This window comes from Vipera ursinii, assembly GCF_947247035.1.
Source record: "Vipera ursinii genome assembly, chromosome: 2".
Lineage (NCBI taxonomy): Eukaryota > Metazoa > Chordata > Lepidosauria > Squamata > Viperidae > Vipera > Vipera ursinii.
In genome coordinates this window covers 152,750,133-152,886,620 of record NC_139513.1, presented here as the reverse complement: position 1 = coordinate 152,886,620, position 136,488 = coordinate 152,750,133, and the positions used below count along the sequence as shown (strand labels likewise).

The following is a 136,488-nucleotide window of genomic DNA, read 5'->3' as shown; positions in this document are numbered from 1 at the left end:
GCTAGTGCTTCCAAAGCAGCACACAAACTCCATAGCACAGTCTCTCGTCAAGATCTGAGTTATCTTCTCAGCCATGTTCCCTTTGATGGTGAGCGAATGGAAATGGTCAAAGTCATTCCGGCCCAACTTCCTCAGGCGCCGAGCAGCTGCACGGTAGCACTTCCACGGCTGGGGTTCAAGGAGTAAATATGTACATTTAGTGGCAAGGCAAGACAAGAATTTCACCAGACCACTGTCCCCATGATTCAGATGGATCCACATAGTTATAGACATGCAGAAGCAAATATCAAACCAACAACGACCAAACTTGTTCAAGTAGGCGCTCAGCAGGGTCTCTCTTGCACTGGGGTCCATGATATCGAGAGTGGTGTAAGAAATGGACTCAGGGAAAGGGCTGTGTCGTTTGGCTCTCTCAATCAGGTCTGCATCAATGTCACAGCAGAGGAGGCGGAAGTCCTTTTCATCCAGGGAATGCTCTGGGTTGGTGTGGTTAAAACCAAGGAGGTGCTTATAGAGGGCAACGCCGAGTTCCTGAAGAGAGAAAAGAGAGAAGTCTAACATTTCCCTAGTTATCCACCCCTAGACTAACTGTAATTTCCCCTCTGTGTTCCTAAACAAAGTTCAGCCAAAGCACAGTTCATGATTTCAGCAACTCAGATTCAACAGGTCACTGGCAGAGTTCATCCTGGTTAACCCCATAAAGGAAATTCAACTGTCTATATAAGTATCTGTCTATATAAGTCTAAATCCACATAAGCATCTTATTTCTTAAGGGTTTCTTGAAGTGAGCCACCTATGGGCTTATAAATGTGGCTGAACTATAATGTCAAATCATCCCTCACCTTTGTCAATTAATGCTGGGGAATTGTTGAGCCAGTCCAACACATCTGGAACATACCAGGATGGGAAAACCTGATCTACAAAAAAAATGCTTTACAATTTCTTTGAATATTGATAGCTATACTTTGCAGTTGGGTTCTCTGGACCTCGAGAGATTGATACCAAGATCAATAATGACTGGAGTAATATGAAATAATTGACTACGTACGCAAGAGCTGAATGCCCATTTGCAAGCAAGAGGAAACAAACGGGGAAGCAGCTGCAGTATGCAAAGATGCTGACACCTCCCGCTCCCTTCTCTTTCTTACCCCCGAATTGCATCCAACATCCAGGCCCAAAATGGGACCCGCAGGGGGGCTTGGGAACAGCTCACTCAAAAGAGTCGCAGGTAAGAGGCAGACGCGTCCCTCGGGCGGATGAAAGCAGGAGTAGTTGGGGAAGTTTCCGTACGGCGCCGCCCCGCCTGGCAGAACCGGAGGCTCGTCGTCTGCAAGAACTTTGCAGCGCGCGCTCACGGGCGCCGCCATGTCAGGGCCGTTAAGTTTTCGTTCCGACTAGGAACGGAGGAGCAGCAGTGGTGGTTCCGGAGGATTTTTTTTTTTTTTAAAAAAAGGACGATTAATAGCAGGAGAAGGAAGGAATTGAAGCCCGTAGCTTTTGTGACGTCTTTTCACGATCGCCTTCGCTTTGAGGTGTCAATAGAGGCAGTTTTTTTGTAGCCTGGGCTGCAAAAAAAAAAAAAATCCAGACTACGAGATGGCTGCAAAACAGGAATCTGCAAAAAAGAGGAAGGGTGAGCGGCAGAAGCGCTGAACGTGGGAAGGGCTTGCTTCTGAGTAGGTTAGCATAGGATCCGGCTGTCTCTGAGGAGCCTTTTTATCTAAACTGCCTAGAATGACTGAAAGTGAGTGGGTGGCCATATAAATTCTATAACTAACTAACAGATGTACCGTGAATGTGGGTCAATCTGATCCGTGGATCTTCTGAAACCCATCAGAGTTTTTGCATCATCCCGGTTTAAAGGGACTGAACTGCAAATTGTGCCAGAAGATGGATCTGAGGCACAGACTAAAGGATAATTTTATGCCTTTAAAGGTGATAACTGGCATGTTGTAGAAAGAAGAGACTCACGCCAGCTTTTCAGGAAAGGAAAGGTTTATTTGCGCAGGATTCAGAAGGCTTAAACAAAGCAAATGGTCTGAACCCCGAAGGGCTCTTGAACAGACATATTTATACACCTCTAGTTCCTAATTATACATTGTTCTACATTATTATATATTGTTATACATTGTTACTTATGTGGTTAATATTCTACACATTCTTATCCAGGACAGTTTACAGAAGAAAATTACTTGCAGTACGTTTAGTTTCACAGACAGGATATGGTTATCCCAATCATCATCTGCCTTAAGAACAGGACTATGTTTGCTTAAACAAGGACTTTGGTACATGCCTTTTTAAGAAAGTCATCGGGAAATACGTGCAGTTATGCTAACAGGATTATGGCCACTTTGATCAGTGTCTGTCCTAAGGACACGGATACATTTGTTTCACAATTATTTTATTCCCCCCTTTTCAGACTTATCTCAACTTGTGATGATGAGTCTCAACAGAGGTCTTCTTTGGTTTTTAATCTTTCATTTTCCCACATTACCTGTGCAGTAGCTTTTCTTTCAGCAAGTAAAGCTAAGCTATTGGACATAGTTCTTATAAAAATAGGCAAAATACAAGGAATCAACACATATCCTGCAGCTATCAGTCCTATGAGAGCCACGATTGCTTGTAGCCCTGGGAGTTTGGGAAACCATCCACTGAAAATCTCTTGGAAATTAAAACCCTTCCAGGTTTGATTGTGTCATTTGCCTCATTTCAGTGGTTAATTGTTTGATTGCTTGTCCAGTTTCGTCAATTTGAAGACAACAATTTGAAAGATTGAATTTTCCACATGCTCCACCTTCTTTTGCCAATAGGTAATCCAAAGCCAATCAGTTTTGATAGACAGCTGTCCAGATTTTATCAGTGGTTACAGCTAACAAGTTTAAGGCTTTATCTAGGCATTGCCCTGCCAGATCCACAACAGCCTACAGCCTAATTATATGGTTTATCATATAGATTGGTGTTCTGTGACCATAGGTGCCATCCTCTGCCCAGGTTGCTTGGCCATACACACAAACTATCCTCTCTGAATTCCACAAATCCCCCATTTTCCCATAATAATCGGATTCTCTACAAGGGAAATTAGAGAAGGCTGTGTCAACCTCTCTTTTTCTTCGATTTCCCATTTGATCATAGACTTTCACACCATGCACCTGTCGTGGCTGTATTGGCAAAAGAAAGAATGAGGGCTTTATCCAACCCAATACACATGATCCTGACCAATCCTTAGGTAAAACCTCATAGGCAAAGGTGCCACAAATCCAGTACATGTCACTGGGGGCTACCCATTCCTCTTCCTGGTTGGAGTTCAGATAAGGCATGATAGTCATATCAAACTTTAAAGGTTCAGAGGCATTTCCCAAAGATGTCCATACCTTATACTGTTCATCCCTATAACATTTTATTCCATCTGACCCATTACACTTTTTATATATTACTAGATTGAAAGTACATACTGGCAAATTGAATTGGGTACAGGTTTTTGGCACTGGTGCACTGGCTGTCAGGGTTTGTCCATTCACACAAGGTTCACATCCTTGGTGACTTATGGCCCTTATGATTCTTGTCTTACCAGGACCTCGCTTCTTTGATCTCCTGATTGTTACAACATCTTCTAATATGTGCAAAACACAAGTTCTTCTCCATCCAGGCCTCAATACCACAATCTAAAGTTAAAGGAGGGGGAGTTCCATTGTACAGGGCTTTTACACACATTCCCTTTCTGAACACATTACCCACATACTTGCAGGCTTGGCTGGTTGCCTGGCTTGACAAGCATCCTTAGCAATTCTATCAAACACCTGTGGATACTGACAGGGATGTGTATAATTTATTTATTTATTTTATTTTATTTATTTATTGAATTTATATACCGCCCTTTCCCGAAGGACTCAGGATTAAAACTAAGCGGAGGATTTCCATCACAATCTCCAGTGCCTACAAAATATGATTGAATGATCTGAAGTGTTTCTTCTGGCTTACTCCAAAATCCATAATTATAAATACAAACATTGTTACATGTGGTAGCAATACAATACACCCATAGCAACAGTAAACTTTTCTCCATTCTTCTCCCGTGCGTAGAAAGTCAGCTTCCGGAGTGACTTAGCAGGGGTCTTCACTACTGTGCGTAGAGGAACCTATTGCCGGTAAGGTTCCAGCAGAGTAGCCTTTCAGTGAACATACTAAAGCTTCTTAAATATGTCCAGCTACACTAACAAATCATATATCACTTTCGTTTAAACGTTAACTTTGTGGGAACCACTGGATCTTTAGACACCACCCATTTAGATTCAGCTGCTGCTTTGACCCTTGTCCAGTGGATCCACGATGTGGATTCTGCAATCTTGACAGCAAAAGGAGAGGACATAATAACAACATACAGTCCTTTCCATCTGCCTTCTAGCTGTTCCCGCTTCCAATGTTTCACCCAGACTCTGTCTCCAGGTTTGAAGGGATGATACTTTGTTACTATTCTAGGAGGGGTTTGTTCCAGCACATAACCTCGAAGCTTTTCAACCTGTTTATTTAGTTCTTGTACCATCTCCATGTTCCACACTCCCCCCTTATGTCCCAAATCTGGCCATCCCGTCAGGTTTCATCGTAACAGAGTGGGAGGACGGCGAAACATCAATTCAAACGGGGATAATCTGTATTGTTTTTGCGGTGCACACCTCACAGAATACAGTGCTAAGAGCAAAGCATCAGGCCACTTCTTTCTTCTCCCCACTGAATATGTTCAAAGTCACCCCCCTTTGTAGCTGTATAAAACGGAGCTGCCATCAGTGCAAAATTAGGTATCCAAATTCTGCAAAAACTAGCTAACCCCAAAAAGCCTTGCAGCTGCCTTCTGTTTATTGGTTCCGCAATGGCTAGAATAACCTGCTTCCTTTCTTGTCCTAGGGTTCTCTGACCATGCTTAATATCATATCCCAAGTATCTTACTTTCTGCTGTACCAATTGTGCCTTCTTTCTGGATAACCGATAACCACATTTCAATAACAGAAGCAAAAGAGTTCTTGTATTATGCCAACACAATTCCTCTGTTTTACCTGTGACCAAGACATCATCTACATACTGTAAAACTATATCTCCAGGTTGCCGGGGTACATAATGCTGCAAGTCTTTTCCTAGAGCAGTACCAAACAAGGTGGGTGAATTCTTAAACCCCTGGGGAAGTCGAGTCCATGTGTATTGCCTCTTCTGACCTGTCCCCGGGCTCTCCCACTCAAATGCAAACAATGGCTGACTAATCTTGTGGATTGGGATTGTGAAAAAGGCATCCTTTAAAGTGCGGTTCCTTTAAAGTACGGTTTATTCATTCCACCTTAGCCCCCTATATTCATAGTTACCAAAGGCTCAGGGGAGCCTCTTCTAAGCCCAGTTCCCATCAATCCATCAAACTTGTCCCTGCCAATCCAATCCCTTCTATCTCACATTCACTCTCCATTCTTCCTCTACCTCCTCAGCTCCCTCAGGATCCTCTACCTCTCAAAGAAAATCCAGTCTGTACCGTGTCTATAGACCTTCCTCTTCCAAAACCTGTCCTTCCTCTCCAGCCTCGTTCTCTCGTCCCTCTTTTCATACATTCCCTATGCTAATGACCTTCTTCCCTACAATACGCACACTGGTCTGACCCAAGCAGCGTCTTTCCTTGTAAAGCTACCTCCAACAATTCTGTTCTCCTCTGCATTCGTGCTTCCCTCTCTCTTTCTCTCTATTAACATACACTTTCCTTGCCACCTCCAACAATTCACTGGTATTCTTTCCCAGAACTCCTTCCAACATCTGTAACTTCTTCCTTATATCACCATAACTTTGTGCTATGAATTTCTCATTCATCATTCGTACATTATCTGCATGTCTCGGAGCTATCTGAGTATACAGCTCATAAGCCTCTATCAGCCGTTGCAAAAAAACAACAACCCTCTCCGGGCTTTCATCTGCTCCCTCCGTTACCAAAGACAGCTTAGACATATTCACAGGGGGGTTTCCTGCCTTCCGAAGCACCTCTCTCTTTCCCTTTCACGATTATCGGTCTCTGTCTTGCACTCTTTCTCTGCTATTGAATGATCCAGATCTGAAATAGCCTTGTCGATCAGATTCAGGAGAACTTCACCTTGAACTGTGATTCCTTGAATCTTGTCGATCAAACCCCTTGTTTCAGCTGATCGAGTCTGGACTTCCGCTCGCCAGCGATCTCAAGGCATCTCCTGTCTCTGTCTCTGGAACTGCTGCACAGGATCTTCTTAACTGCAGCCTGGTCATCTCCGCTGAAATGTGCAAAATCATTAGAGGGTGATCGGAGTCTACTTGAAGAACGGCTCCTGTTGCTACCGAGGCTGCTGCTCCGCTACTGCTCCGCAGGACAGAGGTGAGAAGTTTCTTTGACCCCACCTCCATGGTTTCACCTCGCATGTGGTGGCTAGTTCTATGGGGCTCCTCAGAAGTCTTTTCTAGAACCGTTTCCTCTTGGGAATCGCTCCCGCTGCAGATTTCTCGGGCGCTGCTTCCACCACTTCTTCTTTCGCGGTTACGGAAGCCTCAGAATCTCCCTTGTATCTCTTGTGCTTCTTTTCACCTTTTTCCTTTTTCTGACCTTTCTTGGGAGAAAACACTTGAGTTTTCTCTGCCGGGGGTTCACCGATATAGTGCTCTAACCCACCATCATCGTCTTTCTTCTTCTTTGCAATTTTTTCTTCTTCTTGTCCTCGTTCTTCAGAATCCTGTTTACTGACATTATCTTGGATTCTGTCCAGCACCCTTGTCTGTAACTCTGCCTATATATTCTGCACGTTAGGGTACCTATCTATAACACACTTCCTAACTGCGGCTTTCCACTTCTCCTTTTCTGCTCCCCTTATATGTTTGGCTACCGGGGACACCACCCCGGTTTCTTCATCTTCCTCCTCTCTTCTGCCTCCTACCTCCCTCTGGACTCGAACCAGGGGGTTCACTAACACCTGGCCCCTATCCACGTCGTGATTATTCAGCTATATTGCTGTCCTTTGAACTTTTTTTAGTGGCTTTCGGATAAGAGACCCTATATTGGGCATGATTGAAGTATGTATCAATTCCCTTGAGCATGCCCTCCAACAGAATGCTTGCCATACTATCTCACCACTCTCACTCACAGAGGGGGTGTGAAAGCCCTAATAAGCAGGCATATACATAGAATGAAGGCTACTGCTAAGCTTGTAAGCCGCCCTGAGTCTTCGGAGAAGGGCGGGATATAAATGGAATTAAAATAAAAATAAATAAAAATAAAAATCTTGGACTAGCCGTCAGCACCGTCAGCCCCACAGAGGTGTCACTGCTGTCTCCCGGAGGTGCTTTCCCCCGTGGCGCCTGGAGAATGTTTCAGAAGTGGCCTCTCGTTGGGTCTGAGGGGTCGGGCTGCCCTCAGCAAAACATCGCCTCGCAATGAAGTCCCTTTGTGGTCGCCATGGAACTGTTGTAGAAAGAAGAGGTACTCACGCCAGCTCTTCAGGAAAGGAAAGGTTTATTTGTGCAGGTTCAGAAGGCTTAAACAAAGCAAATGGTCTGAAACCCGAAGGGCTCTTGAAGAGACATATTTATACACCTCTAGTTCCTAGTTATACATTGTTCTACATTATTATACATTGTTATACATTGTTACTTATGTGGTTAATATTCTACACATTCTTATCCAAAGACAGTTTACAGAAGAAAATTACTTGCAGTACGTTTAGTTTCACAGACAGGATATGGTTATCCCAATCATCATCTGCCTTAAGGACAAGACTATGTTTGCTTAAACAAGGACTTTGGTACATGCCTCTTTAAGACAGTCACCGGGAAATACGTGCAGTTACGCTAACAGGATTATGGCCACTTTGATCAGCGTCTGTCCTAAGGACACAGATACATTTGTTTCACAATTATTTTAGTACATTTCCTCTTTAGGCAGATGGATGGAAGCAGGGTTCTACCCAATATAGGTTGTAACTAGGTGTTGTAGAACTCAATATCTCCCTTTTCTTTAACATGGTTTTACATTATTAGAAAGGAAAGGGTCAGTAGACCTTAAACTATATACAGTGATTAAAGGTAGCCCTGATTTATGACCATTCGCTCTGACCGTTTGAAGTTACGGTAGTGTTGAAGAAAGAAGTTGACAAATGGTCCTCCAAGGTAGGGTTGTTGCAGCAACCCCATGATCACATGATCCAAATTGAGTTGATTGGCAGCCCACCTGCTCTTATGACCACAGGGGCATTTCAACTCCCCATGCTTGCCAATCTCCCCCTCCCATCTAGGCCCCTTGCATCCAGTGTGCCCTGCCACCCCAGCTGAATTTTGCCATCTTCCTACTCCCACTGCCGAACAATCATATCTGATCTGGCCCTTTATGAGACAGATGGTGCCATGTGGCCAGCAGTTCCCTCACAAAGGATCAGGATAGACACACCTCATCTGCAGTGGGGACAAGAAGATGGCAAACATCAGATGGAGTGTAGGGCAGGGAGGGCTGCTGGGGCTTCCTAGGGCAGCTACGGCTTTGCACCATGCTGCTGGACTGTGTACTTCACACTGCTACTGGAGCTTTCTGGGACAGCTGTGACTTCACATTGCACTGCTGGGTGGGGCTTTGCACCATGCTGCTGAGCTGGAGCTTTGCAGTGCACTGCTGGGGGTCCCTGAAATGGTGCAACATCTTACTGTGCTGCTGGGATGGTGCACTGAGGCCCCCGAGCCACAGCGTGGCAAGCAGCTGCAGAGTTGTGTGGTTCTGGGCTGCTTGCCTTCCCACAAGACAGAATGCCAGGTAGCCAAAAGGGCAGAGGGAGGAGTTGAAGAGGAGGCAGTACCTTATTAAGGCTCAACACTGGGAATGACCAAACCTGGAATAGTTTAGACTGGGCTGGGTTCTCAGCTATGGGAAGTGCTGAAATTGCTGTTGCCAAGTGATGCGGTCACACTTTATGACTGCATTGCTTAGGAATGATCATTTTGGTACCAATTGTGTTCATAAGTAAGGAACTTCCAGTATGAATTAACTGCTCAGCACCCTCTGATTAAGGAAGATGCTTGGTTCTGTCACACAGCATCAAACATGCAGGCTCTGTCCTATACTAGGTGTAGAATAAATAAAAAACGTATAAAGCTCAGTGTGAAAAAGAACTTTATTATTCTGCCAGCAGACAAAGGAAAGATTAAAATTATTATTAAGACATAAGACTATCAGAAGAAGATCCAGAACCTCTTAGCTACTACAACATACAAGTGATGTGATGTGGCAACCAAAATGCTACAGAAAATTAATCACCTCAACACACCGTCAATTTTACCTGAAGTGCACAACAACCTTTACCAGACAGAAAAGCCCTGCCACTATGTTTGTAAGGGTTACCAAAGATTCAAAAAGAGTTTATGCCACTGCATGCAATTTTGAGCGCCATTGGTTGTTCTACATATAATATTGCCAAATACCCAGCTGTATATTTATAGCATTAAATCGGACTATGACAGCATATATTCAGAATTCAATTCATTTCCTCAATAAGCTCAATTTTGGGCAGCAGAAAGCAAGCCTAACAAAGGAAGAATGCAGGTGAGGATGGGAAGGTGGGTTGCCTGGCTCCCCTTTTTGGAGACACGCACACACACGTCTATGTGGCCAGATGCATTGTTCAATGAGCCACGGACATCATGGGAGGATCAAAGGCAGCCTTGGAGATAGTAACATAGCAGTGCAAAACTGGAATTTGAGTACAGTCAGTAAGTGACTAAGTTGTTTCATTACTTCAGTGAATTTACACTTTAGTATGACTCACTGTGAATCCAATTTTGACCTTAATTTTATACTTCCTATCTACAAATAAGTTGAAATGAAATTTCAGTGTACATTTGCATCATCTTGAGTTTTATTTATGTTAACCGTGGAAGGAACTCTGATCTTAGACCATAGCTTAACTGACAGTGCATTAATTTCGTACACAGGAAGCAACTCAGTGTTATGCTGCATACATAATGGTGTTTTGAATATATTTGTATTTGCTTCACTTATTAATCACAGACATCAAAGATGCAACGAGGGTGCCGGTGACAACTTGTAAATGTGCCAGCAGATGGGATGGACCGGAAATATAAATATCTAATTTCAATCAGTATAGAATTATTATATTACAGTACTCAAATAAAAAAGGAAGAAGAGGAGGAAGGAAACAGAAATCTACCTTAACAGCCTTTGTACTCTCTCAGTGCTGGATTTTCTAGTAAAATGAATGGAAAAGAGGCAGATTGTATCATATTCTTAATTTTAATAAACCCAACTTACATATATCAGTATTACTACTGATAATGAATAAACAGAACAGCAATCTAAAACATTAGTGGTCCTGATTTAAAGGCAGCCACCTAAATTACCCTCTGAAAAGGCTGCTTCTTGAAAAGCTTATCCAATCCCAAGAGGGGAAAATTCTAATTGCCCTTGAAAGATAAACAGCAATGGTGCCCCACAAATCTTGCACATGATGAGGCTGTCTGAACATGCAAAGGCTCCGAGCAGGACAATCCGAATAGTCTTAAGCTAGCTCATCTGGGAAGAAGCTATTCTGATATTCTTTGAAGCCGTAAAGTATTAGCCAGAATGGCAATTATCTATGGCAAGAGAGATAATTTCCTGGGCCTCCCCCAGGGCCTAGTATCCATTCATATAAATTAGAGGCCCCAACTTTTTGGGCACCAGGGACCGGGTTCCTGGAGAGAGGTTTTTCCATGGACCGGAGGGGGCATGGTTTCGCATGCTGCCTGCATCCCGTGGATGGGACTTCACTTGTTTGTGTGGACTGGTTTCTGGCATGCTGCGGACCGGTGCCAGTCCATGGACCAGGGGTTGGGGAACCATACAAGCACATTCATTCTAGGCATCAAACAGTGCTTTTACATAGCAGCAGATGGTGCTGTCTTAAGAAACCCATTTCCTGTCAGCATGCTTTGCAAACAGTCTCTTCATTATGCAGTTATTATCTGCCCCAGGCCAAAGGCTCTAGGAATCAGGCAAGTCAAACTGCCGGCACGCAGGCCGGATGCATCGTACTAAAACTGCGCCCATCCCATTGCCAGCAATGGGGAAAAAGTTGTGATACATCACGCGACATCATGTGACGTCATGAGTTTGAGATGCCTGCTCTAGGTTAAGAGGGTCGCTGACAAATGACACATATCTCACAATTATACCAACCTGCTTTGTGCAGCATTCTATCGTGTGAGCTTTCATATCCCAATGATAAAATAAGAGCTAGTTTGGTACAGCAGTTAAGGTGTTGGACTAAGGGTGGGGAAACCTGAGTTCTAGTCAAAACCTAGGTATAGAAGCCAGCTGGGTGACTTTGAGCCAGTCACTTTCTTTCATCCCCAGAAAAACGGCAAGAGTAAGCCACTTCCAAACTCTTTCCAAGAAAACTGCAGGAACCTATCTATGTATTTACCAGGAGCCATGACTGACTCAAAAAAATTCCACCATGGCAAAATTCATTTGATCTTTTCCTGGCATTGCAGAACGATTTATCTTTCTCAAGGGCTGGTTAAAGGAAGAAGAAGAAAGAGACCGGAGAAGAAGTTGGTTGGGATTACCTCAACTGCATATGTGCTTGAAAGGCTTCCTAAATCAAGTCTCTTTGTAGGAGTCATCCTGAAGGCCACCTTGATGGATTCAAGGAGAGAAACCAGGTTTTTCACCCTTGCTAGAAAATTGTATCAAAGAAGAGGGTTTGTTGGTCATACCTATGGCTTTTTGAGCCAGCTAGTGAATGAAAGCTATTGAAGATCCATATTTCTTCAAAATACCCAGAAGGTCATGGCTACCTTAGATTTAGTTATCATGAATTAAATGTGAAGTGCCTCTTAAATCCATCTCGGGTTTCAAACCTCCCCTCTTTTCTCTTCCCTTAATCTAAGATAGTAATTGATTTCAAGTAAGAATAAACCAGTTATTTTACCATGGAGGTCAGCAGCTATTTTCTTAAAGTTTTTAATTAAATATACTTAAGGATGAGGCTGTGATACGAATATTCTGCATTAGTTTTCCTGATTCATCATGTTGTAAGAAGGATAGCGATTCTGGAAAGGCTTTCTTTTTAATTTTGTTTGCTCTTTGAAATGGAAACCATAAACCTCCTTTAAATCTGGAAGAAATGATGTGGTCATGTACTCTCCCATTTTTTTCTTAATTCTGGCAAGGTGGTTTTACAGTCTTCTTCGAAAGCTTTAGGGCTGAGTCTTCATACTAGATTTTATCAACTTTCCTTTAATGCTCATCTCACACATACTAACTTTGTAAAGCAACAACTTTTGTTGTGTCCTGCCTCCGGTGGAAAGAAGGTCTCTCCCCCATCCTTTCATTCCTTTGTTTTTGTCACTATCACACAACATTTGGGTTTTCTTTTTTTAAAAAAAACTCTATTTTTAGATCCACCCAACAGTTCTTCCCAAATCAGAATAGCGAGACCACCAATTTCTGGCAATTGAAGAAGCAGAGAGTTGCCAGAGCCACACAAATGTTTGGGGAAAGGGAGAACACAAACTTTAATGTAAGACCTGGATGGAGAAGGGCTGTGCAAAGCTTCAGATTCAGAGGCAACAAGATACTTTGGAGCGCATAAGGACATCAACATCACCCAAGTCTGAAACTCCTTAAACCAGAGGTCTTCAAACTTGGCCCTTTTATGACTTGTGGACTTCAACTCTCAGAATTCCTCAGTCAGGCTTAAATCAAACACCAGAATGTGGGTTGCATTGCAGCTGTGGAGCAGTCCCAGGAAAAGAGGAAGAAGCTGCTTAAACAATTTGCAGCTGGGGGTGGGGTGCCATGTGAATGCACCTGAAGCACCCTTTTGTCTTTGAATTTGAGGCATTGAACACTCCAAAGAAGAAACATCACCGACTCTCTTTAATCATTGCACTTGTAGCTCTCATGGTTATCCTCTCTGCTTTGCTTTCGTTATCACATTCCCCTGATTAAATTTCTGCCTGGCTGTATAAACATACAGGCCACTCTTGGTGATCTGAGAATTTTCATTAATTCATCTTTTATTTAAAGGTAAAGGTAAAGGTTCCCCTGCACATGCGTGCTAGTTGTTTCCGACTCTAGGGGCCGGTGCTCATCTCCGTTTCAAAGCCAAAGAGCTAGCGCTTGTCCGAGGATGTCTCCATGGTCATGGGGCCGGCATGACTAGATGCCAAAGGCGCACGGAACGCTGTTACCTTCCCACCGGAGTGGTCCCTATTTTTCTACTTGCATTTTTACGTGCTTTCGAACTGCTAGGTTGGCAGAAGCTGGGACGAGTAACAGGTGCTCACTCTGTTATGCGGCACTCGGGATTCGACCCGTCAAACTGCCGACCTTCTGATCGACAAGCTCAGCATACTAACCCACTGAGCCACCGCCTCCCTTATCTTTTATTTACCATGATACAAATAAGTGGCAAGCAGTCTTAATGTGTTGAAAGCTCTCCTGATTCACATTGTCTTCTTTTGATTTTCTTGTAAGTCATTAGCTTGAAAGAAAATGTGCTGGAAGGCAATACTGTTCTTCAGAATAAAACAAACGTGTCAGTTTTACTTAACTAGCAGAAACCATTGCTGTGTTTTCTAACTTGTTAACCTTTTTCTAAGCAGGCTGCCTCTGTCCTTTCTGAGAGAAATCTGAGGTCAGCTGTTCTTCTAGATCAGGGGTAGGCAACCTTGGCTCTTTTATGACTCATGGAATTCAACTCCCAGAATTCCTGAGCCAGCTATTCTGGCTCAGGAATTCTGGGAGTTGAAGTTCACGAGTCATAAAAGAGCCGAGGTTGCCTACCCCTGTTCTAGATATTCAGTTCTCTAAACCATGAATCTCCTTGGGTGATCCTGGGCCATCCACTGTTTCTGAGTTATCTTACTAGGTTGCCTGTAAAAATGAAATAAAGATATGAAGATAAAAAGAAATGTAAAATAATATATACACTGACCTGAGCTTTTTTTGGGGAAAGGGATTCCTCAACCAATTCTAACAAACTAATACAGCTCTGTGGGAAGGCTAAGAAATGGCATTGGGAGGTTTCAAGATAAAGAAGATCTTCATAAAGGTGGCATCATCCTTTCCTGAGATAATTGGGCAAAGGCCCTGCCTCATTCTGGCTGTTTTCTTATGGGTGGATTTTTCACTGCATTTAACATTGCGTAGCTTTTGAGGGTTAGGCAAGGAAGCTATTGGACAGAAAAATTCTCAAAGCCTTTAATATTCATCAGAAAGAACAAATTTCAGCAACTGTAACATACTTGATCCAGTACATAATGAGGGATAGTTGAAATCAGTGCTTTTTTTGTAAAAGAAAAAGGTGCCGGAACTCACACGTCATACAACCCACCTTGCCTGCCCTACAAGGTTCCATCCAAAAAAGGTGCCGGAACTCCATTCTGAGCGTTCTATGAGAAAAAAAGCCCTGGTTGAAATCAAATAACCTTTTATAGTATATGAAAAGAGGAAAGGAACACATCCTTTCTTTGTTCTTCTAATCAGGGAGCAAAGCAGTAGCAATACCACTTGGACTGATATACTGCTTCATAGTGCTTTACAGCCCTCTCTAAGCAGTTTACAGAGACAGCATATTGCCCCCCCATCCCCAACAATCTGGGTCCTCATTTTACCAACCTTGGAAGAATGGAAGGCTGAGTCAACCTTGAGCCGGTCAGGATTGAACTGCTGGCAGCCGGCAGAATTAGCCTGCAATACAGTACTGCATTCTCACCGCTGAGCCACCAGGGCTCCACACCATTAGCCAAAAGGCTACCTTCTCTGCTTATGACCGTAGGGTAGATATTGGACCGCTGTCTTACAGTATTCCACTTCTAGTGTCACGATGATATTATCACCACAATCGCAGAATCCAAAAGCGTACTTTGGTTGTGCACACAATTGTATTCAAGCGAGAATTCCTTCACAACAGAAGTGTCCGGGTGAGGCACCTGAAAGAGGCCAGAATCCTACCCTGTTTAATGTAACAAAAGGAGCCAATAGGTGTGGAAAAATCATATGGACAACCACAAGCTTTCTTATTCCTATCAATACATAAAATAGGTGGGGGTTTTATATTAGTCTTCCTTGGCTTGGAGTGGCATATTCTGGGGAAGCATTTCCCCCAAATTCATCACTTGCAGAGTCCTGCTTTCCACTCATTGGTGGAAGAAGAGATTAGTTAGGTTGGAAACAGAAGGCGCAGAAGATAAAGACCCTCTTACCTAATTCAGAATGTTAGAGATACACTAGGTTAGGACGCTGAGCTTGTAGATCAGAAGGTCAGCAGTTTGGTGGGTCGAATCCCGAGTGCCGTGTAACAGAGTGAGGGACTGTTATTCATCCCAGCTTCTGCCAACCTAGCAGTTCGAAAGCATGTAAAAATGCAAGTAGAAAAATAGGGACCACTACGGTGGGAAGGTAACAGCATTCCGTGCGCCTTTGGCGTCTAGTCATCCCGGCCACCTGACCACGGAGACGTCCTCGGACAAGTGCTGGCTCTTTGGCTTTTAAACGGAGATGAGCACCGGCCCCTAGAGTGGGAAACGACTAGCACACATGTGCAGGGGAACCTTTACCTTTAATCTAATAAAAGTTTTTAAATAATTATATTGGTTTCCAAAAAGATACAAAGTTAAAAGATTCCGTTCCCGTTTCCTGTACTTTTTTTCCTTTTCTGCAGTTTTATTCATTTTCAAGCTTTTTCCCTTTTCTTATTTTCTATTTCTGTTGTTTATCTTCAAACAAAACTTTTCAAGGCAGTATTCCGCACTGGCAGTAATTCTCTTAGGGAATTCTTTTCTTTTAAGTGTGAGCTACTGATAGAGAGTGGTGAAGTAGCATGGTAGTCATGTTTTCCACCAACCCCAATCCAAGCCAGAAAGGTGATGGTCCATCTTGGTTTATTGTTAATAAAAGCTAAAATGCCCAGGGCTGAGACTGTTTTGTCTGTTTCTACAATATTATTCGAGTGTCACTAGTTTCCAGCATTAATTGTGGGTGCTTCATAACTGGAGGTTTTTAAGAAGAGATTGTCCAGAAATAGTAGAGTCTCCTGCTTGAGCAAGAAGATTGGACTAGAATACCTCCAAGGTTCCCTGGTATTCCCTGGCATTCTGTATTTTGTATTCTAATCTATTTATTACAGTCCCTGTCCTCACTGGAGTTTAGTTTTGGACTGCATACCATATCCCCCAAATTTATTCTCTGCAGTGGTATAAATTTGCCCTATTAAGGTGAATATGAAACTTTAGTGAACCTGGTCTTCACCTCTTTAGAGGAACTTGACCCATGGAGACAAGATTCCTTTGGAAGGTTGCCCAGGAATGGATAAAGATGTATTTAAGATGAGAATTCAGCTGGTGACTACATGGAAATACTGATACTGTTCTCTTGGCAACGTGGAAATAACTTGAAATTTACTTCTCTTCTGATGTTATTTCCCCTTGTCATCTGATTTCCAGATCCTGCAGGTGGCAGCATTTGGCTGATATTCTAAAACTCAAGAGGTAGCCTGCTCAGAATCTGGATAGATTTCAAGCTGTAGTTGTAGATCATCAGATGTACATTAAGACACTTGGCTTTAAGGTTGACTGAAAGGAACTATGGAGGGGAGGAATTCCAGAGAATTCTTTAGAAAAATACAACTGCACTGCTTGAAAAGGTTTTTTTGTATTTAGGAAAAGAAGACTAGAGTTTTTCAGCAAATAATTTGCTTTTAAAATGTTTTGATTCACTGAGATTATAGTAATGGAGGCAGCCAACTTCCTTTTGTCTAACCATCTCTGTGAGGAGGAGGAGAGAATATTTATTTCAGGAATTTTCAAGAAAACCTGGTCATACGGATTGGGGAAGAATTGTTCCACCTTTTAATAAGAATATACCTGACTCAAATTTCTCAGATCTTTACAATAAACCAAAATTCAGCTGTTCTTCACTGTTTCGTTACCTTTGTAAGTAATTTTTTTGAGTCCTCCTCCCCAAATATACAATTATAGTATTGCAGGAATACATGCGGAAGAATTTTCTCTATTGGATGAAAATCATATACAAAAATATATTATAACAGGGAAAATTGAAGATGTGGTGGCTCAGTGGATTAATGACAGTGGAGATGGCTACTGCTCTAGTGGTTTGAGCCCTAGCACTGTGTTGTGGGATGAGCTCCCATCACTTGCCTCAGCTTCTCCCCTCCTAATAGTTCAAAAATATGATCTATGTGAGTAGATAAATAGGTACCACTTCGGTGAGGAGATGAACTCTGTGCAGGCGGTCAGGTTCCAGCCAACTCTGAACATTCCTGGTTGTGGTGTCCATTTGGAAGGCAGCTCTGGTGGAGGAAGGGAGGGCTTGGATGGCACTACAGGAAAAGCCGCTCGTCTTTCTTTCTGGTGTGAAGCTAGATTGCCTTCCCGTTGGGAAGCACACGAGCGTGTAGCACAACAGAGCTAGTAAATTGGCAGCCAAATGTCTACTCTACATTAGCATTGTAGTCTCATGGCTAATGTAACAATGCCATATGCTAATAGTAATAATAATAACAGCAACAACAATTTTGTTGTTGTTGTTAGCTGCGAAGTCATGTCCGACCCATTGTGACCCTATGGACAATGTTCCTCGAGGCCTTCCTATCCTCTACCATCTTCTGGAGTCCATTTAAGCTCACACCTACTGCTTCAGTGACTCCATCCAGCCACCTCATTCTCTTGCCCTCAATCTTTCCCAGCATTAGGCTCTTCTCCAGTGAGTCCTTCCTTCTCATTAGGTGGCCAAAGTATTTGAGTTTCAGCTTCAGGATCTGGCCTTCTAAAGAGCAGTCAGGATTTATCTCCTCTAGGACTGACCGGTTTGATCGCCTTGCAGTCCAAGGGACTCACAGGAGTCTTCTCCAGCACCATAGTTCAAAGGCCTCAATTCTTTGGCGCTCAGCCTTTCTTATGGTCCAACTTTCACTGCCATACATTGCAACTGGGAAGACCATAGCCTTGACTATACACACTTTTTTGACAGGGTGATGTCTCTGCTTTTTAGTGTGCTGTCTAGATTTGTCATTGCTTTCCTCCCAAGGAGCAAGCGTCTTTTAATTTCTTGGCTACAGTCTCCATCTGCAGTGATCTTGGAGCCCAGGAAAATAAAATCTGTCACTACCTCCATTTCTTCCCCATCTATTTGCCAGGAATTGAGAGGGCCGGATGCCATGATCTTAGTTTTCTTAATGTTTAGTTTCAACCCAACTTTTGCACTCTCCTTCTTCACCCGCAACAAGAGGCTCTTTAGTTCTTCTTCACTTTCTGCCATTAGAGTGGTATCATCTGCATATCTTAGGTTGTTGATATTTCTTCCGGCAATCTTAATTCCAACTTTTGATTCATCTAGCCCTGCCTTTCTCATGATGTGCTCTGCATATAAGTTAAATAGGCAGGGTGACAGTATACAGCCTTGCTGGACTCCTTTCCCAATTTTGAACCAGTCAGTGGTTCCGTGTCCAGTTCTCACTGTTGCTTCTTGACCCGCATATATGTTTCTCAAGAGACAAATAAGATGGTCTGGTACTCCCATCTCTTTAAGAACTTGCCACACTTTGTTGTGATCCACACAATCAAAGGCTTTAGCATAGTCAATGAAGCAGAAGTAGATGTTTTTCTGGAACTCCCTAGCTTTCTCCATGATCCAGCATATGTTGGCAATTTGATCTCTAGTTCTTCTGCCTCTTTGAAATCCTGCCTGTACTTCTGGTAGTTCTCGATCCACATACTGCTGGAGTCTAGCCTGTAAGATTTTAAGCATAACTTTACTAGCATGTGAAATGAGTGCAATGGTACGATAGTTTGAACGTTCTTTGGCACTGCCTTTCTTTGGAATTGGAATGTAAACTGATCTTTTCCAATCCTGTGGCCACTGTTGAGTTTTCCAAATTTGCTGGCAAATTGAGTGTAGCACTTTTACTGCATTGTCTTTTAAGATTTTGAATAGCTCAGCTAGAATACTGTCACCTCCACTAGCTTTGTTGTTGCTTAGCTTTTCTAAGGCCCACTTCACTTCACATTCTAGGATGTCTGGCTCGAGGTCAGTGACCACCTCATTGTGATTATCAGGGATGTTAAGCTCATTCTTGTATAGTTCTTCTGTGTAATTTTGCCACCTCTTCTTAATCTCTTCTGCCTCTGTTAGGTCTCTGCCGTTTTGGTCCTTTATCATGCCCATTTTTGCATTAAAAGTTCCCTTCATCTCTCCAATTTTCTTGAAAAGATCTCTGGTCCTCCCTATTCTATTGTTTTCTTCTATTTCTTTGCACTGTTCATTTAAGAAGGCATTCTTATCTCTTCTAGCTATTCTCTGGAATTCTGCATTCAATTGGGCGTAACTTTCTTTTTCTCCCTTGCCTTTCGCTTTCTTCCTTTCCTCAGCTATTTGCAAAGCTTCCTCAGACAGCCATTTTGCTTTCTTGCATTTCTTTTTCTTTGGGATGGTTTTGGATGCTACCTGTTGTACAATGTTGCGAAGCTCTGTCCATAGTTCTTCAGGCACTCTGTCTATCAAATCTAATTCCTTAAATCTATTTGTCACCTCTACTGTATATTCAACAGGGATAAGATTAATTCATACCTGAGTGGCCTAGTGCTTTTCCCTACTTTCTTCAGTTTAAGTCTAAACTTTGCAATGCGAAGCTCATGGTCTAAGCCACAGTCAGCTCCTGGTCTTGTTTTTACTGACTGTATAGACATAGTTTCTCCAACTTTGGCTGCAGAGCACGTAGTCAATCTGATTTCTGTGTTGACCGTCTGGTGATGTCCATGTGTAGAGCCATCTTTTGGGTTCTTGGAAAAGTGTGTTTGCTATGACCATCGTATTCTCTTGACAAAATTCTATCAGCCTGTGCCCTGCTTCATTTTGTACTCCAAGGCCAAACTTGCCTGTTATTCTGGTTATCTTTTGGCTTCCTACTTTAGCATTCCAATCCCCCATGATGATAAGGACATCATTTTTTGGTGTTAGTTCTATAAGGTGCTGTAGGGCTTCACAGAACCAGTCAATTTCATCCTCTTCAGCACTGGTGGTTGGGGCATAGACTTGGACTACTGTGATATTGAATGGTTTGCCTTAGATTCGAACTGAGATCATCTGTCATTTTGGGGATTGTATCCCAGTATTGCTTTTCCTACTCTTTTATTAACTATGAAGGCTACTCCATTTCTTCTGAGAGATTCTTGCCCGCAGTAGTATACCTGATGGTCATCAGAATTAAATTCACCCATTCCTGTCCATTTTAGTTCGCTGATACCTAAGATGTTGATGTTCAGTCTTGTCGTCTCTTGTTTGACCACATCCAGCTTTCCTTGATTCATGGATCTTACATTCCAGGTTACTATGGAGAAAAAATCTTTACAGCATCAGACTTTCCTTTCACCACAAGACACATCCACAGCTGAGCGTCCTTTCGGCTTTGGCCCAGCCGCTTCATTCTTTCTGGCGCTACTAGTACTAGCCCTCTGCTCTTCCCCAGTAGCATATTGGATGCCTTCCGACCTGAGGGGCTCATCTTCCAGCGTCATATCGTTTTGCCTTTTGGTACTGTCCATGGGTTTTCATGGCAAAGATACTGGAGTGGGTTGCCATTTCCTTCTCCAGTGGATCACGTTTTGTCAGAACTCTCAGCTATAACCTGTCCGTCTTGGGTGGCCCTGCACGGCATAGCTCATAGCTTTATTGAATTACGCAAGGCCCTTCGCCACGACAAGGCAGTAATCCATGAAGGGGACAACAACAATAAAGAAAAATTATTTCAAAATACGCAAGAGAGGTTTTACAGACACACACAATCTTTTTTCTCACAATAATTGGGTTGAAAAGAATGCTACCTATATTTAGTCAATAAAAACACCAGGCCTGCAAAATCAGAAAATGCGACTTTTGAAAATGACCAGTGTCCAAGATTCTCCCATAAAACAATGTAAGCATCTTAAATATGTACATCTTTCTTGGAAGAAACAGTATCTTCCCAAACATATTTCTATACTCGAATAGTAGCAGCAACAGTAATATATATTATTGTACAAAAGGGAAGGCTGTGTAGTGAGACTCGCCCTGCTCCAGGTCTTAAGGTAGCTATTTTATGGGGCTGCCTGTGATAGAACAATGATTTCATCCAAGCTCTGGAAATTATACAAAACCATTTCCTTGAAGTGCTTTTGCCAGGAAGCCTGTCCATTCTTCTCCAGACAATCACTCGGTTTCCTTTAGGAATCGCTTAGATTCAGAAAGCCTGAATTAATACAAATACACTTGTCAGAAGGATAATAAATCCCTAGTTAGCTTGCCCTTCAAAGTGCTGAGGCATCAGAAGGCATGGAAATCATTACTGCAATCAGTGCCTTCCCCATCTACAGTATAAATATGCCTTGTTGAATCATCATGAAAAGCTGAGAGACTGGATTTATTTGCATGGCTTAGTAAGCTGAAAGCAGATCATCAGAAAATTGGCCTTCTCATTATTATAGCTTCCTTGACAGGTTTTACTCTTACAGGGTTTCATTCTACACTAAGAGCAGTGAGTCATGGGCAAATACCACAAAATCCATGGTCCCAGATTGAAGATTTGATTTTTTTGCATGTCTGTCTGTGAAAAGATCCTTAAGGGTTAGATATTGAACATTTAGATATGGATGATAATGTGTGTTTTTTGCTAAGCCTATTTTGCCTATTTTGCCTAATACATGATTTCGTTCACCCTAGCAGGCAAGTGATTGTAAAAGAGACATCATCTCAACATGATGATATAAGTAGAAAATTGGAAATTGCACCACATCTCTAGATATAATTTGTGAACCATGCATAAAAATGAATTAGGATTTCTGTGAAATGAGAAGTAACTATCTTAAATTTGGCGGGGTGGGGTGGGGAATGAGAGATTGGCAAATTCACCCATTCTTATTTGGGCATTGGGGCTAATAGCTACACAATGGACACTGCATAGCTAGCACATTAGCAAATACAAAGCAGCCTCCATAAACTTCTTAGTCAAGACCGCCCCTATTTAACAAACTGCTGAAGCAGATGTGGTCCCCTGAAAGCAGGTAATAGCAAAAATATTAGCATACAGTAGAATTAAAATGACTGTATATCACAAAATACCACTGAGTAAGATAACTTTCCAGAGCATCATAGGTGAGCCAATGGCCAGATCAGTAGTAATCTACAAATGTTACCCTCAGATGCTTAGCATACTTGCAGTTATTCTTTTAGAGTAATAAATCTGAGTCATTACGATCAGTTGCTCAAACAGTTGATGTTGAAATCCATTCATTAATGCTATCTGTTATGTATGCAGGCACCTGCATAGCAACAGCCACCAGGGGGCGTTGGCCTGGACGGTTTCGGCGGGAAACCTAGGGCCAACCCCATTGGCTGTCCGCTTACCTGGCTAGGTATTTAAGGAGGCCAGGTAGCCCTCATTCCCCAGTTCACTACCCCCCCTTCAATAAAGAGCTGAACTCACACACCAGCTGGCGTCTCTTCCTTGTGTTGGACCCACTACACAATACTATCAATAGCTCCTCTTACCATAATGGCTAAGAAAGAGTCTGAATTAGTCTGGCAAAAGGGGCATGCTGTGAGCCCAGCTGGTTAAGGAGCTTCAGCTAGCAGAGTCTAGGAGAGGTGTCTTCAAAGATTTGTGGATTTCCCCTACCAGAATTCCTCAGCCAGCCATGGGATTCTGGGAATTCTGGGAGTTGGAAGTCCACAAGCCTTAAAATGGCCAAATTTGGAGATCCTTGGTCTAGGGCAGGGGTCTTCAAACTTGGCCCTTTTATGGCTTGTGGACTTCAGCTCCCAGAATTCCTTAGCCAGGCACACTGGCTGAGGAATTCTGGGAGTTGAAGTCCACATAAAAGGGCCAAGTTTAAAGAACCCTGGTCTAGGAGAAGAGCCTTTTCTACCATGGTCCCCTCACTTTGAAATATCTTGCCACTGGAGGTGAGATCCTTTTGGCTTTCTGGATGGGCATGGAAACCTGGCGCTTCCAGTTGGCTTAGGGCCCTGATGAGAGCACTAAATTCTCTAGATGGCTGGTGGATTAATAGGAAAGAGTCCACCACCATACTACTCTTGCTCTTAGTTTTCTAGCTTTCTACCTAATTCCTGTTAATCTTCTATATTTATGATTTTATTGTAAGCAGCCCAGAGTTGCTTTGGATAGTGAGATGGGCAGAATATAAATGCAATACATACATACATACATACATACATACATACATACATACATTTTACAACTAATGTGAATTTTCTAAAACTAACCTGGGCAAAAGATAGAATGCCATCATGGATGATTAAGACTAATAGCAATGATCTCATATGGCTTAAGGGGATGCAAGGGTCAAACCTTGATGGAACGTCAAGTAAAGGGCATAATTTTGAGAGATGACTGGACTATTCCAGTGACCTGAAAACCTCAGTTATGTTTGAATCACTGGGTAAGAATTATGCTTTGTCACTGAGCCGTGTAATTTTGGAGCCTGGGTTTATTGTTCTTGTCCGACCTCACTTTGAACAGCTGCACGTATTATTTATGACAACCAGTGCTTTTTTTGTAAAAGAAAAAGGTGCCGGAACTCACACATGTCATACAACCCGCCTTGCCTACCCTACAATGTTCCATCCAAAAAAGGTGCCAGAACTCCGTTCTGAGCATTCTATGAGAAAAAAAGCCCTGATGACAACCAAAACAGTACGAATTAAGTGGAGCAAATCACAACAGCAAACAATACTCAGAGAAAATCATCTTTAAGAAGCATGGGAAAATAACAATCTTCAGATCCAGCATCGACATTACGTGAGGGAACGAAGCCTTCCTTGGGGGCCAGCAGAGACATTGCCACAATGGTCTTGTCCTAAGGCTGCACTCCCTTCAATATGTGCATCTGTATGTGTGAAGGAGAGAGAGGGAAGGAGGGAGGGACAGAGAGCTGCCAAAGGTAACAATCATCACCCTTTATTCTCTGTTGGGATCAATCTCAGATTATCTCCCACACCCCTACTGTTATGTACTGGGCTCTTGAGGAATACCACGTGGGTTGCTGGAGCAGCTAATGGCCCTCCAGCAACCCAGACTACAAGTCTTCTGTGCTGCAAGTGGCTATCTCCAGGCGGCAATAGATTCAAACCTATTGGCTGCCACCTAGGGGCTAGACCAGGGATCAACAACCTGAAACAGTGAAAGAGCCACTCGGAACCGGTTCCCTCACAAAAGGAAAAACTGGGAGCCGCAAAAAATGTGTGCACATGCGCGTACATGCGCGCATGCGCAGAACAGGGTTTGACTGAAGAGTGGAGCCAAGGCGAGATATGCACCTACCCTGCATATTTGAATTGATTGGTTGAACTTTTTTAGTCCCACTGGTTTTTTTTTGGACTGCACATGTCAGAAGACTGGGAGCCGCAGGAGACGGCTGAAAGAGCCGCATGCGGCTCCGGAGCTGCGGGTTGCAGACCTGTGGGCTAGACTATATATTGCAGCTAGTTGCAGCCATTTCCCCAGTACAGTTTCTGCACAAAATAAACTATGAGTTACCCTGTACTCCATCCCGCGTCTTCATTCCTGTGCCAAAGAACCCACTATTTAACACCTACTATATCATCTGCCTTACACATAAACAGTATCTTTGACAGTGAGCAAATGTTCCTTGGCCTTTCTTAATCCTCAGATGGACCAGTTTACTCAATGGCTGTTTTGCAACACTCATTTAGCCATACCAATGAAGAAAGTATGATGTTTTCATACTGAAAACAAAATCAAAGAATTGGGTCAGCTATGTTCCATTCTTAAAGTAAATGTAAGCAAAGGTAGCTGGATGTGCAAGGAGAATCCACACGTGCGGAGTACCAGCCAAATAAAAATCTCAATCCTTAAATCTCCTTATTAGATCTATTGACAAGAAGCCATTCCCAAGCATCTTTCGGGCGGTTGCCATTGCTGCATCTCACCACAGGGAGAGCTGAATGGCCAGATCCTTTGCTGTTCACTTCACTTGAAATTGCAGCAGAGGTTTAGCTAGTAAAATAGAGAATTAGTTGTCTACAGAAAATGGCAACAACCAAACCACATGCACAAAAGGAGACTGCTCTGTAAATTTGAAAAAAAAAAAACACAAGAGGGCAGTGACTGTATGCTTTTCTAACTTTCATTACAAGCATGTTTGGTTTATCCCCCCCCCCCCCACGCACACATGTACATATAGGAGGCTGTAAACTGTAACCAGGAACACACAGTGCAAGAATAAGCTGAACAGTGTGTGCTTCAGAACAACACTAAAATGTGATGCTGACTGCTATGGCACCTTAGCTAGTTTAAAAGAGGCTAATGGGAGAAGATTGCCTGGGTGAAGTTGCACACCAATCAGCATCGTGTTTTAGGTTCAGTTTTTAAACAATTATTATTAAGTAAGTATGTATTACAGAACTAGGAAAAGAGTGGGCAGATGACTTTCTGGCAACTCACAGAGTTACCAAACAGAATTTCCTGCCAATTTGACATAGGAAACTGCAGCTCTAAGTGTAAGCTGTAAAATGAGTTAGCATGGCTTGAGAAGAAAATCCCAATTTCTCCCATCTTCCACAGATCTCCAGAAATCCTGATACTGCCCATTTGACTTTCTTGCCCTGCTCACTGCCTTCCTGATGAAGGGAGGGAGGGAGGGAGGGAGGGAAGAAGGAAGGAAGGAAGGAAGGAAGGAAGGAAGGAAGGAAGGAAGGAAGGAAAGGAAGGAAGGAAGGAAGGAAGGAAGGAAGGAAGGAAGGAAGGAAGGAAGGAAGGAAGGAAGGAAGGGTGATCTCAGATCCTCAAAAAGTTGCCCTCTTCTAACATAATCCATCAACATAGCCAAGATTAATATGCCATAGGGGCCAGTATAGTGACATAAGAGCAGGGCTTTTTTTCTCATAGAACGCTCAGAACGGAGTTCCGGCACCTTTTTTGGACTGAACCTTGTAGGGTAGGCAAGGCAGGTTGTATGATGTGTGTGAGTTCCAGCACCTTTTTCTTTTACAAAAAAAGCACTGCTTAAGAGGCTGAATGGAGACCAGAATTTCAGGCTCCTTACTCAGCCATGTACCCAGTTTTTCTTTACTCAACCCACTTCACAGCATTACTGTGGTATAAAAGCAAGGTTGACCCTCACGGCTGCCACTTTACTGAGCTGTCTGGGGGGAAAACTCAGCATACACATATAAGAAATGTTATGGTGGAGATGCACAGCAAGATGCATATGCAATTTTGTGTAGAGTCTTTAAAAACAAATGTGCAAACTGCAGGGGGGAAATGGAAAGAACAGCTCACTTGCAAGGAAAAATTCTGTTCCACGTGACCCTGCAACCCACCAACTTTGGGCTTTTACATATACCTAAAGCTGGAACACACAACCCTCTTTCTCCATGGAAAATGTCAAAAGTTCTTCCTTTTCTTAAATCTTCATTTCCTATAGGTGAGCTTAATTGGATGACCTCACATGCTGGGCTTATGACAACAGCCTTCTCTGACTTCTAAGTAACCCTAGCCCTTTGTATCCTAAGCATCAAGTCATTCACTAAAAAAAAGTCTGTGTGCTTTTGCAAGTTTTTTCTTGGGAGTTTTGTAAAAGCTCTTCAGGGAAGCTGCAGAATATTATACCTCCCATCTTAAAATTAAGCCCTAGGCCCTTTTAGTGTGGATAAACTTACAGAAGCGTTCAGTACTAGAAGTGTCTCTGGGAATAATAATAATAATAAATAAAGACAAAAATGTGTCTTAGCTGAATGATCACATTTAAGCTTGTTTTTGATAGAAGTAGACATTCTTTGTGGATGCTTGATTATATGCTGCTGTTAATTGATTGTGTGCCATCATGTTGGCATGAATTCTTAGCAACTATATAGGCAGACTTCCAGAATAAAGCCATTGTAATAAATAATAATAATAATAATAATAATAATAATAATAATAATAATAATAATAATAAAATAATAAAATAATAATAATAATAATAATAATAATAATAATAATAATAATAATAATAATAATAATAATAATAATAATAAAGTTGGAAGGGATCTTGGAAGTCATCTAGTCCAACCCCTGCTCAGGCAGGAAACCCTATACCATTTCAGACAAATGGCTGTCCAGTCTCTTCTTAGAAACTTCCTGTTCTGTACCAGCCTGCTACCGGCCTTGCAGAAAGGCAACCCCTGTACAAACGGCAGAGGCTGGAAAACGTCTGAGGCTGGAAAACGTCTGCCAAGTTTAATTCACAAACAAACAACAGAACATGAAACAAGATACCGGAACTTTGATCCTCAAACGGAGCGGTTGCTTTCAGCAACCAGCCCTTCCCCAAACACTCCCTTTATTAGAGTTCAGGGCGTGGCCTCCCTGTGCCTCCTTCCGAGGAGTCCCACAACCTTTCTCTGCTTGCTCCTGCTTGACTGCCTCCTGCGTCGGGCGTCCTTGAACAGGGCCAGCTGTGGGTCATCATCATCTGCACTGTCGGGCTCGCGCAGCTGAGTCTCCACCAAGTAAGAGGGGCCTGGCTGGGGGCTCTGCGAAGCCTCCAAGCCATCATCAGCAAGTTCGTCTTCAACACCCTCCTCCTCCCCCTCGTCTGAGTCATCCGAGACATCCGACCCGGCTGCCGGACCCACAGGCTGACCCTGAATCACAACACTTCCCGTGTTGGAGCATTCACCGCTTCTGGAGGCAGGTTGTTCCACTGGTTAATTGTTCTAACTATTAATGCATATTTTTATTATGAAGGGGGTCTTTCCACATCTTCTGCTTGAGTCCTTTTGGATCTCCAATTGCTTAAATACTGTATGTCCAGTATTTGACTAATACCAAAAATCTAGTAAATCTTAGAGCCTGAAGTACAGGTTCAGTGATCACTATGTCCAGCAAAAGAAGATAGCTTTGAGGATAATGTGTGTTTGGAGGGGATGTACTAAATCAGGGGTCTTCAAAGTTGGCCCTTTTATGACTTGTGGACTTCAACTCCCAGAATTCCTCAGCCAATGTGCCTAGCTGAGGAATTCTGGGAGTTGAAGTCCACAAGTCATAAAAGGGCCAAGTTTGAAGACCCCGGTACTACATCTCTAAATTGTTACTTTTGAAGGACCCTTTCAAATGCAGGGAACATTATTTGGACCCCATTCCCTGCCTTTAGAGAAAGAGTTGCAGATGATTCCTGTCCATGGGCTGTCAGGCTCCTGAACGGGAAATAACTCTATGTATGATTGACTTGCGGGGCGGTGTATTGTGCAATTAGCTCACATGGTATAACAAGATGGTGGGTTTGTTGTCACTGTGAATTGTGGGGGGGGGCACAAAGGGAGGCTCAGCCAATCTCAATGTATACATGGTTGTACTTTGACAATAAAGGTTCATTCATTTGTCCTGCTCTTGTCTTCTATGAAACTCAGTAGTTTTCTGATAGATATTTAGACGGTCTTCACCCGTTCAGCCCTTGTGTTTAGAAGTTCTGAAAGATTTGAATCATACTCTGGGGGCGTGTTCCTTTCTTTTTTATTGGAAGTAGAATTGCTCTTCAAATCTTGGGATGACATCCAAAAGAGCTCAAAAAACAGAAATGAATGGCTTGTTGGTTAGACTAGGAATAAAGGATTCCCTAATTGCCCAGCCAATGATGCCTCTGGAAAGATGCTACAGATCAATGGTGGGATTCAAATACCTGGACAACTGATTCTATTATGTGATGCAGGCCTGGGCCTCTGATGCTTAGAACAGACTTCTGGAAGTGGCAAAATGCACTTCCGGTGGGCTGTTCTAGGCCTGGGAGGCCTCCTCCAGGCCTCTGATGCCTGGAACAGACTTCTGGAAGTAGTATCCATGCACTTCTGGTGGGCAATCCTAGGCCTGGGAGGCCTAGACCGGACTTCCAGAAGCCAGCTGGTTCTCTGAATTCAGGTAAATTTAGCTACTGGTTCTCCTGAACCAGTGCAAACCGGCTAAATCTCACCACTGCTACAGATCCCATTAAATATATATGGGTTATTCAAATCCTACTACAAGCTGGAACTGTCAAGAATTCCAGCTTACTGAGAATGGGGAGAGGCTAATGTGCACTGCCCATTCACTCCAGCTCTTCTTACTAGCAGGATTAGAACTGCCAGAAAAATAAAACCAGGTCATGTGAAAGAAGCTTGTGTGCCCAAAGTAGTCTTTAACTTCTTCCTGAAGACTGTTCCCAAAATATTGCCACCATTTGTAGTGGGCAGAAGGAATGGCCTTGAGGGACAGGATGAAGATCCACTGGCAAGACAGTCACCAGGTAAAAGAAACTTGAGTTGGGGACAGAACTGTAATCTAAGAAAATAACTCAAAGCCTCTCCCTTGTTCTCATGAAGATAAAAGGAAGGAGGGGGGAAACACATTCAGGTGTGCAAAATTCTATTTCTCTAGCCTTGTAATAAAAGTAATATTGGCCTGATTGACTTTGGTTTCCTACTCTGGGTCCACCTTGAAGGGCTGACACCTTTTCAGTGTACCACGAAGCTTTAGCATGCCATCCTAGAAGTATGTATATCAAAGTCACACTTTAAATGTCCTAATTAACCCTTTAAACTCCTATATCAGTCTCCTCCTCTCACTGCATCTGATGAAGTGAGCTGCAGCTTACAAAAGCTTCTCCCTTTTAATAAAAAATTTGATTAAGAAAAGATGCTATTAAGCTCCTCCTGATTTGGAGCTAATAGACTAATACGACTCTCCTACTCCAATAACCAGCTGAAGGTGAAAGATTTCACGCAAATATAGATCAGCTTGTCTGTTCCAAAGGAGTTCACTAAATCTTCCTACTGTTGACCACAAAGTTCAAGTATCCAAAAACACCGTCAGGTTCATGGTTTACATTTTGCACAATTGTTTAACACATTGCCAGTTTCATTTTAAAGAAAAGATACAGTAGAGTCCAATATTTAAGGCTCTTTCAAACATTCCCTCCTAGCTATAAATGCAACCTAGGACTGAATTCTATAGAATAAAGGCGAAAGAATACAGAAGCAACCTCCTTCCCAGCAGTTGCAACTACCGGTAGCTATAAGATCCAAACTTGGTGACATGTAACCCTCTGACAAAGAAAGTTTCCTGGAGGAAAGCCACAGCTGCTAAATCAAGGTTAGGCAACCTACTCCTCTTCAGAAGCTCTGAAGTAGGGTTCTCTTGGTGGAAATGAAACTCCAAACAGAACGATGGAAAAGGGTCCCATATTATTAATGGCAATCCATTCTAACCTGACTTTCAAGGCAGCTTCTCCATTCTTGTGTCGTCATGACGTGGTCAAGATTACAATATGTACAATTCTCAGCCAATTTCACTGGAAAGCCTCAGGTAGAGAAAGGTTGTTCTAGGGCAGAGACTATAACCTTTTATGACCTGTAGACTTCAACTCCCAGAATTCTTGAGCCAGCATGGTTGCCTCAGAAATTTTGGGAGTTGAAGTCCACAAGTCATAAAGGGGCCGTAGTTCCCCACCTCTGTTCTACGGGCTTGGAGGCAAAATTTGGTTGGAAGATATGAGATAAGACAATCCCTTTGGAGCAGCAGATGTGCCCCTTCTCTTTCTCTTGTTCCTTCAGTGGTAATAAATTATCACCTTTTCTGGGTCTCTATTCATTTAATAATAAATCACGTCATTAATTATAGCCACCAAACATTTGAGAATCACATCGTAAAGGCAAGTAGACCTGGCTTTATACAGGATTCTTCACCCCTGAATCTCTTATTGTACATTTGCTACAAATGAGTTTATATCCAAGGCAGAACATCAGTGCGGACCATTTCTTCCATCCCTAAACTGGCTGTGCTTGTTTGCTTTCGCAAATCACGCTACTTCGCCTCTTTATTTTGGAGGTGCTTTTGATCCTCAACCTTCCAGCCTGGCTTTGAAACGTACGTTAGACTAATTATGTAGAAAAGTAAAGCGGGGCAAAACAGCCTTTGTTGCATGGCAATCTTCTCTTTCTGTCCTGCTATGGCATTAACCGGCCAATTGCTTGATGTACGAGGACTGCAGAGACAGGAGTTCTTGAAGAGCAGCTGCAACCGAACGGTGCTCGGGACAGGAGAATTTGGCCCTTGCTGGTGAAATCCTCTTTTCTTCATGGGCCAGAATTGCCTCAGTGACGCTCAATGACGCATTCCCTTCTTTGTTCTCAGGCAGATCTCAGATAAACCTCCCCTATCAGCTGAAAACATCACTTTTTAAATAATAGTTTCAGGCTGCTGGTCTTAGCCTTCAGCCCACAGTAAGAAAATAACTGGTTGATTTCCAAATGAAGAACATTAAAAGCCCAATGGAGATGGAAAGATAGACTGGTACTCTCTTGAGTTCATTTGGACTGTAGCCTGGAGACATGCAGAAGTGGGAGATGGCACATAAAATAGGAGATTGCCCTCTGGTTAGCAATAAAAGTCCTCTTAACATGTCCCCTGCCGCCTGCGCCCCAATCCCTCTGCTCTAATTGCTGATCTCAATTCTGGTATCTCCCCCCCCCCACCGTCCCCCACTGTCTAGTTTCCTGAGCTTCCAGGGCAGGCCACCTAGATCCCAGGGAATAATTTTTTCTAGAGCAGGGAGCATTGGCATGCTTCCTTAGTTGGCATGAAAAGCTCCGATGGGGACTACAAACACAAGCTCATTCCAGTCTCGAAATCGGCCTGTAAGTTGTGCGGGGGTGGTGGTGGTGGGGGGTAGCTGAAGCAACTTAATGTGCCTGCACCAGGATCTGATGCACTCAAGCAGTGCAACCAAAGGCATACATTAACCTGGGACAGAATGTACTGCTTGAATAACTGAGCAACCTGGGAACACAAAAAAGCTATAAACAGGTGGGAAAGCTAAGCAAGTTTCTGACTGAACCCAGCTTGGGTGACAGACTGCTGGTGAGCCCTGCCTTTGTGTGCAGAGATCCTTGGAGGCTAAGGAGGACATTCTGGAAAAAAAGAAGCGCAAACCGGTGAGCAAATCATGAAATAGGCACAGCGTCATCCCATACCTGCAGATCCAGGCTGGTAAAGGAGACCTGGATTCAGCTATTTCTCGGCCTCGTAGTTCTCTTGATGTAATCCTAGCCCAGTGGTGGGATTCAGCCGGTTCGCACCATTTTGGCAGAACCGGTTAGCTAATTTTTTGGATGCCCAGGCCCAGAATGGGCTTCCGGAAGTGGCATCCACACAGAGAACCGGTTGTTCGCCTATTTGAATCCCACCACTGTCCCAGCCCATTAAGGAACACCAAGCACTGCTGTTGTAAAATCATTCAAGATAATCTGTACCTAGTGTTCTCCAGATTCATGGGACAACAATGCCCATCTGTCGCGTTGGGGAGGATAAGAATCTAGATAAACACAACTCAAAGGCTCCAAATTGGGAAAGACCACTTTAAAACCTCCTAGAAACATCCACCCAAACCAAGTATCAGCATTATCATTTAACCAGCAAATATTTGGGGGAGGAGGTCTGTGTGTGGCAGGGTGAGCCCTGGCAGGCTGCAAAGGGAATCCATTTTTCCCCCAGACCATTTCCTTTCAATTTCAGCAGTGTTCTTACAACCAGCAATGAGCCATCTGAAATGTAGTGACAAAACATGTCGATAAAGCACGGTTTATCGATGATGCCGTTGCACCGGGGATCTTTTTTCTTTTCTTTTTTTTAACATATAGTCCTAAATATTTTTTAATTTTTTTTTTATGTTTGATGTTTGATGCTCCCAAAGTCATTCAACAACTCTAAGCAAATATAGTAGGGTCACTTCAAGGGACAACTTGCAAGTATGTTTTTAGGCCTGGATGATTACAGAAAAGTAGGAAAAAATGGCACTGAGCCGTTGCACAGGACAAGTAGCAAGGTAGTTTTTAATGGGTAAAAGTGATCAGGGTTACAAAAATGTCTTCTAGGAGAAGTAAGGTTGTCATCTATGTCCCTTCATCTTCTAAAGGATTATGGGGAGAGTGCAAAGTTATCAAAGACTCATTAAGGAGAATGAATACATCCTTTTCAGAAATCCTCTTTAGATTTTGTCATGTATGATATATATATATATATGTATACACACACACACACACACACACACACACACAAACATATATATATATATATATATATATATATATATATATATATATATATATATATATATATATATATATATATGAAACTGCCATATGGTGCTCTCCTTCTATAATGCCCACTCAATACGCCACTCACAAAATAATGGGATAATAACTACCATATTTTTACGTGTATAAGAGGCTATTTTTTTCCTGCAAACACCCTCTTTAAAAATCAGGTGTGTCTGATACACAGAAAAATAATGGTAGCCTCCGCAGCCCAGGGCATGCCTGTCTGGGTTGCCATGCCGCCTGGTGCATGGCAACCCAGACAGGCACTATCAGGATGGGGGAGGGGGCAAGATCTTCTGCTGGCGGAACTTGTGGATTTGCTGACTCAGCTGTTTGGCGCTCTGCCGAACAGCTGATTGGTGCAGAAAGTGTCTTATACACGGGTGTGTCTTATAGACGGAAAAATACGGTCTGTGCTCAAATCAATGATGGTTCTCGATTTGCCAACTGCTTTGTCATCTTCTGGGCTCTGATAAGCCCCTGAAAAGATCTCCTCTGCACTACCACCAATGTCCCAAGTGGGGTAGAGCAAGGACAAGTGGAAGACGTGATATAGCAGAAACACACGTGCAAGTAAAGCAAAGGGTGGTTCTATCAGTGATTGGGACCAGAGCATAACCCAGCTCCAACATTGTCCTTGGTTAAGCAAGACCACAAAGATCATTTTATGAGGCTCACTTTTCTCTTCCCTTTTGGCTAGCCTGAAATTAGGGCTGAAACAAAACTATGCAAAATAACTGATCATTAAAAAAAAGATAACCTCAACTAGAAACTGCAAAACTAAATGGGATAGGCCAGATAAAATTATTTCAGCTGGTGTCCCTCAACTGTCTAGCCAAAATGAAGGCCTCTAAAGAGTAACACCAAGAAGCGTCAGTAAATAAAATTTTACTCTTGGGAAAACTTTTCCAATCATTGGAAAAGTATCCGAGAACTAGATATAATCTGCTAAATCTCTGTGGGAGCAGATATGAGTGGAAACAACACTATACAGAGTAGGATTGTGCCGGAATTCTGAACTTTGGAACAATTCACATCATACAAAATGAACTTCAACATAGATTTTCTGTAGTTTTTACAACCTGCTCACTTTGAATATAGCAAACCTAAGTTTCTGACTGTTTCCTTTCTTCATTTGTTTAGCTCTAAGTTAAAAGCAATAGTATTTCTTTTTTTTCCTCCTCAGTGCTCTTCCCGCTACTGCTACACTAATTTCAATATACATATTGAAAGCAGTTATGGAAGCAAGGGAAAACCTAGCATATATACCAGCTTACCCTAAGAGCATGTGTATATAAATATACACATACGTGTACGCATGCACACACATACATACACACAGGCTGCAGAGGGAGCTGAAATAGACCAGTGGGTGAGCAAATGCTCACTTGACGCAATGAAGCTTGCTAAAGGGCAGAGAGATTACTTCTCTTTCCTCTCTCCTTTCTTGCTTGTTGTGTTATTATAAATCTCTCTCTTTCTCTCACTCTAAATATATTTCTGTTTTATCAGACACAGGCTCTAGAGGCTCAGCCAAGCTCAGTCTCGACTGCTTCCAAAGATCTGCAGGAGAAAAGAAAATATGTAGATGATGTCCAGGTATATGTTGAGGGCTCCAAAGACGTATTCCTCTGGGCTCATGGCATAAGAACGGTTCCCCATCAGGAGCTGGGTATCAAAGGCCAGGAACTAAGGAGCAAACACAGACAGTGATTAAAATGTAATCTTTTGGTGTCCAAGGTGTTGGATAGAGAAAAGGGTAAGGTTGTTGGTTCCCCAGTCTGTACCCCCAAATCCCACAATTTAATTAAGAAGAAAAGAGCTGGCAGATTGTATGGAAAAAAATGTGTGCAAAGCCTATAGCCCTAGGCATGGATGATCCCAGATACCTCTTGGAAGCGCAGCTAGATTCATATACATGACTATTCAGCATCTCCTACCCAGTTCTGCTCTTTGCTATGGAAGTTCCCTTGGACTGGATTATAAAGTGAGGATTTTCTCCAGCCCCAGGCCAGCTGGAATTCCAGTGCATTCAGTGACAGAGCGAGAACATAAAAAAGGAACCGATAGATGGGTCCTGCTCTTCCTACCCTTGTTGAGCTAGGCTTAGTTTTACTGTGGTTTGTCAAACAAGCCATAGGGGCTAGGTTCACACAGTATCCTAAATCAAAAATAAACCATACACTATGCTTGATGCATATTTATTGGCAGGACAGAATTTAAATATCAATTTTTTTTAAAAAAATGGGTAGGCTATTCACTAGATTTAGATCCCAACCTTTTTTAGGGGGGTCCCACCTGGAGACTTCTTCTGTTCTTCTACTTTTCCTTACAATAAGCTTATGAGGTAGAAGGTATGAAAGTCTCTTTTTCCCCCCCAGTAATTTGCAGAAGTGGCATAAAGGTGACTGAAGAGCATTCATCTGGGCTAGATTAAAATTCAAACTAGAAATGAATCTGCGGGCTACATTTTTCACATTACTGTCACATCCATATAAGATTCATGAAACGGCACTTCTAGTCCGACAACTACAAATGAAGTGGTATTAAGCATATCAAACTTAGATGATTTAAATTTCAGACATCTGCTTTTCCCACTGAGCCCTCCTTTTTTTTTTTTTTTTTTAGTTTTGGTCCCTTTAAGTCAGCTTTGACTCCTGGCAACTGCCAGGCCGCATTCCTGAGGTTTTTTGGGCAAGATTTTAGGAGTGGTTTGCCTTTACCTGCCTGCTAGAGCCGAGAGAGGGACTGGCCCAAAGTCATTTTTGTGCCTAAGTAGGATTAGAAGGTGGAACTAGAATTCCCAGTCTCCCATTTTCCAACCTGGTGCCTTAACCACAATACCAAACTGCTGCAAAAACATGGCCTGGCAATTTTTATGCTGTTTCTCCATTGTTGCTGCTTCATCCCAGTTGATATATGAGGTAGTCGTAAATCCAAACTGTATTTTAGCATCATTCCAATACTAACCCAGGGGAGCCTCAAGCTAATTTTCTATTATTATTGTTGTTGTTGTTGTTGTTGTTGTTATTATTATTATTATTATTATTATTATTATTATTATTATTATTATTATTATTATTATTATTCGTGCAGTCAGCCAGATGTTCAGACTGGATTTGGCATTTCTGTCTATCTATTGAGTCGTTACCAAGGACTTGGGATAGACAGATGTGGATGTTTTCTAGTATTACAAATATCGTTGCAGGATGGAAGCTGTTCCCAGTAAAGCTGCCTTTTGCAATTGACTGATGGCAAATTTGTCAATGCCAGTGGTGTCCAAGTGGTGTTCCAGTTGTTTTGGGATTGCACCCAAGACACCTATTACTATTGGTACTACCCTTGCTTGCCTTTGCCATAATCATTCTACTTCTATCATAGGTCTTTGTATTTTGTTATCTTCTCCAGCACTTTTTCTTTTATTCTGCTGTCTCCAGGCACTGCCACGTCCACTAGCCAAACTTTTTTGTCTTTCTTATTGACAATTGTTAAATCTGGGGTGTTATGTGGCAGGTGCCTGTCTGTTTGAATTCTAAAGTCCCAGACCAATTTAACTTTTTCATTTTCTATGGCTTTCTCTATTTTATGGTCCCACCAGTTCTTGCTTGCAGGCAAATGATATTTCTTGTAGATCTTCCAATGCACCATTGTTGCTACTTTGTCATGCCACTGCTTGTAGTCAGTCTGTGCAATCTTCTTGCAGCAGCTTACCAGGTAGTCCACTGTTTCTTCAGCTTCTTTGCACAGACGGCACTTACTGTCTGTTGCTGTCTTCTCAATTTTGGTTTGTATGCATTTATCCTAAAGGCTTGGTCTTGTGCAGCCAGAATTAGTCCCTCAGTCTCTTTCTTCAACCTTCCTGCTCTTAACCATTGACGCATCTTGTCATTATCTGCTTTCCCAGATATTTTTTTTAATGTACTGGCCATGTAGTGCTTTGTCTTCCCATACCTCCATTCTGTTCTTCATTTGGTCTTTCTTGTAGGCCAGTTTGGTTTCTCCAGTAGTCAGTAAGCCTTCCTAATATACTAACTTTAGTGCATCTTCATCATTGTCCTTCAGATATTCTTCCAAAGTCATTTTTTCTTCTTCAACCATCTGATGTACTTGCAGCATTCCACATCCACCTATTTGCCATGGTAGGTAGAGTCTGTCAATGTCACTGCATGGATGAAGGGCATGATTCATTGTCATTATTTTTCTGGTCTTCCTATCCATTGCTTTTAGTTATGCTTGGGTCCAGTCCACTATTCCAGCTGTATATCTAATGACTGGAATTGCCCAGGTGTTGATTGCCTTTATGGTATTTTCTCTATTGAGTTCGGACTTTAAGATCTTCTTCACTCTCTTGATGTATTCACCTCTAATCTTTTCCTTGACTTCAGTGTGCTTAATACTGTCAATACTGTCCATTAAAATATCTTGGTTATATACTGTATACGGACTATGTTGAGTAACGATTACATTTCAGATGGAGTTTCTCCATACAGCTTCAGATCATCCATGTAAAGGAGATGGGATAGTCTGGCAGATGTTTTTGATGTTTGATAGCCATGGCCTGAGTTATTCAGTATTGTTGACAGAGGAAACAGTGCAATGACAAATTGCAGTGGTGATAGTGGATCTCCTTGAAATATTCCTCTCTTGATAGTAACCTCTCCCAGGCTCCCACCATTGACCTGCAACTGTGTCTTCCATTGTGCCATCGATCTTTGCACAAACTTCCTGATATTTCTAGGCACTTGATTATCCAGTCATGTGGCAGAGAGTCAAATGCCTTTTTGTAGTCAATCCAAGCTACGTTCAGGTTGGTCTTCCTTCTCTTGCAGTTTTCCAAGATCATTTTGTCAATTGTTTTCAATTAGATGTTGTACTGCATCAGCTACCACACCAGTTAGCAATTTGAAAGTTGTTGGTAAACAGGCATTTGGCCTGTAATTCCCTGGTGCTGCCCCTTTTGATGGATCTTTCATTATCAGGTAGGTTTTCTCAGTTGTTACCTACTCTTCAATTTCATCCTCTTGTAGTATATTGTTGAACTGCTTGGCAATGAGTGGGTATAGACCAGTTAGATATTTCAAGCAAAAACCATGCAATTCATCTTTACCTTAAGCTGACTAATTCTTGATCTTCCTTGCTCTTTTCTCTACCATTTCGGCTGTTATTGCTAGTTCTTTCATTTCAACTTCTTTTTTATTCGCAGCCGAATCTTTTAACCAAGCTGCATCCTTGTTGTATTTCTTTGTATTATCCCATATCTGCACCCAGAACTGCACTGTTTCTTCCTTGTCAGGTACTGACTGATTCACTGCAGTTTCTCCATTGATGGATTGGTAGAAACATTTGTGATTGGATTGAAATAGGAGGTTCTGCCTATAATTTGCAATTCGAGCTTCGTATCTGCTGATCTTCTTGACTATAGCTGTTATTTGCTGCTTTATTTCCAGTGCTTCCTTGATCTTTTTTCTTTCTAAATGGTATTTCTTGATTAGGTATTCTTTGGTCTTCTTGTTCTTCAGCTTCTTTTTTTTTCATCTGTTCTAGCTTGCTTGCATCTGATCTCAATTTGCTGATCTTATTTTCCAGTCTAATCTTCCATTTTGGTGGTGCATTTTGGGTGGGTTTTTTTCTTCTTCTTGATTTTGCATCCCAGGTATTCAGTTATAACTGCAGCTGTGCTCTACATTAGTTGGTTTGTTTCTTGAAGTGAGTTGGTGCTTATACTTGATATTGCAGTATTTGCATCTTTTAATGCTTGTGCTGGCTGTTTCTTTGGAACAAGCTTCAATGCAGGCAGCCTTTTTCTGACTTTTTGTGCTGTTCTAGATGCTCAGTTATTTTTTGTTTCAATTCTTTTATTTCTTTAGTTACAGGGCTTTGTTCTTCCTGAGGCAGAGGTGTTTGGTTTCCAAATGAAAACAATTGTACGTATATCTTTGCTGGATTCCCCTACTGCCAACTCCACCTGATTTGCCTCTACATTCTTAGTTACTTCTGGCAAGGGTTTGATTTCTTTGCCCTGGGTAAACCTTTGCAATTCTTCTAATTCTACTTCTGTGAATACAGTACTTTATTTCATATTGTAAATTGTTCTGTTATTTGTGATTCTGGATGTTGTTCTTTCCAGAAGTGGTGCATTCATTTCTAATATCTTCTTCTTGTAATAACATATCATTATTTCTTTGTTTTCAATCACTGTATATTTGTAAACACCTTTTCTTCCAGTTGTTCTGCAGCTGCTGGCCCTGGTTGCTCAGGCAACAGTCCTAAGCCCTGTAGCCTATTTTTCACCAGCTATCCAGGAACTTCAATATCTACCATGGACCTTGTTAACTCGGGCGACATCCAAGCCAGTATGGCTTTCTGAAATTTACATCTCATCATATTTTTTAATGGAAAGACACCCTTTGTCTAACTCCACTGATAAGACCTTTCCAGTATGGTTGAACCTCTGGCATACCTCTCATCTTCCTCAGAGCACACAAGCCCCATAACCATGTCAAGGTAGTGCCTCACTGGGTTTGTTGTTGTTGTTGTTGTTGTTGTTGTTGTTGTTGTTGTTGTTATTATTATTATTATTATTATTATTATTATTATTATTATTATTATAATTATTATCCACCCCATTTCCTTTGCTTTGTGACTGTTTCCTAAAAGCCTCATTAAAGAAAGTTGGCAGGACCTCACCATTCATATTTCTGATTCAGTGCCATGAGCAATCCTGGGTTATCAAAGGTGCAAAGGTGACATGATCAGAAAGCAAGAATAACAGCCTTTCTTTGTTTGAAATTGGAAGTGGTAAGCTGGTTTATTCCAGTATTGTTAACAAGATTACAGGAATAGGCCGGATAACCTTGTTGGCTTAAGGCACCGGCCCATTTAGTTCATATGTGTATATCTCTCCTTTCATTGAGTATTTACGTAAGAATCATATTCAAAGATAAATGGAAACCGAGGGAGGGTTGCAGCGAAAAAAAAAACCCTTTTGCTAGCTCAGAGAAGTTTGCAGAGAAATCCACAGAAAGGTTTTCCGGGAACCCTGACAAAAAGAGAGAAATGTTCAAGTACACAGAGGGCATATATCTCAAATAACGAGGTTCATTCCCACCAGATGGATTACTGAATGAAGAAACAGGGCTGCCAACTGTGGAGCTGAAAACACTGCTGACCAGAGGACTCAATCTGTCCTTAAATGGTACATGAATAAGGATCTGACGTGAGACCAGCCTACAACATTTTCACTACCCCACTGCCTTTTTCTTTGTTCTTTGCCTATGTCGCATCTCTCTGCACGGCAGAGCCCAGAAAAGGGAAAAGGGAAAAGTCTATACAGCCAGCCTTCTCCTTTGAATGTACTTGTTTTCCATCCTTTTAATACAAGTATGTGGCCTAGAAGCTTCTAGAATGTGCCTTTAAAAAGTTGATGGCTTTATTGAGACCACTCATTCATTCATTCATTCATTCATTTATCCACTGGACAATAGTTCACAGTTCTGGTTGTTTTGCATTGGTGCAGAAATCCAAACAATAAAACATGACTAGGAGAGGAGATTGACTTTTTATGGGGAGAAAAATCAGGCTGAACATACTTTCCATCCACAGATTCATATTTTGGGATCAACTTGCTGGAAACTGACCACTGACACCGTATACTTTCCACAGTCCCCTTATGTCTATGGCACATTGTAGCCCATATTGTTTTAGCTTTCCTTGGTCTGCATGTTTCTAGATCTTTTACTCTGCTTTAGATTCTTAAACTGAAGAACGGCATTGTCCAAGGACTTCATCTTCCATTTGAAGGCGGTTAAGGAACGATGCTTGTCCATGAGGTAAATATTTTACCTAAATTCTATAAGTTGATTGTAATATCATAAAAGGGGCATACAGATCTCACTACTTGGTGTGTGTGTGAAAGCCCTAACAAGCAGGCATATACATAGAATGAAGGCTACTGCTAAGCTTGTAAGCCGCCCTGAGTCTTCGGAGAAGGGCGGGATATAAATGTAATAAAAATAAAAAAAATAAAAAAATAAAAAATAAACCCAAACTGGGGCAGCTTTCAGCCTTACGTCCCAAAGGTGCTTTTTTTTTCAAAAGGCAATTGGACTTGCTTTGTTTAAGTTGCTGACTTAAAGGACTGAAGAACTGAAGAAGCTTCTTGGATCAGAAGAGAAACATCTTCAAGGAGAAAAAGAAAGAAAGGCCAGTTGCCTTTTGAAAAAGCACCTTTGGGACAATCATGACCTGGATGACTGAGAATCTCCATAAACCTTCAGCTCTAGGGATATAGAAGGTCCCTAAGCCACATTTTTCAAGCTGTCAGAGCCTCTCTGAAAGCATCACCAGATTAATTTCCCATCACTTTGAAGAGGTAACATGTACATTAAAATAGGCTTCGCAGTGTTTAAAAAAAATTACTTGGCAACCCACCCAAAACAGAACCTCCCGGTCTATGTGCATGATGTAATTCCATCCACTTTGTATCATCACCAGGGCTTTTTTTCCTCATAGAATGCTCAGAACGGAATTCCGGCAACTTTTTTGGATGGAACCTTGTAGGGTAGGCAAGGCGGGTTGTATGACATATGTGAGTTCCGGCACCTTTTTCTTTTACAAAAAAAGCACTGATCATCACCAAGCCCACTTTCAGCCTTTACTGGCCCTCCCCACCCCCTCTGCAAAATTACATACGACCCCTATCCACTGAAAAGACACTACTTGAACCTAGGCAAGACAAGCAATGCTGACTTACCATGGTAAATACAATTGCACCCAAAACAGCATAAATGGCCTGGAGCCATGGTACCTACAGAGAAAGAGAGAGAGCTAATAAGACAGAATTTATATAACCTATACGAAGACAGAAACATCCAAACGTCTGCTGAAAGAAGGAAGGAAGGTTTAGTTCAGGGGTAGGCAACCCTGGCTCTTTTATGACCTGTGGACTTCCACTCCCAGAATTCCTGAGCCAGCCATGCTGAGGGGAAAAGGAGAGGTTTCCATGCTGAGCCATGCTGGCTCAGGAATTCTGGGAGTGGAAGTCCATGAGTCATAAAAGAGCCAAGGTTGCCTACCCCTGGTTTAGTTGATTCGCAAAACTGTTTGTATCCAAAATAGAAATGTTTCTCAAAGAAGGAAAAGAACCAAATGAGCATAATGATAGATAACCTTGTGGGTGGAAAATATAGGGCAGCAGATTCTAACTACCCCTAAGGTGCTCCCTAAGATAGGAGTCCTTCGTTTGTGGCCCTGGAGGCTTCTTCTTGAAATAGTTGCAAAGCTGTCCTTTACCAGCACAACTACAGGATGCTGTAGTTCATCCTGCACTGGATATTCTGAAGTTAACAGGGGTTTGAGGCCTTGATGGGACATTTATCTTTCTAGTCATTCAGTTATACTGCCTCTTGCAGGAAATTGGGACCTCATTATGGATTTGTGTGCCTGCAAAATTCCAGTTGGTGGCCTTCTCATTCAAGCTACTCTAAGGCTACATCTTTCAGTATCTAGTCTCTACTATTTCTGTCCCTATATATCTTTCTGTGAGCACATATGTGTAATTAAGGAGCTTCTCATATAGTCAGACTAATTAAAAAGCACCCTTAAATTTACTTTGGGCCTGATTAATTCAAACATGTAAGCAATATTTTTTTCCCATTTTTGCTTCTGTTAATATTTAAGATGAATGTATGACTGGAATGTTATACATTTTTACATAGCTGATAACATCTCATTTGTACATTATCGGGCCTCGTGTGGATGACGGAAGCATACATTCCCCTCAATCAGATTTTGAATAGTTATCGCTTTTTAGAACTACCATGTTCAAATCCGTGTGTGTGTGTGTTTGTTGGTTTGTGTGTGTGTGTGTGTGTGTGTGTGTGTGTGTGTGTTGTGGAAACCTTTTGTTGTTTTCTATAGGGATAGTAAAAAGATCACACGTGAAGCTTCTGTCAGTTTGTTACATTGGTTAACAACAATTGTAAACAGGGGAATCACAGGAGTTAAGCTCCTTCACATAAAGAATATTTGTAGCAAGATTTATTTAAAGTCAAAGACCAAATCAAAATGGGACTTGCTACCTTGTCTTCAAGTAGAAATCACATTAAGGAAGAGGACAACTTTCTCTGGGTCAAGCTAGTTGACTTGCATCCTGTCTGTTTCTCAACCTCCATTCTTGAATGCATTGAAGCATACAATTCATCATCTTGTGATCGATTGGAACTAGCTTCAGATCATGATCTGCTCTAATCTGCAGACTTGCCCAAAGTTACAGTTGTGATCAGGAAAGGTGATGGGAAAGTCTTTTAACCCAAGAACATGCTGAAAGCCATTTGGGGAAGACGGACCATGAAATGCAACTCTTTACACACACGTGCGTTTTTGTAAAAAAAAAAATCGTGTTGTGGGGAGGGGTCTTTCGTTTGACAACTGCCATCTTCAACATGCCCAGAAAACAAAACAATGTGTTTTTATCTGGACAATTTTTGTTTGCCTTACCTATCAGTTTTAGACATGAGGGCAAACTAAGACATACAGAGGTCCAAGATCAGAGGGATCGGATACTCTGAGGACTAGGCTAAAACTATTCCTAACCCCCAACTTCCTCTGAGGTGCAGCACTTTTCCCTACTAAGTCTCTGTTTTAATTATACCAAATGAAAAGAAAAGCTGATCACACTCAATGGCTTGGCTCTGGTGAAAGGAATTGCTAAATGCTATTTCCAATCCATCAGTATTATTATTTTTTAAATGGACATCTATAGGGAGAAGAATAATAAGTTGTTTCTCCCAGAACTCTACAATCCCAGCAATAAGATACTGTAAACTCTTTTCTCCCACACCCTGTCAGGAGCCTATGGGGGATTTATTTATTTATTTTAGATAATAGTGGGCATTAGAAAATCCTCCCACTGTGAATGACGTCTTCTGCTACTGTGGAATGATAACAACGGAAGAATGTGAAAGGAAGTTCAAAATGGTTTCCAGTGGGAAGCCATTAGCGATGACAAATGATCCCAACCAACAAAGCTAATGGGAAACCCAGCCCAGCTGAAAATCAAGCAAACAAAGCACGCCTATCAAAGGGACATAGGCTAGCACAAAGTCATAGTCCGCTCCCTTTTTCCATCAATATTTCTCAATATATTCAAGGCTCCTGTGATAACTAATGGTAGAATGAAAACTCTGTGGTTGGGATGGAGAGATTCTAACCTTCCTCCCTGCCTCCACTCTACCCATTTCTTTCCGTCTCACAATAAATATTTGCCCTGTGAGCAGTTCAAAACTAAACACAACCCAGTGACAAAACTTGCTGCTGCGAAAACGATAGCAAAGGCCTGAAACACAGGTAATTGTCCTGGCAAAACAAATTGAGGTAAGGCTTAGGTTAGGAGGAAGTTGCAGTCAGAACATTTAAACAGTGGAACAACTTGCCTCCAGAAGCTGGAGATTGGACAACCATTTGTCTGAAATGATATAGGGTTTCCTGCTGGAGCAGGGGGGTTTGACTAGAAGACCTCCAAGGTCCCTTCCAACTCTGTTATTCTGTTATTCTATTGTTCTGTTACTGAGCGAGAATATTTATTTATTTATTTATTTATTTATTTATTAGTTTTTATAAACCGCCCTTCTCCCGAGGGACTCGGGGCGGTGTGCAGAGGAAGGGAAGGTATACAGACCGAACAATAAAATAATAAGAAACACTAATGCACACAAACTGGGACCCCAATTAACGCTATCATGCCAGGCCAGCCTGCTGGAACAAAAAAGTTTTTAAGTCGCGACGGAAGGTACGGAGGTCAGGGGCCATCCGGATTTCGGTAGGTAAGGTGTTCCAGAGGGCTGGCGCACCCACTGAGAATGCCCTCCCCCTGGGGGCCACCAGCCGACATTCCTTGAGCGGTGGCACCCTGAGGAGGCCCTCTCTGTGGGAGCGCACAGGACGGTGGGGTGCTGACATCGGCAGAAGGTGCTCCCGTAGGTAGTCCGGACCCATGCCATGTAGGGCTTTGAATGTCATTGTTAGCACCTTGAACTTCACACGGAAGGCAACCGGAAGCCAGTGCAGCGCACGGAGGAGAGGTGTGATATGGGAGTATCGGGAGGCTCCCAAGAGTGTCCGTGCCGCCGCACTTTGCACCAGTTGAAGCTTCCGAGTGGATCTCAAGGGCAGCCCCATGTAGAGAGCGTTACAATAGTCTAGGCGAGATGTCACAAGGGCATGGGTGACTGTACGTAAGGAATCCAGGTCTAGATAAGGCCGTAGTTGGCGAACTAGTCGAACCCGGGAGAAGGCCCCCTTGGTCACAGCTCCAATGTGGTCTTCCAGGGAGAGCTGCGAGTCTAGGAGGACACCCAGGTTGCGGGCCCTATCAGCCGGGGGAAGTAACTTGTCCCCAATGTTAAGCAGTGGGACGTTCTGACTCTCCTGGCTTGCCGGTACGTACAGCCATTCAGTCTTGTCCGGGTTCAGTTGAAGCCTGTTTCTCCCCATCCATTCCCGGACCGCTTTCAGGCAGCGGGACATCACGTCTAGGGCATCACTGATATTGTTAGGAGTTGAGATAAAAAGCTGGGTGTCATCAGCATACTGATGGTACCCTACTCCAAAACTGCGAATGATCTCACCCAGCGGTTTCATGTAGATGTTGAACAGGAGAGGCGAGAGGACCGACCCCTGAGGGACTCCGCAAGCGAGAGGCCTCGGGGTCGACCTCTGTCCCCCTGTCAGCACCGACTGCGAGCGACCCTGGAGAAAGGAGGAGAACCAACGTAGAACCGTGCCTCCCACTCCCAGTCCCCTGAGGCGTCGCAGCAAGATACCATGGTCGATGGTATCGAAAGCCGCCGAGAGGTCTAATAAGACTAGGACAGAGGAATGGCCCCTGTCCCGGGCTCTCCAGAGATCATTCATCAGAGCGACCAATGCCGTCTCCGTGCTGTAGCCCGGCCTGAAACCCGATTGGTACGGGTCTAGATAAACCGCTTCATCCAGGATCTGAGGAAGTTGGTGCGCCACCACGCTCTCAACAACCTTCGCAAGGAAGCGAAGATTGGAGACTGGACGAAAGTTATTCAAAGAGGATGGGTCCAAGGTGGGCTTCTTGAGGAGAGGTCTCACCACCGCCTCCTTCAAGGCGGTGGGGAAGTGACCCTCACTCAGAGAAGCAGAGATGACCGCTAGGAACCAGCCTCGTGTCGCCTCTCGAGCTGTATAGGCCAGCCAGGAAGGGCACGGGTCCAGTAAGCATGTGGAGGAGCTCAACCTTCTCATAATCCTGTCCACTTCCTTAGGAGTTACAGGATCAAATTCTTCCCAGATGACGTCGACAAGACTGTCCATGTCTTGTTCTTCCATCTCAGCCCAGTTGGAGTCCAGACCAGTTCGAATCCGAGCGATTTTATCCAGCAGATATTGACCAAATTCCTCGGCTCGACCCTGCAAGGGTTCCTCCCTCACCTCTTGGTTTAATAGGGAGCGAGTCACCCTGAACAAGGCAGCCGGGCGATTATCTGCGGACGCGATGAGGGTGGAAAAGTAGTTGGATTTTGCCACCCTTATCGCAGCGAGATAAGACCTGGTGAGGATTCTTAGTCGCAATCGGTCGGATTCGGATCGACTGGACCTCCAACGGCTCTCTAGGCCCCGTCTCCGACGCTTCATCTCCCGGAGCTCCTCGGTGAACCATGGGGCTCGCTGGGATCTGCGCCGGGTCAGAGGCCGCAAGGGTACAACTCGGTCCAGAGCCTCCGTGGCTGCCTTTTCCCAGGCTTCCACTAAGGCTTCTGCCGAGCTGTGAGCAGGGGGTGCATGCGAGTCCCTAAGCGCTGCCTGGAACTTATCAGGGTCCATTAGGCGCCTAGGGCGGTACCATCTGACTGGCACCGTGCACCCACGGTGGGGGGTGGCAAGGGGGAAGTCTAGCCGCAGGAGGTGGTGATCGGTCCATGACAGGGGCGTAATAGTTGTGGCACCCCCACCGACATCATCACGCCACCGTCCAGACAAGAACACCAAGTCTGGGTTGTGGCCTCTCTCATGAGTCGGCCCAGAAATTATTTGCAGCAGGTCCATGGCCGTCATGGAAGCCATGAACTCCCGAGCCAGTTCGGACGATCCTCCCAGGGACGGTAGATTAAAGTCGCCCAAGACCATGAGTCTTGGGAATTCAACCACCAACCCTGAGAGGACATCGAGTAGCTCGGGTAGGGCCGCCGCTGCACGATTAGGTGGTAGGTACGCCAGCAGCAGACCCAACTGCGCCCCTGGGCCGAATCTCAGTAGGAGAGACTCACACCCGACCATCTGAGGGACGGTGGTCTCTCGCGGGCTAAGGGATTCCCTGATGATAACTGCCACTCCCCCGCCCCTCCCATGAGCCCGGGGCTGGTGCAGTACCTGGAAACCTGGCGGGCAGAGGTCTACCAGAGGAACACCCCCCTCTGGGCCCAGCCAGGTTTCCGTGATGCAGGCCAGGTCCGCATGCTCACTCTCCACTAGGTCACGAATGAGGTGAGCTTTGTTAGCTGCGGACCTTGCATTCAGGTAGACCAGCCTTAGCATGGGAGGGTGCGCACCTTTGCTCCCGGGTCCTCTGGGGGAGAACAGAGGGTGAGAACATGGCAATTAGATATTAGGCTTCCAGAACAGATTCCACAAGCAGTAGAACAAAAGGTTAGCAGAAGATGGCTGCTAGGTTTTTTTAAAAAACTCATCTTTACCTTCCTCTCTTAAACGAGCTATCCCAAAGCTGTTTACCACCTCCATGTGATAACTGCCACTTCCCCTTTTGGCTGACAATCTGTCCCAAGCCTTCTGTCTTACACCAGCAGTTATGATAAAAGTAAACATTAAAAAAATAGAGGAGAAAAATAAATTAAATCTAAAGTGGCTAGTGACAAAAGAGAAAGGAAATGATTTCCCTTCCAAATATATAGAGAGGTTCACTTACTGAATAGAATAGAATAGAATAGAATAGAATAGAATAGAATAGAATAGAATAGAATAGAATAGAATAGAATAGAATAGAATAGAATAGAATAGAATAGAATATGGAATAAATGGAATGGAATAGAATAGAATAGAATAGAATAGAATAGAATAGAATAGAATAGAATAGAATAGAATAGAATAGAATAGAATAGAATAGAATAGAATAGAATAGAATAGAATAGAATAGAATAGAATATGGAATAAATGGAATGGAATAGAATAGAATATGGAATAAATGGAATAGAATAGAATAGAATAGAATAGAATAGAATAGAATAGAATAGAATAGAATAGAATAGAATAGAATAGAATAGAATAGAATAGAATAGAATAGAATAGAATAGAATAGAATAACAGAGTTGGAAGGGACCTTGGAGGTCTTCTAGTCCAACCCCCTGCTCAGGCAGTAAACCCTGTACCATTTCAGACAAATGGTTCTTCAATCTCTTTAAAACTTGCAGTGTTGGAGCATCACAACTTCTGGAGGCAAATTGTTCCACTGATTAATTGTTCTAACCGTCAGGAATTTCTTCTTAGTTCTAGGTTGCTTCCTTGATTAGTTTTCATCTATTGCTTCTTGTGCTGCCTTCAGGAGCTTTGGAGACTAGCTTGTCTCCCTCTTCTTTGTGGCAGCCCCTGAGGTATGAACCAGACTGAACCTTGTTTGATTTCAAAGGATCTTTCTGTAGAGTGAAGACAACATAGACAGAATGAAACACAAATGCAGAGAAAAAAATTAAGATAGTGGGTTTTGCTTCTAACTGAACTGCAAAACTGAGCATAGAAAGATAGTTCTGCCTCTCATCTGCAACTAGATATGGCAAAATGACACTTGGTAGGATGCATATATGGATTTGGCTAATAAAAATACGAAACTTACATAATGGAAAGGAAGTGTAATAGCCAGTATGATCCCACTAAAGAGCAGCACCATCAGCATCACAAAGAGCACCCCCTGGCAAGATGTAAAGTCATACTGTGGGAGAAAATAAGAGGACGTTAGTGTATGATGCATGGATGAATTTGAAAATCCCCTAGCTCCTGGATAGCCTAAGTGATGCCCATATCTGCCTTTCCCAACTTAATATTTACCAGATGCATTGAATCTGCCACCTTAGACCACCAATGAAGTTGATATCCAATGAATCTTCAAGTCACAAGATTGAGTGAGCCCCCAATAAATGAAATTTCCAAAATATTTGCTACTTCATTTAGTACCCATATGAGACATACCACCACTCCTTATAGCCCTTACTACATGTTCTCTGAACTTAAGATATTCTATTCTATTCCATTCCATTCTATTCTATTCTATTCTATTCTATTCTATTCTATTCTATTCTATTCTATTCTATTCTATTCTATTCTATTCTATTCTATTCTATTCTATTCTATTCTACTGTATTCTATTCTATTCTATTCTATTCTATTCTATTCTATTCTATTCTATTCTATTCTATTCTATTCTATTCTCTGCTGTTCTATTCTATTCTATTCTATTCTATTCTATTCTATTCTATTCTATTCTATTCTATTCTATTTTTCCTTTTATGTTATCTACTGTATAAACCCCAACACAGCCCTCAATACCAATCATAAGTGGAGATCAGGTCAAGAGTACCGGTCAATGCAGCATGAATTTGGGTAGGGGAGAGGGAAGAGAGGCAAAGGCTAATTCCATGGAAACTTGGCGTTTTAAGGCAACCATTACTGCATGACAAGAAAAACAATGTAAGTTTACTCAATGATGAAAGCTACAGTATTTCTCAAACCTCGGCAACTGTAAGATGGGTGGTCTTCAATTCCCAGAACTGAAGTTCACTCATCTTAAAGTTGTTGAGGTTGAGAAACACTAGAGTGAAAACTTCCTTCTATTAAGACTCCAAATAACCTCATCATAAAACATTCTTGGCTGTTAACTTTAATAAAGAAAAACGTCTCTCCTTACATATAAGATGTAAAATCAGGGAGCTATGATATAAATTTATGCACCTTGGTCTGGAAGCTAAATATGGTGACAGAAAGGCAAACCAAAGCTGTAATCCCCAAGCAGAGGAGGACGGACGTGGTGTTGTAGTAGCTGCAAATGGAGCAAATGACATGACATAGTTGAGAAGAATCAAGTAATCAACATCAGAGACACCATAAGAAAGTCTGCATAAAATTTATAAATTTGTCTATGGATCCATTTGTAAATCAAATGGCCAATTTCTATCTTCAGGGTCATAGAAAACCATCTGTGGGATATTTTTCTAATTGAGTGCCAATTAATCCCAGCAAGAAAAGTTCTGGTTTCAGTTGAATGTTGATCCTGAACATTCTTTGTATCATTATACCTTTTGGCTTTTTTTACAAGTCCATCAGGCATGATAAACTGACCTATCACGTTGTTCACACAATAAATTCGAAGTACCTTTACACAATAGGGTCCTTGATGCTCTCTGAGCTTGGTGGTTTTCTTGTAGAGGTTTCATTACCAAACCAATTAACATCATGAAGATGTTACCTAATTTGCTAATGAAACAACCTGCTAGAAACCCACCAAGCTCAGAGATCACCAAGGACTCCTCAGTTTAACCCTAACCTACAAATATTGTCTTTTATCAGTACCTTTAAACATTCTAAGACAATTTTTCTGCAGTCATATATGCCAACAATGTATCATTTTATAACAAATCTCTTTTTAAGTTATAACAATGTAAATTCCAATTTTTGAAACACATTTTAAATTTAATTTAAAGTGTATTTTCCCATTGCTCCATCCATATATTGTATCCAAAGTTCTTATACCTCGACTTAATTAGAATATGCTTCTAGAAAAATACGCTCAGTATTTTGAGTGTCCCAATTTTTGTATTCTTTTGCAAAAGCTTGCTGGGTAGGTAGGGGAGGCATTGTGGTTATTGTCCAGGATGCTTGAGTGACAGCTTTGTTTATCTGCTCCTCACAGTCCATTTGCTCTCCCTATGCTATTGGTTGGCCTTTGATAAATACAGAACAATGGAAATCCATCATGTTGCCCTACACGAGATTGTTACAGCAGAAACAAAAGGCGGATTATACAAGGCCCAAACCAGAGACAGATTGGGGAAAAAAAATTCATTCTAGCACCTTCCCCCTCTCCGCACTTTAATCTATTCATTTCTGGGCAGAGTTAGAGCTACTGTACAGCAGTTGCATGCTATCAGCTTGTTCTTGATTCCCCAAAACGATGACGTTCCAGGGGAGTAAAACATTGGAACCATCCTTCTGCTAACACCTCCACTCATTATAGCCTTTCCTGATGTGCAATGTGAAGCTATAAATATAGCACTATAGTGCAGAATATACACAGCAGTGTATATAGACACAGTAGTGTAGTCGTTCGGTTCATTGGCTATTTTATTTTGCCCATCTACACAAGTATGTTATCAAAAAAGCAGCTAGAGCTTTCAGAAAAATATGGTTTTCATTATTATAGAAAAAGGATAAAAAAATAAATCTGTAAAGTTAGCAATCAACCATATTTTGAGGACTCTGTTGGGTGATTTTAGGCAATGCATAAGTACTCCATCCAAAAAACATGGACCATTTTTCAAGATTGTTCAATGTCCTTAAGATTTTACCTTAAAATGAGCATATTTTACTGCTAAGCTTGTAAGCTGCCCTGAGTCTTCGGAGAAGGGCGGGATATAAATGGAATTAAAATAAAAAAAATATTCCCATCAAAATGGTATGAGGTTTAGTAATCTTGTAAGATTTCGATCATTATTCATTGCCAGTTATATAAATAACACAGAATTAATTTTTAAAACAATGTTGTACGATTTCAAATAATAAGAAAAATTAAAAGAACAAAAATAAAAATAACCATTGTAGTATTTTTCCTCTTTCCTTTCAGTTAAGGGGAAATATAGTTAATCTTAGAGCTTTGGCTAACCAATATTAAACAATGGCGACTTTTATTGAGAATTTAATAAATAAGTACAAATTAGTATTTGGGACTTTATTATTAGTTTTTTTTTTCCATCTTACTAGCTTCTGTGCTAACCACATTAGCAGAAAATTGAGCTTGACTGCAATTCTGTCCCATCCCCTTATTCTTTTAACAGATTGTCTTCCTACCTGCCAAACAACTGCAGTTCATTTGATGCTGATCTAACTTTGGAAAAGACATTAGGATAAATAGAGGAAGAGGGTGGGCTTAGTTCTGAAAACAGAATATTGTGTCATGATGTCGTGAATCAATAGTACTACATGCCAGCTAGGTTAAATAAATGTTAACTCTTTCCCTAATGTTGGAGATGCAGTATAAATGATAAACGCAATCCTGCTGGGAAAAGTTGCCAGATTATAGGCCACTGATTATTGGCTACAGATTTGGGCTACAATTGGGGAACTGAAAAATAATGGTTTTAGAAAGTCTAGACATTCAAATCAAATTATATATTTGGCATAGGGCTTGGTTTTTAGAGGTAATTATTGCAGAAAAATTGCCAGGGAAAAATATGAAACAGCTTGCCTCCAGAAATCATGGGTGCTCCATCACTGGAGATTTTTAAGAAGAGGCTAGCTAGACAGTCACTTGTCTGAGGTGGTATAGGTTCTCCTGCTTAAGCATGTTAACACAGCATGTTATTCAGGTGCCTAGTGTGGAGACATACCTGGAGATCATTCCTGTCAAGTAGGCCAAGGACAGAGTCTATAGAAATAATTTAAAAAAATAGTTACTGCAGGAGCAAAAACTGGAGGCTAAGAAGGAAAAAGGGTGTACAACTGTTTATGGATATCATTCTTTGAGCCTTTCCAAGGCAAGTATTCACAACTAAGCTAAAAGACCACATTGTATAGTCTACCATATTCCATAACCATGCAACCATTTTATCGTTTATCTTGTGGTAGAAAAATAAGGAAGAGAATAAGTGAGGTTTTGGGCAAAGAAGGGCGATAAACGTTTTGCCTTTTGAATTCACAGATTGAGGGGGGAAAGTGTGCTGTAAAAGTCCCCCCAGGGCTGAGCAATTGTCCCAGCACTGACTAGGCTACTCACGAAGATGCTGAGGAGGATCAGGTTCCATGGGAAATACCTCCTGTGAATTAAAGGAAAAGGAGCCAAGTGAACCAGGTTATCCAAAGTGCATCGTTGTGAAAAGAAAGTTGTACATCATTGACTTTGCATAATAAGATCATTAAAGAGCAACAGAGCAATTAAAGAAATCAGGCCCCGGCAAGTACAATTTTGCAAGAGTTCTGGTACACAAAAGGGCTTGATATCAAGGCACCAGCTTCATTTGAATTATGGCTAAGCCTAAAGTACAGGAGTTACTGAGTGAAACATTTTTATGGCATGGAAATTAACTCTCACCTCCTAATAGCTGTGGATGGAGCTGGGTAGCTATTAAAGAGGCAGCTAGTGCTGTTTGAATAGATAGCCAGCCTAATTTGGATCAAATATTAGCCAAGATGTTACAGCATTGAGATACATCAGTCCTTTAAACCAAATTAATCAGGTGAATGAGAACTTTTCTAAGACAATGTATAATATATAATATATGTTATATATATATATATATATATATATATATATATATATATATATATATATATATATATATATATATATATATATAGAGAGAGAGAGAGAGAGAGAGAGAGAGAGAGAGAGAGAGAGAGAAAGAGAGTAGAGAACTTCCTCAAATTATAAAATGTCAAGACCTAGCACTGGAATATAGCAAATGTCGTTTGATGCACCTGAAAGATAGAATCTAAGTTAGTTGTGTTAATTATGTGAAGCTGTTTTGCTTTTTTTACTTTCCAGAATTCTTCCTTCTTTCACCCCCTTTTCCCCCTCCCAGAATACTTCTGTGTATATATAATGGTAGAATTGAAGTCCTGAGTATTAACTAATTAGAATTGAGAATTTTATCCTGGACTTTCAGATGGAAAGGTAATATCTTAGTTAAATGTTTTAACGATTAAAGGATGATTTCTTCAAAAGATGATTATCTTCAATTAAAAGATCATTTCTTCACTGAGCATTAATGGGTACAAAGTGCAGTTCTAAAAGAGCATTGATGGCTGGTGGCAACTATGCATTGTACGTATTCAACTACTGCTCTGAGGATTTGGGATAAAGCAATGGAATGGTTTTTATTCAGCCTGCTTCCCCCTCCCCCCCGCTCTCTCCCCCAAGGGCAGATGGCAGAATTTTATGGCTAACAGGCCAAGAAGATCTTGTGCAAAGAAAAAATTACACCTTTTTTGAAAATTAATGCCCATCACCTTGTAGAGGAGATGGGGTGCATACAAATTTAATGAATAAATAAAATCTTAGGACTCATATTGTCTATATTCTTTTTCTTCCTGTTATATTCAACATGTAAATGAATACTGTTGCATTTTTAATCAGCCTGATAACAGTACATAATGCAAAAACCTTATAATTTATTTATTTATTTATTATATTTTTATACCGCCCTTCTCCCGAAGGACTCAGGGTGGTGTACAGGGCAATAAATACAAAACAGGATACAAAAGTTAAAAGCGATTAAATAAATGCCCAAGGTTAAAACAATAATTAAGAAGTATTTAAAACCCCAACCCTAACCCATCACACCAGGTCAGACTGCTCAAATAGATACGTTTTTAGATCGCGCCGGAAGGAGCGAAGGTCGGGGGCCGTCCGGAGCTCAACCGGCAAGCAGTTCCATAGGTCTGGCATGCCCACAGAGAACGCTCTCCCCCTGGGGGCCACCAATCGACATTCTTTGATCGGAGGCACCCTGAGGAGGCCCTCTCTGTGGGAGCGCACTGGACGGAGGGAAGTTGACGCCGGCCGCAGGTGTTGCCGTAGGTAATCCGGACCCATGCCATGTAGGGCTTTGTAAGTCATTACTAACACCTTGAATCTCACCCAGAGGGCAACCGGCAGCCAATGCAGCTCGCGGAGCAAAGGTGTAGCATGGGAGTATTGGGAAACCCCCAGCACAACTCGCGTGGCTGCATTCTGCACCAGTTGGAGCCTCCGAGTGGACTTCAAGGGCAGCCCCATGTAGAGAGCATTACAGTAGTCTAGACAATCCGTTTCCCAGAAGGAACCAAATCTATAAAAATTTGGCAGCCATATCTGGTTTTTTTAGAAAGGCCAACGACACTAGCTCAAATGATGTGAAAATGTCTAAACTTCCACCGCTGCACAGTCTCTTCCCTAAACAGAATCAACCCACCACAGAGACTTCGAACCCCTCGTGAATCCAAACCCCTTGTGTTAATTTTACCTTGGTCCAGAGCAGCAGGCAAGGATCAAATAGGTGATCAAGAAAACGGCACTAGGAGGAAAAAAAAGGAAGAGAGAGAAAGAGAATCAACCAAGGGGAGGAGAGGGAATCCTGCCTGTTGTTGCTTTGAATCTTAAGCATTTTTTCTTTCTTTTTTCTTTCTTAGATGATCAAGGGTGAACAATTTCTGAGAAAGAAGCACTATATAAATACTGGAGGTAATGATTCCTCCTTCACTAAAACAACAACAACAATAAATCGGTAGAACAAAAACACAATAAAACAGATTCCAGATTGAAACTATGTAGACACAAAAAAAAGGAAAAAAAGAAGGCCTGTAAATAGGGAAGGGTCACCAAGATCAGGAAGTTCCCCTCCATAACAGTGTCCTTAAGTACTTTGTTGTGCTTTCTTCATAAAATTAAGTACTGTGAACAGCTGCTTTCAGCTTTTCTCCAACAATGGCCTTCTACCAAGACAGACGGTTTGTCCACCTTGCCCAATTGTAGTCCTGATACCAAATTTTAGGAAGGGGAAAGGAAGAAGTATCTTTCTGTGCTTCAAATTATACAAGCCCTTCCCAGCACCCATATGTTGTCTTTTATTACAATGTTGTCCTCTACTGCTCTGAACATTATGCTACATTTTCTGCAGTAACAAAGATAGATATTTGAGGAACAGGTTTGAAAATATACCGTGCACAAAGTCTGTTCCTTGTGTGATGGTAGAGGACAAAATAGCAATGCTCCCTCTCCTTCAGTTTATGCACCCCCAAGCCCATTTTGCAGTTTTGATCAGCATTATTCCACAATATGTGGACATTAGAGCTGCACTAGTCTTTGGAAAGAGATGCTTTGGAACTCACCAAAGCAGGTTTTTCAAATGTAGGTGTTGGGACAATTTAGCAACTTGGAAAGCCATGCTTTGAGAAGCTGTTCCCAGTGTCTCCCACACATGTCCACACAGCCGTAAGTAAGTGCTGTGGCTCCACATTAAACAGAACACAAACGGCCAGGATCTGTTTCCAGAGCAGGTGCACAAGGCATACAAATGGCGTGGCTGCTTTCATGAGTCAAAAAGAGGAGCTTCATAGTATATGTGTGCCCGGGTATTCCAAAATACCCATTTCGGATGATTTGTTCAGTTCTAGAGGATACTGTATTTGTATGTAAGCTTCCTGTACTTAGTTGTCCTCCAGAAGTGTTAGATTACAATTTCCATGAGCCGTAGATAGTCTGCTGGCAAAAGATTGTCAGTCTTGAATTTGCAAATATCTATATCTCTATATAAGGGATGCAGTGGCTCAGTGGGTTAGGATGCTGAGCTTGTCGATCAGATGGTTGGCAGTTTGGCGGGTCGAATCCCGAGTGCCGCATAACAGAGTGAGCGCCTGTTACTCGTCCCAGCTTCTGCCAACCTAGCAGTTCGAAAGCATGTAAAAATGCAAGTAGAAAAATAGGGACCGCTACGGTGGGAAGGTAACAGCTTTCTGTGCGCCTTTGGCATCTAGTCATGCTGGCCACATGACCACGGAGACATCCTTGGACAAGCGCTGGCTTTTCGGCTTTGAAACGGAGATGAGTACTGGCCCCTAGAGTGGGAAATGACTAGCACGCATGTGCAGGGGAACCTTTACCTTTATATTTCTATATAAGAGCCAATCTGGTGCAGTGGTTGAACCATCAGGCTAAAAACCGGAAATGGTGAGTTCTGGTCCTGCCTTAGACACAATGTCAGCAAAGCGACCTTGGGCCAGTCCCTCTCTCTCAGGCCTAGGAAGCAGGAAATGGCAAACCACTTCTGAAAATCCTTGCCAAGAAAATTGCAAGGACTTGCCCAGGCAGCCATCAGACAAGAAGGTACATACACATTGTCTGTCTATCTATCTATCTATCTATCTATCTATCTATCTATCTATCTATCTATCTATCTACCTATCTATCATCAGTTTATATCTTTATTTCTCTAGCTACAATATATCACCCAGAACAGATTATTGATCTAAAGAAAATTAGCTTTCAACTGGATGGCTAATTTACAATATATTTTCCAAGTCCTTTAAGCTTTATGTTGAAATTCAGACCCCCATCTCAGGGCAAAAAATAGATATTTGCCACCCCCCAGTTCAATTCTAAACAGAGGTTGGAAAAGGTCATCCATGTACTGTAACCAATTAGCAAAATACAATGGAGATTTATTAGAGACCCAAGGCTTCTGATTCAAAAGAGAATGGGAGGTTAAGGTTAACCCTTGCTCCCTAAGCATTCCACCAGTATTTTTCCACGAGATAAAGTTTAACAGAATGTAACCTTAAACTGCTCCCCAGACAGTCAGCCACTGCCTGGTAAAGAAGAAATTGGCTTGTTAATGGACAGGCAGGTTTCCAGTTACATTTGCAAGTCAGGCTGTGGTATGCCGTTAGGCTGAAGAAGCAATGCAGTTGTGAAAAGTTGGCACCCGTCGAAGAGGACAAAGGTACTGCACCTTGAACAGTTATGCAGAATACGAAAATTCAGCAAGCCTCTTGTCACGCAAGCTAGCCTTCCAGCAACCTAGGATTTTAATGCTCTGTCCCATCTCACCCCATCCTTCTCTTTAGTGTTTAACTGACTCCCTCACCTTAACCCCAAAACGTATCCACAGAAGAATGGAACATTATTGGGACTTGGGAAAAGAAGAGAAGCCCTCTGTTGGGGGTAGCGATGAAGGGGCTAGAAACCAGGAGACCATGAATTCTAGTCCTGCCTTTGGCATGAAAGCTGACTCAGTGACTTTGAGCCAGTCTCTCTCTCTCTCTCTCTCTCTCTCTCTCTCTCTCTCTCTCTCTCTCTCTCTCTCTCTCTCTCTCTCTCTCTCTCTCTCAGCCTATCCCGCCTCACAAGGTTTCAACCAGAGAATAGAGCTGGAGGGATTATCGAGGTCTTCTAATCCAGGGGTCCCCAACCCCTGGTCCATGGACCAGTACCAGGCTGCGGCATGCCAGCAACCAGTCTGCACAAACAAGCAAAGCCCATCCGTGGGATGCAGGCAGCACACAAAACCATACTCTCTGGTCCATGGAAAAACCTTTCTCCACAGAATCGGTCCCTCTTGGGCACCTCTGTTCTATTCCAACCCCATGCTTAAGCAGGAGACCCCATGCAATTTTTGACACATGGCTGCCCAGACAAGTGGCTGTCCAAGGCTGGTTGTTGTGGAGAAAATAGCAGGAGGGTATGTTTGCCACTTTGAAGTACTTATAAAGTAATAGACAGGATTAAAAAACCCAATAAATAAGACGTGTGTGTGTGTGTGTGTGTGTGTGTGTACACACATACATAAATGCTTACCTGCCTAAATTCTCTCTTCAAGGCCACTATTCACAGTAAAAGAAATTCTCCATCTTCTATTGCTACTATTGGACCTTGATAATGGATTCATGGCTTGCATAGCTTTTTCCTGCTGGAATTGGCTTTCTCTATATTTTAGATGCCTCTTACCCATACTGATCATTTCATTTCCCTATCTTTGATTTCCCCTCGATGACCGGCAATTGAATATGCCAAATGACTGTGTGGCTGTGACTGAACTGTAGCTATTCTGAATTTCAAAGCTGGCAAAGAGCTCACCACCCCAACTTTATTGGTATTCTAAGTTTGCACACAGAGCCATCAAGACCAGTTTTGATCTGAGTCTGCATCAAATGCTTTGCCCATGAGATTCTGGGATTCCTGGGTCATCACAAGGACTGATTCCACTGAAAGCTAGAATACCTGAACTGAAATTAAATGGTAGAGACTTGCAGCAAAACAAAACATGTCCTCTTCCAGAATAAGGCAGTGGTGGGATTCAGCCGATTCACACTAGTTCAGCAGAACCAGCAGCTAATTTTTTGTTGCCCAGGTCCAAAGTGGACTTCCAGAAGTGGCATCCACACAGACAACCAGTTGTTCACATATTTGAATCTCACCACTGGAATAAGCCATTCAATTCTTCTCTCCCACTTTTCCTTTCCCAGCATGATCATTTATGACTGGACCTTAGATCTTAAAAGGAAAGATTCTTTCATACTAGAAAGCTGATACCTTCCTATAATACTGTATCTCCGAGTCTGCATTTTCTTACACAGCTATCATCCATCTGCATCTAAATTTGAAATTAGGGGAAATGGAGAGACTTTGTCTGCGGAGATGGCTCTGCAAGACCACTTTATGCAGACCAGCATCATGGTTTTGACCTCCAAATTAGGAAGGAAAACTTCTCAAGAACTGGTTCTTCCATATCAGCTCGTCTGATGAAAGCTCTAACTGTACAAGTTCTTCTTCAAGTGCCTTTCTTATCTGAGGGAAGGTCACATGAATATTGAAGATGTTGCTGAACTACAATTCCCAGCATCCTTCTTTCATATAGATTGGAAATGGTAGTAGCTGCACTTCAGAGGGCCCAGATTTCCCAACTTGCATGAATATTTGAAATGTTTAATAACAGCACTAAAGAGTGTATGTACATACTTTGCTTAAATAAATTATCCTTTCTTAACATACTGTCAGAAGAATAATTTGGAGTTCTAACTAGAGCTGGGGTTGCACAAGAATAAATAAAAATGAGATCCAGACAGCTGCAAAGAAAGAATAAATATTTATTCCTAAAAGCTAAAGTTTGCTTTTAGGGGCAGGCTGCAGAGAAATGGGGTACAGCAGCAGATTTTTATAGGGGGAGCTTGTCCTGGATGTGGAAAGTGTCTACGTGCTGATTCTAGGGTTATACTTGAGGGGAGTGTGGTTGTTTTTTTCTTTGTGTGTGTGTGTGTGTGTGTGTGTGTGTGTGTGTGTAAATATGTATTCTTGTGAACATGCACTTCTGCTGGGAGATCTAAATTAACTCTGTTTATGTTTGCAGATCTTATCCTTTCAATATGTGGATTAGGTCTGGGTAACTTACTTCAGGGTTTGAGGAAGTTTGTTAATTTGATTAACTTGGAGACACTGATTCTCAGACCGTTGTGGATTCTGTTAATATTTTTAAGGGAAGATAGAAACAGTATCAAGAATAAAATATATTTGGGTGTAAAACTTCTCACAGTACTCTCGTTATTGCTTAAATTGACACCATGAATTTGGACCAAAATTGTGCCCCATTGTTCATTTTTAGTTATTTATTTGCTCTGCCTCTTCTGCAGCAGTAAAAAAGCCCTGCAAATTGGACAGGTGCAGCTCTTAAATTTCCTAGGCCTCTAATCACATAAGGCAGGTATGTAGACAGGCAGGAATCTTTTCCTTTCCCTAGAGAATTCTAGAAACAGTGGCCAAAGTATGCACAGAAGAAAGATAACAACGCAAGATTTATCCTCTGAAATTATGATTTTTAGTCAATTGTCCTCAAGACTTGTGGTTTTTTTTTTAAAAAAAAGAAGAATCTGCAAAAATAATAATAGCAAAAACAGTGAGATGTGCCCTCTGTCCTTTTCCCCTTCTCCCTCCCCTATTTCAAGCACTGAGTATGTATGATTGTGAGTAAAATAGCAAAGAAAACAAAGGAATATAGACATGGTGAACACACCCTAACCCCCTCAAACAAATAGAATAAATAAATAAAATCAGCTATCACCATTTTTACACTTGGATCCTGGTGTACTAAGACGGTCCATGTCACCTTTTCCTTGGAAAAAAAATGAAATGAAGCTACAGGGTTAATTTGAAAATAATGTTTCCTATAATAATGTTTGTAATCCTATAAGGTGCCGTGTTAACTTTGATGGCTGACATACAAATAATCTCTGAGATCAAATCAATACTTACTAGGAAGCCCAGTACCAGGCTGGATTTGCTTGGATATATCCTTGAACTGGTTTACTGCAATAAAAATGCAAGGGATTAGAAGAATGAGAGCAAAATATGGAGCACTAAAGCCCTTGATTAAGGAATTTTAATACTGATCTAATCATCCTTCTAAGAAAGCTTTTATAAATGATAAAGTACTATCCTGCTTGCCTGCCTTTCTGCAGGGCTAAGAACAACAGATATTGATACTGCTTGTATAGCTAACAGAACACAAAACAGAATGCTCACTATGTTTGATTTGTGAAAATCTCAAGACAAATTCGGATTTTTGTGCTTGATTAAAAATACATCCCTTAAGGCAGACACGTCAAACACAATCCAGCCCGCGAAGTGGTTTCATGTGGCCCGCGAAGCCATCCTGGAAACAGTGAGGGAACGGCCCCCACTGCCTTGGCCCTGGCCCAGAGACCCTCCTCCTGCCAGAGACCCTCAGATCTGTCCCATTCCTGCCCAGGCCCCCATAGGCACCCTTGATGCGAACGATGTAGAGCTGGCCACGCCCACCCAGTAGGCCATACGCACTTTAGCCACGCCCACCCAGTAGGCCAAACCCACCCAGGCCACACCCACCCAGGCCACACCCACCCAGCCCCGAGGGCAACCGCAATGCTGATGTGGCCCTCAATGAAATTGCCTTTGACACCCCTGCCTTAAGGCATGCTATGATCTGGATATCTCTAAGTGGCATTCCCTAATGCTTTAAACATGCACTAAAATAAAGCATACTTGAGTCATGCCATGTAGATGTATGATGGGGGCGAAATATTTATGAGAATATTCCAAAAGTTTAATTCCCCCATTTTACACGTGTAGAGTATGAGAATATGGGAGGAGAAACATCAATGGGGGGGAGGGAGAGAGAGAAATAGCAGGCCAGAAAAGAAAACCAGCGGCAAAAGGTTTGTTGCCAGGCAGGGTTGCTAGGACAGAGACTTACCAGAAAGTGAAAATAGCCACAATGCTGACTGTAACAAGGAGCTGAAGTAAAAGGATGCTATAAACCTAATATCAAAGAAACAGAATAAATATCAGCCTGGTTAATGATAATAAACATCGGCCTGGTTAAAGCAATTATTCTGAAGACCTGATAATTAAAAAGCAAGCCAGACCCTATCAGCCTAGTTCTACCACCCACACTTTTTTGAGGAAGTTCACACATTATATTGTAATCTCCTTCCATGATCATGTTCTGGCCATCTCCATAAAGGCCATGTAATCAGTACTGGAAGAAAGGGGTTGTTCGTGTGGACAGGTGTTCACGTGAAGGAGCTCTTTTATGTGTTGATGAGAAGAAGATCCATGAATGATGTTGATGCCTCCAATGAAGGAGTCCTCAGTAGAGAATAAGCTGTGAATCTAGAGTAGAATATAGTCCAGATTTATGGGACACACGGGCTCTTTCCCAGGGGGCAGAGAGAGTGGCGTTCTGAATCTCTGATAGGCAGGAAGAGGGCAAAGATGGACACACACCCCTACTAACAGTGTTATGTACTGGGCTCATTAAGAATACCACGTGGGTTGCTGGAGCAGCTAACGGCTCTCCAACAATCCAGACTACAAGTCTCCAGTGCTACAATTGGCTATCCCTAGGCAGCAATGGTTGCTTCAAACCTGTTGGCTGCCACCTAGGGGCTAGACTATATATTGCGGCTAGTTGCAGCCATTTGCTCAGTACAGATTCTGCATGAAATAAAATATGAGTTTCCCTGTACTCAGTTACCTTGTCTTCATTCCTGCGCCAAAGAACCCGCTACTTAACAAACAGTTCACAGAGTTATAGTTACAATTGCTTTAGTCTGACAAGATTTATGTCTGTGGGTTAACAACAATAAAGAAACCACTCGGAAACAACTCCCTGTTTTGTTCCTGGTTCTTGGGGACTGAGAAACTTCCAGAGAGCCACTGAGCCTACAGAGTCTTGAATCTAGGTCTAACATTCCTGAATCTAACCCAAGACACAATTCCAGGTTCAAAATTTTATGTGTCTAGGAGTTTGCCAGAATTAGAATACCTTCAAGTCCCAGAAACTGGAGGAAACTGATGATCCAGATCTAAAACTAAGAGGCAGGAATTTTAGATGGGCTGAAGTTTGAGTGTAATTTGAACAGTTGAGATTTCATTTAGTAGACAATTGGCCTTGGCATTACTATTTCTGAAGCTCCTCTTCATGACTGGAATCTTTCTGGAATCTGCTTTAGCCTCTGATCTATTTGATGTTTTGTCTTTGTTCTAACACCTGTTCTTGATCATGGGCTTCTTTCTGACTTGCATAAAATGAACTAAGGCCATGCAACCTACCATTCGTCCTTGCTACTGATTAAGCGTTGAGTTTGGTTTGGTCTGACATTACCTTCCTGATGAATACCCTGCGCACATTCTGGTCATCCCAACTGAAAGTTGTGAAGGTCTCAGTTTCTCCTGAGTATCCACTTCCATAGTTAGGACTGGAATCTGAAATAGGTGGAAAATAAAGACATTGTCTAAGTAAAGGGTTTATGTCCTATAAGATGAGGCTGTGCTTCCTTCCCTACTGAAATTTATGGTTTGAATATTTATTTTACACAAAGTTTCAGGTTTAATTTGAATTAAATTGAATTAACCTATTATCTGATATATATTTTTTCTGAGCTAATCCACAAAATATTGGAGGCAAATTGTACCTCCATAAGGACTATGAAAGTACAGATGTCAATATTGTAGAGTGGGCAGCTCTTCTGGCTGGTTTCAGTAGCCCACATTCATTCTGGGATGTCTATCCACTACGTAACACAGCTTTGATGAAAACTTCCTTCCTTCCATCAGCACCCCATTCTCCTTCCTTCTGAAACCACCTGCAGGTAATGGCAGTCAATCTTCTATGCAGAGATATTTCCTTGCCCATATAGAGCACAAACACCATTGGAGGAAAGTCATGCTAACTTACGGTATCAAAAATCAAGAGGAGTCTGGCCATACTTTTTCTGATGAGCACATTTTATTCACAGGCATACACTTTTGTGAGTTGCATCTCACTTCATCCGACATTGTTTTCCTATGCCATTTGTCCAGTAATAAAAGAAAAGGCTTTCGGAGGTGCACAGTAGACCATTAGTCTGGAGCAATGTTTCTCAATCTTGGCAACTTGGAAGATGTGTGGACTTCAACTCCCAGAATTCCACAGCCAGCCATGCTGGCTGTGGAATGCTAGGAGTTGAAGTCCAGACATCTTAAAGTTGTCCAAGTTAAGAAACACTGCTCTAGAGTACTCAAACCTGTTTCTTCTCCCAGAGCAGTTGAGCTCAGAAAAGGATGAAAGTCCTCCCAGCCATTCATTGAATTAGCAAGCTGTGGTGGTGCTTCCCTTCACTGTTATCTCACAGGACTGTTGGACTCCATGAGGAAGAACAACAAACAAAGCCTCCAACCCAGCTGGTCAAAGCAGTTGTGAGAAGAACTGGTGATTCCCCTCTGCCTGCTTGTAACTTATTATCAACAGTATAGTACAGCATTACCATGGTATTCAAAGATAACCCAAAAATCACTGCGATCCACTGACCCTTTGGCCCTAATTAATCATTAGTGGTATCCATGTGATTAATTTTTATTTTTATTGAAAAGTTTTATAAAAGTTACAAAAAATCCCCAAAACCAACCCACCCTAACCCCCCCTCTCCCTCCCCCACTTCCCAGAGCTGAGTACAGGGTTACAAATATAATAATCATAATCTAACTAAAATTAACCAACTATATAAATAACCAAGTTCATAATGCGCTTTAACTCCCCTTTAACATAAATACAAGCAAAATAAAAGTATACATAATAATAATAAAAACATAAACAAATTAAAATCCAAAATATTAAACAATATAATGTTTAATAGTTATTACACAATACTAATACTAAAAATAATAATAATACCATATACTTAAAACTAATAAAAATTCCACTATAATAAACTATTAATAATAATAACAATCTAAAATTTACTCATAGGCTAAATGGAACTTTTTAGTCCCATATTTATTCTGAATATAATCTATCCATCTTCTCCAGACCGAAATGTATCTTTCTTGTGAATGAATTTTTATATTTTTAATCTGTTCTTACCTACAGTGAGTCTTTTGACTGGGGAAGCCTATAAAAGCTGCAAATAAAGAAAACTGAAGCTATCTTGGATATCATACAATACTGCATTAACATGTGATAATTGTAATAAATAGGGAAGGGGAGAAAAATATACCAGTTTTAGTATGAGCTGGCTGAATCTGCCATTCCTATATTCAGGTAGAAGTGCAATATCTCCAGTTGCTACAACATAGATCTTCAACTCTCAAAAATGAATATAACATGCCTACCTAAAAGAAAACCGTGTACAACATGAGTGGACTAGTGAAATGACGCAGAAAATGTAAGCAAAAGTGCAGCGAGATTTATTTTGCACCCGAAAATATGTGTGCACCTGTACGTATATGATTGATTGAATCTTTAAGAACAGCTGATTTCCAACTGAGACAGAAACAAAACAGGACCAACATACCTCGAAAATAATAAAGTCATATGAAGGGAAAAAAGTCACCACTGACCATCGCTCTATATAAAGAATATATTAAATAAAATACTCTATACATTTTTACATATTTTATAATTCTATTTTATATTTTATAATTCTATTTTGTATTTTATAATTCTAAAGAGAAAAACATACATTTTAAAAATTAAGTAGGATACGTAGGGGTATTTTTATTGCCATTCTATTAAGTCTATTTTAAAATTTATTTGTTTATTTCAAAAAAAAGAAGAATCCCTGCTTTATAGCTTGGTTCTGGGCTAGGTGGGTTCTTTCCATTTGAATCCTGCAAATATGAAGGTATAGGGAAAGAGAGGCACAGAGACAGAACAAACTTTTTGAGGCTGAAGTGCATGGAAAGTTCCCATCTCCTAAATGGGCAATTTTAAGAGATGTCACAGGCAACAGTATCAGAGGTCAAAGATCTAATGAAAAAGAAAAATGTCAAAGATGAACCTGGAATGACTTTGAGATCTGGTGAAAGATCTGACCCCCAAACTGCAAAGGAGGATCAAAAGGCCACAAGGCTGGAGGAGTCCAGGAACATGTTGTCCTCTTGAGATCATGTGAATATCTCAAAAAAGCAACAACTTCATAATTTGTTTAGGCTCCTGTGACTCAAGAAACTGCAAGAACTGCATGCCAAATTCATGTGATTGGTGTCACAGAAATCACATGTTACTATTTCAACTATTCCATTACCATTCTATCTTTTGAAACACTAAACAGATAGTCCTTGACTTACGACTGTGAATGAGCCTGGGATTATGGTTGTTAAGTCATGCCCAATTTTATGGCCTTTTCTGTGGCAGTCAGTAAGCAAATTCCACAATCATTAAACAAATATGGCGGTCATGGAGCAACCCTTTGCACTCAATGGGTGTTGTTTTTTTTGCAGGAAACACCAGTTTCTGGCAAAAGACATAATAAATTATAATCACATGACTGCAGGATGCTGGAAAAGGCTGTAAATGAGGAGCAGTTGCCAACTGCTCAAAATGTGATCACATGACCAAGGGGAGGTGGCTAGCCATCACTATCCTCGGCAATTGGCATTTGAGAGGAATTCCATCTCACTACATTGGGAGAAGTGATCTATAGCTCATTAAAGCGTCTGCCTTTTCATGCAATTTGTTAATTTGAAAAGGTGCTACCACAACTTTTTCCACAATTCTATGTCAAGAAGAAAGAGAGATTCTGGGGAATTAGGCAGAGAAAACACAACAGGGAGTTGGCAAAACCAGTGATTACCGTATTTTCCGGCATATAAGACAACTGGGCGTATAAGACGACCCCCTACATTTCCAGTTAAATTATAGGGTTTGGGCTATACTCGCCGTATAAGACTACCCCTCTTCCAACGCACACCAAATAAAAATGTAAAAACATCAAATTTGATTTTAATATGGTAATTTTAATTCAAATGCTAATGACATGCAGGTACTTAGTAGGAAAACTGTCACTTATAAACATAAGGCTGTTTGTCATCAAACATGTAAACATAAAACAGTGCAAGTAGATTAAACGTAATGATGATAATGATAATGATAATGATAATGATAATGATAATAATAATAATAATAATAATAATAATAAGAAGAAGAAGAAGAAGAAGAAGAAGAAGAAGAAGAAGAAGAAGAAGAAGAAGAAGAAGAAGAAGAAGAAGAAGAAGTTGGAAGGGACCTTGGAGGTCATCTAGTCCAACCCCCTGCTAAGGCAGGAAACCCTATACCATTTCAGACAAATGGCTGTCCAGTCTCTTCTTAAAAACTTCCAGTGTTGGAGCATTCACCACTTCTGGAGGCAGGTTGTTCCACTGGTTAATTGTTCTGTCAGGAAGTTTCTCCTTAATTATAGGTTGCTTCTCTCCTTGACTAGTTTCCATCCATTGCTTCTTGTCCTGCTTTCAGGTGCTTTGGAGAATAGCTTGGCTCCCTCTTCTTTGTGGCAGCCCCTGAGATATTGGACCACTGCTATCATGTCACCCCTCACCCTTCTCTTCATTAAACTACACATACCTAATTCCAGCAACCATTTCCTATTTTCCTAATTCACTTTTTCACTTTTCCTAATTCACTCTAAAGCTTTCCCTGCGCAGAGCCTTAAGTAACACCAGCTGCCTGCAATTAGTGCAGGTTCTCATCCCACCAGGCTTAAGGTTGAGTCAGCCTTCCATCCTTCCTAGGTAGGTAAAATGAGGACTCAGATTGTTGGGAGCAATAAGCTGACTTTGTAATAATGCTGCTTGTGGGGGGGTGTGAAAGCTCTAATAAGCAGGCATATACATAGAATGAAGGCTATTGCTAAGCACATTGATTTGTGCTTTAAATTGTAAGCCGCCCTGAGTCTTCGGAGAAGGGCAGGATATAAATGGGATTAAAAAAAAAGACAAAATGGAAGATCCGCTCCAGGTTTTCCAGCCAGCCCTGTCCCTAAAGTTTCAGCACCCGGCGTATAAGACGACCCCTGACTTTTGAGAAGATTTTCATGGGTTAAAAAGTCGTCTTATATGCCGGAAACTACGGTAGCTTTCCATATTGGGGCTTAATATTAGGGAACTCAGATTTGGGAACCACGTCTCAATATAATTGTAGGTATGATTATGTTGCCAGTCCAGGACAATGCACGGAGGCCAAAACCCAATACCTCACCACAACCACCACCAAGAATTTCCAATATTTTCAAGACAAACATTTATCATAATATAATCTATCATGGATCATAGCCTCTGCCATAATGAAGCTATTATTTTGTAAGGTGAAATACAACCCTCTGCTGTTTTTGCTGCCACAGGCCAACACAATTACCACTGTAGAAAATGCACTGTAGATGTGTTACAATATTCTTTTTTATTTTCATTCACTCACTTTCCCAATACCTTCAGGCAAAGTCTTAGTCTGTTTGATTGCTCATACTTGGGTCATAATTTTATTGAGCTGTTTGCTATCTGATCTCCACGAATTTTTTTTTGTTTAAGTCTCTCCTTACAAATATATCTCATAAGTGACATTTCAGTGATTATAATTGGAAAGCCGTTCTCCCTGAAGAGGAGCCCCATGGAAGACAGACAAGCAAGCAAGCAACATGATACAATAGTGTAGGGCAGGGATGTCAAACTCGCCATGTCATGTGACGTATTGTGATGTATTGTGAGTTTTTCCCCATTGCCGTAGTTGGGGTGGGCACAGATTCAGAATGACGCATCCAGCCTGCAGGCTGGCAGTTTGACACCGCTGGTATAGGGTATAGAAATAAACTGTAGCACAGGTGTCCTTGATTTATGTCCATTCCTTTAACAACCATTCAAAGTTGATATGGCCTCAGAAAAAGTCACATACAAGTGATCCCCAAAGTTGCAACCATCACACACACACTCACACACTCACACGTACCTATAGTCATAGGATCACAATTTAGGTGCTTGACAAGCAGCTCTTATTTTCTACATTTGCAGAGTCTTACAATTACGTGAATGGGATGTAGGACCTTCCCAGCCAGCTTCCAGCAAGTCTATTCCATTGGGGAAGCTAAATTTGCTTAATGGCCACCTGGCTCACTAAACAATTGGATGATTTGCTTAATAACCTTGGTAAAAAAAATAATAAAATCAGGTCTGGTCATGTGATAATAATTCACTCTGTGACTAGACTGACTAATGACAGAAATTCTGGTCTTAATTGTGGTTGTAAGTCTTTACCTAGTGTATACTTCCAGAAAACTGCAAAAAAAAACATATTTTAAACCAATAGGCAGCATTTTGCTAGCAACAGGATAAAATGAAATGGTGAAGACTATATTTTTTATGTGGATCGGACTTTATTTTTCAGCTGCGGATCAAAGGCTTTCCTTATTCTTGAATATTAAGCAAGCTCATGAATATAATTAATCCTTGTGCAGATGGATTCCCTTGGCCTTATCTAATTGTCTGAGATTAACCTACTTGACATCACTTATGATGAAAACTCTGTCCCTCCGGAGACAGATGTGTCTCAGATGCACAGCCTGCATTTTTTAAAAAAATAGTTGGTATCTTGCTTAAGCTAACAACTATTTAAGAAAAACATTATCCAAGCTTCTGTGTTAAATAACAGTCTGAATTCTTTGATAAACAATCAGACTGCTACTACACATACCATATCCAATTAAGAAGAAAGCTAGGCATTTCTTTGTTTAAAATATGTATATCCAAATTTAGGTATAGAAAGAGACTGATCTTGAAATAATAATGCTACTCTAAACCAAATTACACCTGCAAAACATCAGCCCCTATTAAGATGCTGGGTGTTGATGAACAATCTCCTTTTCTCTCTACTTATTAAGAAACCAGTCTTGGGTGGAAGAGTCCAAAAAGAGGAAACCTTCAAATAGAGGGCCATCCTGTAGGATGCATAGACACCCAATTTAAAATGATGATAGATTGAATTAATAATAGAAGTCTACATACAATCTATAATACAGTATGGCATGATGGCTCCTATAGAGTTGAGACAGATGCAGTTTTAAAATACTTTATTCCATTAGTTCAAACTGGTTATCAACAACCCCAGTAAAGCAAAATAAAATGAATGAAATAAAATAACAATTTCAAGCACAGCAATAATCAAAATGCCACTCAAAAGGAATAGCTACAAAACTGAATGATAATACACTTTAAAAAAATCTTGTCAAAAGTTTCTTAAAAGCCTCTCTCACACACATATGTAAGGTAGCCGGAGAGGGTATTATTCTATTATTCTTCTCTACGTTGATGGTTTCTGTATGAATTGGGACTACAGTTCTCATAACTCTTAGCCTATATGGCCATTAACTAGGTTTGTTTGAAATTCTGGTCCTAATATGCATGGGGGGAATTCAGTTTAGTTAGGCTCCCTGAGTTCTCCAACCTGATTACTGTCACCAAAAAGGCTCCATTTAATGTGCCCACATCTCAACCAACAGTAGGAAACAAAGCAGAATTGCACAGTGTGCATATTTGATTTTATAGTGTGGGAAATCATTCTTATGATACTTGATGCTCAGAAATGTTTTAGGGCTTAAAACTCAGTAGTGGGACTTTGAACTTAACATTGGAAATAGGCCAACCAAATAACGGCAGCCAGTAAAATATTGCTACTTTGCAGATGGCTCGTTCAATATCCATAATGGCACATTTTGCACAAGTAAAAAGCCTCCTTGGATGCTGGCTCATTTCACCTGTTGTAATAAAGACACGTTGCACTTGCCCCAAGAAAGGATCAGGCAGGTACACCAGATGAAACAAGGAAACATATTCCATGTTGTAGCTTAACCTAAGCATGCATGAACAGTATTTCATCTGAGGGCAGGAATAAACCAAAAATTGATTTTTTTAGTAGGGGTGTGGCTCCATCTTATCTTAAACCATAGGCCTAATCTATCTATGCTCCAACACAGGGGGCCCCAACCCCCAGGCCACGGACTGATACTGGTCCTCCTAGGCCTATTAGGAACTGGTCCACACAGCTGGGGATGAACACAGCTGTTCCCCAGCGATAGCATCACCAGCTCAGCTCCATCTCAGATCATCAGGCATCAGATTATCATAGGACAGCAAACCCTCCTGTAAATTGTGCATGCAAGAGATGTCGGTTGTGTACTCGTCCTCCTCTCCCTCCGTTTGTGGAAAAATTGTCTCCCACAATTGGTGCCAAAAAGACTGGGGACTGACTCACCATTAAAATTAATCTTTAGACCAAGGGTAGGCAACCGTAGCTCTTTTATGACTCGTGGACTTCCACTCCCAGAATTACTGAGCCAGCTGGCTCAGGAATTCTGGGAGTGGAAGTCCACGAGTCATAAAAGAGCCAAGGTTGCCTACCCCTGCTTTAGACTATAAACTGACCTTCTCTTTCTCCTCTGGTATCAGTCTTAGTTACCACAAGGAAGACATTGGGGATTACATTTCCTGATAGTCTTTTTAAGCAAATATAAAAGTTTTCTCAGACAATTTCATTTCCTGCTATATATGCTGTGTTAATGACCAAATCAATGCTATGGGCACTTATCCTCTAAACATTATGGATATTAATAAAAATATGAAAAACTCTCAAGGTAGGAATCTCGGACACATATTCAGGGCTACCCATTATAATCAAATCTCCAAACTGAACATTCCCTCCAAATGTTATGGCACATTTTATATACCATTACTACACAGGGAAGCAACAGGATATGGGGGGGGGAATAATTCTGATTTATCTATGTTATTGCATCAAATGTAATGATAACCCTAGGCTTGCCAGTAAATTCTACTAAAATCTTGTGCTACAATAAGGTTTCAAGAACAATATCCTATAAAACAGTTACTGTTTCAATTAAATCACTCCCATAAAAAACTAAGAGAATCAAGCATCACAACTTGCCATTGAGGTAATGATCAATAATTTTGGCCTTTGGAGCAATAGCTCCACTTTGGCATTACCTTAAATCCATTTTCCAAATGCCCATTTGTACAGTAATAGCTAAGCTAAGAATTAATTGATCAGATGCATTTACTCTGTTTCTGTAGGGATTCCAGCTTTGTCTTGGTTTTACGCAGAAAAAATGTCTCCACAGGCATTGGAAGGCTCTAGCGGTAAAAAAAAATTAAAAAAAAAATGAAGAGCAATGGGAGAAAGGTTTTGCTGCAAAGTTGTCCTGTCCTCCAAGTCACTGCATTGTGATGACACAGGACTGGAATCTTCAGGAGACTGATGGGGTCTCCCATTCACTGTTGCCATGATTTCCTGGTGTTCAATTTCTCTTGCCTAGTCAGTTATGTCTCAAAGATGTTATCTAAAAGAAGCAAAACATGCTTTGGATGTACCCTTCCCCAATCTTTCTGGTATCTTCCATCCCACACTGCTTTTTCCCAGTGTCTAACACACACACACACACACACACACACACACACACACACACACACACCATCTTGGTACGTTCTCGCTGCCCCATTCACTCCCTGATCTTTTCCTCATAACCCTAACCTTCCATCTTTAAAAAACAGTTTTCTACAAGCCAAATAATACCCACTGGCATGGCAACATTCATAACTAAGCTACTTTTTTTATTAAGCAACCACAAAGGCCGGATTTACACATAATGGCAGGCCATCATAAGGTTAGTATATTGTGTTCATCCAAAAATAAACTAAGTACACTGGCTAATGTGCTATGCCACCAAGGCTAACCAGTTTTCTAACCATAGTTAGAAGATGGGGAGTATGTCTCTGTACACAAGATATCCCTTTCAGATCTTATTGTAACATATTGGCCGGGGTACTTAAACCTATTTACAATATTATGCTAACCATTGTTTCTGTTGCTGAGTTGTGTTCTGTAAAAATGGCAAAGTTGTAGCAGGCTTTTTTTCCCTTTTCTTAAAAACAACATCTTTGTGGTTTATTTGGCTGCTTTAGCATTAAAATTTTGATACCAGATAAAACATCAATGTCTGAAGAATGTAAAATCAATCAGTTCCATTTTTTAAATTTCAGATAGAGAAACAACTGTTAAAAGTACACTATACCTATGAATTTCCATCAAAGCATGATTATTTTTACAATTGTTAATCAATAGAACAGTAGAGTCGAATCTTAAATAACTAACTTGTAAATAAATTGCAATTATTTTATTGGAGTTGCTTCCAAACATATCTTAAGTCTTAGACTTCACATTTATCAATGAATAGTTTTACTGAAGGGACACAAATATATAGGATGCTCACTCTTCCTTAACTGAGGTTAAGGGATTGAAAATGTTAGGTCTGCATCCATCCAGAATCTGCATTTACTGCTTTTGGAGTCGGGTTAAGTACTTATGGTACAATGTGTGCAATATTGATAAAATAAAAACAAGCCTTTGGGCAATGGTTTTCCAGTATAAATGTACTGATCCAATATAAGAAAGAAAGAAAGAAAGAGAGAGAGAGAGAGAGAGAGAGAGAGAGAGAGAGAGAGAGAGAGAAAGAAAGAAAGAAAGAAAGAAAGAAAGAAAGAAAGAAAGAAAGAAAGAAAGAAAGAAAAAGAAAGAAAGACCTGGAATAAAAGAATAAAATATAGCACCATGGAAAGTTATTAAAGCTCTTGCACAGTTTTTGTGTCTTATTCAGTATTTAATGAACTAAAAAAATGTAGGAGAATAAGATGTTTTGTTGAGAAATGCTTCAGCATGACTGTTTCTGGTATTCCAACTGCATGAAACTCTTCTGGCCTGCTTTGCGTTACATCTGAACAAAAGATGTGATTTGCTGTTTTATACAGGCCATCTCAAATGGGAACCCACAAGTAAGACTAGATATCCACATTCCCATCTTGGCAATGATTTGGAAGAAGCTGGTAGAAGCCCTTAGGATGCTCTCTCCAAGCTACAGCGATTAAGGGTAAAGAAGAAGCCCCTAGCTACGGTCACTTCTTCCCTTGCAAGGTCTTCCCTCACCTCCTTGATCACCACACAAAGTATCCCTTCTCTCCTCTGCTTCACTATTTGATTCAGGGGAATCTCTTTCCCCCTTCTATTCAGAACGCAGCTTCCCATGAGCACCAAGGAAGCGGCTGGGGTTTCAGAGTACTTTCTTCCACCAAATGAGCCGGCCGGTCCTTGTGCAGTTTCCAAGTGATCCATCTAAGGCAGGGGTGCCAAACTCAATTTCATTGAGGGCCGCATCAGCATTGCGGTTGCCCTCAGGGGGCCGGGTGGGTGTGGCCAGGGTGGGCGTGGCCTACTGGGTGGGCGTGGCCAGCTCTACATCGTTCGCCTCAAGGGTGCCTATGGGGGCCTGGGCAGGAGTGGGACAGATCTGAGGGTCTCTGGCAGAAGGAGGGTCTCTGGGCCAGGGCCAAGGCAGTGGGGGCCATTCCCTCACTGTTTCCAGGATGGCTTCGCGGGCCACATGAAACCACTTCACGGGCCGGATCCGGCCCCCGGGCCTTGTGTTTGACATGTCTGATCTAAGGAGAAGAGGGAGAAAGAGAAATGCTGCTTTTGCTGCTGCTGCTCAGGTGATTGCTTATAGTGGCAGCAGAGAAAATAGTGGCACAATTTTCACTCCTTCCTCTTTTTTCCCCTCCATCGCAGCGTCTACTAAGGCCCCGTGAAGCATGAAGCAAGGAGTAGGACAAGGTGGAACTGCCTCCTCTATCTGGGACTCAAACCGACTGCTTCCCCAGTTTGTCTGCCACCGTTCACATTCAAACACACACCCCTTTTTCCCCCACTTTCTTGAGATTGCTCTTACTAAAAAAAAAATCTTACTGGTAGATTGCAGGATGCTTCCGAGATGGTAATTTTCTATTTCTGAGATCACGCTCAGAAGCCCAGAAAAAGGCAGGCCGTTTTAATGAACCTCGGAGAGGGGTTGAGTTTGAATGAGTCCAAAACACTTTTTCCAAGTCATCTGTGAAGCTTGTACATAGCGCTAGTGACCAGGCCCACAGCCCTAATGAGCTCATTTCCAGCCTAGTACCTTAAGCAAGGGAGACAAAATGGAGATTGTGGAGGGTGTTTTGGAATACGATGTCAATTATGACCTTCATAACTGAAGCCATATCCCTTTTGTACAGGTGTAAACATATCCCCAGGGCTTCAATCGTATCACTTTTTGGACTTCCCCTTTGGATGCTCCTGATGTTTCCACTTCCATTCCACATTGCTTCTGTTTTCATGCAGAGGAAAAGCTATTCGGTTCTCCTGCAAGCAAAAGGTTATGGGTTGTGATTGCCAAGGCAGAGAAAAACTTTCTGACCTGAATTTCAGATTATCCACAAATCCAACAGACTGATATGGGACAAGAAGTCGCCAAATTTCAAAACCAAGTGAGTTGTTATTTTTTAAAACAAACCGGGCAACTCACTGGGATCTGCGTATGCCCAAGTGGGATGGAGAGGGACATTCAGAGGGGGGGGAAAGGCCCCTGCTTTCATCCCTTCTGCTGAGGTTGCCTCTTCATAGGTTGGTGGTACTGCTGGGGTGCTGGGCTGCTTTCGTTCAGCATTTCCCTGCTGCCCTTCAGTATTTGCGGGCTTGTTATTCACAGAGAGCTGCAAAATGGAAAGGAAAAAAATAGATTATTTTTTTTAAAAAAATGACCATCTTTCTTATAAATTTTACATGGGGAGAGATGGAGAAGAGAATCAAATGTAAATGAGGTCCAGGGATTGAGATGTAGGTCTGGGTGAGTTCTCCACAAACCTCCCAGCCTGGAATAAATGCAGGGGAGGGGGCGTATGAGCAGAAGCCTGTTTTTTCTGACCTTCTCTGGTTTTTCCCTACCCATTGAGAATGGTCAGTGGATTGATTGATCACATTTGCATACATCTACATCTTACATGAAGGTTTACAATAATGAGACTGTGTCTTGTCTTGGGAATGGGGTAGCCTTAATGCCCCGAATGAATTCTGTAAGAAACGACCAGTGTAAAAAAGATGTTGAGACTCTAGAAAGAGTGAAGAGAAAAGCAACAAAGATGATCAGGGGACTGGAGGCTAAAACATATAAGGAACGGCTGCTGGAATTGGGTATGTCTAGTTTAATGAAGAGAAAGGTGAAGGGTGACATGATAGCAGTGTTCCAATATCTCAGGGGCTGCCACAAAGAAGGAGGGAGTCAAGCTATTCTCCAAAGCGACCGAAGGCAGGACAAGAAGCAACAGATGGAAACTAACCAAGGAGAGAAGCAACCTAGAACTAAGGAGAAACTTCCTGACAGTTAGAACAATTAACCAGTGGAACAACCTGCCTCCAGAAGCAATGAATGCTCCAACACTGGACGTTTTTAAGAAGAGACTGGATAGCCATTTGTCTGAAATGGTATAAGGTTTCCTGCCTGAGCAGGGGGTTGGACTAGATGACCTCCAAGGTACCTTTCAACATCATCATCATCATCATCATTATTATTATTATTATTATTATCATCATCATCATCATCATCATCATCATTATTTGCATCAGGCATTCCTGCAGAATTCACGGTGGACTTTAAGATTAGGCATTTACCCTATTCTCAAGACAAGACACAGGCACATTATTAGGTCCTGTTCAGTGATGCTCCTGCTTTCCTGGCTTAGGGTTACTCAGGAGTATTGCTTCTGGAACTGTAACACTTGAGGAACATCTCCTGCATGACAAGTTCTAGGTTCTCTCTCTCCCATCGATCTCCATTTTCATTTTGTTTTGCTTAGTTATTATTTTTTTAAAAAATCCTCTGGTGTATTAAAAACACCTCAAATCAACTGGGGTCAGTGCTTTTTTTTTGTAAAAGAAAAAGGTGCCGGAACTCACACATGTCATACAACCTACTTTGCCTACCCTACAAGGTTCCATCCAAAAAAGGTGCCGGAACTCCGTTCTGAGCATTCTATGAGAAAAAAAGCCCTGACTGGGGTAATAATGAACAGAATGGTTCACAATGTACAGCAGCTACCATATGTCTGGTTCTCAAGCAGTGGGCCTTCCAAGTCTGAAATGGACTTGTAATTTTAGCTTTAGACAGGAAGAGCTATTACATTTACCAGAAAAGAATAAAAGCCTAAATTCAAGATACCTCCAGAGGAGAAAATTAAATTGAAGTAACAACCCTGTTTTCATGTCTCAGATAATCTGGAATGACTGCACCATTTTAAAGATAATTTATTTATTTAAAAAAAACCTGTGATTTCCTTCCAAGTAAATACATTATTTCACCTACTGCTGATCACAAATCATCAGGAACAGTTACTGACTGAAACCAAACATACATATTTAGTTTCCTTCTTACTGCTACACTGTACTTCCTGGAAATATTTTTTTTCATTAAGGTTGCTTGTCAATTATTTCAAGGGCCTTTCTGTGAGCCAATAGCAGCTGAGTGAAGGCACAGGAATCATGAAACTTGCAATTTATTTTATTTGTTAGATAGTCTTTCTTCAAGGAGCTCCGGAAGCTTTTATTAAAGGAAGGCATAATCTGATAGACATGAGTCTCTAATAGTGTCCCAAGTATCAGTGTCCATGGGTATCATCTAAAATTATATTGAAATATACCACATATACTCATGGATAAGCCCATCCTCTAGATAAGACATCTCTGATCTTTTTAACTGAAATACCATTTGAAACACACCAGTCAGGGATAAACTGACCCTCAAAAATTTTATATTTTAATTTTCACAATTAGCTTATCTGTCAGTGATGATGAATCTGCCATACTTCAAAGCCTCCAAGATCTTAATTTTTTTTAAAAAAAACACCCACACCCACCTCTCAACCATATAGACACTGTTTTAGGAAACAAAACGATGGGAAACAACAAGGGCTTTCTTTGAAAAAATGTATTCAAGCAAAGAAAATAATAAAAGAAAGGGTAGTGTAGAAAGATTGTACAAGAGTGGTTGGGATAGGGGGTTAAGGATGTGGGGGGGTTGTCTGATATTCTAAAAAATGGCAGCTTTGCAGGTGTATATATTTCCAAAGGCAGCTATTTTGTGACTAAAAAAGCTTCCCTAGTATATATTCTACTATTATATTAATGTCAGAATGCTGTTGACATTTTTCATTTAATTTGTGAAAGTGTTCATATTTAAATTTCCTAGATTGCTCTTAGTATTCTATGAGAGACCTAAAAAGCTGAACAGATTGGATAAAATCCATTTTTCTGTTGCTATAAAAGTCATAAGAGTATTTTCTTCTATTCCTCCTTTCAGAAAGGCAGCAGAAACCAAGAGAATGCCAGAATGTGTCTTAGTTTGGCCTGCAAAGGGGAAACAATGGCTCTCTGCATGTAACTGAATAATTCCCAGTTTAGCTAAGGATGTTTGGAGTTGCAGCTGAACAAAACCTAGAGGGAAGCAGACAAATTACCTGATTCTTCAGCCAGTTCAAAAAAAAAAGATCCTTGGATAGGAAAGTCACATCCCCCATATATTCATCAAAATATAGACAGTACTCCTTGATATCTCTACTTTAAATAACTGATTCAAATTCACAATCCTATTGACCTCAATCAGACTTCAATCCTGATTAGCCTGCCTAAAGCTGTTTGGGTTAAGTCACTACTGTCCATCACTTAGCAGCCGCATAAAGACAGAAAAAAATAAGATTGAACAAAGCCTCCCTGTAGCCACTTGCAGCCGTGAAATGACAAATTCTGTACAGATTATGCCAACTGAACACATTGCAGCTGAAAAAGCTGAGGCAATCAGTAGGTATTCAATATCAGAAACGCAACAAGAGGATAGCCCAGAACTGCGTCATTGTGCCGCTGCTGAGACAGGGCTGACCTAATTCAAAGGAACAAGTTCTTGGACACACGCAAATACCCTGGTGCTCACCAGGATTATAATAATCAAAATTCCCAGTCACAGCAGACCCTTTGGGGATTATAATTCCATAACTCTGGAGGGTATCGAGTGGCTAAAAGGAGATTTGGAAGGTCGGGATTGAGGAGAACAATGAATAGAGATTGTTGCCAAAAAGCTCTCCAATCAAAATGACCTGCTGTTCCTCAGTGAACACGCTACCATTTCATACATGCCATTGAGTAGCCAGAGAATTACAATTTGAATTCAAAATGTCAACAACCGCCAGCCACATTCTGTTGCCCAAGCCAGAGCTACATAATCCCTCTTCTGCGCATTATGATGCTAGGTGTACTGAATTATGGAATTGGTCATTTCATAATTTGAATTACTTAATTTTGAAAGAAGAAAATGATATATTAAATTGAACATCTGCAAACTGATGTATGTCTAGCCCGAGGGTTAAAAACATTTTTTAAAAGGAAAGGAAAATCCAGTGTGTCAGTCCCAAAATGGACGTTGGCTGCTGCACCTGTGATCTGCAGCTCGCTAAGTGAAGATGTATGCCTCTTCCTGAATTGCAGGTTCTGGATTTCGGACCTGATGCCGGTCCTTGTGGCGCCACAAGTAACAAAGCTGGAACTCCAGATAAAGGAGCACATATCATAAACTACAACCAACAATGGTTTAGAGTAGACCATTGTAAAATGCATCATTTATATTGTAGTTTGCCATCCAAGAGTCCTGAAACCTATCAGGGGCTCAAACTCAACAGACATTCAATTAGATGCTGCGGCTAAGTTGCCACGGCAACCGATTTCTTAGCATTGGGGAGAAACCAAAGCAAGCGTGGAGAAGCTGCCTGCCTTACGGATTCAGAACTCACTCACTCCCCTCCTCTCCTCTCCTTGCTTGGGGAAATAAAGATGATCTGTGGTTACGAGTAGTCAAGATTAGGTAGGGGGTAACCTTTCTAGGGCTCTTAATCTTGGTGGCAGCGCAGGGAGGCAGGGCGATCCGCCCTGTATTACTTGAATAAGAAATAGCTCTTCTTCCATCTCTGCTCTCCGCGCAGGGGTGGCTTACAGCAGCCCTGGAGATATATCAAAGAGAGCGATGGGAAATGGAGAAATCGAACGTAGAGGTCTGATCTGATGGGTTTAGGGGTATTTTAATGTTATTGTATTAATTGTATTGAATTGGGCTGTAATATTTAATATTTTTTTTTAAATTTTTGTATGTTGTATTTTATTGTATTGCCCTGTACACCGCCCTGAGTCCTTCGGGAGAAGGGCGGTATAGAAATTAAATTATTATTATTATTATTATTATTATTATTATTATTATTATTATTATTATTATTATTATTATTATTATTATTATTATTATTATTATTATTATTATTATTATTATTATTATTATTATTATTATTCGGCAACGTGAACGAAGCGCGCGAGCTCCTTGCTCCAGCTTGGACCTACCTTCCCCTGCGTCATCTTTTCCTGTTTAGTGACGCTCGTCGCTCGGCTCGGTATAAAGACCCCTTTTCACAGAGGAGGGAACGAGGCCAGCTGCTTCGGTTTCCTCTTTCAGCAGCCTGCTGAGCTAGGATTTGCTTCCCCGTGCCGGACGATGCTTCTGCCTGCGAGGACGCTCCTGCCTTCCAGCAACCTCTAAAGCGCGTCTCCCCTCTGATGGAGCTGGGGCGATACCATTGCTCAGCTTTTGAACGGGGGGCGGTGTGTGTGTGTGTGGGGGGGGGGGGAATGATGCTGAGGAGAGCCGGCTCAGGCAAGGAAGAAATAGAGAGAAAAGTAGGGGGTTACTTTTTTTTCTCCTTCCTTCCCTTCCTTCCTTCCTTCCTTTCTTTTTTTTTTTAAAAAAAGCTTTTTTTCCCCCTGGGCCTGATTTTGCAGAATCACAGTGCAAAGACAGAGCCAGGATGCAGCAGAAGGTCGAGGACCAGCCTTTTGCAGCGGGGGAACAGGAGGGGAGGAGGCGGTGATGCAGGGAGAGATGATGAAATGAGATGCGCTGAGAGGTACCGTTTTTTCCTGTGTTACTAACAGCTGCCCAGGGAGCAATTGGCAGCCCAGCCCTGGGGACTATTAGATTCCTCTGGCACATGAAAAAGCTCTGCTCATCAGAGACTGAAAGAGATCCCCGTTGCTTCTAGACTACCTTTTGCTCAGTTCAGTATATATCTCCCCCCTTTCTCTTCCTCCCTTACACAACTGATTCCTTTAGAGTCCTTTTCAAATGTTAGGGCCATGTGCATCTCCTTTTATTTGTAAAATCATAGGCCAACGGCTTTGTGGCCTAGAGGCATCATTGACTCCCTTCAGGCAACCCACAGTGTGACTTGTTGCCAATCCCATAAATTACGTTCCTGACTTTATTTATACAGTTTTAATAGGCTGGCATCTCAGGTAGATTCTGGGTGGTGTGTGCAAGGGTCAGAAACACGAAACCATGATAAATAAACCCAGGTATCCAGGGATAAGCAACAACCCCACTCATCAAAAACAAAAGAAAATGGAAAAAAAGAAGAAGAAACCATACCATAGCTACTCAATAACAGCAGAGCTCATCTAGCTTTCTGACTCAAACATCTGTGGAAACAGCCAAGTCTTTGATGCCTCTGAATCTCCAGGAAGATGCTGTTCCATAGAACAGGTAGTGTACTGCCACTGAGAAGGTGCAACCAAAGAGAGCAACAAGATGACATTGTGTTAGAAGGGATCAAGAGCATGTCCTGTCTTCTAAATCTGGTGGAGCAAGCTAAAAAGACAGGAGAAAGGCAGTAGTGCAAAGTACCCTGGCCCCCACCATGTAGGTTTTGTTGTACTTGTTTATTCACTGTGAACCATCACCTTCCAGTGAGAACACCCAACAAGAGAAGGGCCAGCATACCTCTCCCCTTTCAAGGTCTGGCCCTAATCTTGAGTGTTGGTTAACAAAATTATTGGGATTGCCAAAGAGCCATTAGTAAACAGCCCAGCCAAAGAATCCCTAAGACAGGCAAGAAACCAGAAAATAAACTGACAGCAAACATTACTCCTTACTAGCACTGAGGATGTTACCTAGTTAGGGTAATGAAATGTTTGCAAGAAAACAAGCAAGCTCAGAGAGCATCAAGGAACCCTCATTATTGGGATTATTTGAATTCTATATACCAGTCTCTTCCAATAGGGCAGGGGGTCTTCAAACTTGGCCCTTTTATGACTTGTGGACTTCAACTCCCAGAATTCCTCAGCCAGCGTGCCTGGGTGAGGAATTCTGGGAGTTGAAGCCCACAAGTCATAAAAGGGCCAAGTTTGAAGACTCCTGCAATAGAGTAGGATTCAGCCAGTTCACACCAGTTCGGCAGAACCGGTAGCTAATGTTTTGTTGCCTGGGTCCAGAATGCACTTCCGAAAGCGGCATCCACACATATTTGAATCCCACCACTGGGTACCCATGAGATGTGATGGATTTCAGTTCTCATAACCCTTGGCCACCATTGCTGTTCTGTCTCAGGCAATACACTATTAGACTATTTCTCCTTCTCCAGCTTTATGTATAAGTGCTTTGTTAACAATACAGCCTTTTGTTCTGGCCTCTTCAAGATTTTTTTTTCCATCTCACCTTTTTTCCCAATTTCCCTGGTGCGTGTCATCTTGTTTGCAAAGTAGAAAGCTGTGTTTTATTTACATTTATACAGTGATCTTATCTGTAATAGCTATGCGTTGAATTTTAATGACACTCAGACAACTGCAGCACAAACAATATAATAGAGCAATGTGAACAAAAAAATGACATAAGAGAATCTAAAGAGTAACATAAAACAGTTTGCAAGCGTGCAAATTCTTCACCTTCATCAGATAACAAAGTAAACAAATTAATGAGGCAGAGATACAAATCACTGAGGCCAAAGACAATGGAATTTTAGACTCAGTCTTAAGATGGAATTTAGAGGGGGAAAAAGTGCCAGATGGTCATATTAGCTTTTGCTGGGTAGTGTGATGATTAACCAGTGCATGAGTCTTTGTGGATCAAACAAACAAACAATGGATATTTGCCAAAATATTTTTTTTGTCATTTTAACATCGGGTTGTTATTCAGATCTGACTCTAATTGGAGGCACTGCAAAACTGTGGCCCATATTGCAATTAAATTACATATGTAGGCCTGTCTGATATTAAGCTGATATCTGTAATCAGCTGGATTTAATAAAGTGGTATCTTCATCTACCCTAGGCTATACTACTGCAATGTGTTCTATATGGGGCTTCCTTTGAAAACTACTCATAAACTACAGTTGGTGCAGAATACCGTTCTACACTCACTCACTCCTATTATTAGGTGATAGCCATCACAGCTGTGTGACACCTAAAGCATTGGATTCCCTTAGACTTCTGGGTGTCATTCAAAGTGCTCTGTTGATCTTTAAAGCTCTACATAATTTAATCCTAAGAACTTGCTGGCCTGTATCCTCCAGTCAGAACAAACCCATTCAGCATTCCCATTCCAAGGCAAAAGATTGATAGTTCTTCAAGATACTTGGATTTGGAAGTGGGGGTTCTTCTGTGATGGCTTCCCCTTTCTGGAATGGTATTCCCTCTGGAGGTTATCTACCTTGCCATCCTTATGAAAAGCTGCCAAAGCAAAGAAGAAAGGGGATCAAACAGCGGTTATGCTGTCTTTTCAAACTCCAGCTTTCCCATCAAAAACATGCACATTGCTTATTGCCTTTGAACGTCAGTGATGGCTATTTTTTTTTCCTTTTGGTCTTATCTCTTCCTTCTGGGAAAGCTTTCCTGTGTTGTAAGACACTTATGTAAAATTAAATAGGACAAGAGCACTTCTTTGTCAGGCTGGGTGAAAAGCTGGTGTGCCTCCTAAAGTGTTTCTTTTTTAAACAACAATTTAATACAGGGCTGAGAATGACTGGCCCAAAGTCACCCAACTGGCTTCTGTGCCTAAGGAAGGACTAGAATTTGTAATCTCCCAGCTTCTAGATTGGCAACTTTTTACCAAACTGGTTTTGGTAATTACAAACACAGAAGTCCATTTGTGAATTCTTGTTCCTCTGAAGATCTTTTTCAAGCAGGTGGGGGTGGGGAAATCTCACCTATTCCTCTATTTTTATTCCAAAATTTGTGTTGGAAATTAAGCTACTGCTTCAGGGACAGAGAATCAACTGTACATTCATCAGGGAGCGTTCTGCAGTTCTTATGAGCAATTTGCAGACCATCTGGAGCCTTCTGCATTACAACCTCTACCAAATATATCCCCTGCTGCTTTTGAAGCCTAATCACAAGCCCTGTCACCACTCATCAACAGAATCAGGCCCCTACCACAGCGCACTAAAGAGCTGCTTGTCTGAAACTGATTCTTAAATGGAGAAAGCATTTCATCTCACAGCCCAGAGTAATCATAGCATTAGCATGAGAATGGAGAAGGTGAGAAGAGCGTCACTTTTTAAAATCCTCCCATAATTAGATAGGAGGAAGAATGTGGGTGTTAATGTGGTGGGTGGATGGGTGCACCAATTCAGCGGGAAAGAGACAAGGGAAATCCCTTCTAAAATTTTGACAAGAAAACTGCAGAGACTTGTCCAGTCATCGGGAGTCAAAAACTGACTCAAAGGCACACACACAAACAAACAAAAGCTTAACCAGAGGCTGTCTTCCCTCACAGAGGAAATACCTCTGAGTAAAAGGATAAAAAAAATCCAACGCATAACCACAAGCCAGAATAATCCAAAGCCAAATTTTGAAACCTTGGGCAAGGAAGGGTAAGCTAGCAACACACTAAGGACAGAATCCGACCCAATGCATGTTGAAGCCAATATCTCTAACACTTATAACCACCAAATTATTCATTAGATACTCCAGTTGTCCCTCAGAAGAATACCTTGTCCTTCAATGCAATTCAGGAGATTTTGTTTAGTTATGCAGGCAAAATAAGGGTTGTCTCTCCAAAGATGGATGAAATGGAATGGAATGGAATGGAATGGAATGGAATGGAATGGAATGGAATGGAATGGAATGGAATGGAATGGAATGGAATAGAATAGAATAGAATAGAATAGAATAGAATAGAATAGAATAGAATAGAATAGAATAGAATAGAACCTTGGAGATCTTCTAGTCCAGCCCCCTGCTCAAGCAGGAGAATCTTTACCATCTCAGACAAGTTACTGTCTAGCCTCTTTTTAAAAATCGCCAGTGATGGAGCGCCCACGATTTCTGGAGGCAAGTGATTTCACTGGTTAATTGTCCTCAATGTCAGGAAGTTTCTCCTTAATTCCAAGTTGCTTCTCTCTTTGATCAGTTTCCAAACATTGTTTCTTGTCCTGGCCTCTGGTGCTTTGGTGAATAACGTGACTCCCTCTTCTTTGTGGCAGCCCCTCAAATACTGGAATACTGTTATCATGTCTCTCCTATTTCTTCTTTTTTTTAGACTAGCCAAACCCAAGACTTGCAGCTGTTCTTCATATGTTTTAGTCTCTAGGCCTTTGGTCATCTTAGTTGCTCTTCTCTGAATTTTTTCCAAACTCTCAACATCTTTTTTGTGATATACTGACCAAAATTGGTTGCAGTATTCCAGGTGTGGTCTTACTAGGGTTTTTTAAAGTGGTACTAATATCTCGCATATTGATTCTATGCCTCTGTTTAGACAACCCAGGATTATATTAGCTTTTTTGGCTACTACTACATACTGCTGGCTCATGGTTAAGTGATCGTCCACTAGGACTCCAAGGTCCCTCTCATAGTTACTGTTTTTAAGCCAGGTCTTGCCCAATCTGTACTTGTACCTTTGGTTTTTCCTGCCTAAATGTAAAACTTTGCTTTTCTCCACATTAAAACTCTTTTTTTTGTTGGATAGGGTCCATTGTTCAAGTTTGTCAAGATCTTTTTGGATCCTGAGTTTGTCTTCTGGGGTGTTGGCTACTCCTGCCAGTTTGGTGTCATCTGCAGATTTGATGGGTTCCCCTTCAATTCCCTCATCTAAGTCATTGATGAAGATATTGAAGAGTACAGGGCCTAAGACGGAATCTTATGGTACTCCACTGCTTACTTCTCTCCATATGGATGTAGTGACATTGAGGACTACTCATTGAGTACTGTTTGCCAGCCAACTACAGATCCATCTGGTGGTGATGTTATGTATTCCACCTTTTTCTAGCTTACCAAGGGGTAGGTTGTGGTCTATTTTATCAAATGCCTTACTGAAGTCTAAGTATACTACGTCCACAGTATTTCACTGGTCTATTAGTTTAGTCACTTTATTAAAGAATGAAATAATATTGGTTTGACATGATCTGTTTTTAACAAACCCGTGCTGGTTACTAGTTACAACTTTGTTTGCTTCTAGTTGTTCGCAAATCTGTTTTTTGATTATCTTTTCTAGGATCTTCCCAGATATTGATGTTGAACTGATTGGTCTGTAGTTTCCTGGGTCCGTTTTTTTTTTCCCTTTCTTGAAGATAGCAAACACATCAGCACTTTACCAATTCTCAGGTACTTCTCCAGTGCTCCAAGATAGATCTAGATCATTTAGGAAATGCTTTAATAAATAAATATTTTATTTTATTTTTAATTCCATTTATATCCCGCCCTTCTAAAGGATACTTCTTCTTTATCCTCAATCTGAATTTTGTTGCGTAATCCAGGAATGCAACTCTGACATTAGTGGTAGATAGGAGATTGGTACATACTAGATTAGATCAATTCCATATTGCTGGAACTGGTGACAAATAAAAAGTCACCCATATGAATACTGCACAAATCAGCCACATGGAGTATTGGGAATAGTTTATGAAGCCACAAGAATACAAAAATTCAGTGTCCAAGATAATAATTGATTGAACAATGCTGGAGAAGGGTTAAGATTGCAAGCAAGCAAGGGAAAGACAGAGTGAGGAAGCAAAAGACACAGAGAGATGATGAATGAGGGGGAAAAAGGGAATGAAAGAGAGATATAGCCAAATGATAGGCCATAGGTGAAAAGCAGCTCCATATCTGCAACCTGATGTTCTGACAACTTGCAAGAGTGAGAGATAAGTCAGTGTAAGGCAGATAGAGAGCAAGAGGTAGAGAGCATCAGAGGATTCACTGTCCTGTGTTCAAGGTTTTAACAGTTACAAAACCAGGTAAGTAAGACCATCTTGTCATCTCCTCTGCAGCCCCATCTTCTTCAGGTAAGGGAGAATGTGATGTTTTCCCCTTTGGCAAATGAAATTCAATGTATTTGGAGGGGGGGGATGAACCCCACAGATACCACTTTGCTTAACTTGTCCTGAGTTAAATCTGTAAGAACAGCAGCAGTTGCTGGCCTCATCCCAAGACAAAGTAGGGTTCAGCGAGCAAAGCAGAACAATTGAAGCTAACATACCTTTCTGCCAATTTAAGGACTAGAAAATTTCACAATACCGTAATATAGCTGTGGAGGGAAAGGCTTTAACATCAATCTATTCTGTGAGTCATAATAGATCTGTTAGTCTTTTACTTAGTCTTGGTTGTTTTCACTGCCATAGATTATAATAGCTACATTTCTAAAATCTGGATTAACCATTCCTGATCTCCACCCTACCCCAGCCCCTTTGCAATGCTGTTAGTTGTATTTAATGTCTTTTGTAATCAACATTATTCTTTTGTTCAACTAAGAAACTTTAGCTGTAGAGATTTCATTTTACAGAAACTATTTGTTGTCATTTTAAATTCTTGAATATTATTTCCACCGTCGAAACTTGACATAAATATAAATATATTCTTAACATTGGATAGATTGGGGGGTGAACCTCACCCTTCAGGGTGTGGTAGCGAATGAGATGGGATTATCATATTGTATAACCTCATTCTTAAAACAAGACACTCCCCATAATTAATTATTCTGCCACTTTTCCTCAATAACTTCCTGTGATTAAATTTGAACTTATTACCTTCCGATATCAGAAACAAGAAATATTAATTCAATCTCTTTTTTGTACCTGATTCAGGAGTAAATTTATTGGGGAGAGATGCACCAGTAGAATTTGGATTGGGAATTCATTTTGGGGAAATGACAATTCTAGTTTTAACTGAACAAGATGAAACAAATACAGATCCAATCATATGGACTAAGGAGGGAAATCGGGGTAGATTGAAAATTCAGCCCCTAGTAGTAAAAATTTAAAAATAAGGTGAAGTAATGAGACAGCAGCAATATGATATTCCAACGGAAGGGCAGAAAGGACTGTGCCAGTAATGGAAGGGTTATTAAGAGATGGACTAATTGAGCCTTCCTTATAATACTCTTATTTTGCCAGTTAAAAAGCCAGATGGCAATTGGAGAATGGTCCAAGATTTATGCCTCCTGAACTCAATACTGCAAACTAGGCATCCAGTAGTACCTAATCCATATACACTGATGGGAAGAATACCTCCTGAGCATAAGTGGTTCAGTGTGGTAGATTTAAAGGATGCATTTTGGGCCTGTCCTCTGGCAAAACAAGAAATCTGTTTCCCTTTGAAAATCCCTACATGAAAAGGAAATCCCAGTACCTATGGACAGTGTTACCACAAGGTATTCACTGAGTCTCCAAATTTATTTGGACAAGTATTGAAACGAGTGTTGGAAGAATTTCAACTAATGCCAAATACAAAATTGTTACAGTATGTGGATGATCTATTGATATCAGGGTTAAAGAAACCCCACAGATAAGATTAAAAAATCCACAGATAAATTTCCAAACTTCCTGGGAGAAAAGGGACTTAGGGTGTCTAAGTCCAAATTACAATATGTAGAATCAGAAGTAAAATATTTGGGTCATTTGATTAGTGAAGGGAAAAGGTGCATAATACCCTCTTGGATAGAGGGAATTTTAATGCAATCTCTTCCCGTCTCTAAAAGAGGACTTAGAAAGTGTTTGGGTTTAACAGGATACTGTACATTAAGGATAGAGGACCATGCTTCTAAAACGAAAGGATTGTATTTAACATTGATTGAGGAAGAACCTGACAAATTGAAATGGTCAGAAGAAGAAACTAAAATGTTTGAGGACTTGAAATTAGAACTAGAACAAGCCCCTCTGTTAAGCTTACCAAATTTAAAGAAACCAGTCATCTTCTAAGGTAGAGAGGGCCAATGCAACTACAAAACAAATGTTGACTAAATTAATTATGGAACTAAACCTACCTTGGACTAAGGTTTTGTCTCTAGCTTTGTTGAGAATGAGAACCAAACATAGAAAAGATTTGGGGTTATCGCCATGTGAAATGCTACTTGGACTAACCTATTTGGGTAGAGAATCTGAATTTCCAACATTGGAAACTAAAGTTAAGGTACTAAGGAATTATGTACTGGGCTTGTCTTCTGCTCTCTCTCTCTTCTCAGAAAGCAAGGCCTACTAGCCCAGACACCTCCCTTGGAGTTTGCTGTCCACTAGTTCCAACCTGGTGATTGGGTCCTAATAAACAGCTGGAGTGAAGAGAAGTTTAGTCCAGCATTGGATGGGCCCTACCAAGTCCTCCTGACAACTGAGACAGCAGTCCGGACAGAAAGAAACAGGTTGGACACATTACACCAGAGTGAAGGGATCTGTGGAAGAACCTAAGGAGTGGAGGGTTCATCGAGGACAAGGCTCATTGAAGTTCACTAAATGTGGTAATTATATAATGGAGATGTACTAGTTTGGGTATTGTTGTCTCTTTTTATTTTTATTGCAGGACTCATCATATACCTTTGGAAAAAGAATTGGCAAATCCTGCTTTGTCATTTTGGAGAAATATTTAAATCTCCAATTGGAGGGAAATTCAGCCCTATTCCAGACAACTTGACTTAATGATTGTTCGACTTGAAGAAATAATTATTTTGGTATTAGTGATAAGTTTATATGTACTTTTGATATTCTTTTTCAAGAATCAGTGAATGCCTTTGTTCTGTGGCGTTGGGGGAAAATGGCAGAGGAAATTGAGCTCCATCCTTTGATGCCTCGTGTTGGTTTTGTGATTGCAATTGTGAAACCAAATGTTGCTATTATTGCTGTGATTGTGGGATAAATGTGCAAAGGGCTACGGTACTCCTAATAGAAGCATTATACTTCATACTATCCTCAGAATGAGGGTGCAGATACAGAGATAGGGGTTCCACTACAACCAAATCTTAATTCTGTGGTCCTGGGAGAAAATAAATATTGTGACACCCTGCAGCCTTGAATGGATAGATCTTATGGAACTTCTGGAAATATGGGATTAATACTAAGAAGTTGTATAATAAGTTGCCTAGTACCATTCAGGAATACAGAACATGTAATGAAAGTCAAACGTTGTAATGTGGAAATTAGGACCACATCTGAAATCCTCAATACAACCATAGTAACAAATTTAAATGGCAATGTCACTTTGAGTTTTGGAATGGTACAAAGGAAAGGAGTGCCCAGGATGGAGTGATATGCGATAAGGTATGGTAAGGTAAGGTAAGGTAAGGCAAGGCAAGGCAAGGCAAGGCAAGGCAAGACAAGACAAGATAAGATAAACCTTTATTGTCCTGGGTAAATGTTCCCCAAACGTTAAATATCAATAAGAAATCAAATAGGACTAGTTTGCAACTAATAAAGGATAGAGTCAATCCAAGCTACCAGAATAACCAGTGTAATAAAATATATATTATACTGATCAATTTTACAAAGGAAGAGGGTTTGGTGAACCGAATTTATGGTTTTGGAATTGAAGTCTCTGGAATGGATTCTTTAGGGACAGTAAAAATAGAAATAACAGATATGGGGAATAGAAGGAAAGGGAAGAGAAATAACAAGAAGAAGGAGAAGGAGAAGGAGGAGAAGAGGAGGAGGAGGAGGAGGAGGAGGAGAAGGAGAAGAAGAAGAAGAAGAAAAAGAAAAAAGAAGAAGAAGAAGAAGAAGAAGAAGAAGAAGAAGAAGAAGAAGAAGAAGAAGAAGAAGAAGAAGAAGAAGAAGAAGAAGAAGAAGAAGAAGGGAAAAGTAAGGGAAGGGATTCCTCTTCCCTGAACTCTTCGGAAAATGTATCACTAAAATTGGAAGTATACCTTTAGGGAGTTATGAGAAGTGTATACAAACCAAAGATGTAACAAATACCAGTGTTACTCATATTGAAATTTTCAACATTTCAAGAGGCATACAATTGAAGGAGGGTTTTTGGTTTCTGTGTGGAAGAAGGGGATATAAAGTATTGCCACCAATTGGAAAGAGTCTTGTACCAAAGGCTGGATTGTCCCTTAGGAAAATAAGGGAAAAATATAAATGGCTGCCTGATTGGGATTGGGGAATTTTGAAGTCGATTGGAATTTGAGGTCAATAGTAACAATAATTTTATACAGTGTTGTCCCTTGATTGTTATCTGTTTTAGACTCAGTGGTTGTTCAAAGGGAGAAATGAAGTTAAAAAGGTTCAAATGATGTTACAATGGTTTCAAATGTATTTGACTTGTGGAAAATTCCACGTACGGCAAAAGAAAAAGGTTAGATTGTGAAATATAACATAATAAATTGTAATTTTCCATAATATAGTCTAGTATATAGCTTATGAATGACATATTATCCAATTTATATGAGATGTATTTTTGTTCTGCTAAAGTTAGTCTTTTAACTTTATTACATAACTTTACTACATAACCAAAGCACAGCCATGTTTAACTGCATGAACTCTGCTAAGCAGTAATATACATAGCTTCTGGGTGGAGGCATGTAAGGATAAACAAGGAAATTGATAAGGAAATACCAGAGAGGTGAGCAATGAAGGGGCGGGGTGCTTAGCAAGTTTGGGTGACAAGAATGGCTTAACTAACTTTAAGTGTTTAGTTATGATGGCATATTATAGGCGGATTGGCAGCACGTGACTGAACTGGGCCTATCAACTGGGCCTGGGGAGAATGGACAAGCGGCAGGTGATAAAACTGTATATAAACTGCTGAGATCTGTTAGAAGGTGTAGTCTCTTACTTGCATGTACTGAGATCCAGTAGCCTTTGCAAACGCTTTAATAAACTGTTTTGTTTTCCAACAACCTCAGAGTCAAGTTATTACCCTTCACAAAGTGATCAAGTAAGATTTCATCTAAATATCCCTCCACCTTGGATATAAAGGTGAAAATGATAAAAGAAAGAACTTCTTTAGTTGTTGCATCACACCTGAAGAATGCCCTACAACCATGCTGGTGAACGTATGGCATGCGTGTCACAGGTGGCACGCAGAGCCCTCTCTGTGGGCACGTGTTGCATCGCTCCAGTCCTAGGCCTTCAGCTGGGTTTTATAAAACCTTTTCGCTTTAGGCTTCTGCCACCATGTGCAAAAAAAAGGTTCAATCAATCAATCAATTTCAACTTCTCGCGGGAAAAAAAAGATCTTGCAAAATTGGAATTGATAGATTGAACTTTTTAGTCCCACCCAGTCTGCCGTTGCCACCGCAGTCACACCCAACCATGCCCACCCAATTGACCACACCCAGCCAATGGGCCACGCCCACCTGGCACCCGACGATACATAAGTGGGTTTTGGGTTGCAGTTTGGGCACTCGGTCTCTACAAGGTTCACCATCACTGCCCTACAAGATGTTCCTCCTTACTTGTTTATTCTCACTACGCTTATGGCTTTGGTCTCTCTCTCTCTCTCTCTCTCTCTCTCTCTCTCTCTCTCTCTCTCTCTCTCTCTCTCTCTCTCTCTCTCTGTGTGTGTGTGTGTGTGTGTGTGTGTGTGAGAGACAGAGAGAGAGAGAGAGAGAGAGAGAGAGAGAGAGAGAGAGAGAGAAAGAGAGAGAGAGAGTCTGTGGGCACTGATCTGTCCTATTTCACTGTATTGTTTTATTGTAAAAGAAAAAGGGTGCCGGAACTCACACATGTGATACAACCCGCCTTGCCTACCCTACAAGGTTCCATCCAAAGAAGGTGCCGGAACTCCGTTCTGAGCATTCTATGAGAAAAAAAGCCCTGACCATAAGCACAACAGGTTGGAAGGCTGTGTACTAAAGGTCAGAACAAAGAGTTGAATGTGTGTGATGTGCAGAAAATAAATGACAATCTTAATCACTTTATTGTTCAACAGAAACAGATACCTGCATATCATTCTACTGTCAAATCTACACAGCATAATCAAGCTTTGTTCTGATAATTTGGGAAACCCTCGCCACATCACATACACGCTTATCTAGATTGCTATACACATTTCCAGCCAATCTGAAAGCGAAAGGGAAATCTTACATAATCCTGTAATGGTCTGTGGGAGACAGGAGGGAGAACCCAGACTGGATAACAGGTGTCTAAAATATGTCTCAGTCTCCAGAAGGTGTGAGGGCATGGGGAAATGCCTCAGAAGGGGCCCTCTCCCTAGTTTTTCCAAGAATAAAAGGAAAGGAGGGGCGAGGTATTTTCAACCTTGCTAGATTATGTTAGTATAATCTTACAATAAAGATAGAGCTAATGTTCCTGGCTGTACAGATAGTCCTCAACTTATGACCACAATTGAGCCCAAAGTTTCTGTTGCTAAGCGAGACAGTTGTTAAGTGAGTTTTGCCCCATTTTACAATCTTTCTTGCCATACTTGAATCACTGCAGTTGTTAAGTCAGTAACCCGGCTGTTAAATTATTCTGGCTTCCCCATTGCCTTCGCTTGTCAGAAGATCACAAAAGGGGATCACATGACCCCGAGAGACTGCAACCGTCATAAATATGAGTCAGTTGCCAAGCATCTGAATTTTGATCCCACGACCCTAGGGAAGCTGCAATGGTTGTAAGTGTTAAAAAAAATGGTCATAAGTCGCTTTTCTCAGGGCTGCTGCAACTTCAAATGGTCACTAAACAAACTGTTGTAAGTCAAGGACTACCTGTATTTCTCATCCGGACTACCTTACTAAACTCTTGATGTGAGTCTATTTCCCTTTTCTCAGATGTTTCTTTTGTTTGAGAAGCAAATTAGTTGGTTGCAATGCTAGGAAGGACCGATATCTATTTTGAAGGAAACCTATATTCCAAGTCCTGTGTTTAAGACAGAGGAGTTTGTAAAGAAATCATCATTGGGATTTGCCTAAACTTTCTGTGAATAGGTGGATGCATTCCAATGAGGACGCTTTTGTTTTTTAAAAAAAAAATGTTGTGGTCTTTTCATGCAAGTGGAATTATTGCCAAGAAGCGTTCCAGTGTATCACGTTTGTCACAATCCTCTAGTGATGCTTGAACAAGGGAAGTGTTGCTCCTTCCTGTCCCTCCTTTTCAAAGTGAGAACAGGAAGGGGCTAAGGGGGAATGAATCAAAATCACAAACTTGTCAACAAGATCCTCAAAACTCCTCATGTTAACCTGATTCAAATCCTGAGTCTAGAGTTGTGCTAAACCCATGGAAGAAATGTTTAACCATTTCAGGCATGCAGCTATATTTAAGAGGATGGTTACTTAGATTGAAATAGGCAATCTTCAAACAACAGGGAAGGGGAGGGAGGAGGAGAGATGGATCTGGATCGCATCTTCATTTACAACTGAAAAGGAAGAAGCAATAACAATAAAACCAAGGAGAGTTCCCTTTCCCACGGAAGGGCCTGACACCTAAGTAAATGATGGGAGCCTGACCAAATGGATGAGGGGAGGGGGCTGAAATGGGAATGCTTTATATAGGATTGAAATGTAACTTTGTTAGATTCCGTCTTGTATTGCCACAATCGATTCCATCCTAGTAAACATTTTCCTTTTGGACTAAACTTGCATCCAAGAGTTCTTATTTCCTAAGATGTGGATTGAGGTGGGTCCTGACATTGGCCTTTCCACCCTATACAATTGCTGCTGGGGAAAAGCTACCATTAAGTGAAAACTGACACTTTCCAGCAGGATTCCATATCAGCTTTTCTCCTCCCATTAATTATGTATCCACTGTGCTCTCCTCAGCTAACATTTATCACATGATGATATGGTAGGGACAGTAGAAACTTCACAAGCTTCATCAGTGCTTTCCTTTTAGGAGGGCTTTAGTGTTTGTTTCTTAGTTGTTCCTAGGACTTCTTAATATAATTCATTAGCTTTGTACAGGTTTCCCCATGGTTAACATTAACCATAGTTTATTCAATTAATCCAGCATTAAAGGTAAAGTTTCTCCCGCACATGCGTGCTAGTCATTTCTGACTCTAGGGGCCGGTGCTCATCTCCGTTTCAAAGCCGAAGAGCCAGTGCTTGTCCGAGGATGTCTCCGTGGTCATGTGGCCGGCATGACTAGACACCAAAGGTGCACGAAACGCTGTTACCTTCCCACCGTAGTGGTCCCTATTTTTCTACTTGCATTTTTACGTGCTTTCGAACTGCTAGGTTGGCAGAAGCTGGGACGAGTATCCAGTGTTACAGGGTGGCAAAACACACTGAATCATAATCTGACAGTCCAGAGAAAAATATGGCTGACTAATCTGTGGTTCAGCATGAACAACTGCAGGAATTTGTACTAGGTGCTTGATATTTCAGAAAGCACTGGTCAGGCATGACAAGAGCCCCTTCTATACTCAGGCACAAGACTTTTGTGAAGTGGCACTAGCATTCTTTTTTAAGAACGCCTTTAGCACACTTTTGAAAGAATACTAGACCTGTACTCAAAAACAAGAGGATGAATGGAGAAACCCAGCCAGAGCAACACAGCTCTAACTTGTGTGGCCTTAAAACTACAGGAATAGAACTACAGGTAGTCCTTGAATTATAGCCACAACTGGACTTGGAATGTCTGTTGTAAATAATTGTAGTCATAGATTCAGTTGGGCCCAATTTTACAATAATTTTATGGCGTTTGCTAAGGGAATCGTGCAGTTGTTCAGCAAATCCATCTTTTTGCTGGATGGGTGCTTTTTGCCAGAAATTAGCAAAAAAAAGAGATCACAATTGCAATCATGTGGCTGAAGGATTCTGCAAAAGGCCGTAAACGTGAGCCAGTTGACAAGCACCCAAATGGCAATTGCATGACTACAGAGGTGAGGTGATGATTATAAATGCAAGGGCAGATTGTAATCAGTGGGACAATTTGCCTCCAGAAGTTGTGAATGCTCCAACACTGGAAGTTTCTAAGAAGAGGCTGGACAACCGTTTGTTTGAAATGGTATAGGGTTTCCTGCCTGAGCAGGGGGTTGGACTAGAAGACCTCCAGGGTCCCTTCCAATTCTGTTATTCTGTTCCGTAAGTTACTTTTTCCAAGGCTGTTGTAACTTTGAACCATTGCAAGCAAATAGTTGTACCTGAAACTTAAAATAACATGACAAGTGACATAAAAACAGATGTAGAGCACAAAATGGTTAGGGTGAAGTAGAAACGTTTCTGATAGCAAAGACTGTATTTTTAAGAGGTAAAGGACTGCAATGAGTGGAAGCAAGCAGGTGAGACTGTGAGTTTTGGGGAATCTATTCACGGAGAGTTTAACAAGGTAAATTAGTTCTTTTTGTGTGTTTCCTATGTCAAGAAAGTAGAATGGAATGAAAAAGTAATCTGATTTTTAGTATAATTTAATGGATTGTTTTAGTAGGAAGGAAGTGTCAGTCTCACTAGGTAGACCAGACCAGGAAATCAACTCCACAGGAAGGCTAAAATTATTGTTATTGCGATTGTTTACAACAATAGAATCTTGAAGATCTGGTTCTGCTGTACTTCCTCCTAATGGTTCAGTGAATTAGGGAAGCATCAGCCTGAACCACTTCCTAATATTGTCTCACTCTGGACTTAAAAAATACTCCAGCCCTATTTTATTTATGAGATTCGTAGGCTGTTCATCTTTTGCCTAGATAACAATTCTTGTGTATCTCTTTTGAGATCATTTTCCTTCATCTACAGGAATGTCAATTAAATCTGAATGGTTATTAAATCCAACTTTTGGCCATTTGTTTCAATTTACATCACTTGTTTATGTGAAGCCTCTAAGAAATTGGAGCATCTCATAAAATCATTAATGAGAAGCAAATAGATACTCCTCTCAAGCTTCTCTCGGAAAAATTAATGGCTCAGTCTAGCATCCTGGAAAAGAAAGTTCCACGGCATTAAAAGATTCAGCCCTAATGAATTCATTAATCAATGAGCATTTATTCAGTTTCCCAAAATCTGTTTATTAACCTCTTACTTTGCAACAATAAACCTAACTAGTGATTATCTTGCGTGATTGTATCCCACTCTAAGAGGTTTGACTGTATAATTAACTGACATCGTTGGACATTAAATGTCAGTGAAGTCTGAACTAAAAATGTATCTCTATTATTCCAAGTTTGTTAAACTGAGGCTTTACTGCAATTATGATCAGACAGGATTTCAAAAAGGCATTTGGAGACTGCATGTACTCTTATGGCTTCAGGCTGTCCATCCTCAAGTTAGAAAATTGAGGAGTATATAGATTCCTGCATTTCACAATCTGTCCAACAGCTTGGTCAACTTCCACATGTAATTTTAGGTAGCCAAATTATTTAGCTGTGTTCTTAAGCAGAACTTTCGAGCTGAATGAGAACTGAAGCACCAAATCTCCCCCTTAGGCTTCTAACAGCACGTCTCATGTTGCTGGTATATGTATGATATACCATAACACTAAATAAATAATTAGTATCAGTGTCAGACCACAGTTTTTGGGCCAAAAAGACCAGATTTGAACATAGAGCTCCTGATCTCTCAGCTCAACCTACCTCACTCTAGGCCCTGCCTTGATTTCCCAGAGGAAAGATGTATACAAATATTATTAGGATGAAGGGCATAGAAGAATCTACCCTGGTTATAAAAATGATTCAATATGCTGTTGCCTTCCAACTTTTTATTAAGCATGGATTACTGTCCTCAACCTGAATATCCCAATGGTGCTTTTTCGAAAAGGCAACTGGCAACTTGTAAGTGAAGGAAAGAAAAAGAACTGAATAAAACTTCTTGGATGAGAAGTGAAATATTTTCAAAGGAAAAAAAACCCAGGAAACACCAATTGTCTTTTGGAAAAAACACCTTTGTGACAATCATGACCTGGATGCCACCCCCCACCCCCTGGGAGGCGGAACCGACCAGATGGTTCTGCCCCAGGCACCTGATGGACCCTGAGAGGCTCCAGACGGAGCTTGGGACATTTCCTGCTTCCCTTGCCCACAACTCTGCTGAGGCCCTAGTAGAAGCCTGGGAGAGGGCGGCTGCTGGGGCCTTGGATCGAGTTGTGCCTTTGCGGCCTCTGACCCAGCGCAGATCCCAGGTGGCCCCCTGGTTCACGGAGGGTCTCTGAGAGATGAAGCGCCAAAAAAGACGCCTAGAGAGCTGTTGGAGGTCCAGCAGATCCGAATCTGACCGAACACAGCTAAGATCTTATCTGAAGTCTTACCTAGTGGCGATGGAAGCGGCAAAGCGTGTTTACTTTTCCGCTCTCATTGCGTCCACAGATAACCGCCCAGCTGCCCTGTTTAGAGTGACCTGCTCACTGCTTAATCAGCGACCGAGGGATGACCCCTTCCACGTTAGGGCTGAGGAATTTGTACAGTATCTGCAGGACAAAATCGCTCAGATCTGGACTGGTTTGGACTCCGACTGGGTAGAATCCGGGGGAGTGGAGAGGACAGGTCTTGGTTATACCATTTGGGGTGAGTTTGACTCTGTGTCTTTGGATGATGTGGACAGGATTATGCATAGACTGAGTGCTACAACTTGTCTATTGGATCCATGTCTCTCCTGGCTGGTTTCGGCCGCCGGAGAGGTGACAGGGGGCTGGCTCCAGGCAGTTGTCAACACTTCATTGTTGGAGGGTGTCTTCCCCTCTGCCTTAAAAGAGGCGGTGGTGAGGCCCCTTCTCAAGAAGCCTGTCCTGGACCCGGCCTTCTTGAATAACTATCGTCCTGTCTCCAACCTTCGCTTTGTAGCGAAGGTTGTTGAGAGTGTTGTGGCGCGTCAGCTCCCGCAATTCCTGGATAAAGCGGACTATCTGGACCCGCACCAGTCTGGTTTCAGGCCTGGTTACAGCACAGAAATGGCATTGGTCACACTGGTAGATGATCTCTGGTGAGCCCGGGGCAGGGGTTGTTCATCTGTCTTGGTCCTACTTGACCTCTCAGTGGCTTTTGATACCATCAACCATGGTATCCTGCTGCGACGGCTTGAGGGGTTAGGAGTGGGAGGCACTGTTCTACGGTGGTTCTCCTCCTACCTCTTGGGCCGCTCGCAGTTTGTAGTGGCATGGGGGCAGAGATCTACCCTGAGGCCCCTTTCCTGTGGGGTACCTCAGGGGTCGGTTCTCTCCCCCCTCCTGTTTAACATCTATATGAAGCTGCTGGGTGAGATCATCCGTGGCTTTGGGGTGAGGTATCACCAATATGCGGATGATACCCAGTTGTTTATCTCCACCCCGAGCCAACCCAGTGATGCCCTTGACGTGATGTCCTGGTGCCTGGAGGCAGTGCGGTCTGGATGGGAAGGAACAGGCTAAGGCTGAACCCCTCCAAGACTGTGGATTCCGGCATCTCGTATTGTCCAATGTTCCATCTCGTTTGATGGGGGGGAGGTATTGCCCCCCCTCAGAAAGGGCCCGCAACTTGGGTGTCCTCCTGGATTCACGGCTTAACTTGGAGGATCATCTAACTGATGTGACCAGGGGGGCCTTCGCACAGGTTCGCCTGGTGCGCCAGTTGCGCCCTTTTTTGGACTGAGATCTCCTATGCATGGTCACCCTCGCCCTTGTCACTTCTCGCCTGGATTACTGCAATGCTCTCTACATGGGGCTGCCCTTGAAGTGCACCCGGAGGCTTCAGCTGGTGCAAAATACAGCCGCGCGGGTGCTTATGGGAGATTCTCAGTACTCCCATGTTACACCACTCCTGAGTGAGCTACATTGGCTTCCGGTTGCCCTCCGGGTGCGATTCAAGGTGCTGGTAATTACCTTTAAAGCCCTACATGGCTTAGGCCCGGGGTACTTGCGAGACCACCTGCTGCCATTGTCAACCTCCCATCTCCTGGTTCGCTCCCACAGAGTCGGTCTCCTCAGGGTTCCATTGGCTAAGCAGGGGGAGAGCCTTCTCTGTGGGTGCGCCGACCCTCTGGAATGAGTTGCCTCCAGAGCTGCAGATGGCCCCTAACCTTCGGTCCTTCCACCGTGACCTGAAGACATGGATGTTCCAACAATTGGGCCTGGACTGACTATAGTTTTAAATTTGGTTTTATTGGGTTAATTGTTATGTATTTATTATATTTTGTTTAATTCTTTTTTAAATTTTGTATTTTATGTTTTTTAACTTTTTATTGTTGTGAGCCGCCCTGAGTCCTTAAGGAGAAGGGCGGCATATAAATTTAATAAATTCAATTCAATTCAATGATTGAGAGTCTCCATAGACCTTCAATTTGAATTTAAAAATCATTCCTAGTTTTGCCTTTTGCCATTCCTTTTTTTAAAACAAAGAAACAAACTTGGCTCCAGGTGATATTCCTCATGTCCATTGTAAGTTTAACAGCACAGATCTGCAAGAGTGCAAAAGAGTGGCCATTAGCACACACACAAGGCAGTTCTCAATGGGGGGATTTCCTGTCTGTTTCTGACATGGCCCAGTTGAGATGGCAGCTTCTGTCTCTAAACTGTGACCTGTTTCATTATTTAGAGGGAACTAAAGGGGAGAAAGATATATCAGAGCCCATCGATAAATAAAATGACAGCAAATTATATTATTCTATAAAATATATTTGGGAAAAGGGGAATATGATTTAGTTATTTCAATTGGACAACAGAATGTTTGGTGCAGGACCACAATACACAATTGGATCTCCTCAGCATACTGTTGATACTTGGTCCCAGGCTGACTAATGACCTCTCTCTGTGGTTTCATGCAGATGTTAGGAGAAATGGGGAGAACAGAAGAGCAGAGGTGATATCAAGGCGATTCCCACAAGTTTTAAGTTTTCAGTAAGCTGAGTAGTGCATGGAAGTCCTGAGGCAAGGATTCCTAAAACTGAAAAGGGAGAGTTGGTGGCGGTGACTCAGACATGACGGATGCTCAGAGGTTGACTCAAAGTTCGACTTTCAGAACTTTTCAGTACTCAGTGGAGGATATGAAGAAGTAACAGCCTCATAGCTGAGAACACAACTTAGTTATCTTCCAGTCCACCAGACTTAATTCCCCAAAATTAGTAACAGTAGTAATAGGATACTATATCTAAAATTTTTCAGTCTTCAGGAAAACTCCTAGTAAAAATGCTGGTTAAATTTCCTTAATTTGGTACGTCCTGAAGGCGTGATAAAAATACCTACCAGAATTCCCAGCCAATATTATTCATTTGATTTATATAGCTGTCCATCTCAAAATACAAACTATAAAGAACAAATACAAATAAAACACATAGCAACCAGGTATAATCTAACTTGGGTCTTCAAACTTGGCCCTTTTATGACTTGTGGACTTCAGCTCCCAGAATTCCTAAGCCAGCATGCATGACTGAGGAATTCTGGGAGTTGAAATCCACAAGTCATAAAAGGGCCAAGTTTGAAAACCCCTGATCTAACTTATCATCTATACATGGTCAATGGTGGTGGATTTGGGAAATTATAGTCTGTACAGATCAAGAATAAAAGAAGCCACATTTCTCATATAGCATGCCATCCTCTTTTTGTTTTTTACTCAAAAGCAAAAACTGGCCCATTCTGTATTGCACCATAACACATGATAAGTGCAAATTTAGCCCTTTCTTTTCTAGAATTGAATTGCCAAACTCCCTGCTGCAGTCTCAGTTCTTAGTAAACATTATTCCGGTATATTTGTTGAACAGCAAAGTTGACCATTAAGCAAGTACTGGAGTGCATGACACCAGACACGTTACTCGAAGGCAAAAATCACAAAGCTGCATCTCACTTATTTTGGCCATGTCGTGTGGGGAAATTCACTGGAGAAGGCAATTATATTTGGAAGAGTTAGCAGTAAAAGGAAACCAGGCTGCCAAAGAACATGGTAGCTAAACATCATCAAAGCTGACAGCAGCCAGACCATAGATAACTCAAAGAAATAGTGCAAGATTGGAAGCTGAGGAGAGACCTGAGCCATAGAATTGCCAAGAGGTGGACAGGACTGAATGGATAACATCAGCATCAAACTTCCAGGACTTGAAGAAACCTTAAGTCACACCAGGGCTACCTTGTGGCTATATAGTAGAGAATTAAATTAGCAGTGATGGACTTACACTTGTCTGCCATTTTTCTAACTTTTCCAGTAAAAGGTAAAGGTAAAGGTTGCCCCGCACATGCGTGCTAGTCATTTCCAACTCTAGGGGTCGGTGCTCATCTCCATTTCAAAGCCGAAGAGCCAGCGCTTGTCCAGCGCTTGTCCGAGGACATCTCCGTGGTCATGTGGCCGGCATGACTACATGCCAAAGACGCACGGAACGCTGTTACCTTCCCACTGTAGTGGTCCCTATTTTTCTACTTGCATTTTTACGTGCTTTCGAACTGCTAGGTTGGCAGAAGCTGGGACGAGTAACAGGCGCTCACTCTGTTACGCAGCACCCAGGATTCAACCCGCCAAACTGCCGACCTTCTGATCGACAAGCTCAGCGTCCTAACCCACTGAGCCACCGCGTCCCTAGCTTTTCCAAGGGGTCCACAATCAGTTTCAACGGAGTCCCAGGACTCCCTTTTTTGCCCAGTTTGAAAAGCACTCTGAGGGATACGCACTTTGGGTAACCCCGCTCTTTCCCCTTTTACTCCATTTAAGAGATAAAAAGAAGGTGTGATGCTATGCGATTTTAGAAATACCTTAAACATTACAAGGTGGTTTGAAGGTGTCACACCCTGGGGACAGATGGACCTGATCTATTGCATCTGCCTTCCAGGTACAGAGCCATCGGTGGAACTCTGTGTGACGATGATGTGACAACATGAGAAGGCAAAAATGAACCATTCAGGAGGCAGCTCTTACCCATCTGGAGGGGGAAAGCATACAAAGAAGGAAAAGACAATGACCCCCTAAGTCAGGGGTGTCAGACTCAATTTCATTGAGGGCCGCATCAGCATTGCAGTTGCCCTCAGGGGGCCGGGTGGGTGTGGCCAGGGTGGGCGTGGCCTACTGGGTGGGTGTGGCCAGAGTGCATATGGCCTACTGGGTGGGCATGGCCAGCGCTACATCGTTGGCATCAAGGGTGCCTATGGGGGCCTGGGCAGGAGTGGGGCAGATCTGAGGGTCTCTGGCAGAAGGAGGGTCTCTGGGCTAGGGCCAAGGCAGTGGGGGCCGTTCCCTCACTGTTTCCAGGATGGCTTCGCGGGCCACATGAAACCACTTTGCGGGCCGGATCCGGCCCCCGGGCCTTGTGTTTGACATGTCTGCCCTAAGTGAATATTTGTTCGTACTTTTCCCTGCATGAGTGAGTTATTCTCTTGATAATGACATGTGCCTGGAGGTGCCTTGCACTTGAGGGTGCTTTGTCCTGATTTTCCCTCCCTTGTTTCTCCCCCCCCCCACCTTTGCATGGTTGTCTTGCCAATACTCTAATCACTCCTTCCTTAACCCAGTTCTCTCCAGCTATGCTTCAATTCTCATTATTCCTCAGTCAGTATAACTACTGGTGGTATTGGCTGGGACTTCCATCTGAACACATCTGGAGAGTCCTGGATTCAGGAAGCTTGGCCTCAAGCAACAGCTTTTCCCTTATCCTAAGCCAAGTATGATCATTGGAAAGGGTAGTCTGAAATAACTTTCAGGTCTGATTTGGTTAAGCCAATGGCCGTGCACAATAGCAGAGACTTTGATTTTAATACCTGACAAACAAAAGCAGCCCACTGCTTTTGCAAACGGCTCATGGTGCAGTTTTGCTATTTCACCCAGTATACCATACAAGCAATAAATCGTCTTCTTATAAATATCTTTCCTTTGTAATTTCAGGCATGTCTCTTTTTCCACGATGAGCAGGACACTGCATTCAAGCAGGGTTTTCTTGCTTTGTGTCACCTGACCTGCTTTCCCTTCCAGGAACCCTCTCACTTGGAAAAGGGAAAAAGAAAGAGAAATGGAGTTTCTGTGTCTCTTCAGGGTCTGCTGTTTTATTGCCAGACTTTTAGTTGACTTTGTCTCTGCAGGAAAACCATCCTTAACATTTTTCAGGGGTAGGTAATCTCGGCTCTTTTATGACTTGTGGACCTCCACTCCCAGAATTCCTCAGGCAGCCATGCTGAGGGGAAAGGGAGAGGTTTCCAAGCTGAGCCATGCTGGCTCAGGAATTCTGGGAGTTGAAGTCCACGAGTCATAAAAGAGCCAAGGTTGCCTACCCCTGATTTAGATGATCAAATCATGTGGGATGGCACTACTATCGCCCCTCCCTCTCTGTGTGTTTGTGTTTGTGTGTGTGTTGAGAGGAGAAATGTTCCATTAGAAACATTCCCATTAGGGATACCTACAACTGTAGAGTGTTGCCACATCAGGCAGTTTTAGCTACACAGATCCATAATCATTCATACAGGTATTTCCAAAATCTGTGTCATTATATGAACAGTTATCTTAGAGATAAATCTAGGCCAATCACTTCCAAAGGAGGGAGACATTGTAGCAAGGTCTTCCATATCTTTCCTTTCTGACCCCTTCCTCAGCCAAGGCCATTATGTTGGAAATGAGATATTAGCAGGAAATAAGACTGTGTTTGCATTCTTTTCCCCTTGATTATGTTTTCTAAATGAAAGGAAATGGGCATATGGAAAAGCAAAGAATTGAGATTTTTCTCTGTAATTTGAAATGGCACAGCCCAAGATAGAGATTTTTTTAAAAATAAAGTAAACTTTAATCAAGACACGCCTGGAAGAGAGGATGGGCTTCAGGAAATCTTCAACCCAGAGCTAATCAGGTTTTAGATTGTATATGTGGCCAATAACACTGATACGTTCTGAATGAATTCAAAATATTCCTTTTTTGCTGATGGGCCTTGAGTATATACTTATTTGTCATAAAGTTGGCTATAAAAAATAAAGTTCAAAAACATGTTCAAACACTGGGTGTGCTGTTTAAAGGCAGTTAAATAAAGGCAGTCATTCAAAAAGTACATTTGGGAAATATGCTAGATGTTATTTAGGGGGGGGGAAGGCTGCTGAGAGTTTTGGCACGGATCAAAAATTGGCAAGTGGTGATGGGAACCAATTACCTGGCTCAACTTTATGTTTTTGACCCAGAATAGTTTCTCGCTAAGAAGGCTGAATCCTCCCTTCCTAAAAGGAACCAGTTAGGGCAGACAATATTGTTAACTGTTGGATCGTGCAGCATCACATATCCCACGGTTTACCTTATAAATCAGGTGTGCTTACTGGATAGTTGTGCAACATCCAAGGAGGCTCCATTTCCTTTCCAACAACACCAGTGCTGTCAAACTGGCCTCCAGAATCCCATTGCCAGGAAGATGAGGCACACAGAGGAAAAAGAGTCAGACCGTGAGATGTCCTAGGGGAGAAAGTAGAAATCTTGAGTACATATGGCAGATGAGTAGCTAATGTCAAGGCTGAAAGCCACATCTCTGGGCTTTTCATGTCTGGATTGGCACACCCTAGCTAAAGTTCATTGCACTCCACTGTACTGCATCTGAGAAAAAAAATAGAAAATACAGGTCAACAGAACAATGACTTCAAAGAATGAGAAGCCATTGAGAATATACCTGTTGTAGATATTACTGTTGCATAATTTTGCATACCATTGCCAATCAGTGAGGAATGTCAAGGGTACCTGGCTTATCCAGTTTTAGATTTCCTTTGGGAAGGAATTGGTTGGGAACTGAAGACACTTTCCATGATATCTAATTAATATGCATGCATTTATAGTAAGCGGCGATCTTGTTTAGCACAGGATTCTAATCCACTGGGCTTTGTTTGAGACTTACAGCAGAATGCTGATGCCTCAAATCAAGGCAGAGAGGGTTTGCCTTGATTTTCAGCACAGAGCCAGTATAAACAGACGTGTCCTTCATTTCCTTCCCTTCCATGTAGAGGAAAGAATCATTTCCATCTGTTACATGTTTTTCTTGGGCCATCCCATTTCTTTTGCATCATTTTCTCAAATTATAAGGTCTGTCGGGTTTAAAAGTCACGACTGCCTCAGGTCACCCGCTTTAAGAGCTCTAATCGCAGGAATCTTACATCTCAATAATTGCAGGGTTTAAAGGGAATCTTATCTGTCTCACCTGACTCTCAAACAATACTATCACCCTAATCAACATAGTATCATCTGGGTGTGTGTGTGATGCTTTACAAAGAACTAGCTTGACAGGTCTCTAACTGCATGGATCCCCTCCAACCTCTAAATAGGTGAAAACAGATCTCCAGAAGACCAATTTCAAATGGCAGTGACTTTATAATACAGATAGTCCTCGGCTTACAACAGTTTTTTTAGTGACCGTCCAAAGTTACAGTGGCACTGAAAAATGTGACTTATGACCATTTTTCCTAGTTACAACCTTTGCAGCATTCCCATGATCACGTGATCCAAATTCAGCTGCTTGGTAACTGGTTCATATTTATGACCATCGCTTTGTCCCAAGGTCAGGCCCGGGTACAGCATGGAGACGGCATTGGTCGCGCTGATGAATGATCTCTGGCGGGCTCGGGACAGGGGTTGTTCCTCTGTCCTAGTCCTATTAGATCTCTCAGCGGCTTTTGATACCATCGACCATGGTATCCTACTGCGACGTCTCAGGGGGTTGGGAGTGGGGGGCAGTTTTACAGTGGTTCTCCTCCTACCTCTTGGGCCGTTCGCAGTCGGTGTTGATGGGAGGGCAGAGGTCTGCCCTGAAGTCTCTCGTTTGTGGAGTTCCTCAGGGGTCGGTCCTCTCTCCCCTCCTGTTTAATATCCATATGAAGCCGCTGGGTGAGATCATTCGTGGTTTTGGGGTGGGGTATCATCAGTACGCTGATGATACCCAACTTTTTCTTTCCACCCCAAACCAACTCAGTGATGCCCTCGACGTGATGCCCTCGACGTTGCGTGGAGGCGGTTCGGGTTTGGATGGGGAGGAACAGGCTCCAACTCAATCCTGCCAAGACTGAGTGGCTGTGCGTAGAGGCATCTCGAGTGGATCATTCTATTCCACCTTTAATGATTGGGGGTGAGGTGTTACCCCCCGTCGATAGGGCTCGCAACTTGGGTGTCCTCCTGGATTTGCGGCTCAGTTTTGAAGATCATATAGGAGCCGTGACTAGGGGGGCTTTTGCCCAGGTTCGCCTGGTGCGCCAGTTGCGGCCCTATCTGGACCGAGATGCCTTGCGCACAGTCACTCATGCACTCGTGACCTCCCGGTTAGACTACTGTAACGCTCTCTACATGGGGCTGCCCTTGAGGACCACTCGGAGGCTTCAACTGGTGCAGAATGCGGCCGCGCGAGTTGTGATGGGGGCTCCCCGATACTCCCATGTAACACCTCTGCTCCTCAAGCTGCATTGGCTTCCGGTTGCCCTTTGGGTGAGATTCAAGGTGCTGGTGATGACCTATAAAGCCCTAAATGGCTTGGGTCCGGGATATTTGGAGGAACACCTGCTGCCGGCATCAAGTTCCCTTTGTCCTATGCGCTCCCACAGGGAGGGCCTTCTCAGGGTGCCGTTGGCAAAGGATTGCCGGAGGGCGACACCCAGGGGGAGGGCCTTCTCTGTGGGTGCGCCTGCCCTCTGGAACCAGTTACCCATAGAGCTCAGGACTACCCCTGATTTTCGTTCGTTCCACCGGGACCTGAAGACCTGGCTCTTTGAGCTTTCCGGCCAGGACTGAGAACTTTTAATTTTTAATTAAAGGGGTTTTAATTAGAGTTAAGGGTTTTAGATTTAATCAAGGATAATTTAATTTATTTTAATTTGTTATTAACTTTTGTATTGTTATATTGTCTTAATTGCCTTGTGAACCGCCCTGGGTCCTACGGGAGAAGGGCGGTATATAAGTTTAAATAAAATAAAATAAATTAAAAATAAAAATGTGACCACTTTGTGCGCCAAGCAAAGTCAATGGGGAAGTCAGATTCACTTAACAACCTTGTTACTAACAAGTGCAGTGATTTACTTAACAACTGTGGTAAGAAAAAATGGAGCAAAACTGACTTAACAAATGTCTCACTTAACAACAGAAATTTTGGGCTCAGTTTTGATCGTAAGTCAGGGACTACGTGTATTAATGTGGTTCTCCAGACTGTTTATGCAAAACAGAGTTAGAGGCAGTGGATGTTTATGCTTTCTTTTGAGCTGGAGCAGCCCGGCTATCTCTCTGATCTGATTCTGATCAGTGAGAATTGTGTAACCTCCATCAAAAGCACATTAGATATTGGCTCGCTTCCTTCATTTTCTGTAAGGTGGAAGAAAAAAAAATACCTGCCTCCCTCTTAAGCCAAGGAGAGAAGCTGTTGGAACAGCTTTTCATATTTGGTGTCCTTTAGCACTGATCATATTGTCATACCCAAGGCGGTCAAGAGCATGATGTCTCACCAACTGAATAGTCAAATGGCCTGGATAGAGTTCTTTACCGGATGTAATTGAAGGCATTGACTTCCAAATTGAAAAACATCCAACATTCCTTTCAAACATTAAGGACTGGTGTGATGTTCGTGTAAGAGCTGAAACTGAAACCCAGAGGCTTGTCAGTGAGCCTTATTTCAGAGCCCACATGATGGAAATTTACAGAAAGTCTACATTTCCAGAGGTCAGTTGATAAATAAAATAGGATAAAAAAGAAAAAAAGGGGGAAAATGAACTTGTAATTTATGTTTTTGATGATTAGACAGGACAGGTTATAGAAAGAAGAGCAATGTGAGGTAACCTATAACCTATAGAAAGAACAGCAATGTGAGGTAACAATGTAAGGTTAAAATATCATTGCACTTATAGGAAAAAGATCAGAATGAATACACACACACACACACACACACACACACACACACACAATTTGGCTTTTCTTTGATTTCTTCCTTTCTCTTCTTTCTGATTCTATTTCCATTTGTATTAGTTCTTATTATTGTCAAAACTTTCAGTAAAATTTATATACAAACATACACACCCACAATACAAGTCACTGATTCTATCTTTATACTCAGAATACAGCATGCTGAATAATCACGTGATAGACTTACAAGTCTCCTTAGATTTACCACAGCAGCTCATGAACTGTTCTGCTTGCAGTGTTGAACCAATTTTTCTTTTTTTCTTTTTTCTTTTTTTTGTAAACAGCATGTTGTCAGAGCTTATATTTAAAAACAATCAATAACAGTTAATTTCTATAATTCCATAATCCACATAGTAGCTTTCTTTGATTTTCCCTTCTTCCAATAATATTCTCTTTTACCAACCTTAAATTAGTACATTTCTTAGTATTTTGATATATATCAATTGAATATAAACATTTTTCTAATATTTGACAACCACATCAATATAAAGCTTCTTTTCTAATTAATTATCTTAATTATCTCATCATAGATCCTGTTTTCCACTTCCTTCTGCGGGAGGGTGGGGCAAGAGTCCACCTCCTTCTCACTTTCGGAGGATTTTTGCTTCTTGGGGGTTTTTTTCTTCCAGGAAGCAAATTATCAAGTAGAAGAGACAGAATCAATATTCTTACCCAGTTCCAAACATGTTGTTTACGACCAAGCTTGAATTAGTACTTTTTTGGCTTTGGCTGCGTGTACCTTGGGCTAGACTCTGGAGTGAAGCTATCCTTTCCTCTTCTGGTTTCTGGAGGGCTTTCGCTGAATGACTGGGTTGACTGCTGTCTCTCCATGGTCGGCAGCGCTCCTCTCCTTCTTTGTCACCTCTGTGGGGTGACTTTAGGCCCATTTAGGGTCCCCTAACAGAAAAAAATCAGCCATAGGGTGCAGAGATCTGTGATCCCTCGGCTGCTGTGCACAAAATTGGAAGCCTGGACCAATTTCTCTATTGATTATGCCAGAAAATGTGCTTAACCTCAAGCAAAACCCATACAATTCAACATGGGGTTGGTGCCATTTGTTTTGCTCTACAGCACCTTCTGCTCAAACTTTTCTTGAGTTTGCCGATTGCTCAATTTGTCCTGTAATTTTAACACACAGAGAGACATAGAGACAAAAAGAGGCAGAGAGAGAGAAAGAGAGAGAGAGGGAGAGATAGGGGGAGAGGGAGAGGCAGACAGAGAGAGAGGGGGGAAAGGGGGAGAGAGAGTGGGAGGGGAGAGGGAGAGGGAGAGGGGGAGAGAGAGAGAGAGAGAACAGTCATTTTGTGAACATAACTAAGTATAAGTTTTCTGGAAGAAGGTGGAGAAAGGACCAGGCAACCACTGAACAGACTTGGTGTTGTACCCTAAGTGGATCACTAGTACAGTTCTATACTGAGTTTGCCAGCAACATGATCAGCAATTGGTGCCTGGGATGGCACAGATATGACTTTAACTGAGAAGAAGAGGGGTCATGATAGATGAATGAGATGCCACCCTACTTAGGCCCCTGATTAAACCTTTTGCCCTCCTCCACCTGGAACCAGTTGGGGGCCAGTTGGAATGATCCAGCTCTTTCCACTATTTTACAAGACATACAATGCGATGGCATTCCAAGACCAGAGCTAAAGATTACAGAGAATTGGAGGTTGTTTCATTTCTTAGCATCTCTGAGCCCATTTAGACTAACAGGACAAATGGAGAGAGAAGTTAGAGGAAGGGCTTGTATAGGTTGTCCCTGAATCTGTCTCTGTCAGCCTTGTAAGGTACTCCAGGCAATTAGGATACCCAGAAGTACAGTTCTAACTTTATTGTAAGGTTATATTAACAGAATCTTGCAAGCCTAAAAGTATATCTCTTTCTCTCTACACACCACCTCTACAGCTGGAGAAACTAAGGAGGGTCCCTTCTGAGACATTTGCCATCTCTTGGCTGCATGTTATCAGACTGCAATCTAGTCTGTGACTCGTTCACTTGACCATTATGGTCTCTCACCTGACTTATGGTTGATCAAATGGATCTTATGTTTTTAAGAGACAAAGGAAATGTCCTTCCTTCCTTCCTCGCTTCCTTCCTTCCTTCCTTCCTTCCTTCCTTCCTTCCTTCCTTCCTTCCTTCCCTCCTTCCTTCCTCCCTCCCTCCCTCCCAGATGTAGAAATGTAGAAATGAGGCCTTCCTATTCTATGTATTTCATAAGAAATCTAATTACTACAAATGATAAGTCTGAAAGCTTGATTGCTGCACTCAAGACAGCAATTCTATGAACATTTTTCTTTTTAATGGATGAGATCTCCTACTACTTAATTGTTATTCTTTTAGCTCTTTACATATGCTCTGGTTCATAGGAAGTAATATCATTACATTATTGTGATTCCATATTGTGACATCCTGTAGCCTCTCTAACCAGGCTTCCTACTACATTAAAATTTCCACAAAAAACCACTATGTAATTAAAAATAGCCCTGCTCCGGTTTCATCAATCAGGGCCATCCAGAGGCAGGGTCCATGGAGCAGGAATCAAAGAAGTCAAATAAAAGTCAAGATGGCAGGTTTCATGTCCAATTGTAGCCTCACCCTTAATTTACATATGTATTAAGAGGTGGAGCTTTAATCAAGCAGTCATGTGTTCCATTTCAACTTTTCACATCCTTCTGCCTACACCCCTTGCTACAAACCAGAATGAGACCCTACTTAAGGGTCACCTCATTTTGCCTCAGAAAGGCATTTCACATTATGGAGGCTGCAACACATGCCTCATTGAGGGAAAACAGTGACAGGAATTAATTGCCAATATGCTTCGTGTTGCTCCTGAGGTCTCTATTGAGAAGCCTCTGGTTTCTTTTCAGATTGTATTTTTTTTATTTCATTTTAATTCCATTTATATCCCGCCCTTCTCCGAAGACTCAGGGCGGCTTACAAACTTAGCAATAGCCTTCATTCTATGTAAATGCCTGCTTATTAGGGCTTTCGCCGCCCCCCAAGAGGCATTATTACAAAGTCAGCTTATTGCCCCCAACAATCTGGGTCCTCATTTTACCTACCTCGGAAGGATGGAAGGCTGAGTCAACCTTGAGCCTGGTGGGATGCGAACCTGCACTAATTGCAGGCAGCTGGTGTTACTTAAGGAGGCATTACCCCACTGCTCCACCAAGGCTCTTGAATATATATTTCACCTCAGAAATAACCTAGAGTTACTATGCATATATATTTCACCTCAGAAATAACCTAGAGTTACTAGAGTTACTATGCAAAGCCATTCTGAAGCGACACTTTATTCAAAGCATTCCTTCCCTTCCTGTCATACATCTTAGTCTAATACTTCCTGGGGAATAAACACCATCAAAGGAAGTAATTCTGACTAGAAATTGCCCTGGAAAGCATTTAATAATGCAAAAAGAATAAAATTTTCTCTTATATTTCCTTTATTGGCTGCAGGATGTCACAATATTGAATCACAATTATGTAATGATGTTACTTCCCTTGAACTAAGCAGTTAAATGTAACTACTTGGAAGGAGAAGGAAGAAATCTATTTCTACCAGCATCTTCTTCTGTTTTTAAATTCTGATTAGAAATTATTCCTATCTAAATTACTGTTTAAATTCTAGGGGTGTGAATGATCTGTTCTTGTGTGCAAAATAGTACAGGTTCAGATTTCTTTTACATCTCATTTTTGGAGTCCATGGAATGATAACAAAAAGCAAAAAGTGAATATTCACTCAGACCAAGTGCTTATGTAAAGACTGAGGCAATCTAATTAGAATCAAGGCACTTAGAGTGTTAATACCATATCTATCTATCTATCTATCTATCTATCTATCTATCTATCTATCTATCTATCTATCTATCTATCTATTTACTGTATCTGTCTATCGATTGATCGATCAATCGATCCATCCATCCATCCATCCATTCATCCATCTATCCATCCATTCTTCTATTCATTTGGTCAGTACTGAATGGTCATTGGGGACATTAGATAAAATAATGGCAAAAACAAGACAAAATAGAAAGAAACAGAGAACTCCAATACTGAAATTCAACAAGAAGACAGGAGACAAAACAACGCATACAAGTGTCCTCCTTGAACAACTAATTGTTTAATGACCATTCGAAGTTACAATGTTGCTGAATGAAGGAGACTTATGATGAGTCCTTGTAGTTGCAGCTGTCACTGCATCCCCTGGACACCTCATCGCAATTTGGATGCTTGGCAACCAGCTCGTGCTTATGAGGAATGCAACAATGTCCATTCACATGATCACCATTTGCAACTTAACTGTCAACTTCCAACAAACAAAGTCAATGCGGAAGCTGGAGGTCACAGATGACAATCCAGGAGGCTGCAACCATGAGGGAATTCACTTAATGATGTCAACTGGGACTACCATAACTGCCATCTTAAATTGGTGGCGCTCATGTGATGTTGCACATCTTGATCATGTTATAAAGTAATGGAGTTGCGGATCCCAATTAACATTGTTAAATGAGGATAACCAATAGCCCATGGGAGCAAAGTAGAGGCTCTTGGGTGAGAGATTTCATAAGCTGGGTGCAAGAAAACCTTCTCTTTTGCTCAGCTGCCAAGCTGATCACTTTTACTACTCCTAACATGAGCACACAACCTTTATCTTTTTTAGACTTCAGTCTCACTTTATTGGCTTTTTTCCAGCTGATATTATTTCCAAGGAATGGTTGAGCCTCACCAGATTTAGTTGGCAAAAATCAGAGCTGGAGGTTTCCCATACATTTCCTTTCTTCTGTTTAAAGAGACGATTAAATCATTCAAGACTAGTGAAGGATCAACTTGCTGATCATTCATCTCTAAGCCTGGATGTTAACCCTGATTAAACTAATTAGCCACAGAACGTTTGTTTTACAGGGTGATTGTAACAGAATGTCCCCACATGACTGTGACTTTTTATTTACTGTTTAAGATTGCAGGAAGCAGATTTATGTGGAATCAAACGGTCTAACCCTGTATTGTCAACTAGCACGCTTCAGATTTAAACTTTCAAAAGTATTCTGGACAGCAGTGGCGGCAAACAAACAGCAGCACGTTTTCCCAAGATTAAGCAACCACACCTTGATGTCCAGGCAACAGCAGCAAATCCTTCCTCACCTTCTCAATGAAAGCATGTTGCTAGTTTATTAAAACTGAAGCCCTCCAATGGAGAGAAAGTTGCTTATTTATCCAGGTAAAGATTTGTAATTAAAAATAGAACTTCTGGTCCCATATTATGGTCAGCTTTGAGGACATCCAAGTTGAGAATCTAGGCAAGGACTTTTATTATCTGAGTTCACCCAAATGTAGTTAAGCCCAGCATCCTCTAGTGATTAAGCCAAGCAATAGCAGTAATTGCAAAAGACTACCTGTACTCATAGGTGAGAATGTATCCTCATTCTCTTCTCAATCAAAACAAGACGATCTCATAATTCCTGCCAAAAATTCTGTGGAGAAAAGGCAGATTCAAATGAAGTATACATTCTCCAATAAATAAACTGCTACCTTCCGAAGAGAAAGAATTAAAAGCAATTTTGCTAGCCACATGGTCTACACCATAATAGGATGCACATTGTGTTATATGTTAATATAATGTTAAGAGTTAAAAGAATGTTAACGTTGTATGAGGTAAACACGGTGACAGGAATACACGCGGGAGCTTTTGACAGCTGTCAAAAGCTGCCGCCAGCAAAAGTGCATGCGCAGCCAGCTGACAGATCCCCGCTGTCAAACAAGTTCTCCACCACGCATGCACCACCGCCACGAGGACGCGAAACTGTCAAATACACACCACAGCTGATTGGCTCAGCTGTCCCGGCAGGAGAAGAACAAACAGCGGATTGGCGCAGCCGGCCGGCTGCTGGCTATAAAAGAGCTGAAGCTGAGCACCTACTTGTCCGGTACCTCAATAAACCTGTTAGACCAAGCCAGCTGTCTCCGAGTGGTCTTTGAGCCACTTCCTGCCAAAAATTCTGTGGAGAAAAGGCAGATTCAAATGAAGTATACATTCTCCAATAAATAAACTGCTACCTTCCGAAGAGAAAGAATTAAAAGCAATTTTGCTAGCCACATGGTCTACACCATAATAGGATGCACATATTTAGGGGTGAGCATTTATAAGAATTTATTCTGACATTGCCCTTTATTTGAATATGAACTGGAATACTAAGTAGTTTTTTTAGAAATCACCAAGAAATTGTTGTGACTCTGATGAGAAGAACCATTTTGTTGTGACAAATAAGGGGGAAAATGGGGGGCGGGTTTTCTCTACAGCAGGGGTGTCAAACTGCCGGCCCACAGGCCAGATGTGTCATGCCAAAACCGCACCCACCCCATTGCCGGCAATGGGAAAAAAAGTTGTGATATGTCACAACACGTCACGTGACGTTGTGAGTTTGACACAGTATGAGAGGATAGACTGACAGTTATAGTGGATAAAGGTCCATTGGAAGACAAGCTAAGTTTGTTAGTGAGACTCTTAATAATATAGAAATAATTGGACATCAGAAAAGAATTTGGAATTTATCAAATGAGATCCTGGGGAGAAATAGCCAAAACTGAAAGCAATACAGAAAATCTATGCAGAGATAATAATTTATTTACAGGGCTTTTAAACTGTTCTAATCAACCAAATTTAAGTGGCATACAATTCATCAAATCCATAACTTGGATTAAAAACTGACAAGGTAAGTACTAGTCCCACTTCAGGCATAAAAAACAAGATGGCTGACTTTGGGCCAGCCAATCTTTCTCAGCCCAGTCAGGGATGTTGTGGTTAAAATAGGAGGAGAAAGGACTATTATGTATATTCGCCACCTTGAGTTACTTTTACAGGTAAAAAAACAGGATAAAAATCTAACAAATAAATAAAACATTTTGGTTATGTTACTCATAATTATATTTATCATATCTAACATAAGTAACAACAACATTAATATTAAAAACTGTAAATCATGGTTCAATTATATACATACAAATAAACATACCATAATATATAAAAATCTAAACATCAAAGCTAAAGAACCAGTTCATCTTAAAGAGTAGAATCCCAATATTTCTGTAGTCTTGGCTTGATAGAGAAAGCAAATCTTTCCAGATTTTCTGAAGGTCAGAAGTGATAGGGCATCCAACATTTGGGGGAATAATATTCCAATGAAAGAGGACATTGAGGAAGGACACCCCTGATATAGACAGAGGGACCATCAGCTGTAGGATTGTCAGAAGGTTGCAAAAGGTGGTCACCTGACCCCGGGACTATAACCATCATATATACATGCCAGTTGCTAAGCAGCCAAATTTGGCTGGCTGGGGAATTCTGGGAGTTGAAGGTCATAAGTCTTAAAGTTGCCAAGATTGGACACACCTGATATAGACACAGGAGCCATCAGCCACAAGAATTCCTTGGCAAGCATGTTTATAAGGCATGCTTGGGAAGCTCTTATATTAAGAATCACATCTCTGCACGTCTGAATGTCAGCCGACATCTCTATGTCCTGAAATGACCATCTATAATCAAAGAATTAAGGAGAAAGATCGCCCTGATCTCAGGTGGGCAGATAAATATTACCAGCAAAAGGTTACATTTAAGGTGAGTGGGGGAATAGTTAAAAATATAAGAAACAAGGATGACATTCTTAGACCTTAAATAGCAATGCCAGGAAGTTACTCTAGAGATCAAGGATTTACAACTTCGCTAGAAAATTTTCAAATTTGAAGACAGCATGAAAAGTGCATTGCTTAAAGCTACAAATACTAACCTTCTAACCATGGTTAACAATTGTAAGAGCAGATTATGATCCAGCAAGGATAATCAGATGGTATTTAAAAAGATGGAAGTGAAAGAGCCAGCAAATATTCCCTGGGACATTGTTCTAATCTATAGTTATCCTGAAAGTCATGCCTGTTCACGGAATAGACCCTCAATATAACTTCATACACTTTTAATTCTCTTTTAAAATCTTCCTACAGGCTTATCCACTATTGGCATGAAATACAATCCACGTGGGAGTATTCTTGTGGCAATTCAACTACTGGCAGAAGAAAATTTGTTCATATCTAAGGTAGATTCAGAGCAGATGAAGGTGCAGGAACCAATGTGGTAGGATCACAAAATCAATCAAGGATGCCAAACTGCTAAGAATAGGACTGAACTGCTGTCAGATATAAGGGGGCTTCCTATTGCCAGTGTGGAGCATTGCCCTGTAGGAAATTTGAAATACAATAGTAGTTGCTTGATGCCCTAGGCCACGGGTAGGCAACCTTGGCTCTTTTATGACTTGTGAACTTCAACTCCCAGAATTCCTGAGCCAGCCATGCTGAGGGAAAAGGGAGAGGTTTCCATGTTGAGCCATGCTGGCTCAGGAATTCTGGGAGCTGAAGTCCACAAGTCTTAAAGTTGTCAAGGCTGCATGCAGACCCCTGCCCTAGGCCATAGGCTCCAAGCAATCACATTTCTCCCATTCGAAGAATATTCAGATACAGAAGCTTATCATGCGCTGTTTGTGATGGGCTCCAGAAAGAAGAGGTTTTATTACAAAATTCCAAAAATGGACACTGACCTTGAAGGAGACATCCTAATCCTTCTTCTCCCTGCATCTATATGGGCAATGCAGGTTGTCCTTGATTTATGACCAAACTGAACCCAGAATTTAGGTTGCTAAGTGAGAAATTTGTTAAGTGAGTTCTGCCCCATTTTACGACTTTTCTTGCCACATTTGTTAAGTGAATCACTGCAGTTGTTAAATTAGTAACCCGGTTGTTAAGTGAATCTGGCTTGCCCCCGTTGACCTTGCTTGTCAGAACATCGCAAAAGCTGGTCACCTGACCCTGGAACACTGCAACCATCATAAATAAGAACCCGTTGCCAAGCATCTGTCTGTAAGTCATGTGACCAGGGAGATGCTGCAACTGTCATAAAAAATGGCCCTCAGTCATTTTTTTTCAGTGCCGTAGTTAATGTAAAATGGTCATTAAATGAGCTGTTGTAAGTCAAGCACTGTTGTAAGTCAAGTACCTGGACTTCCAGCTACATCAGACTGGAGAGAGATTATTGATCCCCAGATTTCACCACTGCCTCCAGCATGGCCAGTGATGAGGGATACTGGGAGGTCTAAATAGCTGAAAGTACAGGATGCAAGAGAACAACTTTTGGACATTGTTTAGAAATTTCAGAGCCAAGCCAAAAAACAAACAAAATACTCCAATAGATTACTTGAAATAAATTCACATAAAAATTATGAGCTTAAAAAAAGGAATGCAGAGGTCAAAAAGACAATGATAAAGGGGGGGAACCCTGCCAAATATGTTTGAAAGTATGAAATATAAAGGTTATGGTCAAGTAGGTAAGGAAAGACTAGCAAATGCTAATTTTTCAGTTTATTGGAGAAGGCAGAGTCTAAAACCTCCTCAACTGGAACAGGAATGAAAAAACATTAGATTTCCAGACTCCACCTCCATTTAAATAACTTTTACCTGCTCTGCAGGTAAAGGTACACACAGAGAGAGACACACATACGTATATATACCCCTCTCTCTTTCTCTATGCCTATGTTGACACATACATACGGATTTTATCCCACCATCCTTCCAGGACGCAACATCATCACTGAAAAGGAAAAGTGTAACTACAGGTTTCAACCCAGTCTGATCTGTACAATTGCCATCCATGATGTGGGAACTCCGCTCTGTGGCCTTCACTCGAGCTATCCTTGCTGAGTTCCTAGCCACTCTCCTCTTCATCTTCTTCGGACTGGGCTCAGCTCTGAACTGGCCTGCTTCCCCGCCAAATGTCCTCCAGGTTTCCTTTGCATTTGGCTTGGCCATTGGTACCTTGGTTCAAGCAGTGGGTCATGTGAGTGGAGCTCATATTAACCCCGCAGTGACAATGGCCTGCCTGGTAGGTTCCCAAGTCTCCTTCCTCAGGGCCATCTTCTACATGGCAGCACAGATCCTAGGAGCTGTGACGGGGGCTGCCCTCCTGCATCAGATCACTCCACCTCATATCCGTGGCAGTTTGGCCATCAACAGGGTAAGGATTTTACTGTCTTTAAGAGTGGAAAGGCTGAAGGATTGCAGCTTTCGGGGTCATCACAACGCACCATAGGGAGTGTTTTGATACTTGCCATGCTAACTCAGTAATGTTTTATGTTGAATGATGATGGGTTTCTTGAATTTTCCCCAACTTAACAGTTTCCACATGCAAAGCAGATACGCTTCTACTGAATTACAGTCCTCCCTTTAAGAAGCCTAGATAAAGGAAAGCAATGCTATTTCAAAAGAGCATGGGAATCTTCCTTTCTCTTACTGCTGATTTTTATTTTGCCTTTCTTCCAAACTTTAGCCACAGTTCTACTAGGACTGCAAAAATTTGGGCGATCCCTAAATGGTTGGAAAGTGTTGGAGCTTTTGGGATCACCCAGATTTTTACAGCTCCCTATCTACTTTATCTTCATATATTAGAAGTAGTTTCACTGGCTACTCATGATCTTCATAACTGGATGTGGGTGAGAGTGTGGGTCTTCCCATTAAAAATTGAAACTAACTTGGGGCAAGCCAATGATCCCCTCTATTATGTTATGGACTACAGCTCCTATGATCACTCCAAGTGACAGTGCAGGCTAGGACCTATATACATTATAATCCTATATCTCCAGAAGACACCAGGTGTCCTTCCCCTGCTCTAACTGCTTTGCACATCGGTTTCCTATTATTAAAATCTTCTAACCTGAGAGTACAATGTCAGTTTGAGGCTCTGAATTAAAATACAAGAATCTCAGTCCATAAATTTAGAATCTGTGCGTGAGCAGACTCTTGGGCCACATGTTCATACAAGAATTATTATCTGGTTTGCGGGGGGGGGGGTCATGCCTTACAGCAGAGGAATGGACTAAGAACCTAATGTTTAGGACGTGTTAGAAATTAATTGTATCAGCAACAATTTTGCATTGCATTCAACTGTACAACAATTTGAGACTGGAAAGAACAGCTAATAAAGGGCATCCATGTAGGATCAAAGATTTAGACATGGAATGGTCTGCTTTCCAAGAAATATAATTTCAAGGATTCTTAGCTTTGTGGCTCTGTATTCTTGCAATTATTGTTAATCAAGAACAAGACTATGAAGTCAGTTACTATTCTTTGTACTCTATGCATGCAAAACTGAAGCACAATGATTGGCCCAAAGAAGAAGTGGATGGGATTTGGATTTTAACTTGATTGATCCAAGTCTAATGTTATGTAGCACCATCAGGCAGTTTGCTTATGGTTTACCACAGTATGTAATCCCAAACCAAGGTGGTTGGTAAAGAGTAATTTTTGATCTAATAGGATATGAATAATCAGCTATTGGACCAGCCCACCCTTCCCCCTAGCCTGCTGGATCTCCCCGTACTGAGCTCAGCTAACTGACACAGTTTTAACTAAACATATTAGTAATGAAACATGAGCTTTCCTGTTACGTGGAATTCCATTAAACTAGTGGTGGAGATTTCAGGCTTGTAAGACTTTATTTTTTCATGAGAACTCTACTTTCCATTCTCTGGAACCTGATGCAGAATATGAGCGCACCACTGGAAGATCTGAAATATGATGCTAGGATCATATCATCACAGAGAAAATCTATGTGATTGCTAAGAGTCAACACCTGACTTGATGGCACATAATCAATCAGACTTTTAGCAGCCTAAATTAGGAGAGGAAAGACGTCTTTCCTTTTTCTAATTGCTAAGTCACCCTGAGTTCGGCATCCTTGCTGATTTATTGTTAATCATCCAGAAATCCACCAATAGATCTTCTCGATCAGTATCTAGATGTTAAAGATATATATGGATTCCATCACAACAAAAAGATGTAAGCTTTTACTACAGGTCTTTTCAACCCATTTTAGAGCAAGGTAGTTATTTTAACTATATCTGGCGGGACCCAGAAGAAGGGCCTTCTCTGTGGTGGCTCCCTCACTCTGAAACATCATCCCTCCAGAAATTAGACTGGTCTCCAATCTAACACTATTTTGGAAGGCCCTGAAGATGTGGTTCTGCCAGTGGGCCTGGAGAACCCAGTGTGGGATGGAGCCCACTGGAAATGAATGTTTGTTGTCACCGGGGTGGGTATGGGTGGGTGGGAGGTTATTATTTTATTATTTTTATTTCTTTTATATTGTGTTTTTACGTCCTGTAAGCCACCCTTGAGTCACCGTGTGCAAGTAGGGGGCAATATAAATTTTCTAAATGAATAAATAAGGGCAAGTCCTATATATTTACCAATATAGATTCCAAATCTAGCAATGGTCTTTGCGTGTTTCTAGCATTGGAAGCTTAATCCTTGCTTAACCTTTCTGGTTTCTACTTCTCCCACAAGGGCCATATCCTATTTAAGGGATTAGCAGTTTGTTTCCCTGTCATATTCCGGTTCCTCTGTGAAAGCAGTGCTAAGCCCAGGTTGCTATGCCTTGATGCTGGCATGACAAGTTGCTACCCGATTGCCAATTTATTTATTTATGTGTTTCTCCAGAAAAAGCAAGTCCTTCCTGATGCCACGTATTATTGCAAAGAATGGCACCTGACCAGCTTAAAGATTGCAGTTCCTCCCTTCTCATTGTAAATACCCATTTGCCCATTTCATAAGCTCCAAGGCCTGGTATCCTTTGACATGGTGTGGCAAATAGTAGAAGATCTACGTGGTCGATATAGTCATTATTTAAAGACATTCCCTGTGAGCCCATAATCCCCTATCTCCTCCCCACTTGGATGTGCTCTCCCAATTTACCAACACTGAAAGGTCTTTGCATACGCTGGATGAGGAGAAAAAAAAAGAGTTGCAGTCATATCTTTTTTATTTTCTTCTAATGCCTCCAGAGAGCCAGGATATTTCTTGGAAATAAGGGCACTTTGCAATGTGCTGACTTTTCCTTTATATATTTTTACAAATTGAAATAGTTTTAAACATTAAACCGGAAGGTCAAGAGCGTGATGGGTGGGGCACCCTAGTGCCGAAGGGTGTCATGTTTACCTATTTCTGAAATTGCTGATCATTAATAGAAAACTAGGATCATAATATAATAGATAATGTAATTATAATGGAAATATTATAAGACTATTGCCTCTGATCTCTTATTGTGCCTGGCTGAGGAATTCTGGGAGTTGAAGTCCATGAGTCATAAAAGGGCCGAGTTTTGAAGACCCCTGTGTTAGTGGATTACTTTGTTAGGACTTAGCAGGTGTGTGTGTGTGTGTGTTTGTGTGTGTGTGTGTGTTCTGCTTCTTTTAGATCTTCTCTTGGCTCTCAATACCATCAAACATGGAATATTTTTTGACTACTTGCAAGGGTTGGGGCCTGGGACATTGTGCTTTAGGGCAAGAAAATTCACTTCAGTGGCCTTTGATGTGTGGCATGCAACAGACTCTGACCCTCTTCTGTTAACTTTTCAGTAGCTGCATAAAGCTAATGGGAGAGGTCATCTGTCACTTTGGATTGGTATCAATAATATGTTCATGACACCCAATTATACATTGCTACTCTGGCCCACATTCATAACGGATAATGAAGGTTTTGTTCAAGTGTTTAGAGGTTGTTAGGACCTGGATAGGAAGAAGCTGATGGAGTTAAATCCATGCAAGGCAGAATTGCTGGTTATGCATTGAAGGTCTTTGTGGACTCCAGAGATATATCTTGAAGGAATGGCATTGCCTCTGAAGTCTGTGATTTGGGGGGTTCCTCCTGAATTCATGGCTACCGCTGAGTGGGCAGATACATATTGTGAACAAGAGGCTGTTTTCCCAACTCTAGCTAGTGTACCAGTTACAGCAGGGGTCTTCAAACTTGGCCCTTTTAGGACTTGTGGACTAACTCCAAGAATTTCTCAGCCAGGCACACTGGCTGAGGAATTCTGAAAGCTGAAGTCAACAAGTCCTTAAAGGGCCAAGTCTGAAAACCCCTGAGTTACAGTCTGGAGCAGGAGGAGCTAGCATCTGCAATTCATGCTGTCATCACTACCTGGCTGATGCATTGCAATGCACTCTGTGGAGACCATTGAGAAACTGTAATTGCAGTATCCCTTGTGCTAACTGGTACAGGATAACATAAAATACCTGCACTGGTTACAGGTACTTCCCTGGGTGCAATTTAAAGGGATTATTTAGGAAGCCCTATATGGCTTGTTGCTGAAGACCACCTCCATCAACCAGATTTGTCCCATCCAATATAAGCAACTTGGGGAAAATGCTGGTACAGTAGTTCCCTCCTACAAGGAGATCAGGATTGATGAAGCTGGGAGCTTTTCTGTAAGTGTCTCCATATTGTATAGTAACTAACTGCAAGGAACCAGGTTTGCCCTGATCCTGTTGGTTAGAAGCAGGTTAAGCTGCCATTATTCTGGAGACCCTTTTTAGTTAGTTAAATCAGTTCCACTTTAAAGATAATTTTAAATAATTATGTGATCCACCTTGAAGCAACGGTGGGATTCAAATATGTGAACAACCAATTCTGTGTGTGGATGCCGCTTCCAGAAGTCCATTCTGGACCTGGACAACAAAAAATTAGCTACTGTTTTTGCTGAAGTGGTGTGAACCAGCTGAATCCCACCACTGCCTTGAAGGTAATTGAAAATATTTTAATGGTTCTATTTATTATCATAATATTGTATTATGGATGTTTTTGTTTATAAACTATTATAGATGTTTTTGTTTATAAACTAATCTAGTTAATTAAAATTCCTTGTGTTGTTAAGAAGTGAAGATATCCAACGATATCTAATGTATTACTAGTGTTTGAGGAAGAGGTTGAAAAAGGTTGTATTAATCAACATGAAAATCATTTGTACTGCTAGCTTGACTTTTTAACTTTGTTGACTTGGAATTCTGGGAACATTCCAATTTATGTATACCGGTTTGGGAAAGGCCAATAAGGCAGTTTACTCTAATACAATTACTAAGATAATTTATTGGAGCTGTCTGCAAGAAGACTCCATAGGACATATAGCTCAGGAATAATTTACAAGCCTCTGGAGACATGTGTTGACTATTAAGGCATCCTCCAAGAACCATTAAAGTAGTTGCCTATTGGGAATTAACTTAATCTATAATTGTTGGTGATTTTACAAGAGGCAAGCTGGAGAAGAACAGGAATGCTTGCATATTTCTAATTGTATACAATTAGGTTTTACAAGTGTAATCTACATGCACATTCAGTTAGGTAACCTGATGGCCATTCTTCAGAGTTGAGATAGTCCCCTCTGCCATTTTTTACTTTATCAGCTGAACTTTTATTTGCCAAAATATTATGTAAGATATAGCAGAATAGATCTCTGCCACAGGGCAAGAGACTGATTGGTAATGCCAGTAGCAATAATGTAACAATAATCAGATTTTGATCTGCACTTAAATGCAAATAAATGCACTTAAATGACTGAACACAATAAAAAGACCTATTTGGATACTGACCCTTTTTTAAAATCTGGCTGGTCAAATGTACACTAGACCTAGACCTGATTGGCAAAGTGATATGGGAATAATTCAAACTTAGCTCTCAGGATCCCTTAATATTGCAGCTAAACAACTAGGTTATTTGACCTGAGTTTTGAGAATATTCTTCATTTGGTATAGTCTCAATCAAGCAACAAAAATATATAACTACTTGAGTGCCTCTTTGGTGACTAGGTAAAGTTAGTTGATTCTGTTGTGACTTTTTGTTGACTCTTTGGAAATGTATTTTAACTTACTGGCATTAACAAAAGGAAAAGATCATGATACTACTGTGGTGAGTAACTATGAAAATAAATGCATTTAACTGTTATATTTGGTTCATTCCCTCTGTTGTGTCAATACAACACAAAATCCAGATCTTCATCTTAAGACTCTCAAGGAATTGTTTTACCCTGGGATCCTTAACTTGGAGCCTATGGACACCAGCATTTCCTAGTGCCTGGTTGTTGTTGTTTTTTCCTGAAAAAAGGGGGAGGGGATTGCATGGAATAGTGCAAAATGATAATCAATTTTATTTCCAGAATCCTCATAGTGCTGCTCCTTATATAAACTTTGGAGATATTTGTAGAGAATATAACTCAGGGGTCTTCAAACCTGGCCCTTTCATGACTTGTGGACTTCAACTCCCAAAATTCCTCAGCCAGCATGCCTGGCTAAGGAATTCTGGGAGTTGAAGTCCACAAGTCATAAAAGGGCCAAGTTTGAAGACCTCTGATATAACTGGTAGGGAGTTATATGCAAAAGGCAAAAGATATTATAAATAGACCTGATACGGAGATATGTGGGATGCCCTCCTCCATTTGCCTCTTCATAAGTAAATATACTACACTGAAATTAATCACACCCACCATGTCAGCTTTTCGATGAAAGCTGTCATAGCACCATTTCAACATTCATGTGCTCCTCAGTCAAACAAGTTTTTTTTAAAAAAAAAAAAAAAGAAGCATGCAGCTTTGAAAAGCCTACCAACGGGAAATGCCTATCAAGCTAGATCACCGTGTTGAGAAAAAAAGATGCTGATGTGATGTCCTGGGTTGCCTTTTCTTCCCCATGGGCTTTGTTTACGTGCCCAATGAGATTCTGACTCAACCACAGGAACTGCACCTGAAGGAGGGAGAGAAATGTTCCTTGAAAGCATGAATTATGCATACATCTCTTAGGCAAGAAAACTGTATCTGACCAACTGGTTTTTGTTATGCATTCCTGGATCAGGGCAACCACAGGGAGGATTTAAAAAGTTAAGATGATAGGCATGACTAGGCAATCAAAGGCCAACCTCTTTTAATGTGCATGCAAAGGTAGGGTTTTAATTGCAGTCACACTCACCATCTTAGCTTTTTACCGTCCTGCGGATACCTCTGCAACAGACCCTGCATTTTAAAAACTCTTCAGTAATGTTTTCTGTAGATAACAAAGTTTCGGCCTATAGATAACTCTTAATAGAAAGTCACAAGCCATTTGGAAAGGCAAAATTGGAGCATGCACAATTTTTTTTCATGGCCCACAGCCTAACTCTGAATGCAAGAGACCAGTTGAGCTTTCAAGTTAGAATTATTTGTCTCTCCCTCATAGCCTGAACTTCTGGCGAGAAAGCTGCTTTGCTCCACGGAGAAAAGGGTGTTAAAAAGAGGGAAATTGTGACATCCAAGAGGGAATTGGTATCCCACCCATGTTTAGCTCTTGACAAACTTACTGATAACTTTGGCCCATGTACCACATGATCTCAAAAAGATAATAATAATAATAATAATAATAATAATAATAATAATAATAATAATAATAATAATAAGAAGAAGAAGAAGAAGAAGAAGAAGAAGAAGAAGAAGAAGAAGAAGAAGAAGAAGAAGAAGAAGAAGAAGAAGTTGGAAGGGACCTTTGGAGGTCATCTAGTCCAACCCCCTGCTCAGGCAGGAAACCCTATACCATTTCAGGCAAATGGCTGTCCAGTCTCTTCTTCAAAACTTCCAGTGTTGGAGCATTCACCACTTCTGGAGGCAGGTTGTTCCACTGGTTAATTGTTCTAACTGTCAGGAAGTTTCTCCTTAGTTCTAGGTTGCTTCTCTCCTTGGTTAGTTTCCATCCGTTGCTTCTTGTCCTGCCTTCCGGTGCTTTGGAGAATAGCTTGGCTCCCTCTTTGTGATTATCCTTTAAGATAATCTTAAAGGAATGTAGCCCCTGAGAAAAATAGAGATAATTTTTCCACAAACTCCCTAATAAAGGAGATTCATTTACTGCAATGCATCTGTGAGGCTACTTCCTTCAATGATCAAGCAGATGGGAGTTACAACAAAGCCCAGATGCAGGTCACAACTCAGCAAGTCAAATATGATCAAACACAATCTCTGAACCTCCAAATATAAACTAAGACTGGCCTCTTTGCTGTGTGCTAGGCAGGGTACTAAAAATCAAGACCTTGAAGTATATATAACCACCACTCAGAGTAGATTAATCAACTGCATTCAGATTGACAGATCATAGATATCATGGGCTTGCATTATGGAGCCACGTCTATGGACCCACGTCAATCATCCAGGTCATGTTTGCCCCAAAGGTGCTGTTCAAAAGGCAACTGGACTTTCTTGCATTTTTTCCTTGAAAAAACAACAACTGTGAATGGATTTTCCTTAGGTTTTTTTCCCTTGAGAACAGCATCTTTGGGACATTATGGCATCACCATTTCCATGCAGGCCAAGTGTGATTCTGTCAAACATCAGATTGTTCCAGGATTCCAATGGATATATTCAGTTGTTTAGATATGTCAAAGATAAAAATCTCTGCCATTACTGGAACGCTACTTCCCCAATGGCATAGATCCAGTCAAAGGTGATCAAAATCCAGTTGGAATGGCAAAACCACCACAACGAATAATAGCGATCTTATCTGTTCAGTTCATTCAATTATTTTTCCTCAGGAAAGTCATTGGGTATTGAATCAATGACAGTGAGATACTGTACTATTGTAATGGAAATAGAAAACCTGGTAAATACATGGCAGCCCATTTTGCTGATGGGTGTGTCATCCTCTTTGGGGATCAATTCCCTATTAACATTTTAGGAGGCCAAAAAATAAAAATTTACTCTCAATCATTTCAGTAAGTCATTAGGACAATGTTAACATATCCACATCAGTGATGGGATTCAGCTGGTTCACACCACTTTGGCAGAACTGGTAGCTAATTTTTTGTTGCGCAGGCCCAGAAGTGACTTCCAGAAGCAGCATCCACAGAGAGAATTGCTTGTTCACATATTTGAATCCCACCACTGATCCACATCTATTGACACGGATACATAGCCCAAAGGTAGTGGCCATATACAGTCTGCCATCTCCATTTTTACTAAGAAAACATTACCCATATGACTCATCCAGGAGCATGGAAAATGCGCAGCCACCAAAGTGCTGGTCGGCAGGAAATGTCAACCCCAACAGCAGACAAGAAAAAAAGATGACACTGGATTGAATTTTCAGATTGTTATGGTGATTCTAACAATCTGTTTAGTTTGTTTGTTTATGAGGGAGGGGAGCAGATTTTCTGTTCTTCAAGGATACATTTTTAGTACATATGTTGTACATCAAATTCCATTCATTTCAGGCTGGTCACTTACCCTTCTTAGGATATCTGACTCATCAATGAAAGGTATAGGTTATTTGTACATCTCTAATGAGGCTAAGGAGCTGAAAGAAAATGAAACTGCATGCCTTTCCCCTCTTCTTGTATTCCATTTTACCCCTCTACAATATATAAATACAACGCTCAGATTATTGGTGAACAAAGGCCCCAGCAGTAGTTTGTTAAAGTCTTAACATTTCAGCAAAAATTTAACAATGAGATGCAACTGAAAAGCATGCTATGGATTCTGCCAGCCAAAGGACGTCACCTTGTGGGACCTTCGAAGGACGCCTTTTCTGTTGCAGAGGCTGATTTTTGGAACACAATTCTCCCCATGCTTAAATTGCTGTTTTTAAGAAGGCTCTAAAGCAGACATGTCAAACACAAGGCCCGGGGGCCAGATCCGGCCCGCGAAGTGGTTTCATGTGGCCCGCGAAGCCATCCTGGAAACAGTGAGAGAACGGCCCCCACTGCCTTGGCCCTGGCCCAGAGACCCTCCTTCTGCCAGAGACCCTCAGATCTGTTCCACTCCTGCCCAGGCCCCCATAGGCACCCTTGATGCAAACAATGTAGAGCTGGCCACGCCCACCCAGCAGGCCATACACACTTTAGCCACGCCCACCCAGTAGGCCACGCCCACCCAGTAGGCCATACACAGTTTAGCCACGCCCATCCAGTAGGCCACCCAGGCCATACCCACCCGGCCCCCTGAGGGCAACCGCAATGCTGATGCGGCCCTCAATGAAATTGAGTTTGACACCCCTGCTCTAAAGGATTGGAGGTGGTCCTAGGCATGGGGGTTAGAATGGTAGTGAGAGCTCATCATGTGGTTATGATTTTATTTGTGGTGACCATTTGAAAGCTGTATGCAATGAAATTTTATTTTGATTTATGCTGATTGGTGTACATTCAAAGTGACAATAAAGTTGTTGTTGTTGTTGTTGTTGTTGTTATTATTATTATTATTATTATTATTATTATTATTATTATTATTATTATTATTATTATTGGCTTGGTTCCTCACCTGCTTTTTTAGGTTTTGTATTAAGCTCTTCTGTTTTTTAAAAATGTTGTAAGCCATCCAGAATCACAGTTGTGAGATAGGCTTTTATATATATATGCTGAAGAAATAAACACGTCATATAAATGAATAAACAAATCCAGTTTTTAAATAACACAGTACTGGGTTTAACATATTAAATTCTGAAGAGGGTTTAAAAAGTCTTTCAGCTGTCATAAAAGCAACTGATTTCAGAAAGGGAATTTTAATTTTCTTCTGTTTTCTTCTAGGTGCAAAATAACTCAACATCAGGACAAGCTGTCGCCATGGAGATTTTCCTCACTTTTCAATTGGTTCTGTGCATTTTTGCCTCCACTGATGATCATAGGACCGACAACCTAGGATCCCCAGCTTTGTCTATTGGTTTCTCTGTCATCCTGGGTCACCTCATTGGGGTGCGTAATTAATTTTGCTGTGCAAAATTAAGCAAGGATGTTAAATTGAAATTTAATAAAGTTTGGGGGCATGGAAGGTAATATTGACAATGAAACTCAAATTTTGGAGGTGAAGGAATGGCCCTTTCAGGTGAAGTTTCTCGTGGCTAAAAATCAGAGCAATTTTCTATGGATTCAGCACATATCTACTCATTGAATCCTGATTCAATGGGTTTGGGCTGCACATAGTTGCAGCTGCCTCCCTCCTTTTCTAGATATAACTAATCTGAGGTCATATTATTAAGAGGATGTTATCATCAATTGGGATTCAATCATCCTTAGCTACTTGCTGAGATCTACAAGTGATTGCATTTAATAGTTCAGTGTATCAATCTGTTTAGTGGTACTCATAATGGCTGCCCTTGTTAATATATTGTCATAAGCCAATCCCAGTGATAAAATGTGGCTTTTTGCTTGCACGAAAGGGCTTCCTTCCTCCTTTCCCAATTCTGCTCAATTACAGGCAGTCCTCAACTTACGACCACAATTGAGCCCAAAAGGTCTAATGCTAAGCAACACAGCAAGAGAGCTGTTAAGTGAGTTTTGCCTCATTTCATAACCTTTCTTGCCCCAGTTGTTAAATGAATCACTTCAGTTGTTAGTAACATGGTTGTTCAATGAATCTGGCTTCTCCACTGGCTTTGCTTGTCAAAGCCTTGGTGGAGCAGTGGGCTGATGCCTCCTTAAGTAACACCAGCTGCCTGCAATTAGTGCAGGTTCGAGTCCCACCAGGCTCAAGGTTGACTCAGCCTTCCATCCTTCCGAGGTAGGTAAAATGAGGACCCAGATTGTTGGGGGCAATAAGCTGACTTTGTAATAATGCCGCTTGGGGTGTGTGTGAAAGCCCTCATAAGCAGGCATATACATAGAATGAAGGCTACTGCTAAGCTTGTAAGCCGCCCTGAGTCTTCGGAGAAGGGTGGGATATAAATGGAATTTTAAAAAAAAAAGATCGCAAAAGGCGATCACATGAACCCAGGACACTGCAACCATCATAAATAGGAACCAGTTGCCAAACATCTGAATTTTGATCACATGCCCACGGGGATGCTGCAATAGTCATGTGAAAAATGAATAAAGTTACTTTTTTTCAATGCCATTGTAACTCTGAACAGTCGCTATATGAATGGATAAGTCAAGGATAACCTGTACTTTCAAAATAATGCCCATGAAGATTACTTCAGTCCTCTGCAACAGATTTTGTAGACATAGAAATGGCTGCAAGGAAGGATATTGTCTTCTCCTTATTTTACCAAAAAGTGTCCCATTGGATAGCGAGGCTATTGCTACCCTGGCTTTATTGCTAGCGGGAGCCATGGTGCAGTGGTTAGAATGTAGTATTGCAGGCTGGGTTTGCATTCCCACTGCCAGGACTGGCTCAACGTTGACTCTTAGCCTTTCATCCTTCTGGGGGCAGTAAAATGAGGAGCCAGATTTTGGGGGGCAATATGCTGACTCTGGAAACAGCTTAAGAGACTGCTATAAAGCACTATGAAGTGGTATATAAGTCTAAGTGCTATTGTTATTTATAGCAAGAATGACAAGTCTAATGGAATATGATTTTCTGTTAAAAAACAGTAGAGTAAATGTTGGTTTTAATAGAAGCATGCAAGCTTTTTTTTAAAAAAAAAAAAAGACCCCATGTTGAGATTCAGAGATATCCATATAATTACCCGGCATAAAACATCTGGTTCATAGCTAGGCCAGTTATTCAGGTATATGTTATTTTTTTATTTCAATCCTGTCCTCCTTTTGATTCAACCTTTTTTTCCTGACTATTTTGGCTCTTCTTGAAATCTAAAACTTTCTTATCCTCTCCAAAGTTTTACTCAACCTTGATTTTCATTCTTCCTCATTTTCTGCTGATAGCCCAGTCTCAGTGATGCTTTGGACACATATTTACACGGTGTTTCTTACCGTTTAGCCAGTTTTCATTAAAGCCATTATGCTGTATTAAACTGTTATTTAAGGTCTTCAAATTATTTGCTTAATCAGAATATATCACTGCTATTTTCTTCTCAGGAAAAACAAATAAGGGAAAAGAAAACTGCCGAAAGATCTGGCCACATACATTAATTTACCTAATGCTTTAGAGCGATATACATGGATTTTCTCTCTCATTTTTATTAGAAATCCTGTTATATAAAACTGTGCAATAAATCAGCAGTCCAACAAGATGTTTCCATCAGTTTCAAGGTTGAATTGAGATTTGAACCTGGATTTTCCCATAAAGAATCAAAGTATATGTTGAAAGGTATCTTGAAGATTGTCTAATCCAATCTCTTTCTCCTACAAACTACACGTGCATGTACACGCATACACACACACACCAGGCAGTGTGATATAGCAGTTAAGGTGCAGAGTATAAGCATGAAAACTCTGAGAGAGATGGGCAGTAGAAAAATGTGAAAAATAAATAAATAAATCTCAGACTGTAGTCCACTCTGAAGCAGGGAAGCTGGCTGGATGTCATTGAACCAATCACTCTGTCAGCCCTAGATTTGTCAGACAAAACACACACACACACACACACACACGCACACACATACAAACACACACATCAACTTATAGCGGATCAGCAGATGAGATTATGTTCTGTAACCTTCAGTAATAGCCTTCATCCAGCCTCCACCTTTCATCATATATATTGTTAATTTCACCCTACTTTTCTACCTAGATCTACTACACCGGCTGTTCCATGAATCCTGCTAGATCTTTTGCCCCTGCTGTGATTCTTGGTGAATTTGACAACCACTGGGTAAGATACCTGGCCAACCTTTCTCTACTGGGTTCTGTGGAAGGGGTTCCGCTGGAGATCCCAATTTAAAAAACAAAACAACAACAAAAACTTTACACACTAGCGCTTGCAAGGAAGGGAATGTCTACTCACCGCAACTCAGATGCTAGTCTGCCATTTTGTTATGGTAACCTTTGAAAACATAGATGGCGTATGTTAGAAATGAAATGAATGCATTGTGAAGCTATCACATTTTTTTGTGATTTTTATGCAAGAGTTCCAAACATTATTTCAAAGTTTTCTCCAGTGTAAGAAGGTTGAGAAAGGCTACTCCAGATAATCTACAGTTGCAGCAGACCACTAAAAAGGGATAGCAATGTTTGGGGATTTGTGAATCTTAGGGGTCTCAACCATTGGGGACATACCATAATCCATATAAGCAAGCATCTTCATTAACTTGATCATTGACAGAATCACATATTTGCATATCGCCTTTCTGCCTCTCACATGTAGCAAGACAGATATTCTCTGACTTCTTGTGAAAGAAGACAAGCTTGTATCTTCACCTCCCTCGGTATTTTTTAAATGGGCAACTGCATTTTCTCTCTTCCTATTCATGACAGGGGGGGACATTTTTTGCTAAAATTGGTTCGATGAAAGGGGATAGAAAGATTTCCTGTCCCAAAATATCCTTACTAGGATGGCTGAGTCTCAGAGAAACTATGAAAGAAGAGCTAGGCCTTAGAGACCAAAGCTGAAGACTCCACACAACCCATGTCCTTGCACTACCCAAGTGTGACCAAGAATTCAATAAATAAAAGTCTTTTCTGCCCTTCTTTTCACAACGTGGATGTGATCCCTCAGAGTATTGTCTCCCTCTTCTCTGACTCACATCCATGTGTCAATACAAGTGAGGAGCAGGATAGGAAGATAAGGAAGGGACACCACAATATCAGAAGGCTACCAAGATCTCTTAGAGTTGAAGTTTGTCCTGGTTTGTTCATGCCTGTGCATAGGAATTATTGAAAAGAAAGGGATGGATGCCATATACACAAGGCAAAAAGCAAGGTACACGAAAACAAGATGAAACCATCTCCTTTGGCCATCTGGCCCTGTCCATTTCTTCTAGCAGCACAAGGTGTCTCTCTGTATTCCTGTGATTAATTAGGAGCATCACCTTATGAGAAAGAGACAACTATTGGAAATCAGTGCTGTTTATGAAGCAGAGATGCTACCTGGGAATGCCAGGTGCACCCTAAACGGTGCAGTACTGTTACATGCAGACCGACTGCGACTTCCAAATGTTCTTCAAGGACAGCCCCATTTAGATTACATTGCAATAGTCAAAGTGGGAAGGGGTTAAGACCTGAATGATTGAGGGCAGAGCCTCCCCTTCTAAGAACAGCTGCAATTGGCACAAACATTTTTAATGAGAGGAAGTTTCAATGGTATGGCAATGGATTAAAACCTCATTCCAGCTCTACATGAACATTTCAGGCTCTTGTTTCAACCAGTTTCAGGCCAATTTGTTACTGGACCTGACTTTGGTTTCTTGTTTTGTGTTTTTGGAGACTTTATATTCAGTGAAGTGAAAGAATGAAGGAAGCAAAATCCTCTGGCAGTTGTCCATGAATTCTTTAACTCCCCATCAGAGGAACTATACTGTTAGCATCTTTGTTCTGTTGCCTTAGCTTGGGAGGTATATAATAACTCAGCACTGACATCTGAATAATAGGAAATAATACCTTGTTTGATTTTCCACTAATATATTGGATGCATTTTGGCACTGTAGACTTTGCAGAGAAATATTCATAACTGATTTCTTTGACGAGAAATTTTCTGATAATTGTACGAAGCTTCTTGGATTGAAAACAGATCGAAAACCATTGAGATGGACTGTATACTGATTCCAGAATTAACATATATTAAGGATTAACTGGTAATCTTTAGTTTAGCTGCCACACTGTCACTAACAGCTGAATTATGAGCAGAAGGATCTCTGGCTGTTATTGATTGGCCTACTCAAATCTAAGGACAAGCAGAAGAATCTAGGAGTCAAAGAAGAAGGAATTCCAGATGCAAGGATCACAGTTATCAGGAGCGTTACAAAATGGCTTTATGAATGTTGGAGAACCCTAGGAAGACAAGTGATTTATAGAAATAAGTAGAAGGGAAGAAGGAGGCTTTCAAAAGGAGAAGGCAAAAAAGGGTAGTAGATGAAAAAGAATCACCAAATTCATTAATTGACTCTTGAGGCCAGAACTCGTAACATATGGGGAGGCGTGATGAGGAAGGAAGCAGTCTGCAATTCCTCTCCTGCCTTCCCCAATAAATTATTTGAATTCTGTTTTAATGAAATTCTTCCTCTCCACAGGGAAAAAATGTAGACGAAATGGTGATGTTTAACTTAAATCTACCAATTGTCTTTTGGCTGTGTGTTACCAAAGAGGAATGTTGAGTCTGCCAGCTTCTAAGTCTCTTATGTTCTCATTTCCATGCACAGGTCTTCTGGCTGGGTCCCATGGTTGGAGCAGTGGTGGCTTCCTTGCTCTACAATTATGCTCTCTTCCCTCATAGGAAGACTCTGTCAGAGAGGCTAGCAATCTTCAAAGGCTACGAGCCAGAAGAAGACTGGGAGGAGCGGGAAGTTCGCAGGAGGCAGTCAGTGGAGCTGCATTCTCCCCAGACTTTGCCTCGGGGAGTGATGGAAAAAGTCTAAACCAGCCCTGATAGCCAATAAAAGGAGCGGGTCATAGCTAACCATGAGCCAAATATACATCCATATATGCTACAGATACAGTGTGTGTATTAAGCTCTTCCTGGATCAGAATGGATGTTCCTCTGTTATAGACGTCCAAATGTGTATCCATTTTCTCCTCAAATTGTAAAAATCCCTTTTGCTCTCAAGGATGCTCTTAAAGAGCTTTAAAGCAGTTGTTGTAGATCCAAAGGAGCACCTAGCAGCAATGTGGTACATGATGATGAAAGCATTCAGGGACTGTTTTTACTTCTCTGGTTCAAGCTAGCTAAATTTCACATGAGTTTTCTAGAACTCCGCATGAAGAACTCTGGAAATTCTCTACCTCCTTCCCTCTGTCATCTGTCTATCTAGTTTGGGAATGTTGTACCCTCCAGGCACTGCAATTGCACTTTTTGGAGGTAATAATGGTATCCAGAATGATGGCCTGGAAAAATTAGGAAATAGAAACTTACACTCCTAGGTCTGTATACTTCTAAACAGATTGCACTGGCATTATTTATTTCAAAGCGTGCAAGCTTACACGGTAGCTTTAGGTTGCCATTCTAAATATACTCCCTAAAGAGTGAAGCCCATGGAATAAAATAGGATTTGATTAAGCACGCATAGCATTATTCTGCCCATCTCATAAAAGGCAACCGCATCATTTTGCTCCTCGTCCAGTTTTTCACGATGCACACAATGGTTCCTTTCTCTATGGTTTTATATGTTTTGTTAAAATACAGTGTAGTGCTTATGCTGAAGTTTAGATCAAACAAAGATTGGAGATCTTGAAATCAGATCTACTTGTTGCTGCCACATTCTTTTTTTTCTTTAAATCAAAGGCGTTTGTTACTAACTTCCTATATATCATTGCAGGGTTTTTTTTTAATCCAGGCTTTCTTAAATTACAACTTCATTAATACTTTCAGAAGATGGGAGGGCATCCATTTGCAAAATCAAAGGGAAGAAACAAGCCCTGGCTAAATTAAGCCTTGATTACCTTTCCCTGTATTGTTCTACAGAAAGCAACTTGTGAATTCATGTTAAATAGTTTATTAAGCAAGATTTGTTTTCCATTGCTGTACATGTTGTATTCGTGTTGTATTCATTTTGCAAAGCTTGAAGCATGTTGCCTTGGATCATTTTTCCATTCAATGGGGAGCAGGGTGGGTATGTTTTAGTCAAAGCAGCAACTGCATCTCTCTCTCTCTCTCTCTCTCTCTCTCTCTCTCTCTCTCTCTCTCTCTCTCTCTCTCTCTCTCTCTCATTTTCACTCTCACTCTGTCTCTGTCTCTCTGTCTCTGTCTCTCTCTCTCTGTGTGTGTGAATCGTTCAAAATGCATTGTGAACTATCACTTCCTTGTTTTTCATATTGCATTCTTTAAGGAAATGATATCTTTAAAAAAATGAAGCACTTTTCACATGACTGCCTTTTTAAAAATTGCATCATGTCTTTGGAATAGGATGCCTTTGATGCTGTGGGTTGATATGCACTAAAACATACTGAACTACCTAATACAGATGCCTTACACCTAATGCCTTGTGGA

At 41.5% G+C, this 136,488-nt stretch overlaps 3 protein-coding genes across 4 annotated transcripts in view; 1 reads left to right on the top strand and 2 right to left on the bottom strand.

The window, feature by feature from the left end:
- Window positions 1-1,403, bottom strand: part of BCDIN3D (BCDIN3 domain containing RNA methyltransferase) — a 2,611-nt gene extending 1,208 nt beyond the window's left edge. The window contains exons 1-2 of the mRNA XM_083352131.1: window positions 1,149-1,403; window positions 1-531 (exon numbers count right to left, since the gene is read on the bottom strand). The exon at window positions 1-531 is cut by the window's left edge and continues 1,208 nt beyond it. Of these exons, the coding sequence (XP_083208257.1) occupies window positions 1-531; window positions 1,149-1,367 (750 nt within the window). The 5' untranslated portion in view covers window positions 1,368-1,403. The remainder of the gene's footprint in view (window positions 532-1,148) is intronic.
- A 33,303-nt stretch (window positions 1,404-34,706) lies between these two features.
- Window positions 34,707-132,360, bottom strand: FAIM2 (Fas apoptotic inhibitory molecule 2). Of its 2 annotated transcripts, XM_083352475.1 has the most exons (13): window positions 132,355-132,360; window positions 105,266-105,398; window positions 75,638-75,824; window positions 63,595-63,695; window positions 62,182-62,246; window positions 61,203-61,256; window positions 55,426-55,476; window positions 53,199-53,238; window positions 52,813-52,850; window positions 50,162-50,249; window positions 49,050-49,145; window positions 41,931-41,984; window positions 34,707-34,867 (listed from the first exon to the last, which is right to left on the bottom strand). In XM_083352475.1, exons 2-13 carry the CDS (start codon window positions 105,296-105,298, stop codon window positions 34,718-34,720), a joined length of 957 nt encoding a protein of 318 aa, XP_083208601.1. In that variant the 5' UTR covers window positions 105,299-105,398; window positions 132,355-132,360; the 3' UTR covers window positions 34,707-34,717. The 2 variants fall into 2 exon arrangements, with proteins under 2 accessions (XP_083208601.1, XP_083208602.1); XM_083352476.1 differs by lacking the exons at window positions 105,266-105,398; window positions 132,355-132,360 and adding an exon at window positions 80,539-80,766.
- Window positions 118,552-134,920, top strand: AQP2 (aquaporin 2; the record flags this gene model as incomplete). Its single annotated transcript, XM_083352477.1, has 4 exons — window positions 118,552-118,914; window positions 129,261-129,425; window positions 132,142-132,222; window positions 134,705-134,920. The coding sequence occupies 4 exons, from the start codon at window positions 118,552-118,554 to the stop codon at window positions 134,918-134,920; spliced, it is 825 nt and encodes a 274-aa protein (XP_083208603.1).
- Between the last annotated feature and the right edge of the window lie 1,568 nt (window positions 134,921-136,488).

Bases quoted from the DNA above. Each gene is read 5' to 3' on its own strand.
- FAIM2 (XM_083352475.1), bottom strand. From the start codon at position 105,298: ATGGAGCCTCCTTGGATGTTGCACAACTATCCA. The intron at 62,247-63,594 runs GTAATGTCAGAC...CTTTGATATTAG, and splicing joins GCAGGGTATTCATCAGGAAG to GTTTATAGCATCCTTTTACT. The intron at 49,146-50,161 runs GTGCATAAATTT...TTTCTCCCACAG, and splicing joins TATTTAGCTTCCAGACCAAG to TATGACTTTACATCTTGCCA.